The sequence below is a fragment of the Balaenoptera ricei genome, chromosome 15, assembly GCF_028023285.1.
Source record: "Balaenoptera ricei isolate mBalRic1 chromosome 15, mBalRic1.hap2, whole genome shotgun sequence".
Lineage (NCBI taxonomy): Eukaryota > Metazoa > Chordata > Mammalia > Artiodactyla > Balaenopteridae > Balaenoptera > Balaenoptera ricei.
In genome coordinates this window covers 12,399,703-12,543,881 of record NC_082653.1, presented here as the reverse complement: position 1 = coordinate 12,543,881, position 144,179 = coordinate 12,399,703, and the positions used below count along the sequence as shown (strand labels likewise).

The 144,179-nt window shown below is 43.0% G+C and overlaps 1 protein-coding gene and 1 non-coding gene across 2 annotated transcripts; both read left to right on the top strand.

The window, feature by feature from the left end:
- The first annotated feature begins 42,707 nt into the window (after window positions 1-42,707).
- Window positions 42,708-143,592, top strand: ARFGEF2 (ADP ribosylation factor guanine nucleotide exchange factor 2). The gene is made up of 39 exons (XM_059898821.1): window positions 42,708-42,991; window positions 58,072-58,102; window positions 58,779-58,902; window positions 66,278-66,424; window positions 67,369-67,548; window positions 67,909-68,143; window positions 79,524-79,592; window positions 81,238-81,389; window positions 85,087-85,217; window positions 86,435-86,669; window positions 87,296-87,395; window positions 88,116-88,255; window positions 89,534-89,642; window positions 90,338-90,521; window positions 92,300-92,411; window positions 92,958-93,163; window positions 97,118-97,202; window positions 97,306-97,477; window positions 98,451-98,602; window positions 99,677-99,805; window positions 100,847-101,005; window positions 104,542-104,689; window positions 105,829-105,928; window positions 107,808-107,848; window positions 107,951-108,120; window positions 110,697-110,848; window positions 118,704-118,876; window positions 121,111-121,271; window positions 122,968-123,098; window positions 123,252-123,381; window positions 126,450-126,585; window positions 127,438-127,576; window positions 127,685-127,739; window positions 128,920-129,034; window positions 131,952-132,082; window positions 135,444-135,612; window positions 137,234-137,372; window positions 139,253-139,370; window positions 139,926-143,592. The coding sequence occupies exons 1-39, from the start codon at window positions 42,871-42,873 to the stop codon at window positions 140,100-140,102; spliced, it is 5,358 nt and encodes a 1,785-aa protein (XP_059754804.1). The 5' UTR covers window positions 42,708-42,870; the 3' UTR covers window positions 140,103-143,592.
- On the top strand, window positions 136,467-136,539 carry TRNAR-UCU (transfer RNA arginine (anticodon UCU)). Its single transcript has one exon. It is a non-coding gene; the product is annotated as a tRNA-Arg (tRNA).
- Window positions 143,593-144,179: the final 587 nt, after the last annotated feature.

Below are 144,179 nucleotides of genomic sequence, written 5' to 3'. Positions count from 1 at the left end.
TCCCAAACCTGGATGGATTTCAGAATCACCCAGACAGTATATACAGTGCACATTCCAGGCTCACCCCACACCCACTGAATCCTACTCTCCATAGTTTGCAATGCTGGATATGGATTTTTTTTTTATTCTCCCCAAATGCTTATGCATTGCAGGTGGGACTATGTATCAAATCAAACTCTGCAGATGTCAATTTGTCTGTACCTGTCAAAATTAGAAATATACCTATCTCTTGACCCAGCAATTCCACTTCTGGGAATCTATCTTCCCCACCAGGGCTTCTTAAACTTTAATATGCATACAAATCCCCCGGGCATCTTTTTAAGATGCAGATCCTGATCCAGCAGGTCTGGGGTGAGGCCTGCGACGCTGCAGTTCTAACGAAGCTCCTAGTTGATGCCCAGCTGCTAGTCCTGGAACATTTTGAGCAGCAAGGCTCTGCATCTCCCCACACACATAACCAGGGATGCAGGTACAAGGCGGCTCATTGTACTATAGTCTGTCATTGCAACTATTGGGAATAACCTGAATGTCCATCAACAGGATACCAATCAAATTGGTGCATCCCTATAATAGAGTATTACATGGCCTTCAAAACTAGCAAGAAAGCTCCTTATGAACTGGTATGGAATGATCTCCAGGGCATATTACTAAACAAACAAACAAACAAATCAAGAAGCAGAACACTAAGTGGAATGTGCAACATTTTGTATATAAGTGTTGGGTTGGAATATTTATGTTTGTATTGACTTGTAGAAGCACAGAACAGCCTGGCAGAAGAAACTGATAACTGAATACCTCTGGAGAGGGGAACGGAGTGGATGGATGACAGGGGAGAGAGGGTGACATCTTCCTGTACCCATGTGAATTTTGAACTATGTGAATATAATACCTTTTGAAAAAAATGAATCAAAATTTAAATTATAATGACACCTAAATAAAAAGACTCAGTATGTGCTTCTAAGGCTCACACATGAATTTAGACCACCAGAAAAGCAGTTCCAGGGTGGGTCACCTCCTCCCTCCGTACATCACGTACATATGCTTGTGCGCGCACACACACACACATACACACTTGCATCCAGCTTTGAGGGCAGTCTGTGCAGGGTGTTGGCAAGCACGCTGGGCTTAAACGCGGCAAACCTCCATTGGATCTCAGTTCCACCAGCTGAGTGGCATAGAGTAAGACATGCCACCTCAATAAGCCCCATTTCATGGGGATGATCAAAATAACACTGGCTACCCTGCAGACCTCAGATGGTGGGAAAACGCTTCAAAAACTGTCAAGCGTACACATGAAAAGACTACTTATAACATGAACCCTGATGGTGAGCAGGGGGTCGGGCAGCCCCAGCCTGGTCTCCACGGGGTCTCGTGCTTACCTCCCAGGGCGCCATGCAAGGTAGAAACCCAATACCTTGACCTTTGCAGTCAGGCAGCTGCTCAGAGCAACCCCTGGCAGCGCTAATCTTCAACTCTCCTCCCACCATCTGGTCCAGCTGCCAGGCTGAGTCACATGGGGCTAGGGACAGCACATGACCTGTGTGTGGGACTGGTGTGAGAGTGGTGGCTGGGGGAGGATGGGAAAAGCCACAAGAGGCTGCCACTCCCCTCTCAGTGGGAAACTTCCTGTCAGGGAAGGAGATCTAAGCTTGACCTTAGGTCCTGAACTCAACTGGTTGCCTGGCTGTCTGGCAGAACTCCTCCTCCAGGAAGCCCACCGTGTGTGTGTGTGTGTGTGTGTGTGTGTGTGTGTGTGTGTGTGTGTGTGAGAGAGAGAGAGAGAGAGTGTGTATGGCAGAGAAAGAAGAAGTGCACAAGGAGATGATAATAAAACTAACAAATATTGAGCACTTAACCATGTGCCAATCTCTGTCCTAAGTATCTCACAGATTGGGACTTCCCTCGTGGCACAGTGGTTAAGAATCCACCTGCCAATGCAGGGGACACAGGTTCGAGCCCTGGTCCAGGAAGATCCCACATGCCGTAGAGGAACTAAGCCCGTGCACCACAAATACTGAGCCTGTGTGCCACAACTACTGAAGCCTGCGTGCCTAGAGGCCGTGCACCGCAACAAAGAGTAGCCCACGCTCGCTGCAACTAGAGAAAGCCTGCATGCAGCAACAAAGACCCAACACAGCTAAAAATAAAAATAATTAATTAATTTTTTTTAAAAAGTACTTCACAGATTAAACTCAGTGAATCTTTGTTGACACTGGCAACATCATCATCATCCCCACTTTCCAGATAAGGAGACTGAGGCCCAGGACAGCTAATTATCTTGTCCCAGGTCATATAGCCCAGAGTCAGAGGCAGGCAGTCTAACTCCAGAGCCCCGACTCTGAACCTCTCAGCCACAGGGAATTTCATTTCTGGAAGGGATTTCTCAGGTGTCCCTTATGTTGGCATCTGGCAGTGTAACCTTGGGCAAATTAACCCTGTGCTTCGTGTTACAGAGTCTCAGTTTCCTCACCTGTAAAATGAGCATCATCATAGCAATACCCACCTTTCAGGACTGTTTGGAAGCTCAGTGATGAGGTATTGAAAGTCCTGCATGCAGGACCTTTCACCTGATACCAACTCTTCTGAAAATCATCATTGTTAATGGGATTATCATACCCATTATTATCCAGTACTATTGAATGAGGTATAGAAAACACCCAGTCCTGTGCAAAAAGGAATCAAATCTCTTTTTAGCAGTTTGTCTATATTATTCGTCTACAACATGTAACCTAAATATCTTGCCTCTTTTCCTGTTTCTGTCAACCCCTGTAAGAAAGCAAGATAGGGTTAGCAAAAGAAAGTTCACAGATCTTGGTCTTGATCAAAACCACTTTTTTTTTAAGGCATCAAGAATCTTGATTTCTGCTGAGAGATTGTCACAGAAGAGAAACCTACACAGGGCAGAAAGTCCAGCCTGGTGGCAGGGGGACAGATGAAATTTATCTTTCAAGGTCACTTCGACTTCTTTGTCCCCAGGGAGACTAATTCAATTCAACAATTATTTAGTAAGTGTTTAGGCTGTTCCAGGCCCCTGCTGGGGACTGGGGAGATGGCACGAAATAAGACAGATAAAAATCCCCATCTCATGGAGCTGACTTTCTGGGGGAGGAGACAGACAATAAACAAGTAAAGAGATCATCTAATGTCAAGTGTCAAGAAATGCCATGAAGAAAAGTAAAACAGAGTAAGGGCATGGAGAGTGGTGAGAGTGAGGGGGCGGGGCTGTTATTTTAAGCAAGGTAATCAGGCAAGGCCTCTTGGAGACATTTAAGTAGAGAGCTAATGAAGTGAGGGTAGCCAGGAAAAGAATATTCCAGGTTGAGGGAGTGAGTAGCATGTGCAAAGGCCCTGAGGCAGAGCCAGGGGAGAGAATGGTAGGAAATGAGTTTGGGTAGGCAGGCAAGGCCTTGCTTCTCTCCTACTTTCTTCTCTGCCAAACTGGGATGAAGACAGCAGCCTGCTACCCCACCTCCACCCGGGAGCTGCCAGGAGATAATGGAGCGAAAGTGCTTTGAGAGGGAGACCAGGGAACTAATCAGAATGTTATTAATGGACACACTGTACAAGGCCTATGCCAGGGGCACTTTGTGACAGCATCGTTTCTCCTCCCTCCTGGCGATTCTGTTATCCTAAAGACCATACTGGGAGAGCCCAAGTTTCAAACATTTGCATTCTCTCACTCAAAGGATGGAAAAGGTAGGGCCCAGGGAGTGGGGAGACCTGCCTGAGTTCACATAGCATATTCCTGCTAGAGCCCCAGTTTTCAGCACTTGGCTCCAAAATGTAACAAATATTGACTCATCCCACTCTCAGGTGAAGATGAGAGCAGATAAAATCAATAGCCTTACCTCCTTAAGAAGTTGTTACTTCCCCCAAGGCAAGAAGGAGGTGAGACTATTTGTTGAGGGGTTGGACTGGGTGAGTAACACTTTGCAAAGGAAATTAAATGTGTTAAATGAGCAATTTCTCCTGTAGACTGGTTTCTTTGCTCTTCTCCACTTCTCATTTGTGCTTTTCAGAACATTCCCCTGATCTTCTTAGGTCTTCACAGCCCACGCTGAGCAAGGGTTAGAGAAAACTCTGGGCTCTTCGTCACGTTTCCACAGATGAGAACACTAAGCCCTGGAGTAGCAAAATAGCTCATCTGAGGCTGTACAGCAAGTTTATTTGTTTAGCCAGCTGATATGCATCATGGTGAATGGGGGGAAATGGCCGGCAGCAGACCACCTAGAAAATAACATAATGAACAAGACAATTTCAGAGAATTCCAAGAGTATGGACGAAATAAAAGAAAGGGACTTGCAGGACTAACTGAGTGTGGTCAGAGAAGGGCCCCAGGGGAGGTGACGTATGAGTGGCGCCTGTAGCTTAAGAAGCAACCAGCCATATTCAAAGCCAGGAAGTAGTTCCAGGCTGAGGGATGGCACGTGCAAAGGCCCTGTGGTTGGAACAAGCATGGTGTTGGAGAAACAGAAAGGAAAGGCCAGTGTGGCTGGAGCGGAGCAGACCAGGAGGAGGGAAGTGAGAGACGAGATCAGAGAGGTGGGGGCAGGGCCTTGCAGGCCACGGTGGATTCAGTCCTAAGGGCAGTGGCTGCCCAGTGGAGGGCTCTGTGGTTGGTGTCAGAGCTCCTTCAGAACAAAGGCTCACTCTTCCATGACTCCCTTTGGCCTTCTACACATCCCGGTACTTCCTCAGCTGACCCTGGAAGTTCCTGGCTGTGCTCCTGGCACGTGACTCTAACTACCTGCCCCCCCCATCCCCAGCTCTGATTTCCCACAAACTCAACAGCAACTGCCTTTCTCACACACAGGCAGATCCTCACCTCGGTTTCTCAAGTTCACGCCCTCTGGGAGCCTCGTAGCAGATGAATTTACATCTCCCTCCTCCCCTGGCGGGCGGCAGGAATTGGGGGTAGGGAAAAAGAGAGCGAGAGAGCAGAGAAGTCGTTCAGGAGTGAATCTGCCTGCAAACTAGGTAGAAAAGCAGAGAGAGCACGAGCCAGACCTGATGTGAGGGGCTTATCAGCTCTGCCCTGTGGACAGGCTTCCACGGGCCAGATCTGTCTCATCTGGCCTCACTCCTGGTGGTAGACGGTGGCAGACAGAATCCCAGAGCGAGGCTGGTCAAAAATAACCAAGCACAGGAACAGCTTCTAGGGGACCCTGGTGGGGGAGATGGGGGTCCTAACCCCCCACCAAATCACCATCAGACCTCCAAAACTCTTCCTTGGTGATATCTTTCTCTGATGCAGGCAGTTGAGGTCTTTTTTTTTTTAATTGAACTGTAATTGACATATAACATTATATTAGTTTCAGGTGTACAACATAATGATTCTATATTTATAAATATTGCAAAATGATCACAACAATAAATCTAGTTAACATCCATCACCACACACAGCTACAATTTTTTTTCTTGTGACGAGAACTTTTAAGATCTACCCTCTTAGCATCTTTCAAATATGCTCTACGGTATTGTAAACTATAGTCACCATGTTGTATGTTACATCTCCAGGACTTATTTATTTTATATCTGGAAATTTGTACCTTTTGACCCCCTTCACTCATTCCGCCCACCCTCAGCCCCTGCCTCTGGCAACCATAAGTCTTCCTAATAATAATAATAATAATAGCTCAGAGTTATTGAGCACTTACTGTATGCTATGCACTGTATTAAATACTTTGAAGTTTTAATTCATGAAAGCACCTATGTCCAATGGAAATAAAAAGATTCTTAGAAAACTTGGTGATTTTTATGTATTTTTCAAAAGCCAGCTAAGTCAAAACAACTACAAAAACAAGACCAGTGACTTTGCTTAATCCCCCTCCCTGTCCCCATGATATGTCACCTGGAAGAACCTCCTGCATGATTGCACTCAACTACTCTGGAACCATCCTTCAGGAAGACCTTCCAGACACCAACTGAGATGCCCGCCTCACCTCACACCCATTAGGAAGGCTGCTATTAAAAAAAAAAAAAAGTATTGGCAAGGATGTGGAGAAATTGGAACCATTATGCATTGCTGGTAGGAATGTACAATGATGCAGCCACTGGAAAACAGTATGGCAGGTCCTCAAAAAATTAAAAATAGAATTACCATATATCCAGCAATTCCTCTTCTGGGCATATACTCAAAAGAATTGAAAGCAGCAACTCAAACAGGTATTTGCACACCCATGTTCGTAGCAGCATTATTCACAATTGCCAAGAGGTGAAGGCAACCTAAGTGTCCATCGATGGATAATGGATAAGCAAAATATGACATCTACATACCACAGAATATTCTCCAGCCTTAAGGAGGAAGGGAATCTGACACAGGCTACAACATGAATGAACCTTGAGGAAACGATGCTAAGTGAAACAAGCCAGTCACAAAAGGGCAAGCATTGTATGATTCCACTTCTGTGAGGTACCTAGATAGCCAGACTCATAGAGATGGGAAGTTTGACGGTGGTTGCCAGGGGCTGGGGAGAGAGGGGATTGGGGAGGTTTTTTCTGAGGGGGGGAGGCTGAACTGCACGGCTTGTGGGATTTTAGTTCCCCAGCCAGGGATCGAACCCGGGCCCTTGGCAGTGAGAGCTTGGAGTCCTAACTGCTGGACTGCCAGGGAATGGGGAGTTATTATTTAATGTGTACAGAGTTCCAGTTTTGCCAGGTGACAAGAGTTCTGGAGATGGATGGTGGTGATGGCTGCACAACAATACAAATAGACTTAATACCACTGAGCTATACTCTTAAAAATGGTTAAGCTGACAAGTTTTATGTTAGGTGTATTTTATCACAATTTAAAAAAAAAAACTGATGCCCCAGTCTCTTTGCTGGGGCCAGAGAGGAGGTCTCATTTTCTGACGGGGAGGACAGGGTTTGGCTGCACCCCCAGAAGCCCTGTGACCCCATCCAGCTCCCTCTGTACGTTAATAATCTGAGGCTGACCTCTGCGACCCTAAGAGAAACCATCTCAGATTTGGCCCCAGAAGAGTAGGGCAGTGAAAGGAGGTGGAGAGGGATGAAGTCGGAGTTCTTATACCGACTTTGGGGCACCTTGGACAATTCACTCTACCTCCTTGGGCCTCAGTTTCCCCATCTTTACAAGTGAGGGGGATGGACTTCAGAAATTGCCCCAGGAATCATACCCGGCCCCCAGCATGTCTTGTTTGACCCTCACAAGATTTAAAATTGGGAGGTTTCCCACTAGAAGGTCCAGCCACCTGGGGCTCTGTTCCTCCATGGTCACTGCCATCTGGAGGTGGCACTCTTGGATAGGGCCAGTGTGCCCCAATTCACTGCAGTCTCCACCATGGGCCTGACCCTTCTCTCCCAGGGCCCTGTGGGTGGTTGAGTCTGCAAAGCCTGGACAAGATAACATCTGAGGGACCTCCTACTTCAGTGACAGTTTGGTTAGAGTTTCCTGGGTGAAGATTTATTCGAAAACACAGCTCTGAGGTTTCTGATCATGGGACACACTGTCTCTGGGGCCTCTTTTTTCTGCACTCTTATCCCCAGCATTCCGCAGACCAGTTCCCTAAAAGGGGGAACCCCACAACTTGGTTTCAGAATCCCCACTGTCATCCCACAACTTGACTTCCTACCTCAGTTTTCCAGGGCTGCCAGCAGAAAAGGAGAAAACCCTACAGTGAACCCCAGGCCTCCTTGTTTGTGGGGCTTTAAGACAATAACCTCCTTTCCACCTTCCATCTCAGAGCTTATAGCAAGTAAAAAAAATAAAAACAAAATACACCCTTCTTAAAAGTCTTGTGATTCTTCCCTGACCAAAAAGAGAAACAGGAACTGACATTGCCATCCTCTTCCTCCTCCTTCTCCTCCTCACCATGAATTAATACGAATAATGGCTAACTTTATTTGAGCATTTGCTATGTACCAGGCTTTCTTCTAAGCATTTTGTGTATTGTTTCATTTAATCCTCACAACAATCGGAGGAGGTAGGTGCTATTTTAACCCCTCTTCACAGAGGAGGCAACTGAGGCAGAGCCCACACAGGGGTGGTGAGTAGACATCAGCTCTCTCACCTCTCATGATATGACCTTGGACAAGTCACTTCCTCTCTCCAGACCTCAGTTTTCTCATCTGTGAAATCTCTAAGCTGTACAAGGTCATCATGACAGTCTAAACTTTTTGTTATGCCTTGAACACATTTCCTAACAATCAAAGCACACCTAAAAAGAATGAATTTGAAACCACCTACATGCCAGTGTAGGACATGTGTGTGTGTGTTTTAAAAGCCAATTAATCAGTAATCCATTGCAGTTTTTTCTTTTCAGCCTGGGCCAGCAGAATGGCTCCCACAAAGAAGGATGGTGAAAAGGACCATTCTGCCAGCAACAAGGCGGTGACCAGGGAATATACCATTGACATTCACAAGCACACCCGTGGAGCAGGCTTCAAAAAGCGTGCTCGTTGTACACTCAAGGAGATCCAGAAGTTTGCCATGAAGGAGGTGGGCACTTCAGCTCTGAGCACTGACCCAAGCCAAAGGAACAAGGAATGTCCCTACTGTACCCGTGGGTGGTGTCCAGAAAACATAATGAGGATGAAGATTCACCAGACAAGCTTGGTTCCCTGTGTCCCTGTCACCACTTTCAAAAATCTGCAGTCAGTGTGGATGAGAATTACCCACTGATTGTCAAAGAGTTATGAAACAAACAAAAAAGAGCCAATTAACCAAGCTTTTAAAAATGAGTCTATACTTTAAAAAAAAATTAGTAGACTTCTTTAGAGCCATTTTAGGTTTACAGAAGAATTGAGGGGAAGGTAGGAAAGTACAGAGTTCCCCTATATGCTCTCAACCCCACCCCAAGTTTCCCATTATTAACATTGGCGTGGTACTTTCGTTACGATTGATGAGCCAATATCGACACATCATTATTAGCTAAACCCATAGTTTACATTAGGGTTCACTCTGTGTTGTGTATGCTATGTGTTTTGATGAGTGTATATTGACATGTGTTTACCATTGCAATATCATACGGCACAGTTTCACTGCCCTCAAAATCTTCTGTATTCTGCCTGTTCATCCCTCCCTTCCATCCCCCTAAACTCCTGACAGCCACCGAATTTTTTTTACTGTCACCATAATTTTGCCTTTTCCAGAATGTCATGTATGTAGCCTTTTCAGATTGGATTATTTCATCTACTAATATGCATTTAAGGTTCTTCCTTGTCTTTTCGTGGCTTGATAGCTCATTTCTTTCTAACACTGAATAATATTCCATAGTCTGGATGTACCACAGTTTGTTTATCCATTTACCTATTGAAGAACATTTTGGTTGCTTCCAAGTTTGGGCAATTATGAACAAGGGCTTATACATTTTTTAATAATTATTTCTTCCAATGGTAAAAAGCAAAGATATAGGATCACCATGGATTAGGACAATATGGACAAGCACTGAGAATGAAATAAAAATCTCCTCTTTTCCAGATCAAGAAACCGAGGCTCGAGGAGGGGAAGTGACATGTTCATTCATTTATTCTTCCAGTGAATATTTATGGAGCACCTACTATGTGCAGGTACTGTGCTGGGTCAGGGGGCACTGCTGGGAACAGAAAGATTAGGTCTCTGCCCTCCTGAAGTAGACATTCTAGACAGACAATAACCAAGTAAATAAATAAATAATATGAATAACGAAAGAACAGCCAATATTTATTGTGTCCTTTCTTTGCACCAGGCATTGTTCCAAACTCTTTGTGTGCATTAAGGCAGTTGATCCCTATAAGCACCCTGGGAAGTAAAACTATGATTATCCCATTTGCAGATGGAAAACTGGAGTCCAGAGAGGTTAAGTCACTAACCTAAGGTCACACAGCTTGAAAGTGGAGGAAGCAGGATTTGTCCCAGGTCACGGGGCTCCCAAGTCTGTGGGCTTAGTACTGCTCTAAAATAATGGGAGGTCATTTTAGCCCGAGGGTTGGTGGCAGAGCCCAGGCTAAACCCTGATCTTCAGCTTCTCGTGTTTTTTGTGCTGGGGCCCCCCTGCCTTTCAGAGTTCTGAGAAGCCAGACTTCACTGTTCTTCTGGCTTCTTCCAGTCTCTTAGCCGTGGTCCCTGGGGGTTGGGGGGAAGGGCTCGTAGCTGGCCAGGGCTCCTGAGGGCAATCAGATCCCCTTTCTTTTTAAGCCATTAAATCCCTGATGACAAATGCTGCTCTTCGGAGGAGAGGCTGACCTGACCAAGAGAACAGAGTTGCTGGGTACGGAAAAAAGCTACACACCTCAGCGGGTGTTTTTGACGATCAGGCAAGGAGGGGCAGTCTCGCCCAACTCTGCTTCCTGACGGTGTGGTTCAAAATCAGCAGCAGAAAAAGCCAAAAGTTTCTGGAATGGTGTTGGTGAGGCTCTAGGGAAACAGGTACTCAGACACTGCTGATGAGAGAAAGTGGCTATAGCTGCTTTGAAAAACAATTCATCACAACTACTCAGCTTTAAAAGAACACAGCCTTTGATCCAGCAGTCCCAGGGCTGGAAGTTCATCCTACAGACATCCTAGTTATCCACACGCATGTGTCTAAGATGATATATGCACAAACCTAAACATTACAGCAGTTTGTAGCAAAAGAACTGGAATAACCCCATAGTTCTCCCATTCCCCTAAACAGGTCCCTGGTGAAACAAATGAGGTTCATACTCGCAAAGAAATTCTATGGTTTCGTTCAAAAGAAAAAGTCAGCTTTCCACCTACTGCGATTGAGATTTCAAGATAACTTGTTAAGGGGGAAAAAAGCAAGCCTCAGAACATTATATGCGATCTCAACTACAACAAAAAGAAGAGAGGAGGGAGGGCTTTGTCTATAGAGGTGTTGAATCGTGAAAGAGTGCTAGGACCTGGGGCCAGGCATCCTGTTTCTGGCCCTCCCTTGCTGTGTAACGAAGAGCAAAGTACAGTTAGCCCTCCGTATCCAAGGATGCTGAATCCGCGGATGCAGAGGGCCGACTGTATGCACTACATCGTTTGATATAAGCATTTCATCGAGCATCCACAAATTTTGGTATCCACGGGGGTCCTGGAACCAATCTACCCCGGAGACCAAGAGACGATTTTCTCAACCCCTCTATGCCTCAGTTTCCTCAAAGCAAAATTGGGTTCTAATAGCTGGACTTGTTGGAAGAATTAAATAAAGTAAGCTACATAAGAGGCTCTGCTCAGGGTCTAGGACATAGGACGTGGTCAGTAAAGAATAGGTATAATAATAAGTATCAGCATTATGCACAAACTTTCTCTGGAGGAAGACACAAGAAACGGGGTACAGGGGCTACTTCTGGGAACAGAAGGATGTGGGTGGGAGAGAGGGCTGCTGACTTTTCAGTGTATGCCCTTTTTGAAGAGTTTGAGCTTTTCTTTTTACCTTGTGTCTGTACCATATGTTTCAAGAATATTATTTAAATAGGGGAGCAGGGCAAATTCCAAAGGAGAAGGAGCGGCTGAGTGATTTCAGGTGGTTTTCCAGCTGGATTTTTTCTGAGCTACCAGCAACCTGGGCCCCATGGTTCACAGTCTGGCCCCTCACTCACCTGGGGGACTGTTAGAAGGGCAGGACCTCAGCTCCACCCCAGACCTGCGGAGAGAGAATCTGCATTTTGACAAGATGCCCAGGTGAGTCGCGTGCGTGTGCAAGGTTGAGAGGCACTGGTTTTCAGGCTGCAGCCCCGGAGGCCTCCAAGGGCCAGAAGACAAGTGTTTTTCAGTTTTGTGACTCAGCCGAGCAAAGGATGAATGGAATGAGTGGCCCCTCCCTTGGGGTAGGGTTTGGGGAAGGGGAGAGAACAGGAAGAATTCAGAACTCTGCTTGCTGTCTCCCCACAGCAGGTTGTAGCACGTGAGGTCTGAGGCATGTGGCTTTCAGCAGCTCCCCACTTAGGGTTTAAAATAACTTTCTGGTTAAAAAAAGAAAGAAAGGAAGGAAGAAAGAGAAGGGAACCTCCCACTGTAACCCACACAGCCCCGACATGAAAGGGAGCCTCTGCTCTCCCCAGCCCAGCCCCAAGCCCACTTTCTGTCTCTTTGGAGACAGTGACAGAAGTATTGCTCAAGGAGAAATCAAGTGGGAGATCCTTAGAGCTGAAGGGCCTCTAAGATAATTCACTTTAAGCTTCTCGGTTAACAGGTGGAGCAGTCAAGCCTCAGAGAGGGGAAGTGGTTTATCCAAGGTCACACAGCAAGTTAGGGGCAGAAACAGCTCAGGAATCATAGAGGTAGGAGAGACCTTGCAACCGTCTACTTAAGAGTTACAAACTTGAGAGGCCACACAGGTGATGCCTGAAAGAGAAGCCGATCAGCCGTTCTAGCCCACAGGCTGCAGAGCAGGGACGTGAGCCCAGATGGGCTCATGAGAACTGGTTCTGGAACTTTTGTTGGTACCAGCTATTCACAGGCATAGAGCCTGCCAACAGTTTTTTTAATTGTGGTAAAATGTACTAACATTTACCATCTTAACCATTTTTAAGTGTTCATTTCGGGAACATTAAATGCATTCACGTTGTTGTGTAATGAGCCTGTCACTCTTGGTAGAGACATGGGGATAAGAAGTATATCACTCTTTTAGTTCTAGTCTAAGAAAAACTGCAGGGAGCAAAATGATAAATGGCCACAGACACTGGGGTCAGGGAGAGAACAGGGAGTAGTGGGCACCACGGCAAACTGGAAAGCATGCAGCCCCATCTGAGAAGCAGCCTACTTAGCTCCAGCTGACTTGTGCCTGCAGGGATGCTGGATCGTCTATATTTGAAAACACCTGATTTTTTTTAAAATGTATTTTTTTGAAGAATAGTTGATTTATTATGTTGTGTTAGTTTCTGGTATACAGCAAAGTGATTCAGGTATATATATATATATATATATATATATATATATATATATATATATATATATATATATACACACACATACACATACATTCTTTTTCATATATTTTTCTTTATGGTTTACCACAGGGTATTGAATATAGTTTCCTGTGCTATACAGTAGGACCTTGTTGTTTATCCATCCTATATATAATAGTTTACATCTGCTAATCCCAAATTCCCAATCCAACCCTCCTCCAACCCCCTCCCTCTTGGCAACCACAAGTCTGTTCTCTATGTCTGTGAGTCTCTTTCTGTTTCATAGATAAGCTCATTTGTGTCATATTTTAGATGCCACATATAAGTGATATCATATAGTATTTGTCTTTCTCTTTCTGACTTACTTCACTTAGTATGATAATCTCTAGGTCCACCAATGTTGCTGCAAGTGGCATTATTTCATTCTTTTTTTAATGGCTGAGTAGTATTCCATTGTGTGTGTGTGTGTGTGTGTGTGTGTGTGTGTGTGTGTGTGTATACACATACCACATCTTATTTATCCATTCACCTGTCAATGGAATTTAGGTTGTTTTCGTGTCTTGGCTATTGAAACCACTGAATGTTTTAAACTTTTTTTCAAAATTGAAAGCATTTTGAAAAGGTAAACAGAAAAATTCTCCCTCCCACTTGGGTCCTCCTCTCCCATAGGTAACAGTTATTGATTTCTTATGAATACTTAAAGTTTCTTTATAATTATATAAGCAAATAGTAACACATACATACAGTTTGTCTTGTTTCTCCATTTTTACACAAAAGAGAGCATAATAAACACTTTGTTTTACACCTAGCTTTTTAACTTAACAATTTATCCTAGAGAATTTACCTGATCAGTACTGGGCAGTGTCCTCATTTTTTCCAGCTGCAGAGTATTCCATTCTATGGGTGATCCATATTTGATCTAACCCATCCCCTATTGATAGGCACTGGCTATTTTTTGAAACTGTTGCATTACAAACAATGCTGCCTGGATAACCTCCAACATAATCATTTTTCACATGTGCACATGTATCTGTGGGCTAGTTTCCAAATAGTGGAATTTTTATATTTGCATTTTTAATATTTAACAAACTTGCCAAATTTTCCCCTCATAGTGGTGGTACCACGATCCGCTCCTGCCAGTCATGTATGAGCGACTATTTCCTCACAAACACTTTATTGTTTTAATGTTGACAAATAAACTAAAATGAAACAAAATAAAAACCATGTGCATCCAAACAAACAAAGCTGTGGGCTGCATTGGTTCCCAATTTACCAACTCCAACCCTTCAAAGCCCAGAAATGTTGATTGACTTGCTTCAAGTTGCACAGTGAATGAACCACAGAGTCAGGATTCGAATCTCAACAGCCTGATTCCTATGACTGTACCTGATCAACTTCCTAGTCAACTGCCAACTTGGGGGACCCCTCAGCTTTGGTGGTAAGAAACTACAGCTTCTACAGTGTTACCTTGTCAGCTTAACCAGTTGAAAAAGACCCAGGCTTATTTGCAGATGTTGACTGTGGATGGAGCTGGCCCCACACCCAGCAAGTACCTCCTCTTGGATGTATCGGTCAGCTTTTGCTGTGTAACAACCAACCACAGAATCTTATTTATTTCTGTTCTTTCAACCTAAAGCCCTTCACCCAAGTGCTTGAGGAAGCCCCTTATTGCAGAAGTGAGTCTGCAACTAAAACCCGTGAAGTAGCTTTGGGTCCAGACAGACCTGAGCTCCACTTCTGGCTCAACCCTCTTGTAAACTGTATGACTTTGGATAGTTGTCTCTTTTAAGATTCCTTTTCCCTCAACTATAATAGAAGAATAAAAATAGTCCCCACTTTGAATTGCGGTAACCACAGTGGACACAAAATAAGTACCTTGAACATGAAAATCAGCTCACCAAGATGCTCAGGCTATGAAAGGCTCAAAGGAACTGGGCCTGTGTGAGAGGAGAGAAGGTTCAAGGGTCCCCTCTCACTTATACTCCTCCATGTCACACCCTCATTTAGTCAAGAACAGTGGACAGAATCACCCATACTCATCACATTATGATTTTTTTTACATCGAGCACAGATAATTAGATATGTGTAAGTTGCATACACATGTAAAACAATTCCTTTGCATTTATATTGTGTTTATGCAACTAGATTGACAGCAGGGACTGTCTTCTAGTGGGTATGACAGGCATGGGAACGGCTAAATATTTGGCAAAACAGAATGAAATAAATGGCGGCTGCAAATTGCCATGGGGAAGGGCAACCCATTCAAATTTGAGCCCGGAAGGGCTTCTGGAGTCTTCTGAATCATCCCCTGAAGGAGGGTTAGGGGATGGAAGAGGACCCAGCATTTATTAAACAGCTATTTGCTTGGCACTCTGTTTCCTGATTTAATTTTTTCTATTGAGTTTTTTTTTTCTTTAAAAAATAACACAAGTGTGATATCACTTACTTGTGGAATCTAAATAATACAACAAACTAGTGAGTATAACCAAAAAGAAGCAGACTTAGAGAACAAGATAGTGGTTGCCAGTGGGGAGAGAGAAGGGGGAGGGGCAATGTAGGGGTAAGAGATTAAGAGGTCACAAACTATTAGGTATAAAATAAGCTACAAGGATATATTGTACAACACGGGGAATATAGCAAATATTTTACAATAATAACTGGAGTATAACCTTTAAAAATTGTGAATCATTATATTGTACAGCTATAATTTATATAGTATTATACATCAACTATTCTTGAAAAAGGAGCATGAAAAATAAAAAATTTGTTTAAAAAAATAACACAAGTGTATAAGTCAGCTTTTGCTAAAGAACAAATTCTCATTTATTTCTGGCTCACACATCTGTGGATTTTGGGGGAAGCTACTTTTTTTTTTTTTTTGACTGAGCCACGCGTGGCATCTTAGTTCCCTGACCAGGGATCGAACCCGTGCCCCCTGCAGTGGAAGCTCGGAGTCTTAACCACTGGACCGCCAGGAAAGTCCCAGTGGGGAGCTACTATTGATCTCATGATTTCAGCTGGACCTCTGGGAAAGGGGGTTGATTTAGAGGTCCCCAACATGTCACTCATTTTGGGGGGACTAGTGGGCTATGCAGAACATGTTCTTCTCAATGTGAAATGCAGGAACCCAGGGGACCAGCCCAGCTCCACCAGCACATTTCAAGTCTTTGTTTATATCATGTCCACTAATACCCCATTGGCCAAAGCCAGTCACATAGCCAAGGCCAAAGACAAGAGATGGGAGTATGTTCCATCCCCTGAAGTGGAAGAGGAGAGGGTACATATGTGCTCAAAAGTCACCTAGTCGACTGCAATCAATAATACGTGAATGCAGTCACACTAAAAATTCAAACAAGAAAGTGTAAAAACATAACAAGGGAGGAAAATACTTTACCATCCTCCTCATCCCACCTCTCCCCAGACGGACATAATCACCCCATCAGTTTGGGTTGAGCCCCATCAGACTTCTTCCCACACTTTCACACACACACACACAAGGTTTGTATTTTACACAATGAGCTCATACGCTATGTATTTTCACATGACAGTTACAAGTATCTAACCATTTAACAATTATATTGACCCTATGATTAGACTTTTTTTTTTTAACATCTTTATTGGAGTGTAATTGCTTTACAGTGGTGTGTTAGTTTCTGCTTTATAACAAAGTGAATCAGTTATACATATACATATGTCCCCATATCTCTTCCCTCTTGCATCTCCCTCCCTCCCACCCTCCCCATCCCACCCCTCTAGGTGGTCACAAAGCACCGAGCTGATCTCCCTGTGCTATGCGGCTGCTTCCCACTAGCTATCTATTTTACATTTGGTAGTGTATATATGTCCATGCCACTCTCTCACTTTGTGCCAGCTTACCCTTCCCCCTCCCTGTGTCCTCAAGTCCATTCTCTAGTAGGTCTGCGTCTTTATTCCCGTCTTGCCCCTAGGTTCTTCATGACCATTTTTTTTTTTTTTTAGATTCCATATATATGTGTTAGCATACTGTATTTGTTTTTTCTCTTTCTGACTTACGTCACTCTGTATGACAGTCTCTAGGTCCATCCACCTCACTACAAATAACTCAATTTCATTCCTTTTTATGGCTGAGTAATATTCCATTGTATATATGTGCCACATCTTCTTTATCCATTCATCTGTTGATGGACACTTAGGTTGCTTCCGTGTCCTGGCTATTGTAAATAGAGCTGCAATGAACATTTTGGTACATGACTCTTTTTGAATTATGGTTTTCTCAGGGTATATGCCCAGTAGTGGGATTGCTGGGTCGTATGGTAGTTCTATTTTTAGTTTTTTAAGGAACCTCCATACTGTCCTCCATAGTGGCTGTATCAATTTACATTCCCACCAACAGTGCAAGAGTGTTCCCTTTTCTCCATACCCTCTCTAGCATTTATTGTTTCTAGATTTTTTGATGATGGCCATTCTGACTGGTGTGAGATGATATCTCATTGTAGTTTTGATTTGCATTTCTCTATTGATTAATGATGTTGAGCATTCCTTCATGTGTCTGTTGGCAATCTGTATATCTCCTTTGGAGAAATGTCTATTTAGGTCTTCTGCCCATTTTTGGATTCGGTTGTTTGTTTTTTTAATATTGAGCTGCATGAGCTGCTTGTAAATTTTGGAGATTTGATTAGACTTTTTGAGTTGCTATTTTATAAGCAAGGAATCTGGGGTTAAGATGCGTACCCAAGATCACCCACCTCTTCAATAGCCGGACCAGGATTCAAAACCAGGACTTTCCAAAAATTATTTTCATTACAATGAGGCTGTCTCTATAAAAGGGGGATTCAATTATACCCCCAACCTTGTTACCAGCCCACTATGCCTTTCATATGGGACCACGGAGAAGGCGATGTGTGTGTCTGTGTTTGTGTTTGTGCGTGTGTGCGCGTGTGTGTGTGTGTTGAGAGTGAGTGAGTTTTAGGAAAAGGGAAAAGGAGTTATCACTATGACCAGACTTGTGTTAGGAGCTTTGGGAAACATGATGTACAGAAAAGACCCTCACCCTCTGGTCACTTGTAATTAAGCCAAAGAAACAAGGAGTCTCTCTTGAGGCAGTTGAACAACTCGGCAGGATGTGCTAGCTGGCAGATTGGGCACCGACAGGACGTTTGCTCTGTCCGTCTAAGAGCTGAATGCTGGAGGACACGAGCCTTAACCACTTTCCTAGAAAATGGGAAAAATTTAGAGAAAGAATGAATCTTGGCCTGAATTGGGAACAGTGGTGATTGCTACACTCGTCGGACTCAGCAGGTGTGATGTGAGTGTGTCACCAGGGGGCTTAGTTTAGACCGGGGTCAGGGAAGGTTTCTTGAGGAACTGACCTTCAAGCAGAACCCTGAAGGCTGAGTGGGAATTAGGCAAAGAATAAGGGAAGAGAGAGAATGGCATGTGGGAAAACCTTGAGTGAAGCCGGAGAGGGCTTGGGCATCAGAGGAAGAGAAAGATTCCTGGGTGGTGAGGTAGAGGGTGGGGATGGAGGTAGGGAAGCCGTGTGTGATAAGGCCGGGCGGTTGGCAGGGGCCAGGTTTGCAGGGACTTGAGCTGATCTGCATTGGGAAGGCAGATAAGAGGGGAAACGTGTGCGTGACCACAAGCTGGTGCCAGAGGAAGATGGCACACGTATGTGACCGTGCAAGAATGGCTTCATGAGCATATAAGAGGACAAGGTCAGGGCAGCACATGGCTCTGAATCAGGGCCAGGGGAGGTACTGTGTAAATCGTGTGATGATTCTGGATATGATTTCCTCTGGTCAGGTCTGCAGCTAAAAATTCAAGGCTTCAAAAGGGTGCCTTGGATAGCAAAACTTGAGAAGCCCTTTACATGGAGTTTGAACAAAGCACAGAAGAGACAAATTCTGATGTGTTTGTGGTGTGGAATAGAGGAACAGGTCGGGGAGGGATTGGCATTTGGAAGGTGTCACAAGGTGACATCTGAGCTAGGGCTTGAGGAATGAATGGGAGCTCACTAAGCCAGGATGGGGTTGGGGGGGAAACGACACAGCAGGCAGAAGGCAGAGCAGAGGTAAAGGCAGGGTGTTCTGAAAGTGCCCAATGGGTGAAGGAAACGGGTTGGAGGGTGTGAACTTAGATTCCTGGTGGAGAGGGGCACAGGGAATGCTGGGGTTCAGCTGGGGGTAGGCTGTGCAGAGCATCCCACACCAGGCACGGGAACTGGGGAGCAGGATCGGATGATTCGTAATAATATATCGGGCTCACCTCTGTGCTCTCTCACCACAAGGGACTAGAACGAGGCATCTGGGGCCCTTCCCCCTCTTCCTCTGCACAAAGACACACCTTTCGGAGAGGTCAAGGTGGGAGATGGGGTAACAGATCCTGTAATCCTATCCCCAATCCCTGAGTCAGGAAGCCCTTTCCCCAGCGGGCTCTAGCCCAAGTCTGCTGTTAAGACAGAGGTTGGAAAACTGTTTTTCTCATCCAACTGGACTCAGGTGGGTGGGATGGAAGCCAACCCGAGTCCTCTGGAGACCGTTCTTGCTGCGGGATTGGCCCTTGGAGGAAACAGATGAAACCCAATGCAACATGAAAGATGGCAGAGGTGGCCAAGTGCTGATCTTATCACGCTAACTCCTCCTTGGAATCAAAGAAAGGGAATAGAGCTTTCCTTGTTTTCTCTCCTTTAACCTCCTGGTTAATTGCTGGCCAGGGGTCTGTGGGATAGGAGTTGTGGGCGACTCTCAGACTGTAATCTGGCCTGGGAGGTGGGCAGGTTTCCCAGCCATCCTGGATTTTTAACATTTTCTTGTTGGAAGTCACATCCTCAAGCAAACTATTGAACACCATTTAGGGGGAGGGACAGAAAACATAAAAGACTGTCTTTGCGTAAGAGAGGTCTGTAATCTAGATAAAGGCAGGAAAAGAGGCACAGGTTCTTCATCTATCTCACTCAACTGTGAGCTCATTAGGAGCAAGGACCTAGTCAAAACCATACTGGCATTTGTCTCTGGAAACAAGCACATAATGGAGCTCAATATATATGTCATCTCATCCAGAATTCTTTCAGTTGTGAGAATTAGAAACCCAGCTTAGGATGGTTTAAATGAAAAGTGGGATGTGTTGATTTATAGAACTGAGAAATCCAGGGCTAGAATGACTTCAGGCATGGCTGGATCTAGGGGTTAACCAAAGTCATTAGGGTCAGACTTTCTTCTGCCCCATCACTTAATTCCTGTGCTCTTTGTGTTGGCCTCATTTTCAAGTAGATTCTTACTAAGTGGTGACTCTTGGTGGCAAGACATATCTTTAGCAACCCCAGTGGAAAGAGTTTCTATTCTCCCAATAGTTACAGCAGAAGTGCCTGGACTGGATCTTGCTGGACTGATGCGGGTCACAAGCTGATTCCTGATACAATCACTGGCCAGGGGAATGGAATATGCTGGTTGGCCAAACCTAAGCCCCATGTCCATTTCATATTTGTTACATGAATAAATATGAAAGGCTAAAGATAGCAATATAATATTTTACATTTGAACAACAGAGCAGCTACAGGGGTTCTTTTTCAAAACCTACATCAGATCATTTCACTCCTCTGCTCTGAACCTTCCATCTCACTCAGAGCAAAAGCCCAAGTCCTTACAATAGCTCACAAGGCACTGCATGATCTGCACCCCTGCCCAGCTCCGATTCCTCAACTACTTCCTCTCCCACTAATCTCCCCTTGCTCACTACTTTCCAGCCAGGCTGTCCTCCTTACTGATCCACAAACCATTAGGCATGCAGTAGCCTCGGTTTCTTTATTAATAAGATGGGGATGCTTGTAGGAGACATCTGACATTTTGTCTGCCCAGCATTCCTCTTTTCCTGGCACCTCTGTGACATCCCCTCACCCCCATGTGTTTCAGGAAGTGTTGGCCCATCCCAGATCCAAAGATGGACTTGTAACTGACCAATCAGAACATTCCAGCAGCATTCCAAAATCATTCACGGAACTTGGTTCAGGGGTGGGCATGTGACCCAAGTCAATCTAATGAGATTCAATCCTGACACTTCCACTGGAATTATTAGAAATAAAAAGGTCTCTTTATGCTAATGTTTTTAGAAGGATAATACAAGAATTAAGCCACAAGAGCTACCACATCGAGAGAGAGTGTTCTTGACAAACACCAGGGAAAGCAGCGCAGTGAGGCTGAGAGAGGAAAACCGAGTTCTGGTGGTATCTTTGAGCTCCTGGATTCAGCCATGCCTGAATCCCACTAGACTTAAAGTTACATGCCTTAGAAGATTCCCTTCTTTGCTCAGGCCGATTTGACTTTGGTTTTAGTCACTTGTAACCAAAAGACCACATTGAAGGGCTGCTGTTGTAAGGGTTAAATGAGATTGTGAATTATACAGTGCTTAGCACAGTAAGTGCTCAAAAAAACGGGAGTCATTATTAGTAGTATTTTATGATTCCATCTTCTGCACACATATTGAAATCTGTTTTCACTTTTAAAACTTTTACTGAAGAAAAAAGTATTTAAAATTCTGTGTCATCAGGGCTGATAGTCACTTGGTACCAGTGTGGCCACGGGTTATTAGAATACTGAAATATTTTCATAATGGCTGGTAAATAGCACCACTCTGAATCTCCCAAGTACTCCCTGGATCTCTAGGACACACCCAACCCCTCTCTTGGGACTCTCCAGCCCATCCTATAATCTAGCACCTATAGAGTTAACACCAGGGCTGGCAGGAGCCTCCTGGACCTGCTCTCTGACTAAGGCTACATATTTTTGAGATCACCTCTGGGTAATCTGTCAGCTCTTCAATATGCATGCATTAGATGGAAACCCTAAATTATCAACAGCTCCACGAAATAAGGCCTTCACCCTCCATCCCTCAAATCACCAATTATTGTTAATTGTGTAAACTCGTCTGATCCTAAAGACACCAGAGACATAGTTCGGCACAGTGGTGACCAAGCAGGCATGGGCACCAGGCCAAGTCCCTTTTTTCTCCCTGCCTGTTACCTTGTAGAGCTCCTTCCTTTATTCTACATCATGGTCATATTTGTGATTCCTAGTGGCAATCTGATATTCCTTTGTTTTAACACACGATGGCTGGCCTTACCCTTCCTTCCCGGTGAGACATATGGTCCGTTTTTGTTCAGCTTTTCAAATTTTAAGAACTCACTCAGTTGGAAATTGAATTTCCATGTGGTGCCCATCTTTCTGGTAATAAGCAACGGATTTCCTTCCTGATTCAAACTTCAGTTTTGCGAATCACAAGACACAGTTTAACTTTTCGTCTGCGAATGATTTTTGTTGGTGCTCTTTGAAATAAGAACCCTTGTGCTCAATTGTGTAATGCTGCCATTTAATAAATTATTTATTTTGATTCTAAGTCCATAAAGGATTTAAAGTGGTTTTTAAAAATATGTACAAGATGAAAACAACACATGAGGGAATCAGGGAGAAGAAAAAATAAGGAGCAGTATATCTGACAGGTATTGCGCTCAGCTGCTGGTGTGTGGTGGCCCAAACACCACAGACATCTATTTTTCTCTTACATAACTGAAATCTGGAGGGAGGAGGTCCAGAACTGCTGTGGCAGCTCCACAGTAACTGAGGATACAGGCTCCTCCTAGCATCTTGCTTCATTATCCTTAGAATGTGGCTTCCGTCCTCAAGGCCACCTCGTGGTTCGAGATGGCTACAGGAACTCCAGCCATTGCAGCCGCATTTAGACAGCAGGAGGCCGGGAGGGAGAAAATCCTGCAATCCCAGCTTTCTTTAAGGAGTTTCTTGGAAGTTCCAGCCGCAAACTTCTATTTATCTATCACTGGCCAGAATTTAACCCTAGCTGCATAGGGACCTGAGAAGTGCGGTCTCTTAACCGTGCACATTGCCACCTCCAATAAAATCAGGGCTTGGTTACAAGGAAAGAAGAGAGAACGGATAACAGATAGGCCACTAGAAATCTCTGCTACAGGTAAGAAAATGGAAGAAAGTAAGGAGTTCAGCTGGTTCACAAAACTGCCTACTGTCAAGATGTCTCAGGTGTCTGGCGGCCAAGTTGTCTCCAAGCATCCTAGTGACGATGCAGAAAGGAATCTGTGGCTAAATACAAAGTGTATTATCTAAGCAAAGAAAGCAAACCCATTGCTCAGAAAAAACAGACAAACAGACAAACAAAAAACAACTGGGGGGCTTCCCTGGTGGCACAGTGGTTGAGAATCTACCTGCCAATGCAGGGGACACGGGTTCGAGCCCTGGTCTGGGAAGATCCCACATGCCGCGGTGCAGCTGGGCCTGTGAGCCACAATTACTGAGCCTGCGCGTCTGGAGCCTGTGCTCCGCAACAAGAGAGGCTGCGATAGTGAGAGGCCCGCGCACCGCGATGAAGAGTGGTCCCCACTTGCCACAGCTAGAGAAAGCCCTCGCACAGAAACGAAGACCCAACACAGCCATAAGTAAATAAATAAATAAAATTTAAAAAAAAAAACAACAACTGGGAATTCCCTGGAGGTCCAATGGTTAGGACTCCGTGCTCTAACTGCCGAGGGCCTGGGTTCAATCCCTGGTCGGAGAACTAAAATCCCACAAGCTGTGCGGCCAAAAAAACCCAAAAAACAAACAAACAATCAAAAAACAAAAAAACTTACCTTTTCCCAATACGGAGGTTAAAAAGAATGTCTCCCCACAAGTCTTCATGAGGAGACATGGGACATGGTGGGTAATATCCTTAACAATATTCCTGCAGTGAAGGAACAACACGATTCTGGGATTTGCTTCAAAAATTCAGGGCAAGGGAGTGAGTGGGAGTAGAGCTAAAACCAGATGAGCCATGAGTTGAAAATTGCTGGACGGGGTGCCGGAGACATAGGAGTGTGTTATATGTTTTCCTTTACTTTGGTATATGTTTAAAATTCTTCCATAATAAAAAAAGATTTAAACTCTGCAATAAGTCCTTTCTGACAATTGCTTTTTGAAATGTTCCTTTTAATAAACTTGCTTTAAGTTTAATTGACAGGCAGTTTCTATCATAACTATTCCCTCATTTTTTTTTTTTGGCTTTTTTATCTACTTTATTAACTCACTCTTTAACAGCTTTATTGAGATATAATTCACCTCCTGTACTATTCACGCTTTTAAAAGGTACAGTTCACTGGTTTCTCACAGAGTTGTACAACCATCACCACAATCTAATTTTAGAATATTTTCGTCACCCCCACAAAGAAACTCCACACTTACGAGCAGTCACACCCCCTTCCCCTCCCCCACCCCGCATCCACACTCAGACCTAGACAACCACTTATCTACTTCCTGACTCTATGTATTTGCCTATCCTGTATATTTCATGTAAATGGAATCATACAATATTGTTTTTCATGTGTGACTAGCTTCTTTCACCTAGCATAACGTATTCAAGTTTCATCCATGTTGTAGCACTCCTCAGTACTTCATACCTTTTTTACAGCCAAGGAATATTCCATTTTATTGATATACCACATTTTGTTTATCCAATCATCCTCAGTTGATGGACATTTTGGTTGTTTCCAGTTTGGGGCTGTTATGAATAATGCAGATATGAGCTTTCACGTACAGCTTTTTGTGCAAATGTATGTTTTCATTCCTCTTGGGTATATAACTAGGAGTAGCATGGCTGGGTTAAATGGTAACTCTATGTTTAACATTTTGAGGGATTGCTGACTGTTTTCCAAAGCGGCTGCACCGTTTTACATTTCCACCGGTAACGTATATCAGTTCCAACTTCTTCATAGCCTCACCATCACTGACTATGGTCTGTCTTTTTTATTTTAGTCATACCAGTGGGTATAAAGTAGTGTCTTGTGGCTTTGATTTGCATTTCCCTAATGATTAGTGATACTGACCATCTTTTAATGGATTTATTTGCTATTTGTATATCTTCTTTGGAGAAATGTTTATTCAAATCATTTGCCCACTCTTCAATTTGTTTATCGTTTTTTTATTGTTGGGTTTAGGTGTTTTTTTAATATATTCTGGATACAAGTCCCTTATTACATATATGATTTGGAAATATTTTCTACCATTCTGTAACGTGTATTTTCACTTTCTTGATGGTGATCTTTGAAGCAGAGATGTTTTTAATTTTGATACAATCCAATTTATCTATTTTTCTTCTTTAGTCACTTGTGCTTTTTTGGTGTTATATCTAAGAGGGTTCTGCTTAACTCAGAGTCACAAAGATTTGCTCTGATGTTTTCTTCCAAGAATTTTATAGTTTTAGTTCTTACCTTTTGGTCTGTGATCCATTTTGAATTATTCTCTGTGTATAATGTGAGGAAGGGATCCAAATTTATTCTTTGGATGTGAATATCCAGTGGTCCCAGCACCTCTTACTGAAAAGATTATCCCCATTGAATTATCTTGGTATCCTTGTCAAAAATCATCTGACTGTTAAGAGTGAGGATTTATTTCTACTCTTTTGATCTGTTTCACTGATCTTTGTCTGGCCTTAGGCTGAAACCACATTGTCTTGATTACTGTAGCTTTGTAGTAAGTTTTGAATTCAGAAATTGTGAGTCCTCCACCTTTGTTCTTTTCCAAGGTTATTTCAAATTTTCTGTTTCTTCTTGAGTCAGTTTTGTAGTTTATGTCTCTTCAGAAATTTGTCCAGTTCATCTAAATCACATAATTTTTTGCCACAGTTGTTCATAGTATTCCTTTAAAACTTTTTTATTTCTTTAAAGTTGGTAATAATGCCCCCTCTTTCATTCTTGATTTTAGTAACTTGAGTCTTCTCCCTTTGTTTCTTGGTCAATCTGGCTAAAGATCTGTTGATTTTGTTGATCTTTTCAAAAAACCAAATTTTGATATCATTTATTTTCTCTATTTTTTTCCTATTCTTTATATCATTAATGTCTTCTCCAATATTTATTTCTTCTGCTTGCCTTAGCTTTATCCATAATATTTAAAATGTAGTGTTTTCTAAATTATTTTCCACAGGACCAAGAATATCATTTGGTGAAGAAAAAGGATTTTTGTTATCAAATAGTTCTGGGAAACACTGAATTTAATCATATTAAATCATTTCTATTTTTGTTTTTAATTATGGAGCTTCCCAGAAACTCTGCTATTTTTACTAATATTGTGGATTTCCAAGAGGGAGTTCAGTATTCAGAGTCTTCAATATATATATAGTTATTCAATGAGGAAACTTTTTTTGTAAGGTAGCTTTGGATTCTGGGATTTTGTGAAACTCTAAAGTTTCCTGAAGTTTTACCATGCACAAAGACTTTACATGGCTAAGATGTAGACTGACCATATAATTTATCACCCAAACCAGCACACTTTTGAGACCAATGGGTGTGGCTACTAATAATTATGATAGAGCAACAGGTGTAAAGCCTAAACAATCCTGGGTTTTGAACCTGGACAGATGGCCTCACAACAGAGCCAGACCACTTGTGTTTGACCTCAGGTCCATCATATGCAGTTGTGTGACCTCAGGCAAGTTGCTCAACCTCTGTCTGCTTTTGTTGTCTCATCTATAAAATGGGGGAAATTATAGTAGTACTTCCTTTGAGTTAATATATATAAAGAACAGCTTAGTGAGGAGTCTAAAATTAGCCACTATCATCATCATCACCATCACCATATATCATTTGGATCTAATAGATACCGCCGAGATAGGGACACCGTCTTGTTTCATTGTTATATCTCCAGCACCTGGAACAGTGTGTGTGTGTGTGTGTGTGTGTGTGTGTGTGTGTGTGGTATTGTACATTGCAGGTGCTTAGTAAATATTTCTTGAATGAATTCATGCCGGTGAATAAATGAATGAATGAATGAAATATGAGCGCAGTAGGGCTTTAGTTTAAACATGGATGGCAATACCAAATGCTGGCAAGGATGTGGAGCAACAGGAACTCTCGTTCATTGCTGGTGGGAATTTAAAATGCCACTTTGAAAGACAGTTTGGCAGTTTCTTACAAACTAAACCTACTCTTACCATACAATCCAGCAATCATACTCTTTGCTATTTTCTCAAATGAATTGAAAACTTATGTCTACAGAAAAATCTGAACATGGATGTTTATAGCAGCTTTATTCATAATTGCCAAAAACTTGGAAGCAACCAAGATGTCCTTCAGCAGGTGAATGGATAAATAAACTCTGGTACATCCAGACAATGGCTCTATGGCTCTATAAAGAGCACCAACGACATATCTGGCATGCTTCTGAGCTTTTAAAAACATAAACTCATTTAACTCTCACAACAACCCCTTGAGGTCGGTACTATTATTATCCCCATTTACAGATGAGGAAACTGAGGCACAGAGAGGCAAAGTCAGTCGCCCAAAACTCAATCAGCTAACAGAGATCAGAGCTAGGTTGTGAACCCAAGCAGGCTGGCTCCAAGGCCCAGGCTCTTGATTGCTATGTATTCTGCGTCCTGTGTGCACAGTACTTTACAGTTTGCAAAATGCTGTCAGGCATGCACTATCTCAATTAAGCCTCACAACAACCATTAGAGGTAGGTAGGGCAGCTATTATTATCCCTATTAGGAGTGGCAGTGAGGGGATAGCAAATGAGGAAACTGAAGCCCTGGAAAGGCTGGTGATTTGCCCAAAGTCACATGATACACAGAATAGGACCTAGAGGCAGATGGGCTGGGTTCAAACCCCAGCACTGTTACTGACTGGCCACATGACCATGATCAAGTTAAAGCATACCCCTGTGCCTCAGTTTCCCCATCTTTCTTAGCGTTCTTATGAGGATTGAGGGAATTAATACATGGAAAGCACTTAGAAGGGTGCCTGGAACCTGGGCTGGGACTAGAGTGAGGCAAGTGAGGAACTTGCTTTGGAGCAAAATTTAAGGGGGCACCAAAAAACTCGGTGATTAGGATAAATGATCTTTGTAATACCATATTTTTTAAAAATCAAAATGAATGTAAAAAAATCCATGATGGATAAAAATATCCAACATGTTAAATAGACAGGAGCAGTACTATAGACTTTGCCTCTTGTCTCAGGCTCCAATAGGGCCCCACATGGCACTGTTACTGATCCTGTCCTTATAGAAGATGTTGGTATTTTGTTCATTATGGATTTTTCATATTCATTTTGATGTTTGTAAATACTGCATTATAAATATCATTTCTCCCAGTCATGGAGGTTTTTTGGCACCCCCTTACATTTCGCCTGGCTTGCTTCCACCCACCTAGCCCCAGGCTTGTTTTGCATAGAGGAGGCATCCATTGCACGTTTGCCATTGTTATTGCTACTGATTGCTAACTCTGCACCAGGAGTTGTTGTGAAGAGTTTTATAAATATCTATCAGCTCAACAAGAGGAATAAAAACCAGAAACAAAGTTGAAAACCAAGGGACAGGATGGGAGAAAATATCTGTAGCTTATACAAGCAAAAGATTAGTGCCGAAACTGTATCAGGAACTCCTACAAATTCAAGATAGGGGAAGAGGATTAAGAGGTACAAACTACTAGGTATAAAATAAATAAGATGCAAGGATGTAGTGTACAGCACAGGGAATATAGTCAATATTTTATAATAGCTTTCCATGGAATATCATCTATAAAAATATTGAATCACTATGTTGTACACCTGAAGCTAATATACTATTGTAAATCAACTGTGCTTCGATATAAATAAATAAACAAATAAATAAATACCTTAAGAAAAAGAATTCCTACAAATTAATTTTTTTTTTTTTTTTTTGGCTGCATCGGGTCTTTGTTGGTGCGCACGGGCTTTCTCTAGTTGCCACGAGCGGGGGCTTCTCTTCGTTGCAGTGCGCGGGCTTCAGTAGTTGTGGCACGCAGGCTTAGTTGCTCCGCGGCAAGTGGGCATGTAGGATCTTCCCAGACCAGGGCACGAACCTGTGTCCCCTGCATTGGCAGGTGGATTCTTAACCACTGCGCCACCAGGGAAGTCCCACAGATTAATTTTTTTAAAGGACAAATGACCCAATACAACAGCAGGCAAAGGAGAGAAACAGGCAATTCACTCAGAAGGGAAAACAGATCATCATCAAATATATGAAAAACTTCAATCTCACTAGTTATGAAATACACATTTTGAAATTGATGTTATCAGGCATTGGCAAGGCTATAAGGACACGGGATTATAAACTGATAGCAGCCTCTTTGGAGGGAAATCTGGCATATCTAGTAAATTAAAATTACACACACCCTCTTGCTGAGCTATTCCACTTCTTTTTACCCCAGGGGAAAACATACCCACGTGTGCAAGGATGTTTATTGAGACTTTGCTCGTAACGGCGATAAATTGGAAACACCCTAAATGTTCTTCAGGAAGAGAGCTGATTAAAAAAAAAAAAAAAAACCGTGATATGGCCAGCAACACCACTCTTACTGGGGGGCCCAGGTCTATGGCAGCATCTCCTATCACCAGCCCTGATCTACAGAAGCCAGCCCCCCTGAGCTTTCCACCACCAGATCTCTCTTGTGCAGATAAGTGCAGAATGCCCTGGGCCCGTCTGCAGAACAGACTGGCAGGGCGGGGTTCCAGTGTCCTCACTCTCACAAACCTGCCTTTTCTGGGTCTTGGCTCCCTTCCTGCATGGTCTGCTGGGGCAGTCCTGGCGTTTCTACCGCACACATTTTTTCAAGCTGCCCTCCTGGGAGCATATGAGCATCACCCATCTCCTGGGGATGTGCCAAGGTGTTAAATCACAGGAAAATACTCACAAATGGTAAACTCACTCATATGCAGTATCATGTTATCTCCCTACACTCCGCCCCTTGATCCAGCACCCTCTAGACCCAGTCCATCCACACTCTCCTGACTCTGGTTGGTACACGTGAAACTGATTGTGCAGCCCCTTCAGTGTCTAATCCCCCTCCTCCCTTAGCAGCCCAGAACATCCCCAAGTCGGGCTGTGCTGCAGTGTGGCTCTTGGAGATGGCGGTGCATGCTGTTGGTTGGACCTCCTTGTCTAGAAGTGTTCAAGAGAGTTTGGAAGTGTCCTCGGCAAGATGGTGTCAACTCCAGCCTCTGCAATCACACAGCCCTGGGTTCAAGGTCAGGAGCTCAGCACTTCCTAGTTGTGTGGAAATTCACTCATCCTCTGTGAGCCTCTGTCTCCCCATCTGTGAAGGGCAGGGAGTAGCACCGGCCTCAATGGGTCGTTGTAAAGATTAAGTGAGATAACACCCGAATAGCTCCCCACGGAGTGCCCGCCTGGCTGGGCTGAGACACTTAGATGGGCCCTTCCAAACTTGAGATTCTATAAATAGGCAGAAATGCTTCCCAGAAACCAGTGGGGAATTGAAAGCAGTGTCAGGCATTGGGGGAGGGGAAGAAAGGGACTTGAGGGGGAAAAGGAAACGCACACTGGGTTCCGCTGCAGCTGTGGTGTGTGCCTGGGGTTCTCTCCAGATACTTCTCTGTTGTGGGTACCGTCCTGTGCATTGAGGGATTAGTAACATCCCTGGCCTCTACCCACTAGATGCCAGTAGCACTCCCACCCCACTTTGTGACAACCTTGTATCCCTTGGGGAGCAAAGTAATCCCTGGTTGAGAACCACTGCTGCAAAATGAATTAAGCCTCCCAGTAAAACCGGGATAATAACATGCTGATACCTGCCTTGTATGGCAGCGGTACAGATTGTTGTTATTATGATGTGTTTATTGAGCACGTACTACATGCCAATGTCTGTGCTGATGCTTGGCATTACTTAGGTCATCTAATCCTCAAGCCTATGCTACTTGCCACTGCTATCCTTATCCTCACTGTACAGATGAAGCAACTACAAACTTCTCTCTTTTCTTCAAATCCAAATTCAACCAGCGCCTCCCAAAGGCCTGTTATGTGCCGGGACCCGGGGAGGTATTGTACGCGTAATAACCTCAGTGGTTTCTGGGTGGATTCTGCCAAATGGGAGGCAGTGGCTGGAGGTTGGAGGGTGAAAGGAAGGGAAGATCCAGAGCATTTTTCTCCTCTCTCCGCCTCCAACAGCATCTTCAGCAGCTGCTGTGTCTCCAGCTCCTGCCTTACAGCCCCTCCTTCATGGGTCCTGGCTCCCGCTGCCTGTCAAAGCTTCCAGCAGGTGGCCCAGGCTCCCACGCCACCATTAACGCCAACTCCTGTCTTTTCTCTCCCTCTACAAGGGTGGCAGCCTCTTCCTGCTATGGTTAATCACCGGGCTGCCTAATATGCCCTGTTTGGCTTCTCAGCTCTTCCATCACCCACATAACCAATTCCCTGTATTATATTCCCTAAGTTTGAATACCTAGAGGTGTTTCTGCTTCTCTGATTGGACTCTGCTACATATAGGATCTGGTTTCCTTCCATGCTCTTAGATCAGAATGATGAGCTCTTGGCCACACATGGAGTATATCTCCTGAATACAAGAATAAATGTGTTTGATAAATGTATTAGTCAGGACTCTTGATTGCAAGTGACAGAAAACCTAACCCCAAATGGTTTAAGCAGCAAAAGGGAATTTATCAGCTTATGTAACTGAAAAGTCCTGAGGATGTACTGATTGCAAGCACAGTTTGATCCAGGGACCCCAATGCTATTGTCAGCATGAACGTGGATGTTTACAGCAGTGAGAAAGGCCCATATAAACTGTAAACTGCTGTGGGAAAGGCTATGAGTAGTATCCCAGTGGCTTTTTCTCCCCTTCTTCCTGAGTTAGGCACGGGGCTGTCTGGAATCAGACTGACTACATTTCCACAAAACAAGTGATTTGATGATCTACATAAGATGGTCTCCTTTTTATATTGCTAAGTAAAGACTTTAAGATAAAAGAAAATTAAAGAATTCTTTTCATCATTACTTCATAAAGAAAGAACATTTTAACCACCGCTACCCGCCAAAAAGGGAAAGAGATTAAAATATTAGAATAAACAGCAGTTGTTTAAGTTTATAAAATTTTCACTATATTGTTGTTCTCCCCAAAGTACCATGAACTGTTTAAAAGAAAAAAGAACAAAAACAAACCCAAAAAACCCTCCTCATCGTCTAGCCAGTTTGTGTGTGTGTGTGTGTGTGTGTGTGTGTGCACGTGCATGTAGCAGGGGGATGTTGGGTACCCCAGCTCTAGAAAATTCTGAGATTCGTTAAAAGTGGTTCTTGCCCTAAGGAGCTTCAGGTTCCAAGAAGAAGAAGAAGAAAAAAAAACCAGGATAATTGCTTTAATTGAGGCACAAGCAACAAGAGAATTTCTCTCTTTTTCAGAGAGAGAAATTAATCCTGACTGTGGGAAAACCAGGTGGGGAGCAGAGATCTGAGTGGGCTGAGATGAATTCTATGAGCCCATAAGTCTGGGAGATAATTTTTACCAGACCAAAGAGAATCTGCAATTCCTAGAGTCTTGGTACCTTTAGGAGCAGAGATTCTATCGCCAAATAATCTCTTCCAGTTGCGGCATTAATGAAAACAGTGGGCGGGTTTGGTCCCCTCTCCTCCTGGGCCCCAGAGGCTCTGAGAACCATCACCTCTGATAGGATCCAGCTTGGAATTTAGCCGGCCAGTGCAGGTTTGAGAGGGAAGCTGCAGCCCCCAGGAGGGTTAGGAGATATATGGGGTCCTCGCACCATCATGAAGGACAATAAGGTACCTGGGACAGCAGACGTCAGAGGACTGGGCTCCGTGAGACTCTGAGACCCTGTGGCCCCCCAACTCGTTAGAACCCCTGGGAGAATTCGGGGGCACACCGGGCAGCTGTAGCTGAACTCATTATGAGGAGGAATTATCCTCTTAGCTTTCCAGTCCCGCAGCTCACTGATGGAAGCACAGAAATGAGAAAAGGCAACAAAAGAGAAGGTCATAGATGGCAGGGGCGGGGGGCAGGGGGGGCTCATAGGGAGTATCAGGCAGAAGAGTCAGCGAATCAGAATCAAACCTGACTGATTTTCACGCAAGACTGGCAATGAAAATAAATAAGGAAAAGTCCCCAGACTTTGTAAGATGGGCTCATGGAAAATTGTGGTGAGAGAGATTTTTTCTGATCAGCTCTGAGGAATAAAATAAGTCGGTACCACACTCACACATGACATAGCTATTAGATGTTCTTCTGGTGCCAAGGTAGCTCATGAGAATGATTCTAAGGCAAGAGGAGGAAACCAAAACCTTTTTCCCTCCTTTTTTTCAGGGGGGTGTAAAATGGGACCAGGTGGTGAGTCTAATCAGAACTGCCAGAACATTGGCGCCCTCTGATGGACATATATATAAATTGCATGAAGGTTGAGGACGGAGGAGGGGTGGAGGGTCTTCTTTCCCTTTTATGAAAAGAGAAATGTTAGATATACTAAGACGTTTCAGAGAGGTTGGCATTGCTTAAGAGGAATGTCCATTGGAAGGGGTACTCTTGGAGTTGGAGTCTATAACACCCTTCTCCTTCTGAAGCCGCCTTTTCCTGCGTTCCCTGGCTTGGTAAACGGCCTCACCACCAGTCTGGTTCCCCAAATAAGAAACCTGGGGGTCATCCTAGACACCCTACTCTCCCTCATCCTCACATTCAGGTAGTTCCTGAGGCCTGATCATGTAACCTTCTAAACTGGTCTTGAATCTGCCTGCTTTTCACCACCTCTCCTGCTGCGGCTCTGGTCCAGGCCACCAACCCGTCAGCTAGAAAACAGCAGAAGTTTTCCTGTTTTGAGTATTCTCTCTTAGACCCATTCTAGCAGGGTGATCTTTCCCTTTGTCATCAAATTATTTTTGATTAAATAGCTGTTCTGGTTACCAAGCTACAGATCAAATCACCTCAAAACTTAGTGGCTTAAAACAATAATCAGTACCTCTCACTGTTTCTATGGGTCAGGAATTCGGCAAGGGTGTGGTTTGGCAGTTCTGGCTGGAAGTTTCTTCTGTGATTGCAGTGTGACAAGGACTGCAATGGCTGGAGCTGGGACAGTGGGAGCCAGAGCAGTTGGGGGTTGGAGGGGCTCAGCATCTTCCTATCTCCACCTGGGCTCTCCATGTGGGCTGCTTGGGCTTCCTCACAGCATGGTGGACTCGGGCCAGTGTGCCTGATTAAATGGCAACTCAGGGCTCAGGCACAAGCGTTACCGCGAGCAAAGCAGAAACTGAACCACTGTTTATGATCTAGCCTCAAAAATACATAACGTCACTTCTGCCCTACTCTATTAGTTGATTTAGTCTCAAAAGCCCACCCGGTTTCAAGGGTTGGGGACATAGATCTCACCTCTCAATGGGCAGAGTGTCAAAGAATTTGTGGACATATTTTAAACCTGCCACAAGAACTAATACTTGGTAAAAATTTTAAATATGATACAGATAAGGCTTCAACCAACCCCCCCCCCACATTAGTTTATGTGTTTATTATCTGTTTCTCCACATTAGAAATGAAGCTCGATGAGGGTAAGGACTTGGGCATTTTGTTCACTGCGGTGTTCCCAGTGCCTAGAACAGGGTTCGAGAACCACAGGGTGATAGGACAGAAGGAAATATCTGTTGCTCTCCTCTCTGCCTAGATTAGGCCAAAGCATCCTCCGCCATCCAGGTCCCTCCCTCCTCTGTGGCTCTCCCAAACTCCTGCCCCAAGTCACTTAGTTGTATACTAAGTTGCCACATCTTAAAACACAGCGCCCTATAGAGATGAGCTCAGCTGTGGGAGCCTGGTAGCCTGGATTCAAATCCCAGCGCTCAGGTGAACCTGTGTGTGACCTTGGACAAGAAACCTCATAAAGCCTCAGTTTTCTCTTCTGTAAAAAAGCTGTACTATTACTATTTATCTCCTGGGGTAGTGTTGAGTTAATTTAAGAAAAGCACTTAGGGGGCTTCCCTCGTGGCACAGTGGTTAAGAATCCACCTGCCAATGCAGGGGACATGGGTTCGAGCCCTGGTCCGGGAAGATCCCACATGCCCAGAGCAACTAAGCCCGTGCACCACAACTACTGAGCCTGTGCTCTAGAGCCCGCGAGCCACAAGTACTGAAGCCCGCGTGCCACAACTACTGAGCCCGAGTGCCTAGAACCCATGCTCTGCAACAAGAGAAGTCACCGCAACAAGAAGCCCACGCACTGCAACGAAGAGTAGCCCCCTCTCGCCACAACTAGAGAAAGCCCATGAGCAGCAACGAAGACCCAAGGCAGCCAAAAATAATAAAATTTAAAAAAAAGAAAAGCACTCAGGGACTTCCCTGGCGGTCCAGTGGTTAAGACTCTGTGCTTCCACTGCAGGGGGCGCAGGTTCAATCCCTGGGGAAGATCCCACATGCCACTAGGTGAGGCCAAAAAAAAAAAGCAATTAGAACAGTGTGGCCTGGGGGAAGTACCATGTGTGTTATCCACTATTAGCTGTCATATTTCTGCATTGTTAGTTATTTTTCCAGCATATTTTCTTTATTTTTAAGACAGCTTTGTTGAGCTTTAATTCACAGATCATACAATTTACCCATCTAAGGTATACAATGGTTTTTAGTGTATTCAAAGACTTGTGAAACCATTGCCACAATCTAATTTCAGAACCTTTTCATCACCCTCCAAAGAAACTCTGTACCCATTAGCAGTCATTTCTCATCCCCCTCTCTCCCCAGGGCCTGAAAACCCCTAATCTAAGCTCTGTGTCCATGAATCCGCCTATATCCATGATATTTTTTTTCTTGTATTGTTTCACCCTTGACTGTGTCTTATTTTCCATCCCCAATTATAATAAAGCATAAGATCCAGAGACCCTGTCTTCTTCTCTTTTTTGTCCCATCCTGAACTTCAAACTGTTCTTCACCCAGTGGGTATCTACTGATAAAGTAATAAACTGGTCCTTTGAGTGAGAACAAATACAGAGCACATACTATGTGCCAGGTAATGTGCTAGGTGCTTTATATATACATTGACTTATATTATCCTCACACAAACCCACGAAGCAGGCACTGTTATTATCCCCATTTTACTGATAAAGAAACTGAGACACAAGAGGGTGAGTCACTTGCCCAGAGTGACACAGCCAGCAAATAGGCAAAGTCAGAATTCCACCCCAGGGACTTCCCTGGTGGCGCAGTGGTTAAGAATCCGCTTGCCAATGCAGGGGAAACGGGTTTGAGCCCTGGTCCGGGAAGATCCCACATGCCGCAGAGCAACTAAGCCCATGCACCACAACTGCTGAGCCCGGGTGCTGCATCTACTGAAGCCTGCACACCTTGAGCCTGTGGTCTGCAATAAGAGAAGCCACTGCAATGAGAAGCCTGCTTGCTGCAACTAGAGAAAGCTGGTGTGCAGCAACAAAGACCCAACGCAGCCAAAAATAAAATTTTTTTTTTAAAAATTAAAAAAAAATAAAAAAAGAATTCCAACCCAGACCATTTGTATCTGGAGTCTGCACTCTTTACCACTGCACCATACTTTCTCTTTTGAGGCCCTTTCACCTGGAAGGGCCATCCTTGTCCTTCTGATTTATCTAAAGATTACCTGTGGGTACACATGTGCCATGCTTTTGGCCACTCTGTCTATATTTGGGGGACTTCCCACCTCAAGAGTGGAAGGCAGAGCCAGACATGATCTCCAGCCTCCCTTGCAGCAAAGGGGCTGGCACGTGGCCTTGGCTCTGCTAATCAGCCACACCCACACCAGCCTTCAATTTGGAGGTGAGTGACTTGAAGAAGGCCCACCTAAAATCCATCAGGTAAGAGTAGCGGAGAGGCCTGCAGCTTGCAGAAGTGGGGGTCCTGGAAGTGGCATCCCATGCCCAGCCTTGGCCGTGGAGCCTGTACCCAGGATGGTGGCAGTGGATCTTTCTGGTATAGCCCAGCAGTGAAATATAGACATTGCATCCGGCTGCAAAGCCTCCAAACCTGATTTTCTGCCCCTCCCAGAGTTTCTATCAGCTTCTTGGTATATTTTAATAAAACACTTTTCTGCTTAAATTATCTGGAGTGAATGCTGTTGTTCACAATTCAGAACCTTGTCTGATACACTCACTGTCTAGGTATTAGTTTCTTCCGGCTGCTATAACAAATTGCCACAAACTTAGTGGCAATACCAGAAATTGATTACCTCACAGTTCTGGAGTCCAGAAATCTGAAATGGGTCTCACTGGGCCAAATTCAAGGTGTCAGCAGGGCTGTGTTCCTTTCTGGAGGCTCTAGGGGAGAATCTGTTTTCTTGGCCTGTTTCAGCTTCTAGAGGCGGCCCACATCCCTTGGCTTGTGGTCCTCTTCCATCCTCAAAGCCAGCAAGGGCATCACTCCGACCTCTGCTTCTGTCATCACATCTCCCTTCTCTGGCTCTGACTCTTCTGCCTCCCTCTTTCACTTATAAGGACACTTGGGATTATATTCAGCCCACACAGACAATCCAGAACAGTCTTCCCATCTCAAGATCCTCAATTTATACAACTGAAACTAACACAACATTGTTTATCAACTATACTCCAGTATTAAATAAAAACTAAAAAAAAAAAAAATCCTCAGTTTAATCCCATCTGTAAAGTCCCTTTGGCCACGTAAGGTTATATTCACAGGTTCTGGAGATTAGCATGTGGGTGGGTATCTTTGGAGAGTTACTGATCTGTCTACCACCGTTGGGTTCCCCAGAAACTCATTCATTCTGAGATAAGGATTTGGATGCACATGGTTTATTTGGGAAGCATCAGTAGGAGAGAGGGGAAGTGAGACAGGGGAGGGGAGGAAGCCACAACAGGGTGTGCGGCCAGAGTTGTCTCTTCATCACTGGGTAGCTCTCCCCAGGGTGTCAACCCACTGGCATTTCTGGTGTGCCCTAGGCTCAGCCAAGCACACATCTGGGTCCAGGGAGAGCGCTCAGGCGAAGGGTCTGGCACATTTAAAAACAAAAAATACCAAAACAGCATGTAGCAGACCCTGTCAGAGCTCCAGACGTTTGCCCTGGGTACTCACCTCTCCTGGCTGCAGGAGGCTGCTTTGCATAAACCATGGGGCTTGGCCAGCCTGTGAGCAGGACACAGCGTCAGAGCTGATGCCCCCAGAAGCAGCCCTTAGTCAATGATGGGTGGGAAGTTGGTGAATGGATACACTTGCTTCCCCCATCCCTTGGCTGGGATAACTCTGAGACATGCCTACACTGGCTCCCAGAATTCTCCGATGGGATGGAACCCCAGATGCCCTCAGTGATGACGGGCTTGATAGCACACCTGTGTTGGCTGCAGCCCCACTCCTCTGCTGCTGTGTCCTGGCATCACCTCCCCAAACACACTTGAATCCTCGTCTTGGGGTCTTCTTCTCAGGGAGCCCAAACCAAGATCCAGGGACAGACAAACAACAAAACCCCACAACTGTGGTGTCTTAAATATTTACATTGGGCAAGTGAACACTTTTTTAGTGCAGCTGGACACACAGACGCAAACAAGCAGCATACAATTGCCGTATACATAACCTCCTTTGGAGACAATCTTGAAAATCTATATTTGAGGCTTTTCCTAAATATGAGGCCCCAACCACATGGTGCTTCTGTCTCGAGCCCCCTCCCCAGCCGTGCTGACAGGCATCGAGGAGGCTGCACTTGAGTTTGGCCTTAAAGTAAACACGGAAAATAAATTTGTTTCCAGGGGAGCAGTGACACACAGAGGCACTGTGGGAGCGGCGGGGGGGTGGTCATCCAGGACGGCTGGGCTTATAAAGAGGCTGTGTATCGTGGGGAGAAGCCAGACTGGCAGCCGGAAAGGCAGACTGCAGGCACAGCCACAAGGGCCTTAAATGACTGGTGCTTGTTACCAAGTCAAGACATTACTCAGAGGAAAGCAGGAGTCAAAGCAGACAGTGTGGGCTGCCAACTTTATCCGTGAGGAGTAGGTTCAGCTGCAAGAGATAGGGAACTGAAAATAAAAGGTGCTTTATTCTATCTCATGTAAAAGTCAATGGGTCAGCACCCCAGAATTGGCATGGCACCCCCAGAGTTGGCATGACTCTCCAGAATGTCAGGGACTCAGGCGCCTTCTCTCTTGTTGTTCTGCTGAGAAAAACTTCTATCCCAAAGATCGCCTCCTGGGTGCAAAGTGGCTGCTGGACAAAATGGGCTGGGAGGAGGATGGCTAAAGAGAATGCAACGTATCTCATTAAATTTACGTTTCATGTAGACAGCGAATTCTTCTAAAAATATAACTATGTCCAAATTATTGCATGGGACCTACTTACACTAAAAAAAAAAAAAAGGATTTCTTGTTTAGCTGAAATTCAAAGTAACAGCTGTAACAAATGACCCCAAACTCAGTGGCTTAAAGCAACACAAATTTAGGCTCTCACAGTTTTGGAGGTCAGAAATGTAAAACGGATCAGCAGGGTGGTGTTCCTTGTGAGACACTCAGGGCACTTGTTTCTCTGCCTTTTCCAGCTTCTAGAGGCTTGAGTGCCTCGGCTTGCGGCTCCACAATCACTCCAACCTCTGCTTCCGTCAACACATCTCCTCCTGACTCTGACCCTTCTGTGTCCCCCTTATAAGGACTCTTATTATACTGAGCCAACAAGATAATCCAGGATAATTTCCCCATCTCAAAACCCTTAACTTAATCACATCTGCAAAGCCCCTTTGGCCCTCTAACATAACATATTCACTGGGGATGAATTAGGATGCGGATAACTTTGGGGACCATTATTACGTCATAGAAAAACAGAAGTTGTGCCCCCAAATAACCTGCTGATTAAATGACTAAGTTCTGTGGCCCCCAATCCAGCTCCCTCCCTCCCTGCATTCATTCGTCCCATAAGTAGTTATTGAGCACCTCCTATGTGCTCTGGGCATAGAGCCTGTGAACAGAACAGACAATGTCTCCACCTTCACAGATGCACACTCTACCTCCGTTAACTATCCTGAAATGAAATTCATAGATAATGAAACCTTCCTATGCACATAATTTTTTGGAAAATATAATGACCTAATAAAGATGAAACAAAAGGAAAGCAATGTGTAATTTGCAGATTTGATTTCAGTATATAAATGTTTAGGTGCTATTACGCTAAGAGATATAATGAAGCAGTCAGCTGCTAGAACCTAAAAGTCGAATCCCCTGGATTACGACAGCTGCAAATGCAAGGGTGCCATTGGGGCAACTCAAATACCATGGCTGGCCTAAATGGTGGCAATGTGGTTTTGAAACAGTGAACAGCATTTGGTAACGCTCCAGACAAAATACAGTTTTCCCTTGAATTATAATCACAGTTGCATTCCCGGAAAATTCAATATATATTTAAACCACACCAAAAATGCTTTGTGTTTATATGTAGGTTCTAGGTCCAGATCATCATCAATAGGTTTTTCACCTCCAGGAATGTCTAATCCAACCAAGTGGGACATGTGTAATTCTTTGCTGTCTGGGAATGTCCAGCTCTCTGCAGGATGTAGACAAGCATTCCTGCTCCCCCTGTCATGACAATAAAAATATTTCCTCCACAAAATTTAAAAAATGTCCCTGGGGGTGGTACTGCCCTCAAGGAGAAGCAATGATTGAGCAGAACGGAGGTGCATAAGTCAAGCCCTTGATGGGAACAAAAAGGAATCCAGAATGGCCTGAGAGTCCTGACAAGGAGGAAAGGGGGAGAGAGATGAAGCCAGAGAAGTCGGCCACAGTGAGATACTTAGACACAATTCCAAGGACAATGGAGAGTGATGGCTTGACCTTGTCATGGGGGGATGGCTCAAAACACCCGTTAGTCAGTGGACTGCACTGCTTTCTTCTGCGTTTCACACATTCATTCATTCACTCACTAATTCATTCAACACGTGAGGACTGAGGAGTGTCTCAGTGATGTATGTATTGCTGTGTAACAAGCTACCCCCAAATGTAGTGGCTTAAAATAACAATCATTTGTTGTTTTCCACGAATCTGTGGGTTAGCTGGGCAGTTCCTTTACTGGTCTCACCAGGGTTTCTCAAGCTGTTGAATTCAGCTGGTGGGTCAGCTGGGGGCTGGGCTCAGCCAGGAGTGCTGGGATAACAGGCCTGTCTCTCCATGGGCTCTTTCTTCCAGATGCTCCTGCACATCTGAAGACCTCATGAGGCCTGGATTCTGGAAGAGCACAGCCTCACTTCCACCACATTTATTGGTCAAGGCAAGTCACAAGAGGGTAGAGAAACAGACTTCACTTCTTTCTTTCTTTTTTTTTTTGAGATAACATTTATTCATTTACACCTGACCCTATTCCCAAAAGGCTTTAAAAAAAAAATTATTGAAGTATAGTTGATTTACAATGTTGTGTTAATTTCTACTGTACAGCAAAATGATTCAGTTATATATATATATATATATTCTTTTTCATATTCTTTCCATTTTGGTTTATCACAGGTTATTGAATATAGTTCCCTGTACTATACGGTAGGACCTTGCTGTTTATCCATCCTATACAGACTTCACTTCTTAGCAGGAGGCGCTGCAAAGTCTCCAGACAGCAATGGAATTTATGGCCATGAAACCTTCTACCTAGCCCCAGAACAGGCCCTGGGGATGCACCCTGCTCCTCTGTGGCCTAAACCCTAGTCAGACGACAAACAAGTCAACAAGTGAAAAAGGTCAGAAAGTGCTGTAGGGAGAGAGGGGCTACTTTAAACACAGTGACCAGGGAGGGCCTCCCTGAGATGTTTGAGCTGAGACCTGAGCATCTGAGCATGTCTGTGTCAGAAGTTTCCTGAGACTCCAAAAGGACACTGCCCTTGCACGTCCAGCAGCACCATGGCCCCCTGGGGGAGGTGGGCAGCGTGAAAGGAAGGGCTCCAGTGGACAGCACAGAGTGGGCCAGAATCTCTCTCCTTACCCTCATTGGCAGGCTGTGTGACACTGGCCATCTGTGTTTCTTCCCCTGTCTGATGCCCTCAAGTGTCCCCACCTCACACACTGCACTGGGAGGAACCACAGGTTTATGAAAATAGATGGATACACTCCAGAGGGAAGTGCACTCGGGATGGTCCTTTCTGGCAGCACCATGCACAGATGTGGCACTGGACACACAGAAGTTCACTGGGCTGGATGCCAGCAGTCGGGTCTACTCCAGGGACGGGGTGTTCTGTGGAAGGTGTGTGTCTTGCCACAGGGGTGGTGAAATCCCATTTTTGGAGAGTGTGCATGAATACACCTCCTTTCAATCTCTCTCTCTCCCTCCCTTTGCTTTCCTTTCACCTGCCCTTTCCCTCCACCCCTCCACACGCCCCTTTCTTTGCTCTCTCCCTCTCCCGGCCTGTTTTCTTGCCTTTCTCGCCTCTTCCCCCTTCACCTCCCTCCCGCACCATTTCTTTTTCCATTCTGCCTCCCTCTCCTCCTAATTCCCCCCTTCCCTTTCTTTCCCTCCCTCTCCTCCTCTTTGTTCCCCCTCTCCTCTGCTCTGCTCCCGCACTCTCCTCTTCCTCCCTGCTCTCTCCCTATCTCCCCCTCCCTTTCCCCTCACTTCTCCTCTTACCTTCCCGCCTCCCCTCCTCTCACCACCTGCCTGCTCTTCCAATCCTCTAGCTTCCTCTCTTTTCTCCTCACCTCCCCTGACTCCCTAATCACCTCTCTCTCACCAACTTTCTTTCCATCTTCTCTCTCTCTCACCTCCTCTCTTTCCTCCTCTTAGCCCTTTAGCATCTCTCACTCTCTCTTTTTTTCCAGTCATCTTGTTCCCTTTCCTTTCTTCCTCTCCTATCTCCTCCGCCTCTATCTTTCCTTCTTCATCTCTTCTCTGACCCTGTCATCCCCACTCTCACGCTCCTCATGGCCTTTCTCCTCACCTACTCTCCTCACACCCCCATCACCACCCCTCCTGCCTGTCACCACCTTTCTTCCGTCCTTCACATGCCCTCCTGCCTCCACCCACTTCTACTCACCTCCCAACTTTTCCCCTTCCTTCCTCCACCCTCGCCCCTCCCCTCCTCGTCCACCTGGCCCCGCCCCGCCCCCAGCCTAGGCCACGCCCCCCAGGGTCACGGGGTCGACGGACGCCGTAGCGCCCCCTCCAGTCACGTGGTCACGTGACGCGCTCCAACATGGCGGCGCCGTGGGGCCGCGGCGTCGCTTCCTGACTGGGCGGCGCGGACGGATGCGGCTGGTGCCGGCGTGGACGCCGGGCCCACAGCTTCGCTCGCCCGCCTGCTAGCGCCATCCGCCCGCGGGGCTGCTAGCCCCCGCTGGGCCGGGGCCATGCAGGAGAGCCAGACCAAGAGCATGTTCGTGTCCCGGGCCCTGGAGAAGATCCTAGCCGACAAGGAGGTGAAGCGGCCCCAGCACTCCCAGCTGCGCAGGGCCTGCCAGGTGGCGCTCGGTGGGTGAGCCGCCCCGGCCCGGCCCCGCGCCGGCCTCCCCACGCCGGCCGTTACCCCATGGGGCCTCAGCCCGGCCTCCTGGGCGCCACTTCCCCACGACCCCGAGTCCCACCCTCCGGCCCTCCTTATTATACCCCGGGAGAAACTGATGCCCTGGCAGCTCGGGACTGGCCCAAGGTCACCTAGCAAGTTGGTGACAGCCAGGGCTGGCTCTCCAGCCTCCCAGCCCAGGGCTCTTGTCACGGCTCCTTGCCGTCCTATTTCCTGGTTCCTTCTCTCGTCACCTTCAGAAGCAGCAGCCCTTGCTCTAAGTTTTTTCTTTACCTGGCTTCTGCTGGTTGGAGTTCCCCCATGTGAGCAGAGCCTGTGAGAAGAGCTGCCCAGCTGGTTTAGGGAAACTCCTGAGGCCTGCTTTGGAAGTGCCCAACCGGTGTATGTTTTCCTTCCATTTGGGGATCGCCCATAACTCCCTCCAGGAGGGATGTAGAGGGTTAGCCTGCACCTTCAGGTATTGTAGTGCTAAAGAGATCTGCTCGTTCCTTGCGGTTCACTCAAATAGAGGGTCTGTGAGGGCAGAGACACTTGTTTGTTTTATTCACCGCTGGATCCCCTGCACTTGCAACAGGGCCTAACACGCAGTAGACGCTGACTGAATGGACCCACAGATGATTGAAAGAGGGGAGAAGTCTGATTCATCTCTAGTTAAAACCTTGGTAGTTGATTCCATCATCAACATCCTATCTTTTAGTTTGTCACTCAACAGATACTTATTAAATGCCCACTGTGTACCAGGCACGGTGGCAGGCACTGAGGATACAATGGGGAACGAGACAGACAAGGTATTTGCCCTTACAGAGCTTCTACTCTAATAGGGGAGGCAGAATAAGTAAATTTAAAAATGAATGAGACGTTTTTGAATGCTAATAAATACTTTCGTAAAAGCAGTTTTTAAAAATTTATTTATTTTGTTTATTTATTTTTGGCTGTGTTGGGTTTTCCTTTCTGCGCACGGGCTTTCTCTAATTGCGGCGAGCGGGGGCTACTCTTCGTTGCGGTGCGCAGTCTTCTCATTGTGGTGGCTTCTCGTTGTGGAGCACGGTTTCTAGGCTTGCAGGCTTCAGTAGTTGTGGCACTTGGGCTCAGTAGTTGTGGCTGGCGGGCTCTAGAGCGCAGGCTCAGTAGTTGTGACACACGGGCTTAGTTGTTCCGCGGCATGTGGGATCTTCCCAGACCAGGGCTCGAACCCGTGTCCCCTGCATTGGCAGGTGGATTCTTAACCACTGTGCCACCAGGGGAGCCCTAAAAGTAATTTTTTCATAATTGCTTTACTTTTGTAAAATTTTTTGTAAAAGTAGATGTGATAAAGAGGGCCTGAGGACTGCTTTCCATAGGGTGGTCAAGAAAGTAATCCTTTCTGAGGAGGTGACATTTGAGCCGAGTACTGAAAGGCAGGAAGTATTCACCACGTGGAATTTCAGGAGAAGAGAGTTCTAGGCCGTGAGGATCAATACATTTGACGAGAGTTGGCGTCAAGTTAATTCATCACCCCAATGCCTTTGGTTTGGAATCTGTAAAAAGACCTGTTTTCCCTAACAAGTGACCACGTAAATGGAAAGTTTGATTTTCTGTCACAGAGTTTGAGATTACCATCACCTTTCTCCTTTCATTTGGTGCAGGGTACTCTGGGAGTCTTCTCTTGGGGCCTAGGAATGGGTTTGTGAACTTTGCATGTATTTCTCTGGGAAGAAGGCCATGGCTTTCATCAGCTTCTCAGAAGGGTCTGAGACTCCCTCAAGGATCAAGAACTATTGATACAAAGGTTGTTGTTGCTGAGGAAATCTGGAAACATACTAGTCCTGTGAAATTCAGGATCAATTAGAGGAATTTACTGAGATTTAGATTTGTAAAGCTTTTTCAGTCAGGAAACCAAGGCTAACTGTTGGATGTTGTTTTATCAGGAATGCAGGATAAGCACTACAAAGCAGTTAGTTAGGCAAAAGCCTGGTACTTACAACTCTGCTTGGAAATCTGCCTGCATTCTATCCTCTCAATGTTACTTTAAGTGAATTGTTGCAGAAGTTTCAAAATAGTTATTTGGCAGAGAAGTTTTCGTTCCCCCTTCAGAACACTTAACATCAAATTTTCAGCAAATTGTATATCACTTTGTTGGAACCTACGTATAAAATCGTTACATGGGTCATAGAGGGCCTTAACATTGAGAGCTTTTTAGATATTTTTGGATCATGCCTTGTTGAGAAGTTCAGATTTTTCCAACCCAAATTGTGGAATGCACATTCAGTGTTTCGGTAGTGAATTGTAAGAAATAGCCTATACTGAAAATATAAATTCTCCATTAAAAATATTTTTCTTGTCAAACAATATAGATGAGTTAAATAAAATATCCCATATGATGTTAGTTAAGAAAAAAAAAGAAATAGCCTATAAAGGAAGTAATTTGACCACAGGTTAATTGAATAGCAAATTGTCATGGTGGCTCATCATCATCAACTTGAGGAATTATTACAAGGGAACCTATGTAAAGTGTTGAGTTAGACTGGCCATCTTTTTCTTTTTTTTTTTTAAGACAGTACTTGTGCGTCATTGCTATTAAATAAAAATGACTGCAGAAGAAAGCATATAGCAAAGTATCTGGTGATATTTCACTCTGCATCTCAAGGCCCAGTTTTGTGTCCAGTAAAAGTAGCTGAAACAAGCCTGTGTACGAAGCATTGCAATATGGCGAGTATTTTAGAGATTGCCATGTATAGATTATTACTCATTTTGGTAAGAGGAACTGTAAGTGACTGCTCAAAGTTGAAATGCTTGAACGATAGGAGCACTTCCAGGAAACAGCTTCTGTGACCTTCCACCAGGTGTAGCATATTAGGGGGAGGGGATCACGGATGCAGGGGCTGTGTAGCGTAGGGATTTGGAGTGTGCTCTGTGGTCTCAAGACTGCCTGGGTTCAGATCCCTTGCCTTCTACTTGCTGTCTTTGTGACCTTGGACAGATCTTATAGCTTCCTGATGGGGTTATTATAAAGATAAAGTTAGGGGGCCTCCCTGGTGACGCAGTGGCTAAGAATCCGCCTGCCAATGCAGGGGACACGGGTTCGAGCCCTGGTCCGGGAAGATCCCACGTGCTGTGGAGCAACTAAGCCCGCGAGCCACAACTACTGAAACCCGTGCGCCTAGAGCCTGTGCTCCGCAACAAGAGAAGCCACCGCAGTGAGAAGCCCGTGCACCGCAACGAAGAGTAGCCCCCGCTCGCTGCAACTACAGAAAGCTCACGCGCAGCAATGAATAAATAAATAAAATAAATAAATTTATTTTTAAAAAAAGATAGTTGACGTGTGCAAAAAACTTGCCATGTAGTAGGTGCTCTGTAAAGGCTTGCTCTGTTATTTGTTTTTATTATTTTAAGCTGTGAGAAACCACAAGACACTCTAAGCACCCTGGCTTGATGTTAACTTAGGTTGGGTGCTCGTTCAAGAATGACTTATTGCTCTATTTGGTTTGTAGATGCAATAAGTAAGAAAGTAATTACACGACTGAAAGGCTGTGTTTATATTAGAGTATTAACTTGCTAAGCTCAATGAAGACAAGGGTTGTTCCTTGTAAAAGCAGTGATGATCAGGATGGAATAGGTTTGGAGTAATCTCAGGGATTCATCTTCACTAAATGCCAAATGCATAGATAGGGTCTGCCCAATTAGAGGATCATGGCCTTCCAGGCTATTGAGAAATCAAAAGAGCCTGTGAAAGTATTCATCACCCCAAGGACGTTGTTGCTCTTTACTTTCTTAATGAAATTTTGATATATATTAATAATCTTGAACCTTTCAGCCCTCCAGTTGGGGTACATAATTACATTTTTAAACCTCCCTTTCACAACGGTCTTATTTAAGAGCCATTCTCTCCCATGGTCTCTTTAAATTATATTTCTGGTCTTAAACTCTATCAAGTTTAGAGACTTGAGAAGGTAATCTGAGTGGTTTCAAATGGTGTGGAAAAATCTGGAAATCTTGAAAACTTTAACTGAATTGTTTTCACAGTATTCCTCATATATTGTAAGAGATTCGGTATCTTATTTAATAATTTAATACTCACAAAGTGCCAAGTAGGGGCTGAGTGCTCTGTAATTGCCAGTTGTCATTAAACATACCTATGTTTTTCATATGAAATTGAGTGACTTTAATTTTTAGAGCAGTTTTAGGTTCACAGCAAAATTGCATGGGAGGTACAGAGACTTCCCATATTCCCCTCCCTGCCCCAACTCGTGCATGGTCTCCGCATTACCAACATCCCTCACCAGAGTGGGGCGATTATATAGTGACGAACCTAACTCTGACGCATCGTTATCACCCAATTTAGTGAGTGACTTTTTTTTTTTATAAATTTATTTATTTTATTTATTTATCTTTGGCTGCGTTGGGTCTTCGTTGCTGCGCACGGGCTTTCTCTAGTTGCGGCGAGCGGGGGCTACTCTTCCTTGTGGTGCGTGGGCTTCGCATTGCAGTGGCTTCTCTTGTTGCGGAGCATGGGCTCCAGGCGCACAGGTTTCAGTAGTTGTGGCTCGCAGGCTCTAGAGCGTAGGCTCAGTAGTTGTGGCCCACGGGCGTAGTTGCTCCGCGGCATGTGGGATCTTCCCAGACCAGGACTCGAACCCGTGTCCCCTGCATTGGCAGGTGGATTCTTAACCACTGCGCCACCAGGGAAGCCCGAGTGAGTGACTTTTTAAAATCACATGTTATATAATAGCTATATGATATCAACCATGTACTAAGCACTTCTGTGTTCCGGGCACAGTGCCATATGCTTTACATGCAGTTTAGTTCTTACTATTATTATCTTCATCGAGGCCTGAAGAACTTGGCTGACGTGACTTAACCAAGAAGCAGTGGAGCCAGGCTGTGAACACTGGCAGTCTGGCTCCAGAGCCCAAGATCTGAACTATTACTACCATTGCTTCTCCATAGGAAAGTTCTTGTGTTGTATAAAATACTCACTGGAGTCTTAAACAATCATTATATTGGCAGTGAAGTTTCTATGCAGTGAAGTTCTGGTGATGTTTCAGTAAGTAGAGCATTCAATAAGTAAAGAGACCGTATTTTTAGTAGTTGAATTTTGAGATGTAGTATATGAAAGCCTCTAATCAAAAAGATCACAGGGGCTTCCCTGGTGGCGCAGTGGTTGGGAGCCTGCCTGCCGGTGCAGGGGACACGGGTTCGAGCCCTGGTCTGGGAGGATCCCACATGCCGCGGAGCAGCTGGGCCCGTGAGCCACAACTGCTCAGCCTGCACGTCTGGAGCCTGTGCTCCGCAACGAGAGGCCGCGATGGTGAGCGGCCCGCGCACCGCGATGAAGAGTGGCCCCCGCTCGCCGCAACTGGGGAGACCCCTCGCACAGAAACGAAGACCTAACACAGCCAAAAATAAATAATTTAAAAAAAAAAAAAAAGTTAAAAAAAAAAAAGATCACAGCTTTTTCTCTGCAGCTTTTTACTGCGTATGTCTTTGGTTTAATTTAGGGACTAACAGGAAGAAAGAAATGAAGTTAAAGAGCTGGTTTCCAGTGAGTTTCATTTGCGGTATTAAATCTTGCTGATTTATGACCTCTCTCTACATCAGCAGTAAACTCCCTCTGTTCATTCTGGAGTTGTGACGTGTGATTGATGTCCGTCTTTGGGTACAGCAGGCAAAGGGAAACCAAAGCTCAGAGGGCAACTTGCCCACATCTGCACAGCCAGGTGGGCAACAATTACAACGTGTAGCTGACATATAAATCATAAAATCCACTTTTAGATTTGCTACTCTGTTTAATATACGGGATTTAGAGACATGTGGGTCATTGGTGATCTTAGCTTGAGCTGTTTTGGTGGCACGCTGAAGGTGAAAACCAGACTGGAGTGGGTTGAGGTGTGAGTGGGAGGTGAGGAAATAGACCGTGAGCGCACGCAACTCTTTCCCAAAGTTTGGCTGTGCTGTGAAGGGGAGGAGGATGTGGATCATGGGGGTTCTTTGGTTTTTTCTTTTTCTTTTTTTAAAGGTAGAAAAGACTCAAACTTGTTTAAATGTCATTAGGATGAAGCCAATTAAGGGAGTATATTCATAAATTTTAGTTGCATATTAATATACAAAAAACATTCAGCATTCACATGTCCATATAATATACGGTAAATGGCTTTTTCCTGCATACGATGTTGTTGTTCTAACTTTGATGTGTTTGAAGTAACTATTCTCATCATTAGGAGGAACTTAAGTGCAAAATTTGAAAAATATCAAAAATATCCCTAAATTGTCATAAAGTAAGGCTTTCAATTGAAACACAAAATAAAACCATTAATGTTAGCAAAGTCGGGTGTTTTGATTAGACATCTTGTTTATGTGTGCTGTAGATTATAAAAATTTTGAGAAATAATAGGACTTGGGACCCTGACATTACTTTTTGTTGAAAAGCTTTATAGTAATTCTGCAGGAGGAGGTTCTCTGTCTAGAAGCAGCACTAAAAACTGGATTTTGATTATTGAAAAGCATTTATTTGTTGGATTGGCAGAAAATTCATTGGGAGCTGCGTTTGAAACTTTGCTTATTGATTGGTCTTGTGATCCTGGACTAATCATTTAGCTTCTCGGAGCCTTGGTTTCCTGGGATGAGAAAGGTGATAATACCTGTGTCGCAGGATTATTGTAAAGGTTATATGAACTAACGCAATAAATAACTGACACCGTACCTGACACCTAACAAATGAACTACTAAAATTCAGAGGCATTGGTGTTACCATATTTAAAGGAGAAGGAACTGAATACTTGTTCTTCCTGCCTCCATTATTGGTTGGTTTATGGACACCTTTGCTGGTCTCTGACATTTCGACACCGGTGAGGCAAGTGGTTGGAAAAATTTAGAGCTCTGTCCTGTACTTGTAAATCTCAGGGGAGACTGTAAGCAGTGCTGGGGAAAACAGTAAGACCATTCTTTATGGAAAAGAGCAAACTTGTGAAAACATGTGCTTAATCAGCAAGTACATGGAGTCTCCTATATAAATAGCTCAGAACTGTATTGAGTTCTTTTTCACCAGGCTGAGGGGGCCTGCCTGGAAAATACTTGACTTTCTTTCCAGCAAGGTTATCTTAGAAAATACTTAACTGTTTGCAAATTCATTCCTGGAGTCTTCCTATAAGAAGCTTCTTTGGGTTTACTGTCTTGGTTGTAAATGAGTCTTTTAGCTTTTTTATTAGGTATTTCATTAGGTTTTATAGACTTGTGGGGAGAGCAGCCTTCTTGTGCTAGGACCTAGAATTCTTAAATTTTCCCTCTGTCCTAAGGAGTAGTCAGTGCATACTTGTTCTCTATATAGTCCTTCTGACTAAACCAGGGTGACATTCATTCAGAAGATATTTATTTGGGTGTCATACCAGGTGTCATGATGCAAGGAAAACAAAACAAACAAAGACCCTGTTCTCATGGAGTTTGCAGTTAATGGGAAAGAAGGGGACTGTTCAGATGATCACATCCTCTGAGTCATACTAACAACCTGACAACTCCTATGAAGGAGAGAAACCTGGTCCCACAAGGGGAGTGGACAAAGGGATGAAGGAAAGCTTCCCTGAGGAAGTCTTCAGAGCTGAATGATAAATAAAAATTAAATAGGTTACGGTGAGAGGCATTATGGCAGCAGGAGGGGGGGAACAGCATATGCAAAGGCCCTGTGGCAGAGAGGAATATGACGGTTAAGGAAACTAAAAGATACAACAGCCTGTGAATCTATAGTTACCTCAAAAATTTTAAAAAGCTTTAATAATAATTTTAAAAAAAGAAACTAAAAGAAGCCACTGTGTGGTTGGAGCATGGCAAATGAAGGGGGAGAGGTTTGGGGGATAAGGTGGGAGAGGTAGTCCAGGGTCCTACCATGCAAGACCTTGGAGGTTATGTTGAGGAGTTTGATTTTTAGACCAAAAGCAGTGAGATAACACTGCAGAGTTCTAAACAGGGAAGAAGGTGATGGGATAAACAGGTTTGTATTTTGGAAAGATCACTTGAGCCATTGTGTTCAGAACATCTTCCAGGAAAACCAGAGGGATTGCCCAGGGACCAGTGAGGAGGCAGTTACCATCATCCAGGGGAGAGATGCTGGTGGCCTGGACTTAGAGTAGTGACAGTAGTAACAGAGCAAAGTGAATGTATTCCCCACTTGTTTAGAAGGTAAAACTAAGAAAACCTGGTGATGGATTGGGTAAGAACACGAGAAAGTGGATCAGTAAAGCTGACTCTTAAGTTTCTGACTCACCCAACTGGATGGATAGTGGTGCAGTTCTTTTAGATGGGAGTGGGAAGACCATCTAGGGAGAGGTGGGTGGAGGAGCTTGATCTGAGTTGGGACTTGGATGTGTTGAGTTTCACCTGCCTTTGAGCATCCAGTTGGACAGGTGGAATAGGAAGTGGATGGATGTACGAGCCTCGTGTTCATAAGGCAGGCCGGCGCCGGAAATCAAGATTTGAGGGTCATCCGAGCCCAGGTGGGAATTGAAGGTGCAGTTGAGGCTGTGAAGGCCTGTAGGGGAGAGTGTACAGAAAAGGAGAGGCAGGAGAGCCTGGGCCCGAGGAACCCCGGCTTGCCTGGCTGGGCAGAGAAGGCTGAGTCTACCAAGGAAATGGAGAAGAGATGGGACAAGAAGCAGAGGGCAGATGAGAACGGGTGCTTATGAAGCCGGAAGTCGAGAAAATTTCAAGGAGGGGGAGGTCAGTAGGGTCAAATGCTGCAAGGAGGTCAGGTCAGATGGCAACTGGAAAATTACCCATCAGATTTAGAGACATGCGGGTCATGGGTGACCTTAGCTTGAGCTGTTTTGCTGATGCAGTGAAGGTGAAAACCAGACTGGAATGGGTTGGGGCATGCATGGGAGGTGAGGAAACAGACACAAGTCTTTCCAGGGCTTTGCCTGGGGGTGTGAAGGAGAGGATGGAGATATGGATCGTAGGAGTTTTTGGTTTTATATTTTTCTTTGTTTAAAGGTAGAAGAGGCTTGAACTTGTTTAAATGTCATTGGGAAGGGAGCCAGTTAAGGGAGAGGTTAAATAATGCAAGAAAGAGAAAGGACAGTTTATTCATTCAGCAAATATTGAGTGCCTGCTCTGTGTCTAGGAATTCCTAGATAATGGGGATTCAGCAATGAACAAAACAGACGGAAGTCTCTGTTATCACAGAGTTTATATTCTACTGGGGAAGATGGAGAATAAGTGAACTGATACAAAGTATGTCAAGGGTGGTAAATGCTGTGATGAAAGACTAGGAAAAATCGGTGTAAAGTGAAAAAATAAAGCAGGTAAGGTGGTCCAGAATCACAAGGAGGGCAGTTTTAAGTGGCGAGGGAAGGCCTCTCTGAAGAGGTGACATTTGAACAGTCATCTGAAGGAAGGGAAGAGTGAGCCTTGTGGATATCTGGGGGAGGGAGGGCATTCCAGGTGGCAGGAAGAGCAAGTGCAAAGGCCCTGAACAGGACAGGCAACAAGTAAGCTGGGGGCAGGGTGGTAGGAGGTGAGATCAGAGGGATAGCAGGGGGCCGGATGTTTTAGAGGCTTGGAGGCCAAGGTCAAGATTGTGAGTTTTTACTCTGTGAGATGAGAAGCCAGTGGAGTTTTGCGCAAAGGAGCAGATGTTAATCAGATTTACATTATGATGGTTATGGATAATCTATTCTGAGCAGATGTAATCTGATTTACTTTTTAAGGGAATCCCTCTGGCTGCTGTGTAGACAAAGATGTGGGCCGGGAGGAAGGGTGAGAGCTGAAGCTGTGAGACCAGTTAAGAAAGAGGCTCTTGGGCTTCCCTGGTGGCGCAGTGGTTGAGAGTCTGCCTGCCAACGCAGGGGACACGGGTTCGAGCCCTGGTCTGGGAGGATCCCACATGCCGCGGAGCAACTAGGCCCGTGAGCCACAATTGCTGAGCCTGCGCGTCTGGAGCCTGTGCTCCGCAACAAGAGAGGCCGCGATAGTGAGAGGCCCGCGCACCGCGATGAAGAGTGGCCCCCACTCACCACAACTAGAGAAAGCCCTCACACAGAAACGAAGACCCAACACAGCCAAAAATAAATAAATAAATAAATAATAAATTAAAAATTAAAAAAAAAAAAAAGAAAGAGGTTCTTAGTCTAGGTGGGAGATGATGGTGGCTTGGTCTGGGGTGATGGGGGTGGTCCAGCATGTGAGAAGTGATCAGATTCTAGGTAGTTCCTCAGAAGGCAGTAGGGATGGGAGACGGCAGAGTTGGAGGGGCTTGACATTGTTTTCTAGCAGGAGAGAGTGCAGGCTGGGTACAGAAGTAGGTGAGTTTGTAGATTGGCTAACAGGAAGTTGAGGGAGTCTCCTCGTGTTGCCTTCTAATTTCTGCATGAAATAGGCTGCTCCATCGGTTGTGAGTAAAGATGAATGGTGATGACTAGGAGGGAGAGATGGGGTATTTGAAGAGAGTAGAGAAATGTGCAGTAGTCCTTGTGGAGAGTTGGAGGTGGTGAGCTTAACTGGCAGTATTTAGGGTTCCATTGTGGTTGGTGATTAGGGCCTTTATAGACCTACCAACTTGCCCTGTAGTCAGAGGTCTGGTCGTTAGGTGGAGAAAGGTCAGAGGAGAGGGTCGTATAATCTAAGTTTGGGATTTTGCCAGAAGTTAAGACTAAAGGTCAGAGAGAGTCAAGCCTATTGTTTGGCTGTCATTCAGATAACAATCCTGTAATGGGATCCATCCTGGAAAATGAAAAAAGGGGAAAGCTGACAAGTTCTTGGCCTTGTCAGGTCTGACAGGCCAAAGAAGGGTCCTACTGGGAGCAGTTAGTAGGTCGCCTGGAAGGAAAGGAGGTTGTGGGCGGAGAACAGGCAGCAGCTAGAAGTAGCACAGTTCCAAACAGGGACAAGATTCAGAGTGTGGCCAGCCACACCAGGCTGACTGGGGTAGAGGAGGAACTGAGGGTAGTGCTGGTTTGCATAGTAGAGAGGGGTGTGCAGGTCAGATGTGTGAGGGGAGGTGAAGGTTCCAAGGGATGTCGTGGGGCTTTGGGGGGTTGACCAGAGATGGCGTTGTTGAGCTTGGTTGTGGTCATTGCTGGACTTAGCTTGGGAGTGGAGCAGAGAATGTGAGCTGGTGCCAAAGTCATTGATGAATGGGGAGGTGTGACCTGAGGTTCCTAACTGACAGCGATGCCCAGGAAGGATTTCCCAGGAAGCCAGCGTGGCTTTTCAGCTGCAGCTGCCCCACCCCACTCAGGTCTCGCTCCTTTCCAGCCTGCTCATTTATTGCTGCTAATTGTCCAGTTGGCTGTTGGGAGAGCAGTGCCTGTTAAAAGGCAGGGCAATAAACTGGAGCAGGTGTGCCCCACCATCTGCTCCTCCTCCTTCACCCATCCTCCTCCTCTTTGGCTCTGGAGCAGACAGCCTGGGTGTGAATCCTGCAGTGGCACTTCCTGACTGTGACTGTGGGCAGGTGACTTCACCTCTCTGTGTCCAGATTCCTCACCTGTATATGGTTAGGAGATGAGTCTCTTGTCTTCCTGAGTTGTAAGGAGGACCAAATGGGCACCTGCCCCTAGCGAATGTCAGCAGTTATTATGATGATTTGTGTTCCACTGATTTTCTTCTTTCCCTTGGCTTTCCGTCGTTCCACCGATGGCACTAGAGATTTTGCACTATTACTGACTGCTGTTTTAAGATAAGAGCAAGAGAACAGACATTTATTGACCACCTGTGTATGCCTGACACTGCCTTAGCCATCAATACTTCCGGTTTGTCCAAAGAATTACCTACACCCAACTGCCTAGTTACAGTCTCTGGAGCATATGGGGCTGCTTTTTATCATCCTCATTTTTTTTAGAGTAGGACGTCAAGATTCAGGGAGGTTTAATAACCCACCTGGCGTCATTCAGCGAATAGATGTCCATCTTCGTTCGGAACTTCCAACCCATTTCTTGTCTTTCACCACACCAGGCTGTGTCAAGTGTTCTGTGGGACCCCATGCCACACACCTTTTCCCTGTTTTTTTTTTTTTTTCCTTGCCTCTTTTTTTTTTTTTTTTTTTTTCTTTTTGGCCACGCTGCATGCAGCATGTGGGATATGGGATCATAGTTCCCTAACCAGGGATCGAGCCTGTGCCCCCCACAGTGGGAGCACGGAGTCTCAACCACTGGACCGCCAGGGAAGTCCCCTGCCTCTTTTCAATGGAAAAAAATATTGTATTATCCAAATATATCTAGAAGCCAACTGTTGGGTCAGGCTCTATGGAACTACTACCCTCAGGCCATCTCCAGCTTTCCTGTGGCTCATGCTCATCCTTCTCTGCCCCCGCCCTGGCCCCAGCCCCCACTGCTGCTTGCCTGGGTTATTAGCAAGCAGCCTCTTGATTGGCTTCGCTGCTTCTGTGCTGTCCACCCTCCTCTTTATACTCAAAACGGCAGCCAGAGGGATCTGTCCAAACATAGGTCTGCTCAGGCCCCTCCCCCACTGCCCTCCAGGGGCTTCTCATCATCTGGACCCCTACTGGGCCTTGTGGAGAGGATTTTTCAAATTGTTTTTCTCTAACAAAGAATGTTCTAGAGAGTGCAACAATTCCTCATACTTGTGGGAATACTTAAGTATAGATTAAGAAGACTAAAGGAAATCTGTGATCACGTGTTTTGTGAAGATCGCAGTTTCTTGGTCTTCTGCAGTAGGTACTGCTCACTGTGGAGGGCTGTGCCCTGCCCTGCTCAAGTCACACTGGCCCTTGTTCATTCCCATCGGGAAACCAGGGTGCACCTTCCTGTGGTCCTGTCCCATCAGGCCAGGAAAAGAGGTGGGGGGATTCCAGAGCCTGGGTTGTAAATGGGCTCCCCGAGGCCGGATGAGGCTCACGGAGCAGTATGAACACCAAGCCTTCCAGCTATGGTCGCAGCATTCACGCTTTGAATTAATGATGCAAAACCAGTGTTTATATTGTTTCGCATTTGTAGGTTATGGAGTAATTCGACATGCTTATTTGAGAGCCAAGTTACCCAAGAGGTTACGAACACAGGCTTGGGAGCCTAATTTTCTGGGTTCAAGTCGCAGCTCCGCCTCTCACTAGCTTGTAACCTCTCTGGATCTTGTCTCTTCATCTGTAAGATAGCGCAGAGTTTGGCCTCGAGCCCTGGTGCTCTGGCTCCGTAGTTGCTCTTTGTTCTTTGGCCGGGCGATGTTTTGCTTGCACAGAACGAGGATGTTTTGTTTTCCCCGTGCTGGTCGTAGTTCTGTATCCCCTGCAGTTAGCTTTCTGTGGCCAGTGAATTACTTTCTCTTCCATTCTTCCCTGTCCCTTAAGGCAAAGGTTGCAAACTGGTAGTCTAAGGTCAGGGCAGCCTGCAAACCAGTTGCATTTGAGCATAATTTTTTTTTTTTTTTTTGGCCATGCCTCGAGGCTTGCAGGATCTTAGTTCCCTGACCAGGAATGGAACCAGCACCCCCTGCAGTGGAAGCGTGGAGTCTTAACCACTGGATTGCCAGGGAAGTCCCTGAGCATAATTTTTTTAAACAGTTGAAATTACTTCGAATTACAGTTGGAGTTGTCATTTCAAATCCAGATTTTGACTTCTGGAAAAATCAGAACAACGGGCACCTCTGGGCTCAGTCAGCTGGGACTGAGACTCTGCTGCACTCCATGCCCTGTTGGGTGGGGAGGGGGTCCTCCCTGCCCCTCATGTCTTATACCCCCCCGTGTCTCCAGGAGGTTTCCTGCCTGGCCTCCATAGGTCTTTGGTTTGATTACCCTTAGTGCCTCAGTGAGTAAGTAGCAGTCCTGGTGATTTGTCGACTGGTTGGTTGTCACCAGTGGCATTCTAGAACAGACTATTTTAGAGCTCAGAGGTCAGCCCAGACTCTAACAAAGGCCTAATTGCTTCAGATACACTTAACATCTAAACTTAACTCTAACAAGGTAACCATGACTGGAAAGAACCCTTGCATTTGAGTTCCGGCATCAGTGCCCCTCTGACACGTCACACAGCGACAGATGATATTACCACCAAGCAGAGTGTTGACATTATGCATGTTGATTTCTGCAAGCTGAAAGCTTGGCCACCAGCCTCCTGGGCAGGATTTCCCGGGCCACTCCCACAGCCTGGGGCCTCAGCTAGAGGAGGCCAGAGCTACTTCCTGAGTGGATTCTTGTCCCAGAGGAGCGGGAACCTTGCCACAGAGCTCTCTTTAGCAGACCCTGTGTGTCACAGGCCTTATGGTCCATGAGCGAAATGTTTGATATTAGCCATCTGGTGTTCCTCTTCTGTTTTCTTATGTGTGTAGTAAGAGGACCTTGAAAGAGCGGCTTGAAGGTTAAAATTGCCACCTCTAGTGAGTCCAGTTACTCGGTTTTCACTTCCTAAAGGTCAGTCTAGAATAGAGTTGTCCAGGAAAAGGAAACTTGTCACTTCCAGAACTGTGTTCTGGGGTTGCTAGGATAACTAATGCCATATCCAGACCACTGGCTTTCAAGAGATTGTGTGAAGAAGGCTGGCCTTTTGGAGGTTATCTGAATACATGGCATTCAGGTAGACCTGTTTCACTGGCCTGCTTTGATAATACCGTGAGCCTGCCAAGCCTGACACGTAGGAATGCATTCGACTAAGTGGCTGTGGGGGAATCTGGCGTGTTTAGATAGGATGTTCTTGTCTCAATGGCACAAAATCTTGTTTTCCTGGAAATAAGATGATCTCTTTGAGACTGTGACTTCTGAGTATTGGCACTATATCCATAACCGTAACCATGTAGTTGTTGTACCCTCCATGGTAAAGGTTTATAAATTAACTTTAATTCATGAAAATTATATATGCCTTAGCACAGTATAAATGTACTTAATGCCACCGAACTGTACACTTAAGAATAGTTAATGTGGTAAATTTTGTGTTCCGCATACTTACCACAATTTTTTTAAGTGCTAAAGAAAAAGTATATATACTTACAGAAAATGTGGAAAAGAGAAAAAGATCATCATCCCCCTACTTAGATAGCTTTCAATATTTTGTTATATTTGTTTTTTTTAATATACATATTGCATGCTCCTAACATGCCTTTCTTTCTTCCCCACCAGATGAAATTAAAGCAGAAATAGAAAAGCAAAGGTAAGCCTGGGCACGTTCTCCTTGCTGAAGTGCAGTATGAAGGGAGTAGTAGGTGGTGGCCATGGGAACCCCTTTCTCTGCATGTTTTCCCATATTTCTGATCCTCAAGGGTGGCACACACTCTCCTAGCACAGCGCTGGGCACATGGCAAGACTCTGTATGTGTCTGAACTGATACCGAGTTAACAGGTTACTGCCTCAACAACTGCATATTTGGAGGAAAGGATAAGGAAGGTCAAGTTAATGCTGTTGTACCTTCTCTTGACAGAAGAGGCAAAGCCCTTGTCTCTTGTATGTCATGCTTCCTCAGGCAGGAGGGCAGCTTGTTCTGTTAAGGGGCTGCTCCTCATCTTCATAGTAAAGAAGCCAGTGAGTCCCATTTCAGAAATACAGCTCTGACGTGGCAGGTGCCAGGATTCAGTCCAGGCCGCTGACGATACAGCTTGCTCATCAGAGACCTTGTTCTCTGCCTGTGGCCCCTTGGTGTTTTTTCCTAATGCATGTGTTTAAACTTTTCATTGTCTAGCCCCACAGATGCAGTTTGCAGGCACTTTTAATTAAATGGTTGCAAGTGGGATGGGAAGTTAGAGTGGGGGGTAGGAAAAGCAAGCTCTTTTTTTTTTTTTTTTTTTTTTTTTTCATTTCCCCTCTCCGGCCCTCTCCTGCTTTTATCCTAGGCTTGGTGCTACCGCACCACCAAAGGCAAACTTCATTGAAGCTGACAAGTATTTCCTTCCATTCGAGCTGGCTTGCCAGTCCAAGTCCCCACGAGTGGTCAGCACATCCCTCGACTGCTTGCAGGTACCATGTTTCAACTTGGTGGTATAAAGGATGTTATCTCAAGCCACAGGTAGTCCTTTACACACGAGCTGTGCCCGTGACCCCCTGGTACTCAGAATGCTTCCGGAGGTGATGGAGAAAGGAGCATTTCAGCTCATTCTTTATGGAGGTCTTGTGAGGGAGGGAAGAACGAGAGGTCTGACCTCTTTACCTAAAAAAGAATTTGTTTCTCTCGAAGTATTTTGTTGATCTCTCTTATGTATGTTTTCCTAAATGAAACCTTTAGCACTGATTGGAATATTTGGTACATATGCGGGTACATAAGATATTTAATGCTACTTCTTTATGGATGGCATTAATATTCATAATGCCAAGTAGAGAAATAGATATTATCAACTCTCATTATTTGTGGTGATGGTCTGTAAAGTTGCTGTGAACACGGAATTAGCAAATCCTGAAGCATTGTTCCTGGAGGGAATACAGGGCTAGGTTCCTGTGAGCCTCTCTGGTCACGTGTTCATCAGCTGATCAATACATAACTTTATTCTTTGTGTGTTTCTGTTTAAAGACACCTTATTTAATATATATTGTTGATTTGTTAGCATTGAACTTATGGTCAACAGCACTATGACACATGCCTGAACAAAGCTGATCACACGTCATTTCTCTGTAGGGCACATCCTACAGAGACAGCACTAGACAGCGCTTAGCACTGTGCGTGGGGGCCATTTTAAATGGCGAAATCACCAACGAAAAGGACAAAAATGTGAAAACCATGGCAATAAATAGATCACAAGAAAGACACTGTTTACGATATGAGAGGTGAAACAAGAAGGTAGAACGTCTCCTTGTTTGACCTTAGCCAGGAACTTGTGCATCAAGTGATTCAAATTTTTCACTGCGCTGCAGGTGTCTGTAAGTGACCACAAAAGCGTCCCAAATATTGATTGGGGACTTTCAAATTTTAGTGAGCGGGCACATTCACAAGTACAAACCTGTGAATAATGAGGATCGACTGTACTTAGGGCCATAAGTAACCTTATTATAAGTTACTTTTTACTGGTGAAAAAGCAGCAGTGGAGAGGTTAGGGTGACTTGTCCAACGACGTGCAGATAGTGAGGGACAGAAACAGGACTACAACTTGGGCTTCCTTTTTTTTTAAAATTTATTTATTTTATTTATTTATTTTTGGCTGTGTTGGGTCTTCGTTGCTGTGTGCAGGCTTTCTCTAGTTGCGGCGAGCGGGGGCTACTCTTCATTGCGGTGCGCGGGCTTCTCATTGCGGTGGCTTCTCTTGTTGCGGAGCACTGGCTCTAGGCGCATGGGCTTCAGTAGTTGTGGCACTTGAGCTCAGTAGTTGTGTCTCGCGGGCTCTAGAGCGCAGGCTCAGTAGCTGTGGCGCACGGGCTTAGTTGCTCCGCGGCATGTGGGATCCTCCCGGACCGGGGCTCGAACCCGTGTCCCCTGCATTGGCAGGCGGATTCTTAACCACAGCGCCACCAGGGAAGCCCTACAACTTGGGCTTCTTAATTCCCAGTCCAGCATTCTTGTATTTTTCCTAAGATCTACTCATGAAGCTTCCGGTTACCTCAGAAACATTTGTTTTTAACCCCAGTGGGCAACCTACAGCAATGAAAAGAGCTTGATAAATTTTAAAAAATACAGTGGAGAGAGCCACAATTTACCAGTACTTTCTAGAACAGAAATAGTGAATAGGTTCTATACTATATTGCTTGGAAGCTGTGTTGAAAAAATACCTGGAACCTCGTCTGGGTTTCTTGAGAAAGTGCCATGATTGATTGGTTATGTCTGCTGAGGAACAGGACTGCCGAGTGGCGGTGGGCATGCCACATTTTTGGCATCTCTGGTCTAATATTTACTCTATTAATTTCTCTTGTTTGATATATCTATGCTTGAAAATTGATGAGAGTTTCTTCACAGAAGCAGCTCTTCCAAATGAAAAGCCATTTTCTCATTCAGTATAATTCTGTACAAATTGTCCTATGTAGAACATGTAATGAGCCAAGAATTTTAAAGTGGCAGGCTCAAATCCTACTTCTATCCTAAAATATTTGTTGCTGTGAACATTTTCAGAGGAAATTTGGCATAATTAGCTGTTTTGTCCTCATGTTAAGGTTTAGTTTGGAAGCTGGTGCTGATAGTTAACATTATTGATGTCCTAAACAATGCCAGTGTATTGAGCACTCAGCCTGTGCTGGGCCCTGTGCTAAGTGCTTTATCCCCATCATCATGTTTAATCTTCCCAACAACCACCTGAGGTTCCTACTCTCATCCTCATTTTAGAATCAATGAAACTGAGGCTTGGAGAATAAAATGACCAGCCCTGCCAAGTTCCCCTGGCCAGGCAGTGATGGGATTGGGTGGGTGTCTAGGACTTGTTTACCCCAAGCCTATGTTCTTAATCAGGGGTCCTTAAATTACGCCATGAGCCAAATCTGGCCTGCAGCCTGCTTTGGTAAATAAAGTTTTATTGGAACATAGCTGCCTTAATCTGTTCAGACTGATATAGCAGAATACCACAGACTGGGTGGCTTAAACAAGAGACATTTATTTCCTACAGTTCTGGAGGCTGGGGAGTCCAAGATAAAGTACCAGCTGATTAAGTTCCTGGTGAGCCGTCTTCCTGATTTGTAAATGGCCAAGTTCTCACTGTGTCCTCACATGGCAGACAGAGCAAGCTAGGTGTCTGGTCTCTTCTTATAGCGCATGAATCCCATCATGAGGACCCCACCCTCATGGCCTCATGTAAACTTAATCACCTCCCAAAGGCCCCACCTCCTAATACCATCATATTGAGGGTTAGGACTTCAACATAGGAATTGCAGAAACGCAAACATTCAGTCCACAACACCAGCCATGGCCTTTCGTTGATGTATTATCTATATGGCTGCTTTCCAGCTACTACAGCTGAGTTGAAGAGTTGGAATGGAGACCATATGACCTGCACAGCCTAAATATTTAGCATGTGGTCCTCTACAGAAAAAGGCTGCTGACCTCTGCTCTTAACTATTACCCTGTAGTTCTGGCCTCTTTAATTAAAAATATGCTGTGTTTTCCTGGAAATAATCTGTTTCTGGAACTCTGTGTACATGTGAGTATGGTTTCTGATGGAAACATTGACGTCCTGCTGTACTTCAGCGACTTGAGTGCAGTACCTGTCTTGAGGCTTTTGGCATGTGGTTAACTCTCTTTTTCAGAACGGAAGTTCTCTGTAATGTGATAGGTACACTAAGATTTCTTTGGTTAGTATACAAAATGCAAAATGTATCGTCCTTTTTATGACATTAGAAAGTGGCTGGGTGCTCCCTGGAATACTGAATGAAAAAATGCATTTCCTCTTGGGGTTTGTCCTTGCAAACCTGTCTGACTGGCTTTTCCCAGTGTGGGTGATGTGACTTCTGCCTTGGAAATGGAGGGCCAGTGTCTAGGAGTAAAGGTTGGTTTTGGCAGGGTTGAAGCCAGCTGCAGATGCATCCACATTGTGCCCTGGGCATTTTAAGGAGTCCCTTTTTGAGCATGGAGAGATGATGGGGTAGCAAAGGTGCTTCTGGGTTTGGTTTGCTGTGAGTACAGAGCTCAGCATTCCCCCCTCCACAGGGAGAAGCCCAGAGCCTTCCCTTCTCACTTCTCCCAAGTGATAAAGATTCTCCTTATTCCTTTCCTTCAGCACCTGGTCGCCACACACTCCCCCAAGGCCAGGACTGGAGGAAGGAGGGTTAGTTCAGTCTTGCCTAAACTAGTGAGTGATCTTCAAGTTTTTCTGGCACATACCAACCACATAAATTATTTTTGAGAATATTCTCTCAGAATATTCGTATTTCTTCAATTATAAGATTATATACAGATACTACTGTTATTAAATTATGTACATTATAAACAATACAAAAACAGACCTTTTAAAAGGGTAGGACAAAAAAGTAGATAGAAACAGACTTCTAATATTTTCTTTCTACGTAAGGCTGTAGGAAACCACTGGTCTGAGCCATCTGGTTTGTACCACAAGCATTATCTTTTTTTAAAAAAAATTAATTTATTTATTTAATTTATTTATTTTTGGCTGTGTTGGGTCTTCATTGCTGTGCACAGGCTTTCTCTAGTTGCGGCGAGCGGGGCTGCTCTTTGTTGCGGTGCGCGGGCTTCTCATTGCGGTGGCTTCTCTTGTTGCAGAGCACGGGCTCTAGGCGCGCGGGCTTCAGTAGTTGTGGCACGTGGACTCAGTAGTTGTGGCTCGTGGGCTCTAGAGCGCAGGCTCAGTAGTTGTAGCGCACAGGCTTAGTTGCTCCATGGCATGTGGGATCTTCCCGGTCCAGGGCTCGAGCCTGTGTCCCCTGCATTGGCAGGCGGATTCCTAACCACTGCGCCACCAGGGAAGCCCGGCAGGCGGATTCTTAACCACTGCACCACCAGGGAAGCCCACAAGCATTATCTTTTAGCTCTTATTTCTAAAAGACTTTGAATTTTTTAATGCACATTTTAAAATCTATTGTAATAATATAAATTGTACCTGACTACATTCTCTGTTAGAAATTTCTTTTAGAACTTTACAGATTAAGGCTGAAGGCCCTTGGACTGCTAGCCCCAAACCCAGTTGCCTATTTAGGTGTATAATTTTCTCTCTTTTTTTTTTTTCTTTCTTTCTTTTTTTTTTTAACATAAATGATATCATTTATGATATCATTTTTCTGTGGAGGACCACATGCTAAATATTTAGGCTTTGTAGGTCGTATGGTCTCCATTCCAACTCTTCAACTCAGCTGTAGTAGCTGGAAATGATATCATATATCATTTATACTTGTACAGATTTTTCTGTGGCTTGCTTTTTACAACAGTGTTTTTAATGCCAGAACACTGCATGCAAATTGAGGGCATTCCTGTGGACTGATAAATGATATGTTATGCAACCACTTTACTTATCCCTCCCCATCTAGAGGGACATTGACAAGTCGCATCCCTGTGCAAGCAGACTCCTTGGACACAAGTATCAGTGAGCCAGCTGCCCAGAGGCCTGCCTCCTCCGCCCTTCTTCCCATCCCTGCTTCGCATCAGCAAGGAATAAGACAGGAACTTCTACTCTCCATCTCTGTCAGTCCCTCATGGTCCAAGCCACCAGCGTCTCCCCCTAGACAGCTGAGGTGGCCTCGTCATGGGTGCCCGGCTTCCACTGCTGTTGCCCTCCAACCTGTTCTGTACTCAGGAGCCGGGCAGAGCCTTTAGAAATGTATCCCATCGTGTCCATCCTTTGCTTACACCTGCTAGTACTTCCTACCTCACTCACTGTGCAGAGCACCTTCCTCAAGTGAGCCTGCCAAGCACGCTTCTGCCCCTGTGAGGAAAAGGACTGTCTTATCACTGTTGTACCCCCAGTGCCAAAACAACATCCGGAACAAGGAAGGGTGAGAAGGCAGAACTAGAAAGACCCACAGGTTGCAGGAACTCTGCTTTCTTCCGGCCCTGCCTCACAAGGGAGTAAAATTATACTTAAAACCCTTTTCCATTGGAACGGTAACGTGCCCTTTAAGGAGTGCATAGAGGGGCGAATACTTCCAATCTTTTTTTATATTTGAATTAAACATCTGTAATTCACCTCCATCTTTGCTATGCACCATCAGTGTTGGGTTCTGTGGGGCCTGCTTTTCAGCATTCACATTTTAGGAGCTCATAGACCATCCCACTCATAACCCAGTACTCAAAATGGACTTGAGTCCATTAGGAGTAAGGAGTCAGCAGTGTCCAAAACCAGAGCTCATTTACCACGTGGCCAGCACCAGAGCTTATTTACCAGGCGGCCGGCGTTGCCCTCACAGGAAGCCTGCATGGGGAGCAGCAATGAGAGCAGATGAGGTAAAAGGCATCTGGACTTGTTCTTCAAAAACACACTTGAGCACCTCCCTGCCTCCGTCTGGAGCTCTCTGGGGTTGGTCTTGAGCAGCAGAGTGTGTGCAGGCCTCTCTCTTGCTCACTCGGTCACTTGATCCAGCAATGTCATATTTGTGCTCTCAGTCACTCTCTTTCCATCTGTTTTTCTTCCTGCTTATTGAATGGCAGCGCTTTCGAGGCTAATGATGGGGAAGAGCCATTGAGAAACGGCATCTGGCCTCCGCAGGGCAGCGCATCTTCCTGTTGCAGTGGTGGTGGCACTGTGGATCGCCTCAGGAGCTGTGTCACTCTGGGCAGATAGATCAAGAATGTGACACGCCAGAAACCAAAAAGATAAAGAACAGAACAGCATTTGTCAGAGTCTTTACTAAGTCACTGGAAGCAGAGGGTGCCTTAGAATTCACGGATCCCAGAGGGCTTGTAGCAGATGAGTGGTTATTTTTATCCGGTCAGCCATCAGGATAACCCGGAAGGCTTGGAGAAAAACCGATTCCTGGGCTCCACCCGACGAGTTCTGTTAGAGGAAGTTTGTGTTGAGGTCCAGGAATCTGTATTTGTAACGAGTTCCCTCAGGTGACCCTGAATCTCAGCCGGGCTTTGAAACCATCCTGACCTTTGAGTTCCCTTCCAGCTCTCAGATTGTCCCTGATGAAATCCAGGTCAGGAGTGAGGTGGCCCAGGCAGGCAGGTGGCCCCTGTCCAAACTGATCTGTCACCTGACCGAGAGGGCACAGCTCAAGCAGCCTCTCATCTGAAGAGGCTGCCGCACGGGGGACATGCAGTTTGATAACGTAAGTGCAGAAGTCAGTTTTTTTACTTTAATTTTTGGAATAGAAAATACACCAACATGATTCAACATTCTAAAAGAATGAAAGCCTGCTCTACAAAATGTTAGTCCCACCCCTGCCTACAGCTGCCTTAGTTCTTCCTGCACTCAAGCAAACCATGTTATCATTAGTTTTTTATGTATCTTACTGTTAGAAAAAAAAAGTTTTTTAGCAGCTTGAGATATAATTCACATGCATACAATTCACCCATTTGAGGTGTACAATTCAGTGACTTTCATATATTGACAGAGTTGTGGAGCCCTCACCACAATCTAATTAGAGACCATCTTTATCCTTAGAAAGAAGCCCCGTTTTTGCTCATCAGCAGTCACTCCCTGTTTCCCTGGGATCCTCCCAGGTCTAGGCAGCCGCTGACTACTTTCTGTCTCTATTATGTATAGTTTTTAATCGCTCCATGTTTTCCTCAAGTGATTGTGCGCTGGGGGCTGTTCTACACGTGCCTTTTCCACCGTCGTGGGCTCTTCTGCCATCGGGAGTCAGGCTGGATGCTGCGCTCTCAGGGTGGCTGGGCCCCCTGCACCCAGGAGAGCAGAGGGATCTGTGGGAACCGGAAGTTAAAGGCCGAGCCCACTGCCTGCCTCTTGTTGCTGTGGGCGGCCTCAGCCCTGGCCTGGCAGAAACTTCTCATGTCTGTGATTTCTGTGTTTAGAAACTCATCGCATATGGGCACATCACCGGCAATGCCCCCGACAGTGGAGCCCCGGGGAAGCGGCTGATTGACAGGATCGTTGAAACCATTTGCAATTGTTTTCAAGGCCCTCAGACCGATGAAGGAGTTCAGTTACAAATAATTAAGGTATTTCTGTCTGTCTGCCTGGTCTGGATTTTAAATGAGAAAGCTCATCGCCCTTGGGAATTTGGTTTTCTAATTTACCATGTGTTAGTTGTCTCAGGAGGTGCTGAGCTGGAACAGAAAAATGTAAGCATCACTTAGATCTTTTGTTAAGTGTCAGAACTGATTAGCATGGACTGAGACAAGAAGAGTGGAACCAGGTGTGTTTTCAAAGTAAACAGTTCTGCTAATAACTACGTAAATTGCTTGTGAATTAAACCAACTTCAAATCCTCTGCTCTTTCCCCTGGAAATTCTGGATTCCCAGACTGCCATTTCTCAGCAGGTCCTCCTGTTGATACTTTTATCACCAATTTGCCCCTGTCCTCTTACCCTCCCTTTCCTTCGCCCTGTTCCATTTCTGCTGCCAGGAATGGTTTGGCATGGGGTGGTCCCATCTGCTTGTCAGAGAACCGATCAGGATGGGTGCGGTCAGTGTTTCACATCTTAAATCCTGGATGTATTAGCTTTGTGAGGGAGCTCCCTGTTAGCCACACCTTTCCTGAAGCTCCCTTGAAAACCCACCAGGGAACTCGGAAACTGACCCTCTCCCCCGCGTCAAAACATGTATATTTTGTGATTGGCGTAGGTGAGATCAAGTTGGAGCACTTTCCCTCCTGAGAGAAGTGTCTGTATTTTTGGCTTTTTAAAAAGTAAGCTGGTAGAAAGCCCACTTCAACACAACTTACGTACTTTAAATAACTTGTATTCTATGGAGTTAATAATTGTGTTTAAACTCAGAGCAGTAGAGGGTTGGCTTTTGGTACTAATCATCCAGTTTAGTTTGCAGAGCCATCTTCTTAAACCAAACCAAATTGAAAACAAAGCCAAACCCTGTAGAAAAGTTTGGCTGTGAGAGGATGGGAGGTGGGTGCTCGTGAAGGTGAAGATTGCGGATTTCTGTTTTAGGCTCTGCTGACTGCGGTGACGTCCCCGCACATTGAAATTCACGAGGGTACTATCCTGCAGACAGTCAGGACATGTTACAATATCTATTTGGCCAGCAAAAATCTCATCAATCAAACCACTGCCAAGGCTACTCTTACTCAGATGCTGAACGTCATTTTCACCCGCATGGAAAACCAAGTGGTGAGCGGTAGCAGTTATCAGCTGCTGGGGGGGGCGGGACACCATCCCATGCTGTGAACTATTTCATGTGTGGCCTCGGTGCTTGGTGAAGATTCGTAGTATTTTAAAATCAGTCCCTTCCTCCTCTGAGTGCTCTGCACTCTGTTTTTATCCTTGCTTTAAAAAGCAGAGAGAGAATCTAGCATGGGTTTTGAAATTTGCATTCAGAATTTGCTTTGAGTTTGCTGAAGGAATTTATTTCCTTTTTTAAATTCTGTCCTTCTGTTTGGAAATTTTTTATGCAACAGGCTGGCGTATTTTCTGTTCCTTATCAAAACGCTGGATCCATTTAGATTGAATCCCTTTTTCGTTGCCTTTCAGTTGCAGGAGGCCAGAGAATTGGAAAAACCAATCCATTCGAAACCCCAGTCCCCTGTGATCCAAGCTGCAGCAGTGTCCCCAAAGTTCAGTCGTTTGAAGCAGAGCCAGGCACACAGCAAACCAACAACTCCTGAGAAGACAGATTTAACCAATGGTGAACATGGCAGGAGTGGTTCTGGAGAAGTGAGCGCAGAGAATGGAGATGTGCCCAGAGAGAGAAACCCGTCGCTATCAGGTATGGCCCGTGCGCTTCCCTGTCCATCCTGTATCCGAGGGGCAGGTGAAAGAGTTGTCTGGTGTCATCGCAGGAAACCTCTGATAGCAGCTCTTCTATTTCTGGGCCTCCCCCTTGACTTCCCTTTCACTTTTCTCTTACGAACCACAGCCAGTGAGGCATGGTGTCGCAGATCACGTTGTCAGTTGTGCAGTTTTCTTTGGATAGTTCCTGGAATGTATTGATATCTAGCCACTGCTATTTGATGTCAGCTTCAATGCCATGGGTTCACTTTGGAGCATTTGTCTCCCAGGAGTTAACCGTTTGGGTGGTTGATTGTTCAGTGTCTGTTTTATCTCCCAGAGGAGGACAAGGACCTCCTCTGTCACGTATCCACAGGATCTCCGTGCTTTGCCCACTGCCGGACAGTTAGTTGCTATTTATGGACATCTGTGAAAGGAGCCAGAAGGTGGGTGGGTGGGTGGATTCATAGAGAAACAGATAAACAGATAGCTTTGTTTTCTTCTTCTGAGACCAAGTACACTATTTGGTTGTGTTTGCTTTTTTAATTGAAAGAGATATTCCACACCTGATGATAGTCTTAAAGTAAGTAAAACATTAGGCATGAAATTTTGGACTGGGTTGTCATGTATTTCTGAATGTTTGCATCTCTCTCTGGGCAATTTGTACAAACCAGATCCTAAGTTCATATATTTTTCAAGAATGTACCTTCTTCCCAAGTGATTCTGCCAAATAATTCTTCGCTCTAGCTGACGGCTCTACAGTGAAGTATCTGACCCGCCATTTTTTTTTTTTTTTAATTTTTTTTATTGTGGTAAAAGTCACATAATATAAAACATACTGTTTCAACCATATTTAACTGTACGATTCAGTGACACTAAGTACATTTCACATCGTTGTGCCACTCTCACCATCATCCATCTCCCGAAATTTTCACCTTCCTGAACTGAAACTCTGTCCCCATTAAACACTGACTCCCCATTCCCCCTCCCCACCCCCTGGCCCCTGGCATCCAGCAGTGTACTTTCTGACTCTTATGAATTAGACTATTCTAGGTATTTCGTATAAGTGGAATCAAACAGTATTTTTCTGCACCTACTGTATATTGAAACGCATTTTTAAGGTTAACTTAATATACGTCTACAAACAGATTGTGTTTTTTTCTCCCCTGTGCTATACAGTAGGTTCTCATTAGTTATCTGTTTTATACATAGTAGCATATATATGTCTGACCTGCCTTTATAATTGGTCTCATATCATCTTCTGCCCCATTAATGGTAATGACGTCTGTTGGTGGTATGTTGCTACCAGAGAGACCATACTTGAGCAGTTTTTGTTCATCTGTAATTTACCAGTGCTTGGCACAGGTAGGAACAGACCAAGTGTTGTTGCTGGAATGTTGTTCTGTATCAGTTTACCCAAGGCAGGGATCAAAGAAAAAGTTGCCACAAAGAACTGCATGTGTGTCTCGTGTGAACACTGTTGCAGGCTACTCAGTCCCACTGTCACGTGTCTTGGAAGGTGCTCAGGAAGTTCCGGCCCACCCTCTGTATGTGTCATCATCTTTGCCTTACTAACTCTCAGGGCAAGGACCAGGCAGGTTTTTACCGTAGCCTTTATCAGACTGTGTTCAATCAATAAATATTAATATTTAAACAGACCGTAGTAAGCATAGCTGTGCAGATGTAAAAGCAAGTCTCTCTGAGCTGTAAGAACGTCCTTCCACTACAGCCCATTTTCCACAAGGCAGCCAAAGTGATCTCTTAAAAGCATGAATTAGATCACCACCACCCTCCCCCGCTTAAACCCCTGTGATAATTTCCCATCCTGTCCCATTCAGAGTGAAGTCTATGCCTGCCCCATCCCCACAGCTTCCAAGGCCCTGTGTGGCCAGGCCCTGCCCACCTCCCTATACCTTTCTTTTGCTTCCTTTCCCCTTGTTTGCGATAGTGTTTCTGGTTCTTGAAAGTGTGGTGCTTGCTCTTGGTGCCTTCGCACTTACTATCCCTTCCTTGTCCCCCCGCTTTGTCTTCAGGTCTCTCAGTTCTAACTGATCCCTCTCTCTGAAGCTCCCCATCACTCTGTCCCATCATCCTCTTTTATTTTCCTCATAGCACTTTTTTTTTTTCATCCTTTGTAAGGTTACTTTATTTTGCTTTTAGTCCAGCGGCAGATTTTTTAAATATATATAATTTTATTTATTTTTTGGTTGCATTGGGTCTTTTTTTTTTTAACATCTTTATTGGAGTATAATTGGTTTGCAATGGTGTGTTAGTTTCTGCTTTATAACAAAGTGAATCCGTTATACGTATACATATGTCCCCATGTCTCTTCCCTCTTGTGTCTCCCTCCCTCCCACCCTCCCTATCCCACCCCTCTAGGCGGTCACTAAGCACCGAGCTTATCTCCCTGTGCTATGCTGCTGCTTCCCACTAGCTATCTATTTTACATTTGGTAGTGTATATATGTCCATGCCACTCTCTGACTTTGTCACATCTTATCCTTCCCCCTCCCCGTATCCTCAAGTCCATTCTCTAGTAGGTCTGCGTCTTTATTCCCGTCTTGCCCCTAGGTTCTTCATGACCATTTTTTTTTTTTAGATTCCATATATATGTGTTAACATACGGTATTTGTTTTTCTCTTTCTGACTTACTTCACTCTGTATGACAGACTCTAGGTCCATCCATCTCACTACAAATAACTCAATTTCGTTTCTTTTTATGGCTGAGTAATATTCCATTGTATGTATGTGCCACATCTTTATCCATTCATCTCTTGATGGACACTTAGGTTGCTTCCATGTCCTGGCTATTGTAAACAGAGCTGCAATGAACATTGTGGTACATGACACTTTTTGAATTATGGTTTTCTCAGGGTATATGCCCAGTAGTGGGATTGCTGGGTCGTATGGTAGTTCTGTTTTTAGTTTTTTAAGGAACCTCCATACTGTTCTCCATAGTGGCTGTATCAATTTACATTCCCACCAACAGTGCAGGAGGGTTCCCTTTTCTCCACACCCTCTCCAGCATTTATTGTTTCTAGATTTTTTGATGATGGCCGTTCTGACTGGTGTAGGATGATATCTCATTGTAGTTTTGATTTGCATTTCTCTAATGATTAATGATGTTGAGCATTCTTTCATGTGTGTGTTGGCAATCTGTATATCTCCTTTGGAGAAATGTCTATTTAGGTCTTCTGCCCATTTTTGGATTGGGTTGTTTGTTTTTTTGATATTGAGCTGCATGTGCTGCTTGTAAATTTTGGAGATTAATCCTTTGTCAGTTGCTTCATTTGCAAATATTTTCTCCCATTCTGAGGGTTGTCTTTTCATCTTGTTTATGGTTTCCTTTGCTGTGCTGCATTGGGTCTTCGTTGCTGTATGCGGGCTTTCTCTAGTTGCGGCGAGGGAGGGCTACTCTTTATTGTGGTGCATGGGCTTCTCATTGTCGTGGCTTCTCTTGTTGCGGAGCACAGCCTCTAGGTGCGCAGGCTTCAGTAGTTGTGGCTCACGGGCTCTAGAGCGCAGGCTCGGTAGTTGTGGCGCACGGGCTTAGTTGCTCTGCAGCATGTGGAATCTTCCTGGACCAGGGCTCGAACCTGTGTCCTCTGTATTGGCAGGCGGATTCTCAACCACTGCCCCACCAAGGAAGTCCCCTTCATAGCACTTATTACTACCCCACATCACTGAAGAGTTTGTGTTCACTTGCTCCCGGTCTAAGACCTTGGCCACCCTGTTCACCACTATATTCCCAACACCTGGTCTGGTGCCCAGCACACATATTCAGTAAGTACACTTTTTTAACTTAAAATTCTGTTCTAACAAAGTATGCTTTACACTTAGTATATTGCTGTGGATTTTGTTGCCAGTATGATGTACCCTGTGAGGCTTCTCCCAAGAACGTGGGCATCAGATTGCCTGTAGAAATCACACCACAAACCTGCAAATGGTAGGTCAGAATGGAGGTGCACCGTCACCCTTACACAGAGTGGCGGGCTTCCAGTTCTCCAGATGTGACTCTAAAGAAAGAACGAGTCCTTCAGGAGAACCGCTTGAGGAGCCTGGGAGGCCTGGGAGGAAGGGCAGCCTGCGAGGCAGATGGGGGAGGTGCCGGCCTGGGGGACACTGCACCCCAGGGTAGAGTCCAGGCTGCCGAGGCCCCCAGGCTCCAGTGCCTCTGTGGCAGAGGACACATCCAGCTCTCCTGCGGGTTCCATCCTGTGGAATGGCCGTCACGTAGCCACCCCTGGCTAGGCAGTCACTGTGCCAGGCGTGGGGCTCGCTACCTGGGTGCTCCACATACGTTGTCCTGCTTTACTGGGAACCCTTCCTGGGCCTTCTTGGGATAATGTGCCTCCCAGTGAAATTTGTGTGGATGACAGTTCACCGACAGACCAGAGCATCTTTTTCCCCTCAGCAGTTTTTCATCCCAAGTTGATAAATCGACAATTTGTCAGTCTTATCGGCCTGACCAAGAAGTGGATCAGATAGCTCTTTGTAAATTCGCAAAATGAGATTTTTGAGCCTGTGACGTACTAGCTTATGTGAATTTTAGGGCATGGCCAACAGCCTTCCCTTGGGACCTCACCCCATTTGTCCACTCACACCCCTCCGATGGCCCAACTATTCTTGTCAATTTTTTAAAAAACAGCTTGATTGAAATACAATTCACATTCCATAAATTCACCCGTTTAAAATGTACAGTTCAGTTCTTTTTAGTATGGTCACAGAGTTTTGCAACAATCACCACACAGTTTTAGAGCATTTTTATCACACCCAGCCCTGTACCCACGAGCAGTCACCTCCCCTTTTCTTTTAAGTTTATTTTTAAGATTCTGACTCTTTAACTCCCAGCATTAGACTTTAGCATTTTTACATGTATACAGCTAATATATAGCTGTTGTAGGTACAGAGTTACCAGTGTGTTCACAGATTTCTTAGCTCGCTTTTTTCACCTTGCAACCCATTCTTTAAGGGAAAAACAACCCAACTCTTAGGTACTACAAAATAGAGAAATGTATCCTCCCTCAGCCAGTGTGGAGGTTCTGATCACACAGCCTGGGTTCAGATCATGACTGACCACTTAGTAGCTCTGTGACCTTGAGCAAAATCTTTAACCTCTCTGAGCCTCAGTTTCCTCATCTTTAAAATGAGAATACAACTGGTACTTACAGTTTTGTGAGAATTAATGAGAACAGTGTCTGGCACTTAGGGCTCTATAAGTGTTTGCTGTTATTATCTTTCATATAAGTTTCAGCTTAAAAAATGAGTTAGTTTAGAGAAAAAAATTACAAATATTTCAGATGGTAATCAGACGTGAAGATAATGGGAACAGTGCAGTAGGATAACGTGAGTCTGTTTTCCACGTTAACGATACCAGATCCTCTGCTTTAGGAATTTTATTATTTTTGTCGACCAGAAAAAAAAAAAGGGTCTGGGGAATTCCCTGGCAGTCCAGTGGTTATGACTCCACGCTTCCACTACAGGGGGCGTGGGTTCAGTCCCTGGTCGGGGAACTCAGATCCCGCATGCTGCACGGCGCCGCCTGGCCAAAAAAAAAAAAAAAACTAAAATAGCTTTAAACAAACAAAGTTCTCAGGCTAACACTTTATCAAAACAACAAAATGTACCCACAGGTCCCCCTTCTTTCTGACTTGTTTTTGACACAGCCTGCTTTACAGGGAGGCTTTGCAGCTCATTGGTTTATAGCATTTTTATTAGCTGTGTAATGGACATTTATTTTGGGACAATAAGTTGTCCAATGTATTTCATACATTTGAGGAACCGTATTGGTACGTGGCCAGAATGTGACAGCAAACAGCTTTGTGCCTTGGTTTTTCCCTTTAGTTTTCTTACGCGTTACCAAATGCTTAGATGCTGGACAATCACCAAAGCCTCGTTTCTAGGAAACAGGTGTATGTCATATTTCATTGTCACCACATGCACACACTTGCCCCTTCTAACTCCAGGTCTCCCTTCTCCCACTCTACTTTTTCCCTAGCATGTAGCAGTATAATTTACTTATTTATTATCCTAGCTAGGATGTAAGCACCATGAGGGTAAGGATCTTTGACTGACTGATTAATTTTTATTTTTTTAATTGAAGTATAACTGACTTACCACCTGATATTAGTTTCAGGTGTACAACATAGTGATTTGATATTTTTAGAGGTGACAAACTGTACACAGTTATCACAATATTATTGACTCTGTATCCTGTGCTGTGCATTACATCCCTGTGACTTATTTATCTTGTAAGTGGTAGTTTGTACCTCTTAATCTCCTTCACCTATTTTGCCCCATACCCCACCCCCCTCCACTCTAGCAACCACTAGTCTGTTCTCTGTATCTGTGAGTCTACTTCTGTTTTGTTATATTTGTCCATTTGTTTTATTTTTTATATTCCACATATAAGTGAAAACATAAAGGATTTGTCTTTTTCTGACTTATTTCACTTAGCATAATACCCTCTAGGTCCATCCATGTTGTCACGAATGGCAAGATTTCTTTCTTTTTTATGGACTAAAGGACTCCTAGCCGAGTCACGTCCCTTCTAAGGAGCCTTCCTGGAATCCTGTGCCATCCCCGTTACTTAGGCTTGCCCCTCATTGGCTAGAACTGGGTCACATGGCCACCCTTTCTACTAGGAAGGCCAGGAAACGTAGGCACAGCCCCTTCCGAAAGGAAGAAGGATCTGAGTTAGGTAACTGGCAGTGCCTGCCTCGGGGGTTGTTGTCTAGCTGGCTAGGGAGGGGGTGGCAGCAAGGGTTTCTCCAATCTGAACCTAGTCAAGGTGTCCATCTTATTTTACTTCGGGACAGAGTCTGTGAAACAGGTAGGGTCTGGTACCTAAATCAGTAACGGCCAGGTGGTGGCCGCTGGACTTCCCCACAAACCAGCAAAACCAGTGCTTTTTAAGTGTACTCTGAACTTTGCAAGGATTTGATTTGATTTGGTTGTCTCACATTTTCACAGCAGGCTTGAAACTTAAACACAGCAGCCTTCTTAGTGGTCATTACACCATCCAGGAAAGCCTCTTCTGAGTCCTGCAGGCTGTCATGTGAGCAGGGAAGCGGCCCAGGGTTCCTGTGTGGAGTCCTGCTGCTTCTGGGCCGCTAGTGGGATTCCTCAGCAGCAGCTCCCTCTGCAGGAACCTTCCGCGGGAGTCTGGACCTCCTGACTCTCCCACCCCTTCCTAGCCTGAGACTGTTTTAATTTTGAATGGGTGCTGGTATGGATCCAGCCTGTCAAGGAAAATAGGTTAAACACTCTTATCCCTCAAAAAAATGGTGATCCTGATGCTGTTTAAATGGAAAAACGGCAGTGAAGGAAAGGGGAGATCCATGTTGAAATGGAAATTTTACTTTTTTCTGTAGGAGTGGAAAGATAGTGAAGGCTTTAGCTAACTGAAAGTGCTTTCAACATGGCTAGTTGGGAAATTCCAATATGGACTTAGTCTCCAGGGCCAGGCAGATGGCAGAAACGAGAAAGCTTCTATCACCAGGGCATCGTGAACGTCTTAACGCAATTAGCGCTCTACATACAAAACACACAGGCCTAAGAAAAATTAACGTTTGAGTGCTCTTCTTTTCAGGCATCATTTTAAACGCTTTACCTGTTTTATCTTATCCAGTTCTCACAAACCCTGTGAGGTAGGTGCTGTTGTAATCATCCTTGTTTACTGCTGAGGAAACCAAGGCTCGGGGCAGTTACTTAAGTTCCCACATTGGGAAGTGGTAGAGCGGGATCTGAACCAGGCATACTGGCTCCAGAGCCCTCACTCTTAATCACCGCGTTGAGAAACATTTTCTCTCTGAGGTTCTTAAAACACCCTACCCTGTCAGTCTCCCATTTTTACCACTCTTGTCAGAGACATGCTACTAGGCATGTGTTCCTTTCCTACTCTCTGTGCTTGACCTCAGTGGAGGAGAGACAGTTGGGAGTGGCAAGGAATGAGGCAGCAGGACGTCTGCAAGTTCATGCCCTGGCTAAAGGGGACAGCTGCTCCTGGCTCTAGCTGGTTGGGGCCAGTGTTACCAGATATTCTTTCTTTTTTTTTTTTTAAATAGAAGCGAGATCTGGATTTTTATGACATGTCTCCCAGTTTTTAAATGTTCACAGCTAATTCAAAAGTTTTAGAAAGCAGTGCATAGGCACAGCAAAGGAAACAATCAACAGAGTGAAAATGCAACCTATGGATTGGGAGAAAATATTTGCAAACCATATATCTGATAAGGGGTTAACATCCAAAATATCTAAGAAACTCATACAAGAGTAAAAAACCACAAATAACCCCATTGAAAAATGGGTAAAGGACCTGAATAGACATTTCTCAGAAGAAGACATACAAATGGTCAGCAGACATTTAAAAAGGTGCTCAACTTCACTAATAACCAGGAAAATAGAAATCAAAAGCACGATGAGATACCACCTCATGTCTGTTAGAATGACTTTCATCAGAAACAGTTGGAGAGGATGTAGAGAAAAGGGAACCCTTGTACCCTGTTGGTAGGAATGTAAATTGGTACAGCTGTTACAAAAAAACAGTATGGAGGGGAAAAAAAACAGTATGGAGGTTCCTCAAAAAATTAAAAATAGTAATACTTTATGATCCAGCAATTCTGTTTCTGAGTATGTAACCAAAGGAAAGGAAATCAGGATCTTGAAGAGATAATCTACACTCCCATGTTCATTGCAGCATTATTCACGATAACCAAGATATGGAAACAACGTAAGTGCCCATCAACAGATGAATGGAAAAAGAAAATGTGGTTATATACATACAGTGAAATATTATTCAGCCTTAAAAAAGGATATCCCGCCAGTTGTAACAACATGGATGGACCTGGAGGGCATTATGCTAAGTGAAAGAAGCCAGTCACAAAAAAGACAAATGCTGCATGATTCCATTTATATGAGGTGTACCTAGAGTAGTCAGATTCATAGAGATAGTGTAGAAAGGTGGCTGGGGAAATGGGGAGATGTTTGTCGGGGGTACGAAGTTTCAGTTATGCAAGATGGATAAGCTCTGGAGATCTAATGTGCAACCGTGTGACCAGAGTTAACAGTACTGTGCTATACACTTGAAATTTGCTGAGTGTAGATCTTAAGTGTTTTCATCAGAAAAAAAAAAAAAAAAGGGAAAAAAATAAGGTAACTGTGTGAGGTGATGAATATGTTAATTGGCTTGTTTGTAGTGTCTATTTCACAATGTATGCATATATCAAATCATCAAGTCATACACCTTAGATATATATAATTCTTGTCACTTATAGCTCACTAAAGTTTGGGGGCGGGGGGAAGCAGGGTGTAGGCTAAACAGTGCATATCTGCAGACCAGATGTCCCCGGCAGCCACCACTTCCCAGCCTCTGATTTAACTCATCAAGCCTGCAGCTCCTCTGATGAAATGTATGCATCAGGCTGATATTTCTTGGGCGTTGAATGTGTACAAGGGACTAACAGATTAGAAACTGTCATCATAATTCTATTAAATCATAGCATAAGAGAATGTTGGAACTAGAAAGGAACTTGGAAATATCTAGCCACTTGTTTACCAAATCATGGTGTAGATGAGGTCTTAGACGGCTCATAGGTGAATGGTTTTTATTTTAATAGTTGTACATTTATTTTAACACGCATTCAGAAAGTATGATTAGCGTATGAGGCCTGTGATTTTGTGAATATTAGTTACTGTTTAAGGTGAGTTAAAGAGCACTGTTAAATATGTATGTAAATATGTATGTAATAAATATAATAAAAATAAATATAATAATATAAGTGGTGCACGAAAATGGCAAAAATTGTGAAGGTTGTGTGAGAATGACTGAAGGTATGAGTAACACTGATCTAGACTAAATCATCTTATTTAGATGAAAAAAACAGGTTTAGAAGATTTTGCCTGTGGCTGCGGACTTTTCTAACTTCCATTCAAGTTCTTTTTTGCCCTCTAAGAAGAGCATATGACATCAGTATTTTCCACATAAATTTACTTACCCATTTAAATAATTATGATGGTTTGATTTGTAAATTAGCCCTCAGTAAAGCTAGGGGGTGGAGAATAAATAAATAGTTATGGTGAGTATCAACTGAAAAAAAAAATGCACAGTTGAGAATAAAAGTTGAGAATTACATTTTATTGGCGGACAAACCTGAGGACTTAAGCCAGGACACAGCCCCTCTGAGGGCCTGAGGTCAGGGAGGAGCCAGGGTATAGAGGAGTTTTTGCAACAAAGACCGGGTAGTCGGAACTTCAAGATATTAGTTAATTAAAGAAAACCAGATATCTCAAGTTAATGAATTGAGTACTTTTCTGTGTATGGGAAGATGCAAGAGTCTGGGCTCATTGAAGTCATTCCTTTGATGTGCAGCTTAACTATCTGGGGCCAGTATCCTGTGCTTTCCCATCCTGAGTCCCCTCAGGGTGCACCCTTTGGAGGTGGCTGCAGTGGCTGAGGACGTGGTGTCATTTGTCTCCATCCTCAGTTCCCCCAGGGCTCACCGTAGGGGGCGACCCTCGTGGCTTGTTGGCTGCAACATCCTTTATTTACTGATATGATATGTGGGGCAACATTTTTCTTTCACATGAGTTAAGTGCTCAATGGAAATGAAAATACTTGGTGCTGCTTCTCCAGGATCCAGTGGACCAAGCCCAGAACTCATAAAAATAGTGGCCTGATGGAAAATCCTCGTTAAGGAAGAATTTAAAGGGTTATTTTGGTTTTGTTTATTTAACATGATGGTCTTTTTGTCAGTGATGTTTTATAAATCAGTAATATTTACTTCCAAAAGTCTAGTCAAGTGCTGTTTACTAGTTCTCCCAGAACTAGTTTTCTACAAAAACAACTGGTACCAAACCTCTTCCACTTAAACAGTTAACATTTTATAGAATAATTCAATTTAAAATTTAGTGAATTCTCAACTGTCACATTAGAAATCTCATGCTAAGTTCTGGGTTTGCAGTGTGGGAAAACGAAGCAGCAGAAGGCATGTCATTTAGCAGGGCTCTGTGGTACACGAGGGGAAGGGACAAGATGAAGCTCCTTCTTCTATTCTGCCAGGAACCATAGCTGGATACAGTCCAGCTCCTGCCTCCAAGCCGGGGTGGTAGAGAGGGCCCTGGGCCAGCAGCTGTGACTCAGGAAGGAAGAATGTATAAGACAGTGAGGCCTTAGTGTTCCACAGAGGGAAAACCGAGTCATAGAAGATGCTGCCTGTGAGTTTCCAGATTTCCTGGGACACAGTCAGATTTGGCTTTGGAGAGGGCTTATTTGTACCCTTGCCTTCCGACTGTGACTCTTAATCTCCTTCTCCACCTTCCTTAGTTTTCCCTGGAAATGCCCACACGTATGTGTTTGCGTTTGTGTATTTGGTGTATGTGTAGGGACCGAAGATGGAGCTCAGGAAGTGGTGAAGGAGATCTTAGAAGATGTGGTCACGTCTGCAGTTAAAGGTAAGAACCAAGACCCCAGCCTTTCCTCCTACTCGTTCCTTCACAGAAGTCCCCAGCCAGGTATTTTAGTGCCCACCCCCAGTAAACTCATGGAAACTGAGTCTGCCCTTGTCTGCCCAACTTTCATGTGGAATTCAGAAATTACGTGTCATTAGTGATTCGTGTTCTTCTCACTCGGGTTGGGTTCAAGAAGCACAGTCTGACAATGTTAAGAGTTGGGTGCTCCACATGGAGATGCAGAGGGCCACTCCTGTATACAGCCAGGTTTTTCCAGAAGTGGGCGGGGAGCCCTGAGGTGGTGAATTTTCCTGGCCAGCCATTGATGTATCCAGGGGACTGTCCCCACGTCAGCAGGTATCAGATGCACAGGGAAGCTTTGTTCATTTTGTTAGACTTCATTCTTAACTCCCTCAATTTTTTGGTGTAGTTTCAGTGGAATTAACCTTGTATAGCTCAGAATGACTATCAGATGATTTTTCCTTTGTTTTTACCCAGAATCTCAGGTCAGTGGTTATGTGCTGAACACTCAGCTCCAGTGCCAATAAACCATTAATGGATTGAGAAGTCAATAAATTAGTGGGTTGCAATCAGCGTTTTCTAAATGGAAGAGAATAAATGAAAATAGATGCAAGCTGAATGTGACTCATATAGTAATGTTAAGCATTGTTTCATGAAACATGTTTCAGTGATTTATTTATGTGCACACGTGTATACTGGGTCATGACTGTTAAAATGTATTTCTTAGTGAGGGTCATGGTCAAAGAAGTTTGACCCACTGCTCTAAGCCTTATCCTTTTATTAATTTAGGGTACCACCAAACTATATTCATAGATTTCATTATTTAACTTTTTATAGAAATGTCTTTTAAATAAAATAATTTTATTTCCTACCTTTAGATTTTTTTTTTTCTGGGACCAATGCACGAAGTCCTCACATAATGAACACTTATCTGTCTTGTTCACTGCTATATCCCCCAGCCCCTAGCACAGAGCTTGGCACATAATAGGCGCCTGATAAATATTTGTTGAATGAATATATGCTTCAAAAACCATTATGGACGATTATGCTTATTAAGTTGTTTGGTGTCCCTTAAATATATAATGATCCACATGGTAAATTCCTCATAGAGTTCAGCTGTTCTGCTAATCATCAGATGTGCTTTCTTTCATTAAATGATGGAATCTATTTAATTCTTTGTCTTTTCCTTTTCCACATGGCTGCCAGGAAGCTCAGGTCTACATTTCTTTTTTCCTGTGACTGAGGTTTTCTATCATAACTATCAAACTCTTTTCATTTATGTAACTCTTGTTCTCTAACCCCTGTATTAGTAGCCCTTTTTTAAAAGAAAAATCTGTGCTTTTTATGTTTAGCTGGTTCTAATCTTCTTCGGAAGTAGGTAGGGGTGGGCAGGACTGCTGTATTGCACAATTCTGGAGGCACCATTGACCTGGACCACAATATGAAGGAAGCCACCTGGGAGTGGGGCTGTGGGTAATAGACACATATAGCCAGAGCAGGGCAGTGGCTCAGGGAAAGGGAAAAAGCAGTAGCTGGAAGGTTATGTAAATAACTTCTTCTTGGTGTGAGGCCATCTCTTAGGGTAAGTACTAATAACTTGGTGATGACTTTTGCATTGTATTTTAAGAAGCAGCACAAAACCACGGTCTGACGGAGCCTGAGAGGGTCCTGGGTGAACTGGAGTGCCAGGAACATGCCGCGCCCCCAGCGGCTGACGAAAACTCACAGACCAATGGGATAGCGGACGACAGGCAGTCCTTGTCGTCGGCAGATAATCTGGTACGTTGGTGATCTTCCTATCTGGCTCATTTTGGTTTTTACTTTTTTAGAAGATGCAGAATTAAATCTCTATCAGAAGAAGCGAGTGAAAACCAACAAGCCCTGTTCAATTCTTTAGTCACACCATCCTGGCCTGATAGTCTTTGTGCTAATAGGTTCCATTCTTGGAACATGCTAATGTTGGTGGTATATAATAGGGTTGTTAAACCGTATTTATTCAGACTTTTAAAAACTTATATTTCCTGCCCTTTTTCTTTTCTCTCAAAATGGTGTACATTCATTAGAGAAAAATAAAATATAGAGAAGGAAAATAAGGAAATAGAAGTCATCCATAATCTTCTAACCCAGAGATAACATTTGTTAACATTTTACTTATACTCTAGATTTTTCTCTCCCTCCCATGTTTTTTACCACTTAAATGTAGTAACACAACGTACATGCTGTTTTGTAACCTGCTTTTCAAATTTTAGGTATATTATGAACATCCTTTCAGGGCCCCCCATAAGTGTGTCTGCTACATTATTATTATTTTTTTAGGTAGCTTTGTTGTTTTCTTGAAAACACTATATATAAACATTCAAAACAGGAAGAAATGATATTAACATCCCACCTGAACCCACTCTCTCACTGTACCTTTTCACCAATGTTTCTCAATCTTTTAAATGATCTCTCTCTCTCTCACACACATACACACACACACACACACACACACACACACACACACGGGAGCCTTTTTATGTATTTCTTTTTCCCATTCATCACCCTGTTTCATGAAATTTTAAAGCTATTGGTAAACTAGATACCTGTTTATGTACTGTATGTGTATCTGTGCTTTATACATAAAAAGAATGATTTTTTTCCACACCCATTGCCCCCGCCCCCAACCAGTTTTTGCCCCTGTCTTAAGTCTGTATAGGCTGCTATAACAGAATACTATTTACTGGGTGACTTGTAAACAACAGAAATGTGTTTCTCACAGTTCTGGAAGCTGGGAAGTCCAAGATCAAGGTACCAGCTGTTTCAGTGTCTGGTGAGAGTCTGTTTCCTGGCTCACAGATAACTGTCTTCTTACTCTGTCCTTCTGGCAGAAGGGGTGAGGGAGCTCTCTGGGGCCTCTTTAATAAGGACACTAATCCCATCCATGAGAGCTCCACCCTCATGACCTAATCACCTCTCAAAGACCCCACCTCCAAATACCATCACATTAGGATTAGGTTTCAACATGTGAATTTTGGGGTGGAGTGGGGGGCACAGACCTCCAGTCTATAGCAGTCCCCTTGGGGTTACATCATCCCCATTAAGAATGCACTTACATAGGGATGTACTTAAATCCACACTAGGTGTTTCTGTGTTATGTACTAGGCTGCAACTTTGTTCACTCAACACTGTTTTATGGACATCTTTTTACATCAGTAGTACATATATGTCTAACTAATGTTTTTAATGGCCATGTGAAATTCTATCATGGATTACCATAATGTAACAGTTCCCTATTAGGTTTTTGGGTTATTTTCAGTTTAATCACAGGAGACAGTTCTACAATGAACATCCTTGTAGATAGATCTTATGTCCATCCTTAATTCTTTATGATAAATTCATACAAGTGGTATTGTTGGGTAGGATTTGGAAGCTTTAAGGCTTTTGTTCCTTAACATCAAATTAGGTGGCCAGGAGGGCAATGGTCGAATTTCTACCCGCTTGGAGGCTCTCAGCACTCATTTTCCCATTCCCTCATTAAAACTGGGCAGTAGCATTCATTCAAATCTTTGCTGGTCTGATGGAAGAAAGATCCTGCCTTAATAATTAGTAGTAAGGTTATTTTGGTTTATCTGTTATTTGCATTTCTTGGTGAATTGCTTACTCATGCTTTCTGCCTGTTTTTCATTTGGGAGTAGGGTTTCCATATTTCCTGAATGAATTATGAGAACTTTTTATATGTTGAGGATTTAATCCTTGTCATATGTTGCAAATATTTATTTAAAAAAAATTTTAATGTAGCTTACTTTTTTAGTTAAAGAAGTTTATTTTAAAACAAAACACCTGTCATTTTTTTCCCCCATTTATCCTGCAATAATATTCTTAGAAATACCTTTTTTACCCAAGCTAATATAAATAATTACCTATATTTGTTTTGGGTTTTTTTATGGTTTAACCTTTGCTCGTTTATCATTTTAAACCACCCACACCCACTTTTTGAAGGACAAGGAACAATTTTTAGAATTGCTGTAATGACTCCCCCATAAGCTCCTGTTTTGACATATTGTTTCCTCCTCCACATCCCTCACTTCCCCATCCCTCACTTCCCCACTGAATAAATATTGGGTGGGCCAAAAGGTTCGTTCAGCTTTTTCCATAAGATGGCTCTAGTAGCACTTAGTTGTCTTTAACTTCATTTGAAACAGGTTTGTTAAATTGTATGTGACAGCTGTCATATCAGCAGACATTTAAAAAAAAGACATCAAAATTGGTGAATTTTTGTGTAGCCATTTTAATATTGAAGATGGAAGAAAAAAAGCAACATTTTCATGCTTTATTATTTCAAGAAAAGTAAAAACGCAGCTGAAACGCATAAAAAGATTTGTGCAGTGTATGGAGAAGGTGCTGTGACTGATCAAATGTGTCAAAAGTGGTTTGCAAAGTTTTGTGCTGGAGATTTCTCGCTGGACGATGCTCCAAGGTTGGGTAGACCAGTTGAAGTTGATAGCGGTCAAATCAAAACAATAATTGACAACAATCAATGTTATACCACGCGAGAGATAGCTGACATACTCAAAATATCCAAATCAAGCGTTGAAAATCATTTGCACCAGCTTGGTTATGTTCATCACTTTGATGTTTGGGTTCCACATAAGTTAAGGGGAAAAAAACGTTTTGACCATACTTCCACGTGCGATTCTCTACTGAAACGTAATGAAAACGTTCCTATTTTAAAACAAATTGTGACGGGCAATGAAAAGTGGATACTGTACAACAGTGTGGAACGGAAGACATTGTGGGGCAAACGAAACGAACCACCACCAACCACACCAGAGGCCGGTCTTCATCCAAAGAAGGTGATGTTGTGTATATGGTGGGATTGGAAGGGAGTCCTCTATTATGAGCTCCTTCCGGAAAACCAGATGATTAATTCCAACAAGTACTGCTCCCAATTAGATGAACTGAAAGTGGCTGTCAAGAAAAAGCATCCAGAATTAGTCAACAGAAAACGCATAATCTTCCATCAGGATAACAACCCAAGACCACATGTTTCTTTGATGACCAGGCAAAAACTGTTACAGCTTGGCTGGGAAGTTCTGATTCATCCACCATATTCACTAGACATTGCTCCTTTGGATTTCCATTTATTTCGGTCTTTACAAAATTCTCTTAATGGAAAAAATTTCAGTTCCCTGGAAGACTGTAAAAGGCACCTGGAACAGTTCTTTGCTCAAAAAGATAAAAAGTTTTGGGAAAATAGAATTATGAAGTTGCCTGAAAAATGGCAGAAGGTAATGGAACAGAAGGGTGAATACGTTGTTCAATAAAGTTCTTGGTGAAAATGAAAAATGTGTCTTTTATTTTTACTTAAAAAAACCGAAGGCACTTTTTGGCCCACCCAATAATTTAAATTTTCATGAGATAATTATATTTCTTATTTTTGAAGAGTTATCCTTTGGTTTGGACCCTTTGATTTTTCTCATCCTTGTTCTAATCTTAGGAATCAGATGCACAAGGACATCCAGTGGCCTCCAGGTTCTCGCACATTCTGCAGAAGGACGCCTTCCTGGTGTTTCGCTCCCTGTGCAAGCTGTCCATGAAACCCCTGGGCGAAGGTCCCCCAGATCCAAAGTGAGCACACAGCAGTTCTTGGCCGTCTATAACCCAAATGACCCAGGAGGATCTTGGGGGCTCCAAGAAACCCCAGGGCCTTGTCCCCTGGTTGGTGTAAATTCAGGAATTTACAGGATGGTTTTACAACTTTTTCAGGCTCAGGCAGGTCCCCTAGTCCTTTTCATCATGAATTGTCTCTGTGTTCCCACCAACCATGATTATTGTGCCCAATTTTCCTTTCCTTGGTTTACGTGCTAAAAATAATCAGTCTATTGAACATTCATCTTCTTTTTACTGACTAATGAATTAATTTAATCTCCTGATCTGGGGGTCCACCATCAGGATGCATAGAAACCTCAATTTCTTACCCTGATTGGAAACTTCTGCTTTGTGGATACAGATTTAAGCCCCAGATTCAACTCAGGGAAGCCAAACCTTTATAGAGTCAAGGATGTACCACAAGGATGGTAGTGCTGTGGAGTGTCAAAGCAGAAGTTCTGGAGCCACAGGGAGCTGTGTTCAGCCCTGGCTTACTTGAGGCCAACTTCCTGGCCGTATGAGCTACTAAACCTCATCTGAAAAATGGGAATACGGAAAATCACCTCACAGGATCAATGATATGAAATGATAGACTGACATCCCAAGCATAGGGCCTAGTACTTTATGAGAGTTTTATAGTTACTATTATTATTATTATTATTATTATCATTATTATTATTATTAGTCACTAATAATAATCCTCACTCTTCTGTTAAGAATATGATGACCGTTAGGGAAAAGACTCATGAAAGTTTCCCATTCTTTGCATCCCTTGTGCGCAGGGGTGGGGAGCGTGAGGCAGATGGGTGAAGAGCACTGTTCTCCTCGTCTCTGAAGGTAGAGCGGGACAGACGCTTGAGGCTCACATGATTGATGTGAAGTGATTGGTTCTATTAGATTAGTTGCAGAACCAGCTTTGCAGAGTCAGTGTGCACTTATTTTGCTCCTGCTCGGTTCTGTGCTTTATGACGGGGAGTTGGCAGCTCTCGTTCTCCCAGGGCCTGCAGGTTCTGTGAGAACCCACCTCATGCCATCTGCCCTCATTCTCTTGACATTTAGGTGCTGTTGCCAGTTCTCAACTCCCTGGCTTCTCAGAAAATCCTGCTCACTGGTAGAGGAGTGAGACCTTCTCAAGAAACATCCTTTCTAAAATTTCACCTTTCAGCTCTGTCCTTGTTTTCCATTTCCTTTGCCAGATCCCACGAGCTGCGCTCCAAGGTAGTTTCCCTGCAGCTCCTCCTCTCCGTGTTGCAGAACGCTGGCCCGGTCTTCAGGACTCACGAGATGTTCATCAATGCAATCAAGCAATATCTCTGCGTGGCGTTGTCCAAAAACGGCGTCTCCTCAGTGCCTGATGTCTTTGAGCTCTCTCTTGCCATTTTTCTTACTCTTCTTTCAAACTTTAAAATGCACTTGAAGATGCAGATAGAGGTATGGACTCCAAATTGACTTTTTTTTTTTAAGTTTGATGACTCTTTTGCCTAACGTGTTAACTGCTGGCAGCATAGTCCTCAGGAACTAGAGTTACACAGTCTACTTGCTGGTACCCCAAAGAAGAATTTTTTGAGCAAGAGAACACCTTTTCATAAAAAGTTACTGCCCCCAAATCTTGTATACCTTTCATTTTAACCAGAGGTTTAAATCATATGGTCTGTGTGTTGGGCTCAGTCCCCAAACATGTGCCTATAAGTTGTTTGGGATAACTTGAATTAGTTTCCAAATTGAGAAATCAGATTCTCCATGAAAATCCAGATTTGTGATTTCTCTCAAAAAACCACAACCCCGGTCCTGCCTTTCCACGTAGCAGCTCTTGGTGGTTTCTCAGGAGCAGCTGCTCCCTCTGATGGGGCCGTGTTCTCGGTTCACTGTGGTCCTACCCTATTAGCTCTTCCCACCCAGGGTTCCGGTGCTGGTCAGCAGTGTGTGGGCCTCAACTCTTCTCCTGCCCGGGCTGCTTCACTCATAGGCTCCGCCTGTTCTTCAAAGGCTTTGGGGGTTTTGAGCCCTAATTTAAACTATTAATTGGTGTCCTCCTTTATCTTCTTCTTGTCGTATAGGTCTTTTTCAAAGAGATTTTCCTGAACATTTTAGAAACATCAACAAGTTCTTTTGAGCACAGGTGGATGGTCATTCAGACCCTGACAAGGATCTGTGCAGGTATTTTCACCCTGAGGGTGCTCATCTATTTGACTTGCCCAGAAACACCTTTGATGCTTTCATTCTCCAAAGTCCAGATTAAGACCTTTAACTCCTCCTTTTAGAGTTTTAATGAAGTGCTGAGGAAATCATTACCTTAAAGGCTACTGCTAACCTAGTGACCAACTCAGACTGGTTTGCCCAGGACTTTCTGATTCTAGCATGGAAAGTCCCACGTCCTGGGAAACCCCATAATCCTGGAAAACCAGGACACTTGTCACCCTACCTACAAGCTGAACATGGTTTGTAAGTCACAGGGTCCTGGGTCTTGGTGCTGCCAACCCTTGATTGGATGCTAAGGTAAATGTGGATTTCCCTTACACCGTACAATTGTGTAGCTATAAACCGAGCATCTATTTGTTATCAGAGTAACTGCATAAAAGTTACACAACTTTAAGAATTGGATCGGGCAGTTGTTCTCCCTTTCTTTGATGAGGAAAGCGAGCTGTAGAGAGGTGGAAGCAGCTGCCTAAGATTTCAGTTAGTACCAGGGCAGGCCTAGAAAGAGGGCCTTCCACACTCCTGGTCCTTCCAACATGCATTTCCAGAGTGAGGTGTGTCCAACCTGAGTTAGTAATTCACTGGGAAAAGTTTTTGACCAAGAAATCTCATTTAATAAGATAACGTAACTGCTGTCTGTGTTCAGTCAGAATTTCTAATATCCATGTGTTATTTTCCAAGATGCCCAGTGTGTTGTAGATATTTATGTCAACTACGACTGTGATTTAAATGCTGCTAACATTTTTGAGCGCCTCGTAAACGATTTATCCAAAATCGCTCAGGGAAGAAGTGGACACGAGCTGGGAATGACACCTCTGCAGGTACAAACACTGAGAACACTCATTTATATTTAAAGTTCATGCATTTCAGTAAACATCTGTCGAGAGTCACCCCGTGCCAGGCACTGTCCTTGGTGCTGGGGATACAGCAGTGAAAAAAACACAGACACGCACCTCCATGTGCACAATTGCTGTGGTCCCAACACTTAAAAGCAAACAGTGAAGAAGTAAGCCACAGAGAAAAATAAAGCAGGGACGATAGAGACGGGATGTTGGAGGTGAGGGTGGTGCCATTTTTAATGGGGCATCAGGGTAGTCTCCCTGAGAAGGTGACACTTGAGCTGAGACCTGTAGGAAGCGAGTTCACTCTGTCACCTTTCCATAGATCGTGTGAAAACAGGATCCCAGGCTCCAGTAAAGGCAAAGGAGATTGCTTCTTATTAGATTCCCTCATTATTAGAGTGCCTACAAAGAGAATAGGATTCTTAACCTGAGGTCTCTGAAGAAACTGGTCAGAAGGTCTGTGAGCCACCTGGAATTATATATAGAATTTTGGTGTATGGGCATTTTTCCTAGATGAAGGTCCATAGTTGTCATTAGATTCACAGAGAGAGATCCACACTATTTTAGATGCTGTTTTGAGTCTAAAATGTTTGCTTTTTTTTTTTTTGGCTGCGTGTCTTGTGGGATGGTCCCCCGACCAGGGATTAAACCTGGGCCCTGGCAGTGAAAGCCCGGAGTCCTAACCACTAGGCCACCAGGGAACTGCAACATTTTTTAAGACATTTACAACTTGCATTCAACTTTTAAGAAATGCTACTTAAAAGGGAAAAAACCCAGTATTTTTATTTACTTGCAGAATAAGCCTTAAAATGGAATACTTTTGTGGGTGTTTAGGGGATAATGGTATGTCCACAATCATTCATCTGCTGCATAAAATTCTTTTCTCTTTTTTCAGGGTCACTAGTTAAGACCCTCTTACTTATTTATTTTTTTAAATGGTATTTTTAAGTGTTTTGTTTAATTTAAACAAGCAATGAATGAGAACTTTCTTTTAAAAAATCCAGATAATACTCTGTTTTAGGAATGCACACATCCCATATTTTTGCTGCTGGGGAGTTTGTAATGAACACCTTTAAAGATGTTCATGGTTTTTGCAGTGAGCCATCAATATTTATGTCACCCGTTAGCTTTTCCTTGGGTTAATAGCACTGAATGTCAGTGCTTATCTCGTGTCGTCACAGGATTCCCGGAGCCCTCTAGATGTCGGCACTTAATTTATCTGCTGAGTCTCTGTGTCGTGTCACTTTTGTCCTTTAGGAGCTCAGTCTGAGGAAGAAAGGCCTGGAGTGCCTCGTGTCCATCCTCAAGTGCATGGTGGAGTGGAGCAAAGACCTGTATGTGAATCCCAACCACCAGGCCAGCCTCGGTGAGAGACCCCTGCTGCAAACATCCAGCCCTCACCCCCACCACATACGATAGGCTACTCACGTCGTCGGGAGAAGCTATCCTGATATAGGTGTCTCAGAGTTAGCAAAACACTTTCATTTGCAGACTATGTGAAGTATTTTAAATGTTCTGTTTTTTCATCCATCTGGAATTTGGGGGGGAATAGTGTGAGTTGTGCTCAAACTCCATTTTTCCAAAAGGGGAGCCAGTTATTCCAACATTTTTTTAGTAGTCTCTCCTTCCCTCACTGATTTGAAGCACCACTGATTTGGTTTATGATATACCAAATTCTCCTGTGTGCGTAAGTCTGTTTCTGAATATTCTGTTCTATTGATTTGTCTGTTCTTGCACCAATACCACGCCTTTCAAATGCCTAGAGTTCTTAGCAGTGAGTTTTGATACCTGCTAGGACAGGTCCTCCTGTTCATTGTTCCTTAAGTGTCTTGACTGGTTTTGTACTTTTATTCTTTCATGTGAATTTTAACATTAGCTTATCAGGTTCCACAAACAAGTAAGTTGTTAAGTAACTGAGTGATATCAAGGTGCGCATGACCCTTACACTACAAACTTTTTTGTTACAGGTCTGGGAAAGGGAACTGCAGAGCCAGACCTCACCTCAGCCGTGTCTCTGTCCCATCTGTTTATTTGGTTTCCTTTGCTTTTGTGTCATCGCAGGTCAGGAGAGGCCCATGGATCAGGAAATGGGGGACGGGAAAGGCCTTGACATGGCGAGACGGAGCAGCGTGACATCCATGGAGTCCACGGTGTCCTCGGGGACTCAGACAGCCGTCCAGGATGATCCGGAACAGTTTGAGGTCATCAAGCAACAAAAGGAGATAATTGAACACGGCATTGACCTGTGAGTGTGGCCGTCGCTCTAGTTGAATCTCTTGGGAACCTGGCACTGACTCCTCAAGATGAAATGCCTGTTTCCAGAGGCCAGTGCTGGCACTTGTGGCCAGGCCCAATCAGGCTGGGCTTGGGCTGAGAGTGAGTGTGTGTGTGAGAGAGAAATTTAATAGCTTTGTGTGGTTGATGCCTGGTCTTTTTTTCCCCCCTAATTAAAAATATCAAACCAGTTTAGAAAATGCAGAAAAACATAAAGCAAGAATGTTAAAATCACTCATACAATTACTACCTAGAGGAAATCACCATTGGTAACATTTTTTTCTGACTGTGTATTGTGAAAAATTTCAACATGCAGAAAAATTAACTTTTGCCATATTAGTGTTATCTGTGTATTTTTTTCCGGAACCATTTGAAAGTAATTTGTAGCCATCATAATATTTCAGCTGTACATAGTTGAAAAATAAGGACATTCTCCCTTATAACCACATCATCATCATTACAATCACTGGTAAATCATCATGTTTCTTTTCAGTTTTTTATACACAAAAGTACATACACACACAATCTCACATCCTGTCCAACTTTTGAATGATTAGTTAATTTTGTAAACTCAATTTATTTTAAAAGTTGATGTTATAATACTCATTTATTAATTAAAATGTTGATCTCCTCATTTCCACTCTCACCATCCCTGCATCCCCCCCCCCAGTCTGTTCTCCCACAGCAGCTAAAGGAATCTTTTAAAAACTTAAATCAGGTCTTGTCACTCCCTGCCTACAGTCATTGCAGGTTTCCCATTTCCTCCCCACAGCCCGATCCAGCCTCCAGCCTCCCTCACTGACCTCATCCCCTTCCAGTGCTCCTGGGTCACAAAGGGCGTTTCAGTCCCTTGAACACCTCAAGCTTTTTGCCCTATTGCACCTTCTGCTTAGAATATTCTTGGATCTTTTTCATTCTTCGGGCTTGGCAAAGCATCTCTTCCTGAAAGAGGCCCCCGTAACCACGCTCTCTGAACAGTTCCGAGGTGTTCTCTGTCCCTGCACCACAGTCACAGCCTGTCCTCACAGTCCTTGCCACAGTTTGTGCTTATACATGAAGATCATTCCCCAGTGCATGGCCTGGTAAATAACAAGTTGAATTTATATGTCAATTAAGTTTGCCTGCCTTTAACAGAAAATCCAGAAATAACAGTGCTTAAGCACCATTAAAGGAAATCCCAAAGGGGACAGGCTAGGACAGTTGCAGTGGCTCTTATGGACGTCAGAGACCCAGGCTCCTTTTATCTTTCTGCTTCACCATCTTGAATACAGTTTTCATCTTCAGTGTTGCCTCATGGTTTAAGAGGACTGCTGGAGCTCCAGTCATCACACACATATATTCTGGGGAAGAAGGGGAAAGAGCAAAAAATGTATACCTCCCTGCCAAGTCAGCTTTGTTTAAGGATCCTTCCTAGAAGTACCCACACCACTTCTGCTCATCTCTTACTGGCCGGAACTTTATCACACGGCCGTACTTTGTCTAAGGGAGGCAGGGAAATGTAGTTCTTATCCCAGATAGTTGTGTGCCCAGCTAAACGTCTAGGTTTTATTAGTGTTGGAGAAGAGGAGAATGGATATTGGGTGACAACCAGCAGATTCTGTTAAAGCTAGGTCAAAAATTAAAAGTGGAATTGAGAAAAACTACCAGGACACACAGTTCATGGTGTTACTGTAATTTGCCTCAAATGCTAGCTTTTTTCTATCCTCCAGAGTTTGAAATAAGCAACCTGTGTCCCATCTCTTGGAAAAGGTTCAACAAGAAACCCAAGAGAGGGATCCAGTATCTCCAGGAGCAGGGCATGCTGGGAACGTCAGTTGAAGACATTGCCCAATTTCTGCACCAGGAGGAGCGCCTCGATTCTGTAAGACTGGGGGCTGGGTACGAGCATGTGGGTTCTTTCGTGTGATTCTGAGACCTTACTGGCTTTAACCTAGAGACTGGCCGACCCTGAGTGCAGTGCTGTTGTCCACACCCCTGCTTACAGCAGTCCTGTTTATCCCTTTGGCCAGTGTTGCAAAAAGTGCTTTAAAGGGAATAAACCAGCCTCCTGACAGGTGGTAGTGTATTTGGTGGGACAGTGTCAGAGCTAAAAGTGTCCCTTGGCTGCTAGAAATTGTTCTGGGTGCTCGTTGGCAGCTCACCTCCCTCCTGAGTGTGCCCCATCATTCCTCCACTTTTCAGTCTCCTGTGCCTCCCCCGCTTCCTTCGTGGCGGGACACTCTGAACCTGGAATGGTTGGGTGGGTGGGCAGGCTCAGGGAGTTGCCTAACTTTTCTAGCAGTTCAGCCCATTCTGGGTGTTTAGAGCCGGGGCATTCGGGGCCCCCGCCCCGCCTTTGACTGAAGTGTCTTTCACTGGGTGTTAATATTTGACAATTTGTAGGTATGAGTGAGTGTGTATGTTTCAGACCCAAGTAGGTGATTTTCTGGGAGAAAGCATGAAGTTCAACAAGGAGGTGATGTATGCCTATGTGGACCAACTTGACTTCTGTGAAAAGGAGTTTGTCTCAGCCCTGCGGACGTTTCTAGAAGGTTTCCGCCTACCTGGGGAAGCTCAGAAGATTGATCGGTTAATGGAGAAGTTTGCTGCAAGATACATAGAGTGCAACCAGGGGTGAGCACCGTGTTTAAGTCCCTTCTGCGCTCTCTTTTTGCCTTCCTCAGAGCACCAGTCTTAGCGTGGTTGGGGTTTAATCCGCGCCAGGCTATTAAAGTTTCTGTTCACTGTGTCTCACGTAAGACCTCACCTCGACCATTCATGTCCCCTCTACAGGAGGTTGAGGACCAGAGAGGCTAAGTAACTTGCCCAAGACTACACAGCTAGAGCCCACGCTCTTAATTATGACAAAAGAGCAGTTCTGTGGGTTGAGAAGAGGCACTCAGGCATCTCTTCCCTAATCAAGAACAGCTCCCTGACTTAATATATGGGGTAGATCTGAAGAATTTTCGTTTTTCTTTGATTACATACTGATGAACAGATTACTGAAATGGCTCTGTAACTAATAAAACCCTACCTACGTACATGATTTCATCTTGGGGCCTTTTTTTAAACTATTATTATTTTTTTAATTAAAAAATTTTTTTTTAATTCTTTTATTTTTAAAATAGTTTATTTTCCCTACAGTTCAGTTTTTTTAATTATTATTTTATTTTATTTATTTTTGGCTGCGTTGGGTCTTCGTTGCTGTGCGCGGGCTTTCTCTAGTTGCGGCGAGTGGGGGCTACTCTTCGTTGCGGTGCTCGGGCTTCTCATTGTGGAGGCTTCTCTTGTTGCGAAACACGGGCTCTAGGCGCGTGGGCTTCATTAGTTGTGGCACGTGGGCTCACTAGTTGTGGGTCACAGGCTCTAGAGCACAGGCTCCATAGTTGTGGCGCACGGGCTCATTTGCTCTGCGGCATGTGGGATCTTTCCCAGACCAGGGCTCGAACCCATGTCCCCTGCATTGGCAGGTGGATTTTTAACCACTGCACCACCAGGGAAGTCCCTTGGGACCTTTTTTGATAGGTAGTTCATTTTTGTGTAGGAAATGGAAATTGAAAGGAGAGCTAACCTTTATTAAACACCTCCTGTGTGCCAGCCATGCCGTGAGTTTTACATGCATTTCATCTAATTAACGGTAAGCCTGGGAGGTAGTATCCCTGTTTTATAGGTGAGGAAACAGGCTCTGAGATAGTGAGCAACCTATCCAGAAATTAATCAGCTAGAAAGTAGCAGAGATTGAATATGAATTTGTCTGACTCAGAAAAGCTCATGCTCTTTCCTCTGAACATGAAGTTAAGAATGTCTGAATATACTGTGAACGTGAAGTGGAAAATTTTCAGTGGGAACATTTTGAGAACAGTTTTGCCTCTTAAGTCAGCTTGGTTTTCATATTAATTGGTCCCAATCCTCCAAGTGCACAGCAAGCTGTCCCCATGAGATGACCTGGTCAGCAAAGGCAGCCTCTGGTCATTTTAACCAAATAGGTATTAGAATTTTCTGTGAAGACACAATTAGATGTTATTTACTTTAAACATATCTCTTATGTGGACCTAGAGACCTTGGTCTGTGTCCCCTAGTCGGTAAATACGTGACCCAATTAAGTGTCACGTTAGAATGTAGACCTTTTACTGTGTTCTTCAGAACTTCTCCTTCTCCTGTTGGGGGCAGTTTGGATAGACAAGTTTTTCTTTAGCCTCATGTATTACAAGGCTGTGCATCCCCAAGCATTTGTCTTTCTTCTCTTGCCTGAGGCAAAGAAAGTCAGCCTTCACCAGCATATTGTTTATTAAAGCAACATAAATATTTTTCTTTGTATTTCTGCTGTTAAATATTATAGTGTATAATGTAAACTTTAAATGGCTAATAACTGGACAGGAGTTTTAGTCATCTTTCCACCTGGTGCCTAGCACACCGTAGATATTCTCAGGAACAGGACCAAGGTGAGGCAAGCGAAGCACTAAAGGTGCAGACTGTAAAGGGCCTCGCTCAGAGTCATGTGCTGTAGGGTCGGCACCTGGGAGTAGGGGGGCCTCGCTTGCCTCACCCTCGTCCCTGGCCCTGGAGGCTCCTTAAGGATTGGATTGGAAGAATCAACATTGTGAAAATGACTCTACTACCCAAAGCAATCTACAGATTCAGTGCAATCCCTGTCAAACTACCACTGGCATTTTTCACAGAACTAGAACAAAAAATTTCACAATTTGTATGGAAACACAAAAGACCCTGAATAGCCAAAGTGATCTTGAGAACGAAAAATGGAGCTGGAGGAATCAGGCTCCCTGACTTCAGACTATATTACAAAGCTACAGTAATCAAGACAGTTTGGTACTGGCACAAAAACAGAAACATAGATCAATGGAACAGGATAGAAAGCCCAGAGATAAACCCACGCACCTATGGTCACCTTATCTTTGATAAAGGAGGCAAGCATATACAGTGGAGAAAAGACAGCCTCTTCAATAAGTGGTGCTGGGAAAACTGGACAGGTACATGTAAAAGTATGAAATTAGAACACTCCCTGACACCATACACAAAAATAAACTCAAAATGGATTAAAGACCTAAATGTAAGGCCAGACACTATCAAACTCTTAGAGGAAAACATAGGCAGAACACTCTATGACATAAATCACAGCAAGATCCTTTTTGACCCAGCTCCTAGAGAAATGGAAATAAAAACACAAATAAACAAATGGGACCTAATGAAACTTAAAAGCTTTTGCACAGCAAAGGAAACCATAAACAAGACCAAAAGACAGCCCTCAGAATGGGAGAAAATATTTGCAAATGAAGCAACTGACAAAGGATTAATCTCCAAGATTTACAAGCAGCTCATGCACCTCAATAACAGAAAAACAAACAACCCAATCCGAAAATGGGCAGAAGACCTAAATAGACATTTCTCCAAGGAAGATATACAGATTGCCAACAGACACATGAAAGAATGCTCAACATCATTAATCATTAGAGAAATGCAAATCAAAACTACAATGAGATATCATCTCACACCGGTCAGAATGGCCATCATCAAAAAATCTAGAAACAATAAATGCTGGAGAGGGTGTGGAGAAAAGGGAACACTCCTGCACTGTTGGTGGGAATGTAAATTGATACAGCCACTATGGAGAACAGTATGGAGGTTCCTTAAAAAACTAAAAATAGAACTACCATACCACCCAGCAATCCCGCTACTGGGCATATACCCCGAGAAAACCATAATTCAAAAAGAGTCATGTACCAAAATGTTCATTGCAGCTCTATTTACAATAGCCAGGACATGGAAGCAACCTAAGTGTCCATCATCAGATGAATGGATGAAGAAGATGTGGCACATATATACAATGGAATATTACTCAGCCATAACAAGAAATGAAATGGAGGTATTTGTAGTGAGGTGGATGGAGTTAGAGTCTGTCATACAGAGTGAAGTAAGTCAGAAAGAGAAAAACAAATACAGTATGCTAACACATATATATGGAATCTAAGGGAAAAAAAAAAGGTCATGAAGAACCTAGTGGCAAGACGGGAATAAAGACGCAGACCTACTAGAGAATGGACTTGAGGATATGGTGAGGGGGAGGGGTAAGATGGGACAGGGTGAGAGAGTGACATTGACATATATACACTACCAAATGTAAAACAGATAGCTAGTGGGAAGCAGCGGCATAGCACAGGGAGATCAGCTCGGTGCTTTGTGACCACCTAGAGGGGTGGGATAGGGAGGGTGGGAGGGAGGGAGATGCAAGAGGGAAGAGATATGGGAACATATGTATATGTATAACTGATTCACTTTGTTATAAAGCAGAAACTAACACACCATTGTAAAGCAATTATACTCCAATAAAGATGTTAAACAAAAAAAAATCGACTTGAAACTGCTTTATTCAAAGAAGTCTAAATCTGACACGTATTCTTAACTAGCTTTTTTTACACTCTGGATCATTAGTTATCATTCAGTGATGATGAAAGCATCCCAAAGAGCAGCTGGCCTGCTCTGAGAGAAGCACATCTCCTTGAGCACTGTACCCTTCCAGCCTCGGCTCCGTGTATGTTCTCACATCTGGAATCTTTTTTTTTTTTTTTTCAGGCAGACTCTGTTTGCTAGTGCTGACACTGCATATGTCCTAGCATATTCAATTATTATGCTAACTACAGACTTGCACAGCCCTCAGGTAAAATATTTTAATGATACATATACTATAGTGGCTAAATAAGGAGCTTTATTTGGGCCATTGACTGTCTTCTAAATGGGTTCTTAATTTTTTTAAATTTCAGGTAAAAAATAAAATGACAAAAGAGCAGTATATTAAAATGAATCGGGGTATCAATGATAGTAAAGATCTGCCTGAAGAATATCTCTCAAGCATCTATGAAGAGATAGAAGGCAAGAAAATTGCGATGAAAGAAACAAAAGAACACACGATTGCAACCAAATCTACTAAGCAGAGTAAGGTCTAATGGCAAATTATTTCTATTAATTCCAATTTTCGAGTGTATCAGAATGCATGATTAAGTTCCCTGGTGATAGATTTAAGTTGCATATCTAGCTATCTGAATAAGAAATGTGATTAAATTAGTTATGATGATTATGTTGGCACTTTCGTAATATCACTTATCTTCTTGCTAGATTTGTAATTAGTTACAAGAGGGAATTTAAAATAATCTGAGAGCTAAATTATTCCCCAGAGATGTTCCTTAAAACTCTGCTGTAATACCAGTGGTGACTGTGCCAATCTTGATTAGAATTCTCTGCGTTAACACCCCTGTGAAACTATCAGTTTCTTTATTTGAGAGGCAGCAGTGTGTATGTTTAGAGCAGGGCTCCCCAACCCCCGGGCCACTGACTGGTACCGGTCCGCAGCCTGTTAGGAACCGGGCCGCACAGCAGGAGGTGAGCAGCGGGCGAGCGAGTGAAGCTTCATCTGTATTTACAGCTGCTCCTCATTGCTCGCATTACCGCCTGAGCTCCGCCTCCTGTCAGCATTATGGTGAGTTGTATAATTATTTCATTATGTATTACAATGTAATAATAATAAAGTGCACAATAAATGTAATGCGCTTGAGTCATCCGAAATCATCCCCTCCCCTCAGGTCCGTGGAAAAATTGTCTTCCACGAAACCCGTCCCTGGTGCCAAAAAGGTTGGGGGCCGCTGGTTTAGAGCACGGGCTCTAGAGCCATGCTGCCTGGATTCAAGTCCCAGCTCTACTGCTTATTAGTTGTGTGACCCTGGGCAAGTCACTTAATGTCTTTGTGCCTCATTTCCCATCAGTAAAATGGCAATAATACTTGTAACAGACTCGTGTAGTGGTCCTCATGAGCGTTTGTGAGTTAATTGTTGTAAATCTTTTGAAACAGAGCCTGGCACATAGCAAGCACTCAGTGAATGTTAGCTGCTATTATTCTCTTATTTCTTTGTAGGTGTCGCTAGTGAAAAGCAGCGACGGCTACTATACAATTTGGAGATGGAGCAAATGGCTAAAACAGCCAAAGCCCTGATGGAGGCTGTGAGCCACGCCAAAGCCCCGTTTACGAGTGCCACTCACCTGGACCATGTCCGGCCAATGTTCAAAGTGAGTATCCTGAGAAGTTAGGACACAGCTAAGAGCCTGATTCTAGAGCTGACCAGCCAGAAGCTCACCAGCGAGTTTATAATGGTGAAGAGATTGAGGAGAGGAAAAGGCCAAGCCTGGGTGTGTCTTTCTGGACAGCAAGTAAAGCAAGTCCTTCCTAGAAGCCCTGTGATGGTGCTAGGGCTACGTCAGCATGGGCTCTACCGTCAGAACGTCTGGCTTAAACCCTGCTTTTGCCACTTTGTCGCTCTGTGACCATGGTGAGGTTATTCAGCCTCTCTCTGTTCATCGTCTGTGAAATGGAGACAAATACAGAGTGCTACAGGACTGCTGAGGGGATTGAATGAATTAATAATTATTCAGGCATAAGAGACAGTTTTATTGTGACATCTCATCTCAGTAGCCTCAGGGTTAGTTTATCAGATGAAATTAGGTAGAAGTAAAAGACAATATCCTAAGGTCTCTGTTTTTTAAATGTCTAGAAAAGGTACACTTTCTAAATACATAGCACTCATGTTTTTCTCTAAGATGTTTTTATAGTAACTGTTAATATCCTGTTAACTGATCAATTCTAGATTTTTGTGAGCTTTTATTTTCAGGGAATTCACAAGAAACTTGGAGGAAAAGTAAAGTCTAAATAATTTGAATTAGGAACCTTTCAATAAACAAAGTTCATAGAACACAAGTTGCTTATAGATTTCACCTTGCATGCCGGCCTCTGATTAGTGATGGATGCCTGCTGCACTGTGTAAAGGATTCTCGAGCCCTGATTAGACTCAGCAGGGAGTGGGATCTCTGACTGATCAGTGATGTCTGCCACGAGCACAGATAGGTATGGCGGTGGCACACTAGCCGCATGTTTGCCATCCTTCCTTTAGAACTGTACGTTTAGTAAATGGCATATCTATAGTGACAGCTTTGACCACAGTTTAGGAGGAATTATTTTACTTTGTGAATGAATCAAAGTAGCAGTGAACTTGGCATCCTGGCTGTGCTCATAACTAACAGTGTGGCCTCTAAGTGCTCTTGCACACTGAGATTCTAGACGTTATTGAAACCTTCCTTCCTTGGTAGCTGGTGTGGACGCCACTGTTGGCAGCCTACAGCATCGGACTGCAGAACTGTGACGACACGGAAGTGGCCTCCCTGTGTCTGGAAGGTATCCGATGTGCAATCCGGATTGCCTGCATCTTTGGAATGCAGGTGGGTATAAGCACAGCTCCAGAGATACTGGTGGGCCGTGTTCTTTCAGATTTGGCAAAATTTAGAAACTATCAGACATTTCCAGTTAACCAAAAACATCTCAGCAAACTCTGTACTCATGCCCACCGAGAGGACGCCCACAGATTTGTGCTGGCAACAGCCTCATTAGGGGAAAAAATTGGAGATTTGGATTAAAACATTCTTTGAAGGTAGGTGGGGTCCAAGCTACTTAATTGGATTTGACAAAACAGCGTTCCTGTCCATCTGGCTAACTGCCTGCCCTGGTGCTTAAAATATTGTTTTTCCTTTTAAAATCAGCTTATTATTTTAATTTCCCTTATTTCCAGGTCTTCTCTGGGGGAAATAAATAGTTCAGTGCACAATGAATATGTCTGTAAATCTTTTGAATCTTGAAAAATTCAAATAAGCAAATAAGCAAAATACAATTCTCAAAATGTTAGGAAATCAGGAAGTTGTCAGTCCCATGTATCATTTTCTAAATCACTAAGAATTGGTACCCATTTATGTTGAAAAACTCAGTCTTCTGTTCCCATTTATCTTACAGTTAGACATTTTTTTTTGTACCAAGACCCCGGGCTTTGACATCAGACAATCTGGGTTTCAGACCTCAGCTCCGCTGCTTCTCTAGCATTGGTCTAGCTAGCTTCCCCCTAAGACACCCTTTATTTCCTCAGTTGTAAACTTGAGAAAACAGACCTACCTTGCAGGATTGTTGTAGAAATTAGCATTTATGTGACAACCTTAGCATTCGGCAGATTCCTCCCCTACTCCCTCCGAAGGGAATGGAACGTGAACATTGGTCTGAGGTCAGCTGCAAGGGAGAGACTAGTTCTCAAACATGAGATGGGCTGTTCAGGTAGCGGGAGGATAGCAGCGTGGAGTAACTGGTGTGTTCATGTACGTGAAGCCTGTCGACGTGCGTACAGGAGGCGGCAGAGGATCCAGTGCTCAGTCCCTTCAGTGTGAAAACGGTCTTGCTCAGGGCGGGATCTCAGCGTTCCCTCTCGGCTTCCCTTACAGCTGGAACGAGATGCCTACGTTCAGGCCCTTGCGCGCTTCTCCCTGCTGACGGCCAGCTCCAGCATCACAGAGATGAAGCAGAAGAACATCGACACCATAAAGACGCTCATCACGGTGGCTCACACGGACGGCAACTACCTCGGGAATTCCTGGCACGAGGTGTGTGTTTCTTTGAAAGCCTGGTGTTTGCCTTTTCTTAGTGAGGATGAGTCCCAGCTTTCCTTTGATTCAGAGCCAGTCTCTCTTTGGTCGATTCCATTTTTCTTGAAGTCAAGCCTAACTTTAACTGGGTTTTGTCTCATTCCTCAAATACATCATGTATCAGAAAAGTCAGACTCCCTGGGGCATGGTGGGTGAAATGCCTCAGATGTGCCACCTCACAAGGTGCTCCTGTCCCCGGTGGCCAGTGTCCACATGGAGAGCACTTCTGTTGTGGCAGCTTTCTTCCCACTTTTCCCAAGTCCTTATGTACCTCCTGAGAGCTCTTACCACCAGGGAGTAGGTTTAAGACAAAGCCAAGGAGCCCGATTTCTCCTAAGTGTATCAGAAAAGAGATGGTCAGCATCTACAATGAGCCATTAGGGAAATTGCCAGTGGTTTCACGTTTTTATTTAACTAAACCATATTCTAAGAGTTTCACGTAAGGATATAATTATCCATGTGCACAAACCGGTGTTTGAAGGGTCGTTTATCGAAATTTTAGTTGTTGAAGGGAAAAATTAAGTTAGAAACAGCCTAGATGTCCCAACAATGAGAGATTGCTCTTTTTTTAAAAAAGTGTGCTGCACCACTCCTTAGAATTCTGTGTGGCCATTTAAAATGATGTTGCTGAGGGACTTCCCCGGCGGCCCAGTGGTTGAGACTGTGCCTTCCAATGCAGGGGGTGCAGCTTCGATCCCTGGTCAGGGAGCTAAGATCCCACATGCCTTGTGGCCAAAAATCCAGAACATAAAACAGAAGCAATATTGTAACAAATTCAATAAAGACTTTAAAAATGATCCACATCAAAAAAAAAAATCTTAAAAAAATAAAGAAATAAAACCAAACCAAACAAAATAAAATAACGTTGCTGAAGGGAGAGACAGCCGGACATGACATGCTCCCTGATGGAAGCACATAATACCTCCTAAGAAATGTTTTTGCCCAAAACTCCAACCTGAGTCAATTCAAGCCTCCACTGTCAGTTTAAAGGAAATGTAGGGGACAGAGGAGCACGGTAAATGGTATCATGAGAATGCAGCGTGCAAACTCTAGGATGGGACAGAGGAGCACGGTAAATGGTATCATGAGAATGCAGCGTGCAAACTCTAGGATGTGACAGAGCCTCAGAGCCAGTGACCAGGTTCTTCAACAAATACATTGCATGGAAAATAGTAGATGGTTGGGGACGAGGCGGGGGCGGGCCTGTGGATTAAAAGAGACTTCAGAGAAAAAGGTAAAGATGTTATTAAACACTGTAACACTGTGGGAAGGTGATCACAGTATATTAAATGAAAAAATCGTTATAAACATTGTGAGGCTTTGTCCCTCGTGCCAAACGTACACAGAAAATGGATTTGAAAAGATAAACAGGAATGTTAACATCCTATCTGTGTGATAGCATTATAGAGGCGATTTATTTTCTTTTTTTCCTGAAGTTTTCTAATTTCTCTACTGTCTGTACGTATTACTTTTTGTTGTAGAGAGAAAACTGAAAGAGTAGAGGTGAGGGCATGGAGAGTGGTGGGGACCGTGGTGACCTAGAAAGAAAATTGCTATCAGCCTCCTCCTGCCATGGGGGTCATGTGGTTCAGGGGGAAGGCCTAGAGCCAGACGGCTGGCATCCAGTCTGGGTATCACCCTTTTCCTGCCTGTATGACATGGCAAGTTGCTTAGTCTTTGAGCCTCATCTTCCTCCTCTCTACAATCTTCATAGGGTTGTTCTGAGAGAAAAAGGGGGTTAACATGTGGAAAAGGGCTTACAACTGCATTTGGCAAGTAGTAAGAACTCAGTAGATATTAGCGGTCACGGTCGTCATGGTCATCATCATCATGGCACATGCCTCAGTCCCTTTTCACCGAATGTTCCCTTTCTCTGTCACCACTCTGGAGTATTCCATATTAGAAAAGATGGGGGGGGGCAGTGGTGTTGTTTTGAGTTGTGTGCTTTTTTAAGAAATAATTTCCTGTTTTCTGAGGAGTCATGATACCTAGTGAATCAATAAATAGCTGCTTTCTCTCCTACAACTTTCTTTTTTCTTTAACCTGAGAGATATGGTGAAGGTGGGGTTCCTGCCAGTTGCCAAGTATATAGCAGCATCTGGAAATGTTAAAAATGAATCAACCACCTATTCGATATGCAGAAACCTTGAGAAATCAGGTTGGAATCAGTAAGTCCTCGGCCACAAGTGTTATTGACATACTTGAGATTCCAGCTTCTGGAAAAGGGAGGACACTAGCAGTTTACTAGTAGTAATTTAACAGTATCATGCCATGTGGAACAGTCAGGCGTTGGCTCTCTCTGGCTGAATTAAGTACCTTTCTCAGTCAAGGGGAAAGCAGTTTATAAGTGAAAATACTCAGCAGTGCTCAGTGGTATAGTGGAGTCCCATACTCTGGGATTGGATTGTAAGGTCACCATGAAAAGCAAAACTCAGCTTTAGTCAGAAGTCCCCATGGAAATTCCTTAGGAAGGGTTTACCTGGAGATCTACATGCCGCCATCCCTCAGTAAGTTTTAAGCAGCCAGTTTCTGCTCCAGTAGAAGTTGAAACCAATCTCTGTTTCTCAGGGTAAGCTCCAGGTGGGAGACAGCCCGTGCGAAGGGACGCGTTGTCAAGCACCTGAACCACCCCGTAGGGCTGGGAGATAGTCTTTTCTCCTACTGCACACCATTCCAGGGCACATTCTCATCTATTTGATTAACCAAATAATAATCACCAACTATTTTAAGCACTGGGGATTCAGCAGTGACTAAGACAGAGTTAATGCCCTGTTGGCTCTTAAGACAGAGAACAAACAAATACCTGGCATAATGCCAAAAAGTAGTACGTGCTAAGGAAAAAAAAATATGCGTGGCCAGGGGAGCGTGTGTGATCTCGGGGCGGTCGAGGGAGGTCTGTCTGAGGAACACATGTCTGAGCTGGGAATCTAAGGGGTGAGCCATGGGGAGGAGCATAAGGAACACGTTGAAGCATAAGGAACAGCGAGTGCAAAGGCTCTGGGGTAGGACTAGACGTGTCGAGGTAAAGGAGCAGCAGGGAGGCTGGGGAGGCTAGTGTGTTGTATATCTGAGGGGTCGAGTGGAAGGGAGATAGGGGGTGGCTGAGTCAGACTAGATGGTGCACTTACTGAGTGGCATGGTGGATGGAATCCCCTGCTCCAATCAAGTGCTTTTTCTTTCTTTATTGAGCACTTATTAAATTTGCATAACTAAACATCTGTGTAGCATAACTCTACTGTACCAGTTTTTCTTTTGCTCGTTTTCTCTTTCCCTTTTTAATAGTTAAAAAAAAAAATAGTGAAATCTGTCTTCCAGACCCACACTCAGAGGGTTGCCTAGCTGGAACTAGGGAAGCCAGTCTGAGACCCTCAGATTTTATTCTCACCTGAAAAGCTGCTTGTTTCAGAGAACTCTCTAATGGCTAATTTAAGATGATAGTGCCCTTTTCAGCCAATGAAATGGGAACTCATCTCTTCGCACCTTCTTTTCATCAGATCTTGAAATGCATCAGCCAGCTGGAGCTCGCTCAGCTGATAGGAACCGGTGTGAAGACGCGCTACCTGTCTGGGTCCGGGCGTGAAAGAGAAGGGAGCCTGAAGGGCCACACGTTGTCGGGAGAAGAGTTCATGGGCCTTGGCCTCGGTAAGATACCAGGCCCCCCAGCCAGCCGTCACGGACTCACCAGTTAACCGGCATGAAACCCTTCTCGTCTCATCAGGACTGTCCCGTAGATCGTCTCTTCCTTACGTGTCAGCTGACAGTATGTTTGTTGATGGAAGCGGAAGTGCTGCCTCAGCTCTCTAAATTGTGATTAAACTGTCGAGTAAATGCCTATTTTATCAACATCAGCAGGGTGCATTACTTTTCTTTCTATACATATAAGTATGTTGGAGGGAAAGCCATCTGGTATTCGAGGAGTGGGTGTGTGTATCTCTAGATTTTCAAAGGTAGATTCAACCTCTCTTCCACGTTCATCTTTTGTTAACTGATGTTCTCATCAAAGTAGAATTATTTCTGGCGATACAGTGAACTGAGAGACTCTCTTGTCCGTGATATAACAATAATAATAGTAAAAAGGGTAAACAAACGTGCCAGGCCACATTCTAAGCACTCAGTTTATATATTTTAATTCATTTAAACCTTGTAACAACTCAGTGAAATTGGGGCTGTTATCATCCCCATTTTGTAAATGAGGAAAGTGAGGTAAAGAGGGTGAAGTGACTTGAACAAGGTGAACATTATGAGGAAGTGGCAGAGGTAAGTTTCAAACCCAGGCCATTTGATGCAGAGAGCAGGCTTCCTAGGTTCCACATACAGTAGTACAGTATAAAAGCACAGACTCTGAAAATGGGGGAGGGGTAATAGCACCTACTTCTTGGGGTGTATATGAGGGTGACTGGAGTGAAATCCTAGAGAGCTCTCCAGACCTTCTGCTTGTGGAAACCATTATGTGTTCTAGGAGCTCTGAGTCAGTATTGATCAATTTGAATTTGTTTTCCTAAAAAGAGACATTTAATACTATAAAAATGTAAAAGACGCTTAAGAAAGGGAGATGAATGGTACAAGCCAGGGAGCCTCTAATAAGAATGTAATCTGAATGCCAAATGCCAAAACCTGAGTTTAATTTTATTCTGTCATCATTGGGGGGTTGTTTGTTTGTTTTGCCTGCAAACCATTCTCACTAATGTTTCTTGTCTGTGCATATTGGATATCACAGGATACTTTGTTCTAAATACTTCACTGTTTTGGAAACACCATTGATTTTGTGCATTGTGTTTCAGGTAATTTGGTGAGTGGTGGAGTGGACAAAAGACAGATGGCCAGCTTCCAGGAATCGGTGGGTGAGACCAGCTCACAGAGTGTGGTCGTAGCTGTAGACAGGTAATGATTTTCTTCTCCAGTGAAGCTGGACTACCCAGTGGCTTGGCATCTTCTGTATATTTACTGGGTATGAATGATCACTAATTTGTTTGACTGTTGTAAGTGTTGTCAGTTCTAGATTACTCAAACTAGGAAAGATTAAAAGTGGCACACATGATCCGCAGCTACTAATTACCTTCACATTCGTTTGGATTTTGATCTTGAATTGTATCATAACCTTTTTTAAAATTATAACTGTGACCAAATTATGTCAAAAACAAGAGTTTTTCCTGGTGCTAGTGTTTTAAATCACCTTGTTTCCTTAGTGTAGAAATTACTTTTTAAAAAATTTCAAGAAGAGTTTCGGATTTAAAGCCTACCCGTGAGTGAGAGTTGGCCAAGTTGACATTTCCATTTCTTTTTCCTCAAAACCTTCCCACTGTTTCTGTTCACTTAAAACTTGACCTAAACATCCAGGAGAAATACAGGTATTCCCATTTGAAGATATTCATTATATATGAGGGCTTAAAATAGGAATTTTCTTAAAATCAACAAACCTCTGAAAATTACCATTGATTAATCATGTACATTAAATATAGATAATTCTGAAATGATAGCAGTATAGAATTTATGACATAATTTGTATTGCTCTCAGAACAATTTTCCTAGTATTTTAAACTCTTAATCAGCATATTTTGATCACCTCGCTCTTGTTGCTTTTCTGCTTCTCTCCAACTATTGTCTGTAATGTACTTTTGATGAGTTTTCCCTACTTTTCCCCTTAGGTTTAGGCTAATACAATAAAATGTTTGTTGTACCATTAACCGCACATTTCTTTCCTGTTTTTCTGCCTTAGCCAGATAGTGCGCAATAGTAACTTGCCCAGCACCTTTTTGTGTGCTGTTTCGTTGTTTTAAGTTGAGATATAATTCATACACCATAAGATTTACTCTTTTTAAAGTGTACAGTTCAGTGGTTTTTAGTATATTCAGAGTTGTGCAACCATCACCACTATCTAATTTCAGAGCATTTTCATCACCCCCATAACGAAGCCCTGCATTTATTGCAGTCGCTCCCCATTTCCTCTCCCGCCGTTCCTGTAACCACTGATATACTTTCTGCTTGTGTAGGTTTGCCGATTCTGGACATTGTTGAATTGTCTATTTCTCCTGTTTAATTCTGTGTTTTTTGCCTCATGATTTTGGGGCTCTGTTGTTAGATGCATATATGTTTATAATTGTTAGGTTTTCTTGACAGATTAAACTTTTTATCATTATAAAATGTTCTTTGTCTTTAGTAATGATTTTAGTGTTAAGTCTACATTGTCTGATATCAGTGCAGCTACTCTTGTTCTCTTTTGGTTACTGTTTGCATGCTGTGTCTTCTTTCATACTTTTACTTTCAACCTATTTGTGTCTTTGAATCTAAAGTGAGATTGGCAGGATGGATTAAAATAAACATGATCCAACTCTATGCTGTCTAAAGATTCAGCCATTATTCTTGAAGGAACATTTTTACAAGCCTTTGGTAGTTTCCAGAGTTCAGGTCTGAAAAAGTTGGTTTTGTTGAATTTTTGCCAGTTTTCTTGGTTGCTCTTATGGAGGAGCAGCTTTTTAAAGGTCCTCAGTCTGCCATTCCCACTGTCGTGACATTCCATGCTATCATATCTTGACTCTCCCCCATCCTTTTGATGTGTCACTTTCTCTTCCTATCAGTATAAGCATTTCAGCTCTCAACTCAGCTCACTGACCAGTTCTATTCCTCTAATGCCTCATTGTTTATGTTAGTGGAAGTGCCAGACCTGAAATGTTTCCTTTCTGTCTTTTCTGAGTGTTTGAAATTGAAGCTGCAGCTTCCAAGTCTAATTTTTATTTTATTATATCTGGAATTTTCTTCCTAGAATTTTTACTGGCTCTACCCGACTGGATGGAAATGCAATAGGTATGTATTTGACTCACCTGTGACAACTACAGAAGCCTCCTATCATAACTGTCTGACCATTACTAACGAGGCCTCGCGTGTGTTGTTGGGTCTGGCCTGTAGTTGACTTTGTCCGCTGGCTGTGTGCCGTGTCCATGGATGAGCTGGCTTCCCCCCACCACCCCCGCATGTTCAGCTTGCAGAAGATTGTGGAGATATCTTACTACAACATGAATCGGATCCGACTACAGTGGTCCCGAATATGGCATGTGATTGGAGATCACTTCAATAAGGTAACTCTTCAAATTCAAAAGCCCCACTCCATCAATGTCCAAAAAAAAGGCAGGCAACTAACTTCAAAACAGAAGTGATTGAGTGTGTAGGTGCGTATAATTCACTTTCCCTGTGGAGTGGAGAACAGCTCGTAGCATACCTACATATTGATAGAGCTCATGGAGAATGAATTAAAAATCCATTTGTATCTAAAATACTTTAATATCCCATATATAGGAGACAGGCTCACACCACAAAAATCATTATAGTCACTGGACAGACCTTGGTGTTTGAAAGCATTGCAAAATCCTGAAGCACCTTCTGAATGACCAAAGATTAAGTTATGTTCTATATATCAGTAGTTTCACTCTAAATGTCACTACTTCTTGTATTCTGGCTTCCTTTGCCACCACTCTTCTAAAACCTTTGTTGAGGAAACTAACATTTATTTAAATCAGCAACAAGCCAGAGACTACTGTGTTCTAAAACTGAAAACTATGGAGAGAAAACCAGATTTTTCTCCACTCGAGGTTTCGTTATATACACATAGGCACGTGCACATGTAAATTGAACAAATGAAATTAGAATATATTTTATGTATATGAATGTCTGTATCTGTAATGTCATTTGCTTTTTAGGGGAAAACTAATAGCTTAACAACACTGTTTGCTACCAAAACACATTTCATGATTTCAAAAAAATTTTCTCAGGCCTGGAGATAAAGAGTTGTAATAGAGATGCTTAAAAATAGTGTTAATAAAAGACAGTTTATCCAAAAGAGAATTGCCCTCTCTATATTGAATAGGAGAAAATCATAAGAAGAAGTAATCTGTCATTGGGATATAGAACAAGCAGTAGAGTGCTGGTGAATGATTTGTAGCATCTGCTGATTTCTGTGGTTAAAACATCACCCCATGATCGATGGAAGGTTAGCAGTGTGATGTCACTAAATGTGAACTGGGAAGAGTTGGGTACTGTTGGCTTTTCTGGGCAGCTGGGGAACCCCACTGAAATGAGGCATTGTCACATGTAGTCTTGCTTCTAACTTGGTCCATCAGCTAATCAGAGCTCTTTGTTTACTTTGCTTCCTTATCAGCTCTAAGTAAGGTACCTCTCAGCACACCATCTGTTTAACAAACTGTCCGAGTGCCTTGTACCAGGTAGTAGACAGATGAGGTCCCTGCCCTCCTGAAGCTCACTTGGATTTTATGATGAAATAACTGATGGTAAAGGGTCAGGCAGTGCAGTGTGTCAGGCCTCTCTGGAGGTGACCTTTCTGAACCCTCAGTGAGGGAGGTGGCCATGAGAGCCTGCAGGTGCCCCAGAGTAACTGTTTGTTGAGTGAGTGGTAACACTGTCATCTAAAGTAATCAGTCAGCTCAGCAACCATCTTTCCCACTATTCTGGGTAAATAAATTCTTAGTGGACATCACTGATATAAACTTGTTTGAGAGAAAAAATGTGAACCATTACCATGACTGCACTTGGTATTCTTGTCCAAGCCTATGACAAGCTTCGGATCTAGGCTGGCGGGTAGTCATTAGACATGTCGTGGTTGTCAACCTCATTACAAATGTCCATTCCATCTCATCAGTGCTGTTAAGCACAAAGTTGTGGAAAACTCAGTTGCTCACTCTAGGGTTCATCATTCTTTCCACCACCTCAGAAGGATGTTCCGCTTCCCCCTGGGAGCCGGAGCACATGAAAATCCTGTGGGTTTGAAGAAGTAAGTGGCCGAGTAGAGCTCTCAGGATTCTAGGACAGTCACTGGGACAGTCACATGTTTCTCTTCTTCTAAACTAGGGCACAAATATGTCCTGGGGTGTGCAAAGCTGCATAGTAAGCGTGGTGTGCATTCCTGAAGCAGCCAGGGATTTTTAGCCGGGGAATAATATTCTTATTAGTCTCTAATTACATCAACATTACACGAACACTTAAAAAAAATTACAACTAAGAACACCTTTGACCATCAGCACCCCTCAACCAGACCCTCCCCAAAGCTAATTATTTTTTATCCATTCGGTATACAGGCCGACCTCAGAGATATGGCGAGTTCAGTTCCAGACCAAAGAAATAAAGCAAATATCGCAGTAAAGCAAGTCACGTGAAATTTTTGGTTTCCCAGCGCATAAAAAAGTTATGTTTATACCATACTGTAGTCTATTAAGTGTGCAACAACCAAAAAAAGTACATACCTTAATTTTAAAATAGTTTATTGCTAAAAAACATGAACCATCAGCTGAGCCTTCAGTAGGTTGTAATCTTTTTGAAAATAGTAACATCAAAGAACACTGATCACAGATCACCAAAGCAGATATAATAATAATGAAAAAGTTTGAAATATCGCAAGAATTATCAAAATGTGACACAGAGACACAAAGTGAGCATATTTTGAAAGCATGTTTAATTAAATGTGTTTCATCATTAAACTTAAAACTGTCCAGCTCATGCCAAGAAATACCTTTTTCTTCCTCTTGAGGTGTGTTTTCCCAGAGCATTTGTTTTGAAGGCAGGCTGTCCATGTTTGAGGTCCAGAACCCCATATCCACAGTTGTTCCACTGTGCCTATTTCACCTCACCTCCTGTTCCTGCTCAGGTTGGCTGTAACCCCAATGAGGATGTGGCTATCTTTGCTGTTGACTCATTAAGGCAGCTCTCCATGAAGTTTCTTGAGAAGGGAGAATTAGCCAACTTCCGTTTCCAGAAAGATTTTCTGAGGCCCTTTGAGCATATCATGAAGAAAAACAGGTATGTGCATTATTCTGGAAGACCCTTAGTCAAATCCCTGCTGGGGGTCTAAAAAGGTCTCCTAACACTAACCACACGATTCGTTTTTTCTTCTCCTGTTTGGCGGAAGCAAATAAAATGAGCATACTTTGATTCACACCTATTGTCTCTAAGTAAATCACACTAAGATCTGTGTGTAACCTTTTCCAGAAGGGTAGATCATACAACTGCACCTAGTAGAAGTACATCATGCATCCTTACCGGGGAGCTGGGTGCTGAGAGAGTTCAGAGAAAGAGCCACTGCCAAAGCAGCCTCGCACAGGGTCAAGAACTGTGTGACCCAGATTGGTTCAAGGTGGCGGAGTAGAAGGACATGCTCTCACTCTCTCTTGCGAGAGCACCGGAATCACAACTAACTGCTGAAAAATCATCGACAGGAAGACACTGGAACTCACCAAAAAAGATACCCCACATCCAAAGACAAAGGAGAAGCCACAATGAGATGGTAGGAGGGGCGCAATCACAATAAAATCAAATCCCATAACTGCTGGGTGGGTGACTCACAAACTGGAGAACACTTATGCCACAGAAGTCCACCCACTGGAGTGAAGGTTCTGAGCCCCATGTCAGGCTTCCCAACCTGGGGGTCTGGCAACGGGAGGAGGAATTCCTAGAGAATCAGACTTTGAAGGCTAGCGGGATTTGATTGCAGGACTTCAACAGGACTGGGGGAAACAGAGACCCCACTCTTGGAGGGCACACACAAAGTACTGTGCACATCACGACCCAGGGGATTGAGCAGTGACCCCATAGGAGACTGAACCACACCTACCTGCTGGTGTTGGAGGGTCTCCTGCAGAGGCGGGGGGGTGGCTGTGTCTCACCGTGAGGACAAGGACACTGGCAGCAGAAGCTCTGGGAAGTACTCCTTGGTGTGAGCCCTCCCAGAGTCCGCCATTAGCCCCACCAAAGAGCCCCGGTAGGCTACAGTGTTGGGTTGCCTCAGGCCAAAGAACCAACAAGGAGGGAACCCAGCCCCACCCATCAGCAGACAAGTGGATTAAAGTTTTACTGAGCTCTGCCCACCAGAGCAACAGCCAGCTCTACCTACCACCAGTCCCTCCCATCAGGAAACTTGCACAAGCCTCTTAGATAGCCTCATCCACCAGAGGTCAGACAGCAGAAACAAGAAGAACTACAAACCTGCAGCCTGTGGAAGAAAAACCACATTCACAGAAATATAGACAAGATGAAAAGGCAGAGGGTTCTGTACCAGATGAAGGAACAAGAAGAAACCCCAGAAAAACAACTGAATGAAGTGAAGATAGGCAACCTTCCAGAAAAAGAATTCAGAATAATGATAGTGAAGATGATCCAGGACCTCGGAAAAAGAATGGAGGCAAATATCGAGAAGATGGCAAGAAATGTTTAACAAAGACCTAGAAGAATTAAAGAACAAACAGACAGAGATGAACAACGCAATAACTGAAATGAAAAATACACTAGAAGGAATCAATAGCAGAATAACTAAGGCAGAAGAACGGATAGGTGACCTGGAAGACAGAATGGTGGAATTCACTGCTGTGGAACAGAATAAAGAAAAAAGAATGAAAAGAAATGAAGACAGCCTGAGAGACCTCTGGGACAACATTAAAGGCAAGAACATTCACATTATAGGGGTCCCAGAAGGAGAAGAGAGAGAGAAAGGACCCGAGAAAATATTTGAAGACATTATAGTCGAAAACTTCCCTAACACAGAAAAGGAAATAGCCACCCAAGTCCAGGAAGCGCAGAGAGTCCCATACAGGATAAACCCAAGGAGAAACACACCGAGACACGTAGTAATCAAAATGGCAAAAATTAAAGACAAAGAAAAATTATTGAAAGCAGCAAGGGTAAAACAACAAATAACATACAAGGGAACTCCTATAAGGTTAACAGCTGATTTCTCAGCAGAAACTCTACAAGCCAGAAGGGAGTGGCAAGACATATTTAAAGTGATGAAAGGGAAGAACCTACAACCAAGATTACTCTACCCGGCAAGCATCTTATTCAGATTCGACGGAGAAATCAAAAGCTTTACAGACAAAAGCTAAGAGAATTCAGCACCACCAAACCAACTCTACAACAAATGCTAAAGGAACTTCTCTAAGTGGGAAACACAAGAGAAGAAAAGGACCTACAAAAACAAACCCAAAACAAGAAAATGGTCATAGGAACATACATATTGATAATTACCTTAAACGTGAATGGATTAAGTGCTCCAACCAAAAGACACAGGCTTGCTGAATGGATACAAAAACAAGACTCATCTACATGCTGTCTACAAGAGACCCACTTCAGACCTAGGGACACATACAGACTGAAAGTGAGAGGATGGAAAAAGATATTCCATGCAAATGGAAATCAGAAGAAAGCTGGAGTAGCAATACTCATATCAGGCAAAATAGACTTTAAAATAAAGAATGTTACAAGAGACAAGGAAGGACAGTACATAATGATCAATGGATCAATCCAAGAAGAAGATATAACAATTATATATGCACTCAACATAGGATCACCTCAATACATAAGGCAACTGCTAACAGCTATAAAAGAGGAAATAGACAGTAACACAATAATAGTGGGGGATTTTAACACCTCACTTACACCAATGGACAGATCATTCAAACAGAAAATTAATAAGGAAACAGAAGCTTTAAATGACACAATAGACCAGGTAGATTTAATTGATATTTGTAGGACATTCCATCCAAAAACAGCAGGTTACACATTCTTCTCAAGTGCTCACGGAACATTCTCCAGGATAGATCATACCTTGGATCACAAATCAAGGCTCAGTAAATTTAAGAAAATTGAAATCACATCAAGCATCTTTTCTGACCACAATGCTATGAGATTAGAAATGAATTACAGGGAAAAATACGTAAAAAACACAAACACATGAAGGCTAAACAATACATTACTAAATAACCAAGAGATCACTGAAGAAATCAAAGAGGAAATCAAAAAATACCTAGAGACAAATGACAGTGAAAACACGACGATCCAAAACGTATGGGATGCAGCAAAAGCAGTTCTAAGAGGGAAGTTTATAGCTATACAAGCCTACCTCAAGAAACAAGAAAAATCTCAAGTAAACAATCTAACCTTACATCTAAAAGAACTAGAGAAAGAAGAACAAACAAAACCCAAAGTTAGTAGAAGGAAAGGAATCATAAAGATCAGAGCAGAAATAAATGAAATAGAAACAAAGAAAACAGTAGCAAAGATCAATAAAACTAAAAGCTGGTTCTTTGAGAAGATAAACAAAATTGATAAACCATTAGCCAGACTCATCAAGAAAAAGAGGGAGAGGACTCAAGTCAATAAAATTGGAAATGAAAAAGGAGACGTTACAACAGACACCGCAGAAATACAAAGCATCCTAAGAGACTACTACAAGCACCTCTGCCAGTAGAATGGACAACCTGGAAGAAATGGACAAATACTTAGAAAAGTATAACCTTCCAAGACTGAACCAGGAAGAAATAGAAGGTACGAACAGACCAGTCACAAGTAATGAAATTGAAACTGTGATTAAAAATTTTCCAACAAACAAAAGTCCAGGACCAGATGGCTTCACAGGTGAATTCTATCAAACATTTGGAGAAGAGCTAACACCCATCCTTCTCAAACTCTTCCAAAAAATTGCAGAGGAAGGAACACTCCCAAACTCATTCTGTGAGGTCACCATCACCCTGATACCAAAACCAGACAAAGATAACTACAAAAAAGGAGAATTACAGACCACTATCACTAATGAATATAGTTGCAAAAATCCTCAAAATACTAGCAAACAGAATCCAACAATACATTAAAAGGATCATACACCATGATGAAGTGGGATTTATCCCAGGGATGCAGGGATTCTTCAGTGTATGCAAATCAATCAATGTGATACACCATGTTAACAAATTGAAGAAGAAAAACCATATGATCATCTCAATAGATGGAGAAAAAGCTTTTGACAAAATTCAACACCCATTTATGATAAAAATTCTCCAGAAAGTGGGCACAGAGGGAACCTACCTCAACATAATAAAGGCCATATGCAACAAACCCACAGCAAACATCTTTCTCAATGGTGAAAAACTGAAAGTATTTCCTCTAAGATCAGGAGCAAGACAAAGATGTCCACTCTCACCACTATTATTCAACATAGTTTTGGAAGTCCTAGCCACAGCAATCAGAGAAGAAAAAGAAATAAAAGGAATACAGATTGGAAAAGAAGAAGTAAAACTGTCACTGTTTGCAGATGATATGATACTATACATAGAGAATCTTAAAGATGTTACCAGAAAACTACTAGAGCTAATCAATGAATTTGATAAAGTTGCAGGATACAAAATTAATGCACAGAAATCTCTTGCATTCCTATACACTAATGATGAAAAATCTGAAAGAGAAATTAGGGAAACGCTCCCATTTACCATTGCAACAAAAAATAAAACACCTAGGAATAAACCTACCTAGGGAGACAAAAGACCTGTATGAAGAAAACTGTAAGACACTGATGAAAGAAATTAAAAATGATACTAACAGATGGAGAAATATACCATGCTCTTGGATTGGAAGAATCAATACTGTGACAATGACTATACTAACCAAAGCAATCTACAGATTCAATGCAATCCCTATCAAGTTACCAGTGGCATTTTTTACAGAACTATAACAAAAATCTTAAAATTTGTATGGCGACACAAAATATCCCAAGTAGCCAAAGCAGTCTTGAGGGAGAAAAATGGAGCTGGAGGAATCAGACTCCCTGACTTCAGACTATACTACAAAGCTACAGTAATCAAGACAATATGGTACTGGCACAAAAACAGAAAGATAGATCAATGGAACAGGATAGAAAGCCCAGAGATAAACCCACACAGCTATGGTCAACTAATCTATGACACAGGAAGCAAGGATATACAATGCAGAAAAGACAGTCTCGTCAATAAATGGTGCTGGGAAAACTGGACAGCTACATGTAAAAGAATGAAATTAGAACACTCCCTAACACCATACACAAAAATAAACTCAAAGTGGGTTAGAGACCTAAATGTAAGACTGGACACTATAAAACTCTTAGAGGAAAACATAGGAAGAACACTCTTTGACATAAATCACGGCAAGGTCTTTTTTGATCCACCTCCTAGAGTAATGGAAATAAAAACAAAAATAAACAAATGGGACCTAATGAGACTTAAAAGGTTTTGCAAAGCAAAGGAAACTACAAGCAAGACGAAAAGACAGCCCTCAGAATGGGAGAAAATATTTGCAAACGAATCAACGGACAAAGAATTAATCTGCAAAATATATAAACAGCTCATGCAGCTCAATATTAAAAAACAAACAACCCGATCCAAAAATGGGCAGAAGACCTAAATAGACATTTCTCCAAAGAAGACATACAGATGGCCAGGAAACACATGAAAAGCTGCTCAACATCACTAATTATTAGAGAAATGCACATCAAAACTACAATGAGGTATCACCTCACACCAGTTAGAATGGGCATCATCAGAAAATCTACAAACAACAAATGCTGAAGAGGGTGTGGAGAAAAGGAAACCCTCTTGCACTGTTGGTGGGAATATAAATTGATACACTATGGAGAACAGTATGGAGGTTCCTTAAAAAACTAAAAATAGAATTACCATATGACCCAGCAATCCCACTGTTGGGCAATATACCCAGAGAAAACCATAATTCAAAAATACACATGCACCCCAATGTTCATTGCAGCTCTATTTACAATAGCCAGGTCATGGAAGCAACCTCAATGCCCATCGACAAACGAATGGATAAAGATGTGGTATATATATATACAATGGAATATTACTCAGTCATAAAAAGGAATGAAATTGGGTCATTTGTAGAGATGTGGATGGATCTAGAGACTGTCATACAGAGTGAAGTAAGTCAGAAAGAGAAAAATATCATATATTAACTCATATATGTGGAACCTAGAAAAGTGGTACAGATGAACTGGTTTGCAAGGCAGAAATAGAGACACAGATGTAGAGAACAAATGTATGGACTCCAAGGGGGGAAAGTGGTGGTGGTGGTGGGATGAATTGGGAGATTGGGATTGACATATATACACTAATATGTATAAAATGGATAACTAATAAGAACCTGCTGTATAAAACAATAAATAAAATTCTAAAATTCTATTAAAAAAAGAAATTTTATAACATGAGAAATGCTTAGTCACTTAGTGAAAAGAGCAGGTTATAGAATTGGGCAGTCAGTGTAATAATAAAGATTGTGATATAGTGTATCTCTCCATAAGAAATGCCATAGCATCATATAAAAGAATCTTTTTCTTTATGTTTTTCCCTACATTTTCTAAAACATTTATTGTCATCATTTATTACTTTTAACAGTCAGGCAAAAAACATTTTAATAAATATGTATATTTCTTGCCAACAAGTTGCTTTTTTTTCCCGGGAGAGAAAACTATGAATTCATTGGTATTATGTGTTAAAGTCACCTAGGTATGTAGTCAGTCCTCCATTATCTGCAGGTGGCAAATTTTCTTTGTGGACTTTCAGCTAATTTTTAACTTTCTCCTTGCCTTCTCTAAACAACCTTTCCTATTATCAGTTAGTATAGGTCCAGCAGACAAGCATGAATGTTATCCTAAGCCGGATGAAATTTGCAAGCCAAGTTTCTCCTCCTAAAACCACTCTAATGACTTTCAAAGCTAGTGCGATAGAAGCATTAGGTTTGTGTTGCCTTGCTTCTTGCTATTTGTGAGATAGTAGTGTTCACCCCATAATCATATATGTCTAAAAGACATATGTGCTAATCTGTTGTAAATATCCAGGTCACACCATGTTGAACCTTGCAGCTGCTTCAGAAAATGGACCATTTTTTCTATCTTCATGTTTTGTTTTGTAATAACTAAATTTAAAATATTCATCGTGAGTTATATATGTAAGCTCCCATCCAAGTGTATGTGTTTGCCATCCACAAATATCTCTGCCCAAAAACCTAAGAGGGTATGCATTAAGAATTTAGGAATCGTTATCTCTGGGTGGCAAAAGTATGAGTATATTAGTCTAAATGTTTTGGGCCAGAAAAATTGACCAACAGTGGCTTAAACCACAAGTCTATGTATTGTTTACTTAACAAGTCAGAAGCAGGCAGTCCCAACTTTGGTTCCATAGCCCAAATTGTAACCAAGGGCCCAGGTTCTTTCTGTCCCTTTGTTTGGCCATAAACAGGTTGCTTTTCTTCCTTGAGCTTACTGTTTCATGATTGCTGGACAGAGACTTTAGCTCCAGGCATCATGCTGTGTTCACAGTGGGAGTGATTAAAAGAGGCAGAGCCCACCATCAGAATGGGAACAAGAGGAAAAGGGGCAGAGCCTACCAAGTGTATTCCTTTTAAGACAAAAGCAGAACCTTCCTAGAAATCCCTCCCCTCCCACACCCATAGATTTTCTCTTACATCTGATTAGTTAGAACAGGTCATGTAGCTCCCCTAGCTGCAAGGGAAGCTGGGAGATTGAGGTCCTGGCACATGAGACAAGATTGTCATGTTGTCTTATATTATTTATGATCGGTTCCCTGAGGTCGGGCATGTTGCTGCCCAGATGAAATCACACTTATTAAGGAAGTGGGAAGATGACTGCTGGGTAGGCAACTAACTGACATGTTGACTGTCTTACTATTTTTTCTTTTTGTTGTCTCTAATTTTTTTTTAATGAATGTGGATTACGACATGCTTTAAAAAATGTTTTTTTAAAGTGCTGCTTCTAAGCAATGAGCTGTATTCATTTATCTTCCCACTGTCCAAAGTACAGATGACATGGGCTGCCCCATTCTTTCCTCAGGTCTCCAACCATCCGGGACATGGTGATCCGCTGCATCACCCAGATGGTGAACTCCCAGGCGGCCAACATCCGCTCAGGCTGGAAGAACATCTTCGCCGTGTTTCACCAGGCCGCCTCGGATCACGACGGGAACATCGTGGAGCTGGCCTTCCAGACCACAGGCCACATCGTCAGTAAGTGTCTCTGTTCCCTCCTGACTAATGTCCCACATGCAAGTCTAGAAGGGTGATCATTTCTTTCCCATCTATTTTACTCCCAAAAGGGGCTTCCTTGTTTAGCTACACTGTGACGTGCTAACATGCCAGGCGGTGTGCTGGGCTCTTGACATGTGCTCAACAACCCTAGGAAGGAAACACAGTCAACCCTCATTATTTGCAGGTTCCATGTTTGTGAGTTCACCTACTTGCTAAAATTTATATGTAACCCCAAAACCAGCATTCCTGGCCCTTTTGTGGTCATTTGCTGACACGTGCATGCACAGAGCAGCAAAATGCTTGTCACCCAAGGCACACATTCCCAGCTGAGGTTGAACAAGGCCTTTGTGTTTCAGCTCTCTTACTGTAAATAAACAGGTAGCCTTTCTGTGGTAAAAACTTACTGCCACGTTTTTGGCATCTTTGTCTTAGTTGGTGACTTTGCCATTTAAACCAGTCCATAGCCCAGTGCTGAAGTGCTGGCCGGTGTTCCTAAGGGAGACTGTGGTGTACTTTATGGAGAAAAATAACATGTTTTAGATTAGCTCCGTTCAGACATGAGTTACAGAGCTGTTGGCCATGAGTGTAATGTTAATGAATCAACAAAATATATTAAATAAGTTAAACAGAAACACACGTAAAACAAGGTTGTGTGTTAATAGGTTGATGAAAGTATTGTAACCAGAGCCTCGCAGGAACCTAACCCCTTTTTTCCCTAGGAGATGGTTCAGTATTTGCTAATTCATTGTTCACAGCGAATTTGTAGAACACAAGTACCATGAGTAACAAGAACTGACTACAGTCATCCCTTCATATCTGTGAGAGACTGGTTCCAGGACACACCTTGGGTACCAAAGTCCACAGGTGCTCAAGTCCCTAAGATGAAATGGATATAATCTACACACATCCTCCTGTATACTTTAAATCACGTCTAGGTTACTCATAAACACAACGTAAGGCTATGTAAATAGTAGCCGATGCACAGCAAATTCAAGCTTTGCTTTTTGGAACTTGCTGCAGTTTTTTTTTCCTGAATATTTTCGATCTGGGGTTGGTTGAACCCACTGATGTGGATACCATTATTTCCCCCTATTTTACTGAAGAGGAAAACAGGCACAGAAAAGTAAAGTAAGACGACTTGTCTGAGGTCATGCAGCTGGGAGGTGGTGGAAGATTGACAGCTGGCAGTCCAGCCCGGAGCTGGTGCGGTATCCCTCCACTCTGCACTGACCACAGGTGCCCGGTCCTGCCTGTCATCACGTCACAAGATGTTTACTTGTCTTGGTTTTTGTGGAAATTGTAAAGCAGTGGGTCAGCTTTGATTTTTTGAGGTCGTTTAACTTTTTGTAAACTTCTCGCCCCTCGTATTCTTCTCTTAGGTGGTATTTGTAGGGTTTTGAAAACCTTCAGTTTCTAAATTGCCTGTCACCTTTAGCTCACTGACTTTCTTTATCTCACTTTGTCTTCATAAGGCTCCAGTGAGGTAGCATGAGGTGTGGTCTTAGGGTGGAAACGGCTGGGGAATTAAGGGACGTGCTCAGAATCACAGAACTGGGGCCAGAGCTTTGCACAGTGCTCAGCTTCTGTCAGGCAGACTCTCTGGGCCAACCCCACACACACATCCATGTTTATATCTTACATGGTTACGCAAGCTCCATCCTAAAACGGACACCTTGGCATCCTGGAGAAACTTGGTTTTCTCTTGGCTGTCCTGTCTCACTTCCTTAAGGCCACTTCTCAGAAAGGACCTCTTCACAGAGTCCCCCTTCCCTCACCACCAGCCTTTTCTGTCTTCTGTCCCCTTACTCAGCACTTACCCCAGCTGAGATGATCTTACATATCTACAGATTTAGGTGATTATTGTCCGTCTTGCCCATTGGAGCAAAGGCAGGAGATGTGGTTACCTCTGTGTACCCAGGGCCCACAACCACGCTTCGCATGTAGTCAGCACTCAACAAATGTTTGTTGAATCAATGACTGTTTAGGCCTTTACATCGTTGCGTGAGCTCAGGAACCAGTGTAGTTTAGCCCAAGCTGTACTCAATGCATTCATTCCTGAATAATTTAATAAGAAATCCTGTCTTCCAGAGACACTGACATGCTTTCCTTAGATTTTCATAAAAGTAATCATCCCTGGTATACGTATGTGTGTGTGTGTTTAATCCCCATTTCTAAATCCCGGGCTTATAAAAAATGTGCCTTTATTTCCCCAGCAACCATTTTCCAGCATCATTTCCCTGCAGCCATCGATTCCTTTCAGGATGCTGTGAAGTGCTTATCAGAGTTTGCCTGCAATGCTGCTTTCCCTGACACTAGCATGGAAGCCATCCGGCTCATCCGCTTCTGTGGGAAATACGTCTCCGAGAGGCCTCGGGTACAGTTTTCCTCTCTTCACTCATTTGGGCTGTGAGGGGGGAAAGGAGTTGTAGGCAAAAACTCCTTGCTCCTGGCAAAGACCGTTCCAGCTACTCTTCTAGAAACGCATGTTTCCCCTAAACTAGGTGTTTATTTCAGAATGCTGCCATTACAGGGGTTATACCTTTTATGTTATTTTGTATGTATGAAGTTATTTTATTCACACTGAACTTTTATATGGTATTCTACAGATTGTTTTTGTAGATGATAATAGTTTAGCTATGAATTTTGGCAAAGCTGAAGAAGCAAGACATTTCTATTTGAAAGAAAACAAACCTCTCTTTTAGGAAATGACAGTATGCCACTGTGATGTGGTTGAGAAATCACATTTAAAGATGACCTTTTGTTTACTTCCGAAAATGTTTAGGGTTTTTCTGTTACATCTCACCTTTCTAAAGAGGCCTGCTTGGGACTTCCCTGGCAGTCCAGTGGTTGACACTTCACCTTCTAGTACAGGGGGTGCAGGTTCAGTCTCTGGTTGGGGAGCTAAGATCCCACATGCCTCGCGGCCAAAAATCCAAAACATAAAACGGAAGCAATATTGTAACAAATTCAATAAAGACTTTAAAAATGGTCCACATCAAAAAAAAAAAAAAAAAAAAAAACCTTTAAAAAATAAAAAAATAAAGAGTCCTGTTTGGTTCAGCTGACTGTCTCAAAACACTGAAATTGGGTGGAAATGAACACAACTAAACTGATGGGCTGTATAGATCTCTTCTTAAGCATTCTTTACAGAAGTGTAAACCCCTAAGATGATATGTCTGGTCCCTACAATGGTTCATTAAGATGTGATGATAATGAGAGCCGCTGTTGATGAGTACTCGCTACATGTCAGGCAACATTCTAGGCATTTTGTGTGTGTAGATTTGTTTAATCCCACATCAGACCTACGAGATGGGTAATTATATCCCCATTGTACAGGGGAGTTAACCAAAGCAGAGAGAGAAATTGCCTAATGTTAAATAACCGGGGTTGGTTAAAGAAATTCCATTACCACAGACAATACTACTTCAAGAGTGGTTAAGGAGCAGAGGGCTCAAGATCCCAGAGATAGGGCAGAAAGTAGGGCTTCCTACTTAGACTGTGGAAAGATTGCCAGCTCCCAGCTGCATGACCTTGGGCAGCTTACTTAATCTCTTAGTGCCTCAGTTGACTCATCTGTATAATGGGACCATTATTTCTACCTGCTTCATGGAATTGTTGTGAGAATTGTTAATCCATGTAATGCACCGTCACAGTTCCTGAGCCATAGCAAGCATTTAGTAAATAGTAGCTGCTGCCGCTATTAAGTAATACGTGTTACACTAACATTCCAGAAAGACCTAAGATATTGAATCATCCTGGATATTTTGCTATCACCATTTGAACTTTATTGCTTTTCTTAATGTACCACCTCCTGCCCCCAGGACTCTTGTGGTCAGCCCCACTCAACTTATTCTAAAGCCTACTAAGTTCCGAAGGTTCACAGGGGAAAACTGCTCATGTGCCCTTGGAACAGGCTTGTCTCTGTCTCCTCAGGATTTCCCATCAGACCCTTGCTGAATGGGTATTTTCAGGAGAGGAAAATGTGCGGGGCTTTAATCTTCGTGTAGTTCTGTTTCAGTTCCTTCCTTTCACTTGCATAGTCTGTCTCTGAGAGGTGATTCTCACTGCAGGTGCTGCAAGAATACACAAGCGACGACATGAATGTGGCTACTGGCGACAGAGTCTGGGTCCGAGGCTGGTTCCCCATCCTCTTTGAGCTCTCCTGCATCATTAACAGATGCAAGCTAGATGTACGGACAAGGTAACTGTGACCCAGGGTGGTGCCCCTTCCTTCCGTCACTGAATGAGCCTCCGGCCCCTGCTCCCCGCCCCGACCCCAGGCTCTCCCACTGTCTTCTCTGCTGTCCTCTTCCCCCACCCGTTCCCTCTTCCATGCTGGCTTTCTTTCCTCCAGAGGGCTCACGGTCATGTTCGAGATCATGAAGAGCTATGGCCATACCTTCGAAAAGCACTGGTGGCAGGACCTGTTCAGAATCGTGTTCAGGATTTTTGACAATATGAAACTCCCCGAGCAGCAGTCGGAGGTGGGTGATGACTAAAGTGCTGCCCTGGGGAGATGGGAGAAGAGCCCCTCCAGCCTTTGTCTGCGTCTGGTGTTGCATCGTCATCCACAGCACAGGGAAGTCTTAAATACTGAGCCATTTCGGGTCTGTTTTGAAAATGGAAACACCCTTCCTGGCCTTCTTCTACCAGTATCGAGTAGTGCTAAGAAACTCCCCATCTGGGGAAGAGTGAGGGGAAATAAATCACCACCGTCTGCCTACTTGGCCCTCGGGCATTGGACTCGCAGGCACCCCACTGGTCCTCTTACTTATTTGCTTCATATGGACTTCTGAACAGTTGGTAAAATGTGGAACATCTCTCCTCCCTTTAAAAATCCATTAAAAGGATTTTTAATGAGGTTACAGCTGGAGATAATGTTGGCAAATATTAGGCCTTTTTTTTAAAGAATGTTTGATACATCTAGGAGTCTTTGTTATTTCTCCCCTAGGGACAAGGGGGTCAGGAAAGGATGTTCTATTCCAAGATTTTTAGTTAGGAGTGCAACATTTTAACCTTCTTTTAGGAACAATGTTTCCTCCCTCCCCCTGGTATAAAAGTACCATATGTAATAAAGAATATTAGGAATATACAGAAAATTCATAATTTTACCATTCCAAAATTAGACTTAATGCTGTGGCAAACTTCCCTCAGTCTTCTACATGGTTCAGATGTGGTTGAGGTTATAGTATACGTACAGTTTTCTAATCTTACTTTAAAGTTTTCTTCATTATAAAACAAGAAACAGGAAAACAAAGAAAAAAATTTAAACACCCACAGTTTCAGTCTTCCACTGGTAACCACTGTTACCCCTTCAGATAGTTCTTGTGTGTTTGTATATCTCATACCTTTTTTCTTTTGACAAAAATGGAATCCCACCTCACATACTTTTTAACTTAATACATGAGTATTTTTTCCACAGCTGTAACTTTTCTTCTACAATGTTTTTAAGGACTGCAAAACATTCCTAGTTGTGGATGTTCCATAGTCCATGGAAAATTCTTTGCCGTTTTTCTTTCTTTAAACAGCACTAAAATGAACATTTTTTCCAGCTACACTTGTACTTATTTCTTTATTTGTTTAGGGCAAGTGGCCTGACTGTCAGGTTTGGGGCATACATGTTACTGAGGCTTTTGATATATACTTTTGAGTTGACCAAATACATATGTAGTCATTTACACTGCTGTCAGCAATGCAGGAGAGTTCCTGTTTCTCCACACCCACTCCAGCTCTTCATATTTTAGTTTATTTAATCATCAATTTGATAGACCAAGAGTAAAACATTTAAAAGTTTTTTAACTGCTGGCGAGGTTCTGTTATTTTCCTTCACGCCACTGATCATTACATTTCTTCTTTTACAAATTGCCTTTTCATATCCTTAGCCCATCTATTGACTTATTCATCTTTTTCCTATTGATTTATGAGTTTTTTAGTATAAAAATAATACAGCATATCCTTATATAAATTGCAGATGATTTTGCCCACTTGGTTTCTTTTTTGTTTTGGAAAATTTTAGCTTTTAAGTAACCCAATCTATTAGTTTTTTACTTTATAGTTTCCACTTTGGAAATCATGCTTGGCAACCTTTCCCTTTTCCTTAATTTATGAATCTCTCTGTATATTTCCTTTGGTAATTTCATGACATTTTTATTTTTTTTATTTTCAGCTTTCTGAGATACAATTGGCATAAAGCACTGTATAAGTTTGAGGGGTTCAGCAGAATGACTCAATTTACATGTATTGTGAAACGATTACCACAGTCAGTTGAGTTAACATCCATTATCTCATGTAGATAGAAAGGAAAAGAGGAAAAAACTTTTCTTTTTCCTTGTGATAAGAACATTTAGGATCTACTCTCAGGTATACCATCCGGCAGTGTTAACTGTAGTCATCATGTTATGCATTACATCCCCAGCACTTATTTATCTTATTACTGGAAGTTGGACCTTTTAACCCCCTTTATCCAGTTCCCCCATCCCCATCCCGAACCACAAATCTGATCTTTTTTTCCTGAGTTTGGTTTTGGGTGTTTTTTGTTTTTTGTTCTTTGGGTTTTATTTTTAGATTTCACATACAAGTGAGATCATACAGTATTTGTCTTTGACTTATTTCACTTAGTGTAATGCCCTCAAGTTTCATCCATGTTATTGCAAATGGCAGGACTTTCTTTTTTATGGCTGAATAGTATTCCATTATGTGTATATATATCACATTTTCTATATCCGTTCATCTGTTGATGGACACTTAGGTTGTTGCCATGTCTCAGCTATTGTAAATAATGATGCTGCGAACAGGGGGTTGCATATATTTCTTCAACATAGTGTTTTTGTTTCCTTTAGGCATATACCCAGAAGTAGAATTTGCTGGATCATATGGTAGTTCTATTTTTAATTTTTTGAGGAACCTCCATATTGTTTTCCACAGTGGCTGCACCAATTTACATTCCCACCAACAGTGCACAAGGGTTCCCTTTTCTCCACATTCTCCCCAGCATTTGTTATCTTTGTCTTTTTGATGATGACCATTCTAATAGGCATGAGGTGATATCTCATTGTGGTTTTGATTTGCATTTCTCTGATAATTAGTGATTTTGAGCACCTTGTCTGTTGGCCATTTGTATATCTTCTTTGGAAAAATGTCTATCTAACATCATTTTTAGTATTTAAATCTTTGGTGTAAGGTGTGAATATTTAGCATAATAAAAATTTTTTGGAAGTATCACTTTGAATGACTGTTAATATTCTGTCATATGGATGTACTCAATTTAATTGCCACATTACTGAGCATTAGTTTATGTCTGTGTTTACAGTATATGAATACCAGTGTTGGTAAACATCTTTATTCATAAACCTTCAGCCACAGATCTTTGATTATTTCTTCAGGGTCCATTACTGGAAGTAGTGTTATCGCATCAGTGGATGTGAACATTTTAAGACAGTTGCTACCTGTTGCTGAATTGCTTTTCAGAACATTTTGCCAATGATATGTGAGAATGCCCATCTCACCGCAGGGAGAGTGGCTTTTAAACATTATCTTTTAATTGTTTTTCCAGAAATCTGAGTGGATGACAACAACTTGCAATCATGCACTTTATGCTATTTGTGACGTATTTACCCAGTTCTATGAAGCTTTGAATGAAGTTCTTCTTTCTGATGTATTTGCACAGTTGCAGTGGTGTGTAAAACAAGGTACTCTTTATGTGGTTAGGCATCATTTTTCTTGACATAGTCCTTAACGGGAGATTAATTCTTTCAGTATATAAAAGCATGGATGTAATGCCAAGGAGTACAATGTATAATTTAATTGGTGAAAATGTGTATTTTTTAAATTTAATTAGAACATAAAAACAGTCTCTCCACCAAGTCAGTTTATAAGCATTTCTTCTAAGGTGGGATATGGTAAATTTTATATCTCAAAAGATGTACCTTTGTATATTACTATTCTTTCTACTTTTGTGTATGTTTGAAATTTTCTAAAATAAAATGTTTTTTAACTGTACTGTGAGAATCAAGATCAACAGCTTCATCAATGGACATTTTTTATTTTGAGTACTTCCGTGTTTATTTTAGTATGTATTACGAAAAATACCCACCTAGCACATTAGACCTGGATCCCATAGATAACTTTGGCTTAGGACAAGGCTTAATTTAGTTAAGTTTTTCAAAGAGTACTCAGTTTTCAAGTAACTGATAAAACAGTTGATACACAGCAAAAATTGGGAATGTAATGTTTGACAAAGTTTTCAGAAACACTGGTCTAATATTTTCTGTCTTTACCATTTCTCGAACAAGGAGCCAGTTAATTAAGTAGCAAAATGTTGACCTTCTTCCATCCCTAGCAATATAGCATGATAAATAATTCTGCCTCTTTATAGCCTACTTAAACTCTGAAAATTTTACCATCCGTAGCAATGCTTCATTAATTAGAAGCCAACAAGCCCAAACAGTTGCACTGTCTCTACCTCACGATAGGAAGCATCAGCAATCAGGTTGGAATCAAAACAGCGTTTGAAGTTTAATGATAGGTGTTTTATTTTGCAGATAATGAGCAATTGGCTCGATCAGGTACAAATTGCTTAGAAAACTTAGTAATATCCAATGGAGAGAAATTCAGTTCTGACGTCTGGGACAAAACATGCAATTGTATGTTGGATATTTTCAAAACAACCATCCCACATGTGTAAGTGTTAATGTGATTACTGCTGTTTATTTCTACTTTCAGTGGTTATTTTAAAGCTCCAGGTTGCCCTTCACGTTGATTGATTTCCTTCTTTTGCATTCCCTTTAGTTTGCTGACATGGAGACCTGTAGGAATGGAGGAAGATCCATCAGAAAAACATTTGGTAGGATTTTTTTTCAGTTGTCTTTTCTCTGATCACATATTATAGTAAAAAATTAAGCAGCCCAAAGGGTTTGTGCTTTTCTGATGGGAAGTGAGTAGAAAAGGTTATAAGAGCTAAACACTGTGTATGTTCATTAAAATATTTTTTAGAGAGTACAGAAAAGTATTAAAGAAATAAGTCACTTCACTCAATAAAAACCACAAAACACTTCTAGTTTCTTATTTATGTGACTGAGCACACACAACCCACATGTTTGCAATTTGGGCTCACTTTGTACATAATGTATTACTTAACACCACTGTGGGCATTTTTCCATATTCCTTTTTTTTGGGGGGGCCCTCTGCGTGGCATGTGGGAGCTTAGTTCCCTGACGAGGATTTGAACCCACGCCCCCTGCACTGGAAGCGTGGCATCTTTACCACTGGACCCCCAGAGAAGTCCCTCCATATTCTTAAATATTCTCTGAGAACAGCCTCTTCGGTGGCTGCACATTATTGTAATTTATTTAACGAGTTTTCCCTTGTTGGACACTCTCGTCAGTTCTCGTGTTTCACTGTTATAAATATCGCTTTGGTGTCATTATCCTTATTTATTGCCCTCCTACCTAAGGAGCACCTTCCTCTCCACCAATGAAATAGTAGTTTTTATGTTTTGTGTAAGGCCCCATAAAAAAGTTCTAATTCAAGTGTCACTTTAAAATACTTTGGTTTACAAGGGGGTTTGTCTAATTAGCTTCTATTTCCAAGTACCTATAAAGCCATTAGATTTTCAAAGGCATTTGGGATATAGCAACTTAAAAATGAAGCACATTATATAAACATTCTTTGTTTTTTAACTTTCTGCTGTCAACTTAAAAGAAAAAAAAGCCTAGCTACCGTGCTCGTTTATTTTTGAACTTGAGCTCATTAAAAATTTGTCACACCTCATCATGAACTCATAGTATGCGGAGAAATGCCGTCTAAGTTGGAATCAGAAAATGTGAAATTTTAATGGGAGGGAGAAGTAATTGAAATTTGTAATCTCTCCCCTGCAGCCTCTGAGAAGTGCTGCATTTATACTTCAGGCTGAGCAGACACAGATTGAAGTTGGGCCAGCAGTGTTAAAATGGGCTCATCTCTGCCCAGGTACTGACTTGTGGGCCGAGAAATGAACGTTGTGCTTCTCTCTGGTTTACTTCTAGGATGTGGATCTGGACCGCCAGTCTTTAAGCAGCATAGATAGAAATGCCTCTGAGAGAGGCCAGAGCCAACTCTCTAACCCGACCGATGACAGCTGGAAAGCTAGACCGTATGCAAGTAAGACCACTTTCTGTATTGTTTTTGTATTTATTTATTTTAAATAGGTAACATGTTTACATGATTCAGATATTCAGAAGGTACAGAAAGGTAAACAGGATATAAGCCTTTCTTTCACCCCTGGGCCTCAGTCTGCCTGTCCCTTCCCTCGTGGCAGCCAGTGTCACCAGTTTCTTATATACCTTTCTAGAGACATTTTGCTCATATGCAAGCAAATGCATATCCACATACACAAGCATACAATATGTATCTATATTTATATATGAATTCTCCACTCCTTTTTATACAAATTATAGAATACTATGCATTATTCTTTTTTTACTTAATATAGCTTATAGATCATTCAAAATCAGTACCTAAAGTGCTTTCACACTCTTCTGTACTATTGTGTACATTGCCCCAGGTTGTAGATGTGCTATTATTTGCTTAATTCGGTTCCTACCTGGACGTTTATGTTATTCCTAGTCTTTTTCTGTTATAAACAATACTGCATTGAATCACCTAATACATGTGTTATTTGTGAGTTTATCTGTTCGGTAAATTCCCAGAAAAAAAGATTGCTAGGTTAAAAGAGAAAGTGCATTTGCTATTTTGATAGATAATTCCACATTGCTGCCTATTAAGGTTGTACCTATTTACGTGATCTCTGGGAATACGTAGGTGATATTTGGTATCTTTTGAGTAGTTTTAATTTGCAGTTTTCTAATTATGAGTGAAATTGAGCAGTTTTTCATGTGTTTAAGAACAATTTCTATGAGCTATCTATTCATAATCTTTGTTCATTTTGTATTGATTGTTGTCTTTTTATTGGTTTGGGTGGGGGGCTTTTTATGTGTTAGATATCCCTTTTCTGGATATGAGTTTCAAATTACTTTTACTAATTTATCTCTTAATGTTGCTTATGGTGTGTTTCCCTGTCTGTCATTTAAACAAATAGGTTTCACAGTTGCTATCAGCCAGGCACAGTACTGTGTGTCCCATGTGTGTGCTCTCATGTGATCCTTATGGTTGCCCTTTGAAGCGGTACTGTTTTACATTTGAGTGAACTGGGCCTTAGATGACATGACTTGCCAGTATGTAGTAGAGTTGGGATTCAGACCCTTTTGGCTGACTGAGAAATTGGAACTTTTCTGGTATTAGTCTGGTCTTCTTAAAGTTGTGGTGCCCATTATTTTTCTTCATAGCAGTTTCAGCCTCTTCTCGACATGCCAGTTTGTAGGTGTTCCCACTGACATTAAACTTCTGAAGCAGCACATCAGACAAAGCCCGGTGTGGTCACTGTTACCTTTTGAAGGCACAAAAAATACGGAATCCATTCAGGAGGCGCCACGTTGGAGACTGACGGGCTGCTCCTCTGTGTCTGCAGCGAAGCCGGTGTCTCTCCGGTGTCCAGGGAGAGAAGCTGTTTCCTCATCAGCCCCTGATAAAGGGGTTGGCTTGTGTGGGAGGGGCAAGTGGGCATTTCTTTAAATGGAACCACTGAGTGCAGCAAGAGGTTTATGCTCTAAGAGATGCCTGGGGCTTGAGACCCCTGCCATTCCTCCAAGGAACCGTGCTTTGTTTCTCCCAGGCTCCCATCTCAGCCTCCCTTCTGGGCATGAGCTCAGTGAATAGAGCAGCAGGCAGAATCTCTTACACCACTTGTATTGTTTTTTTTCTTTTTCTTTTTGGTCCAAGATGGTGTCATTGAATTGGCATAAGTTAAATGTAAATCTGTTGCAATTCCACTGTATACTTTTTCAATTAAAACTAATTCTGGGGACTTCCTGGTGGTCCAGTGGTTAAGACTCTGCCTTTCCACTGCAGGGACCATGGGTTCAGCCCCTGGTCGGGGAACTAAGATCCCACATTCCCTGCGGTGCGGCCAAAAAAAAAAAACTAATTCTGCATGGAGAATTTTTATATGTATATATATAATTTCACAGTCACTTTCAAAAGCTTGAAGATGACCCAACTCCTTGTTCTTATTTAATGTTTATTTAATATTTTCAACATTCTGATTCTTTAACAAGTTGAAAAGGAAGCTCTACTTTTACTGTAGTCAAACCAGCCAACACTTACAAAGTGCCAGACATGGACTGTCCCTGAGCCCAGGGATTGAGAAGATGAGACGTTAGTCAGAGTCTAATCAGTAGGCAGAAACCACACCAATAATTTGAACAGGGACAATTCTACATAAAGAATTGTTAAAGAAAAATAAAAATTAAAATTAAAAAAAATAAAATAAAATAAATTTTTAAAAATTAAAAAAAAAAAAAGAATTGTTAACTAGTCAAAGAGGGCTAACCACTGAAAGAAGTAGGAGAAGACTCTGAGGGATATGGAAGCAGAAAATGTGGGAAGCAGCTACTACCTCCAGGGCAGACAGAAAGTGATCCAGGAACTAAGAGCTTAAATAAGCCGCACCCTCCTCCCCCCCACACACCCCCCACCGCCACCCCTCAAGACTGAGGTTCAGCCCTTTGGAGAGTCGGCTACCGCAGGAACCTGTAGCCTCTGTGGATAGAGCACAGTCCAGAGCTGGTCTGCAGGAGTGACCCTTCAGGCAGCAGAAAAACGTGCCAGAGGACATGGGACCTACATCACTGACTCCCTCCCCATCTTCAGGTCTTTGCTCAGGGAGCTCATTTGCAGAGAGAACCTTTCCTGACCAGCTTGTTTAAACTTGCATCCCCACCTTGACACCATCCCTACCATATCCCCATCCCTGCCTGATGTCCTCATCGTTTAACGTACTACATCTTAACTTAAGTAGCTTGTTTACTGTCTGTCTCTGCCACGGGACCAGGGATTTTTGTCCAGCTTATTCACTGTTAATGCCACAGCATCAAGAACCATGCCTGGCACATAGTCAGAGCTCAGTGAATTCAGTACTGGCTGAATCATTATTAGGGTTAATCTTTATCATCTAATATAGATCAGAAACTGTTTGCCAGCCTCCTCATCAAGTGCGTGGTCCAGTTGGAATTGATACAGACCATTGACAACATCGTGTTCTACCCTGCAACGAGCAAAAAGGAAGATGCAGAGCACATGGTTGCTGCCCAGGTGAGAGTGGCCTGAAGAAGGGCACCTGCGGGGAGGTTGTTCAGATGCAGTAGTGTGCTGGAGCCAGTGAGACTGGCTTGCAAGAGCCCAGCATGCTCATTCCTCCCAGGCCCACGTTCAGTGACAAGGTACTAGTAACTTAAAATTGGCCACCATGGGAGTATTTACACCGCTGAAATCACCGAACGCTAGAAATCAGGCATTTTCTCCCCCCGCCCTCACCGAGAGCTGGTTTACCACCATAGTACTGCTCGGACTCCACCCCCACCTTGGTGCTTCGAAAAAATGTGTCATTAATCGCAGGGACTGTTCCTTATAATTGATATACAGTTTAACCGTGAATCACTGAGAGGGAAAATATGTGGATAAAGGTACCAATTTTTCCTTCAGGAAGTGCACTTTTTTGTTTTCTGTGTGCAACCTTTTGTAGACACGGTTTGCTTGGAAACAGAATTTGGTGTCCAAAAGTTGGACAGTAACCTTACACCATGGGCTGCAAACTTAAGTGCTTCAGGGGCTGGGAGATGCTGTGAGTGCGGGCGGCAGGCTGGGCGGGACAGTGGGAACCACCGAGCTTGAGGCCCGCCGGAGCCCAGCCACCTCCAGCTCCGGGGGCAAGTTGCTGTCAGGTGGGTCAAGCTGGGATGGTCTTCCAGTTTTTCAAGAGGAGTCAGAAATCAAGATTTTTCTCATATAGGACATCTCTTGTTTATTAAATACTATAATTATTGATCAGCAAAATACATCTGTTGGCCAGATCCAGCACAAAGGCTGTCCTTTTTTGGTTTTTGGTTTTATTTTTTAAGTATACAATTCAGTGGCTTTGGTATATTCACAGAGTTGTGCAAATATCCCCACTGTCTAATTCCAGAATATTTTTTTAACATCTTTATTGGAGTATAATTGCTTTACATTGTTGTGTTAGTTGCTGCTGTATAACAAAGTGAATCAGCTGTACATATACGTATATCCCCATATCCCCTCCCTCTTGCGTCTCCCTCCCACCCTCCCTATCCCACCCCTCTAGGTGGTCACAAAGCACCCAGCTGATCTCCCTGTGCTATGCAGCTGCTTCCCACTAGCTATCTATTTTACATTTGGTAATGTATATATGTCAATGCCACTCTCTCACTTCGTCTCAGCTTACCCTTCCCCCTCCCCGTGGCCTCAAGTCCATTCTCTACATCTGCGCCAGAATATTTTTTATCACTGCAAAAGGGAACTCCCTAACCATCAGCGTCACTCCCCACTCCCTCCTTGCCCCAGCCCTCAGCAACCATTAATCTATTTTCTGTCTCTATGGATTTGTCTGATTCCGGATATTTCATATTACTGGAATCATATAATATGTGAGCTTTTGTGCCTGGCCTCTTTCACTTAGCATAATGTTTTCCAGGTTCATCCATATTGTGGCATGTATCAGTGCTTCATTTTTATATATGGCTGAATAATATTCCATTGTATGGCGGTACCACATTTTGTTTATCCATTCATCAGTTGATGGACATTTAGGTTGTGTCCATTGTCTGGCTATTATGAATAACGCTGCAGTGAACACTTTTATACAAATTTTAATGTGCACATGTTTTTAATTCTCTTGAGTATATACCTAGGAGTGGAATTGCTGGGTCATATGGTAACTCAGTGTTTACCTTTTTGAGTAATTGCCAGACCGTTTTCCAAAGCAGCTAGACTATTTTACGTTCCCACCAGCGATGTATGAAGGTTCCAGTTTCTTCACATCCTCACCAATGGTTGTTACTGTCTTTTTTTTTTTTTAATTATTATAACCATCCCAGTGTGTGTGAAGTAGTATCTCTTTGTGGTTTTGATTTCCATTTCCCTAATAACTAATGATGTAGAGCATCTTTTGTGCTTGTTGGCCATTTGTGTATCTTTGGAGAAATGTCTATTCAAATCCTTTGCCCAGTTTTAAGTTGGGTTATTTATCTTTTTATCATTGAATTGTAAGAGTTTTTATATATTCTAGTTATTAGTCTCTTATCAGATAGATGTATGATTTGCACCTGTTTTCTCCCATTTTGTACATTGTCTTTTCAATTTCTTGATGGTGTCCTTTGAAGCACAAAAGTTTTTAATTTTGATGAAGTCCAAGTTACTATTTTTTCTTTAGTTACTTGTACTTTTAAAGTTATTTCTAAGAAAGCATTGCCTAATTCAAGGTCACAAAGATTTAGGCCTACATTTTCTTTTAAGAGTTTCATAATTTTAGCTCTTACATTTAGGTCTTTGATCCATTTTTGAGTTAATTATTGTATATGATGGGAGATAGGGGGTCTGCCTTCATTCTTTTGCATGTAGATGTTTAATTATCCCAGCACCATTTGATGTAAAGACTATTTTTTCCCCATTGAATTGTTCTGATAGCCATGTTGGAAATCTCTTGACCATAAATATGAGGATTTATTTCTGGATTCTCAGTTCTGTTCCATTGATCTATATGTCTATCTTTATGCCAGTACCACACTGTCTTGATTACTGTAGTTTTTTAGTAAGTTTTGAAATAGGGAAGTATGAGTCTTCCAACTTTGTGCTTCTTTTTTCGAGACTATTTTGGCTATTCCATGTCATTTACATCTCCATATGAATTTTAGGATCAGCTTGTCAATTCCTGCAAAGATGTCAGTTGGAATTTTGATAAGGATTACATTGAATTTATAGATCAATTTGGGGAGTATTGCAAACTCTGCCCTTTTGTAACCTCTGGCTTCTAGGGAGGGTTGTGGTCCATTCCTAGAGGGCTCAACAAATATAAAATCCTTAATTATGTCTAATAATCCCTAATTATTTTAGGCAACATGTTCAATAAAAATTTCTAGCATTCCATACCTATTTCTATGGTTTTTCCCTTCACATTTGAAAACACAGTTGTCAATCTTATTAAAGTTCATTAATCACCTGATGAGGCTAAAGATGCCCTTGGGCTTTGCTTAACAATTTCTTTCTTTTCAGTGAGTATGTTTTGAGACTCACACCTTCTATCACACGCACTACAGTTTGATTTTCTCATTTTCCAATTTCTTTATAAAATAAAAAGAGGACAGTGCAATCCTGTAGTGAAATAATTGGAGAAGTACACACTCCTGTTCATGCAATGAAGGCAGTACTGACAAAACTGAAACTCTGGCCAGCAAAGCCTGCCATCATGCAAGAGCTCAGCATATTCTTTCACCAGCCAATGAGCAGAGTCTAAATGGAAAACATTTCAGGGTACTGAGGAATGAAGTGTACCTTATAGAGAGGAGGACTTCTGGAGAGTTGTGATGATCTCTGTCTGATACCACAGTGTCCAAATCCGTTCCATCTTCTTTACTTAGCTCTCTTATCCTCCCCTCTCTAGCAAGACACGCTGGATGCAGATATCCATATAGAGACAGAGGACCAGGGCATGTATAAGTGCATGTCTTCCCAGCACCTTTTCAAGCTCTTAGACTGCTTGCAGGAGTCCCACTCATTCTCAAAGGCCTTCAACTCCAATTACGAGCAACGGACTGTCCTGTGGCGAGCAGGTAAGGGAGGAAGCACAGCAGATGCGACAGGTGGTCACACTGGTCACCATCCTAAAACATTAAAGCCTTTGGAAAATTCCTGGCATGGTACACGCAGCTGGAATAACTTACCAGATATTTCATGCTTGAGGGAGAGAGAAGGGAAATTTCATCCTAGTACCAGGAATATTGTCTGGCACATGGGAGACTCTCAGTAAGTATTTGATGGAAAAATGAATTGGTTGAGTTTAATTGATCTAGCAAGGGCAAGAAATTTTACATTAGGTTAAGATTGTACAGTTAGGGACTTCCCTGGTGGTCCAGTGGCTAAGACTCCACACTCCCAATGCAGGGGGCCCCGGTTCGATCCCTGGTTGGGGAACTAGATCCCGCATGCATGCTGCAACTAAGAGTCTGCATGCCACAACTAAGAAGCCGGGATGCCACAACTAAAAGATTCCACATGCCTCAACTAAGACGTAGCGCAGCCTAAATAAATAAATAAATGTAAAGTTAAGCATGATGATATAAAAAGTGTGGTCGTCTAGGAGCAACAAAAGCATTCGTACATTTTTTTGAGGCTTTTAGGGGTTTTCTCTCCCACGTGTACAAATAAATATATAAGTCCCAGAAGTGAGTGATATGTGTGTGCGTGTAGACACACATGTATGTGCAGGGGTGATGGTAGGAGTCTCATTTTGTGAACTGTGTACAAAAGTGATACTTTATATAATTCTTGTACTGTTACCATTACTTGAATTTTCCACCAAAATGCCTATTTTAATCCATAATTCTAAAATGTCATTTTTCTCTATAGCTTTAAACTATCTAGGTGTTTTATGTCTTTGCCTGTAATAAGATTTTGCTTAGGGACTTCTCTGGTGGTCCAGTGGTTAGGACTCTGCACTTCTACTGCAGGGGGCACAGGTTTGATCCCTGGTCGGGGAACTAAGATCCCACATGCTACGTGGCACGGCCAAAAAAAAAAAAAAAGATTTTGCTTATAAGAGTGGTTTACACATCTCTGTGGCTGATTGGTATTGCTTTGTTTAAGAAAACGTGTTCTTCAGGGATGAGATACAAAGAAAAGGATACTTATGGAAGATTGTTCTGGCAGGTGTGTGTGGGATGGATTGGCAGAGGGAGAAGGGATGACAGAGACGCACTGAGGAGCTATTTCAGGAACTGCTGTGAAGTTTTCATCTAGGGCAGTGGTCCTTATTTTCAAATGATAAAATGCTCTAATGGAGGGTCTAATTTGGAAGGCTAGAAAAATAAAATAATTATCATGTTGGTTCTCAAAAAAAAACGTGTTCTTGTATGTGGTTTGTGAAAAACATCTAGCAAGTCAGAGACATGCTAGAATTCTTAAGCACTGTTACGCTTGAGAAGATGAAATGAATGGCTTCACCAGCCAGTGAGCAGAGTCTGAATGGAGAACAGCTCAGGGTGTTGAGGAGCAAAGTGTACCTTGTAGGGAGGATGAGATGTCAGGGCTGCCTTGTCTGGTATCACAATTGAGCCGTATTAAAAATGTGAGATCTTTCAGTATTTCCTAAAGTAACTCAGTTAGTTTCCCACGTGATTTCTCAGCATTACCCTGGAAGTGTGCACTATTTATATGACTATTTCTGATCTCTAGGTTTTAAGGGCAAGTCTAAACCCAACCTTCTAAAACAAGAAACCAGCAGCCTGGCCTGTTGTTTGAGGATCCTGTTTCGAATGTATGTCGATGAGAACCGCAGGGATTCCTGGGAAGAAATACAGCAGCGACTTTTAACGTAAGAAGAATGATTTCTGATTAAATTTCTTACCTGTAATACACAGATGCTTCATAACAATACTATGATTTGAAAAGAGTAGGAGAAAAATACCTATATGCTGACACCCTCACCAACTGTTTTCCTTTTTGTTTTTTCATCCTATCTGGTTCTTCTATTTCACTTTTCTTAATGCCCTGAGGAGGGCAGGGCTTCATTTCTTCCATTCAACATTGCTTAAAGCACAGAAACATAGGCAGGGAAAAGTGCTCTGAGCTCAGAGTCATCCAGCCTGGATTGAAGTCCTGACTGCGTCCTCTTTAGAGCACTGTCAGCTCATCCCACCATTCCTTCTTCCCAAGAGGAACATATTAGAATCGTGCGGGTACCAGGATGTACTTACTTTGTGTGGAAATGCAGCAGTGGGCTGGCAGCGGATGGCATTGAGAGAGCCCCCTGCAAAGAACTAGATCTTTGCCACCCAGTTTCTTGGGCAACTGTGAGCAAGATGCTGTGTCTAAGCCTCCTTTCGCTCCTTTAAGATTTGAAAACATTAACATGCAGTGCTGGCAAACACGGGATAAAGACACTCACTCTCCGATTTCTGGAAATCAGGGGGCATTATATATATATCAAGAGCCTTAAAGTATTCAATCTCTTTCTTTGACTCAGTAATCCACTGTTAGGGAATCAGGATTCCCACACAGAACATTCATTGCAGACTTACTTATAAAGAGAAAAAACTTAAAGCAGCTTGACTGTGGAATGGATAACTACATTGTGGTATATCCTATGATAGAATATTATGCAGCCTTTAAAAATGAAGTTTTGGGGAGTTCCCTGGTGGCCTAGTGGTTAGGATTCCGGGCTTTCACTGCCGTGGCCCGGGATTCAATCCCTGGTCAGGGAATTGAGATCCCACAAGCCGCACGGTGTGGCCCAAAAAAAATAAAATTTTTTTTAAAATGAAGTTTTTTAAAAATAATTTTCCTTGATGTGGGAACATGCTCATAATACAAGTTTCACCACAAAAAAGCAGGATGTAAAACCATATATACTTGTGATTTTTCAGTAATGTTTTTTAAAAATCACAGACCAAAAATCTGGAATATTTCCTATTCCAGAATATTGTTATGTGTCTCTTAGGATGACGGAATTATGGGAATTTTTTTCTCTTCTATAATTTTTTGCACTTTTCAGTCGTCTTGCAAGGACAATATATGATGTCATAAGCTGAGAAATGCATTAATTAAAGAGGACATCAGCAGCTCATTTCAATTTACATCAGGCCCAAAAGAGAACTACCTACATAGTCTCATAAAGTTTCTCTAAAGGAGATACGTAAATGTTTTTAGCACAACATGTTTTAAAAATAGCCGTTGTGTGCGATGTGGGAAAAGAAAGGCAGTTCATGGTTAACTGTGGGTAACAGGCTCTCGTGCTGATTGTGCTGCAAACCCTGATTGAGCCCCAGCCACGTGCCAGGCCTGCGCTGGCTAACGTTTAATGTACTTGCTTCATTTCATCTTCACAGCAGCCCCTTGAGTTTGGTACAGTTATTTATTCCCATTTTACAGCTGAGCAAACTGAGGCTCAGGGATTCGTTCAAGATGGCACAGCCAGAGCAGGTGTTCACTAAATACTCATCGCAAGAATAAAGAGTTCTTGGGACTTCCCTGACGGTCCAGTGGTTAAGACTCCACGCTTCCAGCGCAGGGGCCATGGGTTCAGTCCCTGGTTGGGGAACTAAGATCCCACACACTGCACAGCGCAGCCAAAAGATTTTTTAAAAATAAATGAATAATAAAAGAATAAAGAGTTCTTCACTCCATTGGAATGTGAGATGTTCCTCTTTTATTTGACATGTGCCCCCCCCTCCACCCCACCTCTGATTCTTCTAGTGTGTGCAGCGAGGCGCTGGCCTATTTCATCACAGTGAACTCTGAAAGCCATCGGGAGGCCTGGACAAGTCTCCTGTTGTTACTTCTAACAAAAACCCTCAAAATAAACGATGAAAAGGTATAAACAAGTAATGTCTCCACTGGGATTTGGGTTGGCTTTTCATTGAGACTTTGAAGTAACTACTTTCCTCATTCCTCCAAGGATGGTTACATAACTAGCACCATTCTAGATGCATCGGAGAGAAGTTAATTAATTATGAACAGTGGGTGCCCGGGGTTATTGGGGCTTTTTCTCTCAAAGAGCCCCAGCGGAGAAAGGCTGAAGTTGAAGCCAGGCAGGTTGCTGTTAAACAGCTACCGTGATTTTCAGTGTGGCTTTGTTGGAAGAGAGGGTTGAGATTGTGAAACACTGGTTTAGAATTGGAAACTTGATTTACTAAAATGAAAGTTGACTTTGGTAGCAAGGCTGTCCCCAAATAGTTTGTGTTAGGAGTTAAATATAATTAAAAGAAGTTTTAATTTGCAAATTTTTTGCACCTACTTTATAATAGCCAGAAAAAACACCAATATTATTTGCAAGAAGTTCCAGGGTGAGATGAATACTTTTGAAAAACTAGTGCCAAAAAATAGTTGCATGTCTAATTTTCTCTCTCTCTGTTTCTCCCACCTCAAGTTTAAAGCACATGCTGCAATGTACTACCCCTACTTGTGTGAAATTATGCAGTTTGACCTGATTCCTGAGCTCCGAGCAGTTCTGCGGAAGTTCTTCCTAAGGATAGGTGTTGTGTATAAGATATGGATTCCAGAAGAGCCACCCCAGGCGCCAGGGACCCCGTCACCAATGTGGTAGCCCGGGCCCCTCCGGGCCACTGCTGCAGCTCTGCAGCCCTGTCACCACGCCGCCTCTGCCTGGCACGTCTCGGGAAGGGTCAGACCGTAGAAAGTCGGCATCCTGGAGCTCAGAATGGCCTGGATAAAGACGGTTCCATCAGAGTCCCCGACTGAGGCGTTGTGCTATTTCCCTAAACTGTTGCACACCCAGTTAACACAGGAGGTGGGGAGTCAGTCTCATCTCTGTCATTCCACTTTACCGATTGAACTGCCTGTCACATCTGTCATTGCACTTGCCGTCATTCTCAAGCAAAGTCCCACGATTGGCTGTAGATGTTCTGTCAGAGGAAGTCGCTCTCCTTGATGGTACTGAACATAGCTGTATAGGTTCGTGATTATTAGAGAGTATGTTAATAAAATTTCTTGTAACGGCTAAGTGCCACCTAAAATATGCTGGGATCTTTTGTTGTTTGAGTGTGCTAGAGAAGTTTGAGTGTTTTTGTCAGTTGTGAGTCAGCTGTAGTTACATTAGTTTGGGGAAAGGTAGGGGGAAAAGGGTTGGGGTTTCTTTTGGGTTTTTTTTTCTGTTTCGTTTGTTAACGTCTGGGTGATTTTTAAAGCATTTGACAAAAAAGATATTACTGAGGATTTGATTGAAGGCAGAGTTTAGTAATTAAGTTAGAATTAAGAGCTTGCAAGGTTTGAAAAACAAATGTAGTGCCTCCTGGCTCTCCCTGTTTTAGTAACTGGGGGAGAAAAAGGCTATAGGAAAAAGTCAACAACTGAATGAAGATGATTAGTCTTCATTGAAGTAAGTATTTGTGGAGGAGTATTAAAATTTCCAGAATACATTGTCCATCTAATCTATGAAGCAGTAACAAAAGTGAAGTAGTAATTTAAGAGAATTAATTTATATCTGAGTAGCCCTTTTCTTTGTACCTCGGGATAGTGAGTGTACCAGCGGTTAGTGTCCCTGCTTGGGCACCGTCCCCACGCAAGGTCCCTCCAGAGAGAGGGGCTGGGGGCTCTGCGTGAGAAGGGTGGCTCCTGTGAGCCTCCCCCAGCCACGTGTCATGGGTTGAACCCGAGCAGACCTGTGCTGTTGTGGGCCAGCACAGCTGACCGTGACCTTGGCAGGAGGTGGCCTGCGTTCAGTGCTTCCGTTAATTTGAACCAAGGAGCTGAGTTCTTTGGAAGGGTTACATTCTGGGGTCCCTATCACGTGAATGACGGTGCAATACTCTCAGCTGCAGTAGAACTGAATTCTGGTGCAGCTTGTGTGGAAGCCGGCGGTCTAGGAATACAGCCCGAGGCCTGCAAGCAGTAGATGTGGGAGCTGAATTTTACTCTGAGTCAGTGAGAAAGAACACAGGCTTCATCTCTGCCCTCTCGTCCCCTGCTCACCGAGAGCAGCACTCAGCGTTAGAAGTGTTGCAGGGTTATTAAGACATGGAGACTGCTCCCTGCGCCCTGTAGTCCTGTAAATTGGGTTGTGTTGATGTCGACTCTGGTGCCTTAGAAGTTAGTAAGTTGGGAACCTATCTAAACAATTGGATAGTTTTTCTTTATAGAGAAGGATTTCTGGTGCTTTTGTTTACTAAGAGACTGATTTCTTACATTTTTTGTGTTCTAACAGCCTTGAGCAATGTGTGGTTTTGGCCAGCAGTACTCTGTCTACTTTCTTCTTTCCTCAAAAGTGTTTTAATTTCTCTACCAAAGAAAAAAAAGAGCAGGTTTAGGTTTTTACGTTATTTACATACATGAGAGAAGAGGGGCTACGGAATTTAGCAGGAAAGGACCTGCTAAATATTTTACCGTGAATGGAAAATGTCAGCACGTCTGACGTCCTGGTCCTGGAATCCGTTACATCTTTACGCTGCAGCATGGACCCCACATGCTGAGACGTCCTCGCTGGTACTGTGGTGGTCACAGCCTCCGCTAGTCAGCCGTCTCCATTAACATTTGCACTAAAGGTATAAATGGGGAGCATGCGGGTTTGTTCATACTTACATTTTCTGTCCAGCTGCGTCCCTAGGTGGAGATTCTTCCTTTCCTTCTGAGGTTCTTATGTGACGTTTTCTTCACTGAATGTGACTGCAAGACTTCGCCCACGTGTTCCTGCCTTCTCTTTCATTTTTGCCCCCTCTCGCAGAGTAGGAAATGTGTAAGCGCGTTTTGTCACTTGCCGAAACATTCAGGTTTGAATTTCTTTTCAGCTTTTTTTTTTAAAAGATTCGATATTCTGAATAAGGCATTTGAATTGTACCAGCGTGGACTTTTTAGAAACTGGATGTAAAACCATTTAGGGTGACTTTTCTTGTCTGTGGACTGTGACATCCAGAGGAGATCCCTCACTCCCAATGGTAAAGCCACTCAGCCCGAGTTCTCTTTTGTGACGGATCTGTTCTAGCGCACGGTGAACGTGGCTTGTGCCACTCACACACCAGTGAAAGGGGTGTGTGTGCCCCTGCAGCACCGGGCCAGGGGCCATTCATTCACAGGGTTATGGAGAAGAGCGACACATTTCCAAGGCCTTATTTCTTTCTCAGCATGCTTTAAGTGTTGATTTTTTGTGCTGAGTCTCTGGAGAAGTTTTTGTTTGTTACAGGACTGCTGCCTTGAGCAGTTTTGTTTTTCTTCATTGTCCTTTAGGGAGATCACCAGCTTTGGCATCTTAACAACAAACGGTGGATGGGAAATTTTATTTCTAGTATGCATCTTTAGAGTCAAATACACCTTTTCCCTGTTACTCCTCATGTACAAGCAAAGAACATACATAATGGGAATTGTATAATAATATCTGGAAACAACATTTTCCTCTGAGAGGTGACTTTTGTACAAAATGCAAAAAAAAAAAAAAAAAAAAAAACCTAAACTTTCTCGTCATTCTTTTGTGATTATGGCTATACATTTAGTAGTCTTTATAGTTATTAAAGGAACCTGCTGACAAATGCAAGTATGGCCATCTCATTCAGACGTTTGTTGTTATGATGCAAATGGGTATTGGTTTAAATAGAAGCTGGATCCTTAATACTGCATTTTCTGAATTCTGTTTTAGTATTTGTGTTAAAGTAGACATAGCTTGAACTCACGTGAAATCTTGGAGTTTTGCTATCGGCAGCTTTGTAGTTTGGGAAACAAAGAAACCAAAGCCGAATATTTAAAAGAATGACTATATATGGAAATCCTTGCTCTCAAAAAAAGACACTCATCAAAAGTGTAGTTTTTCTCAGTGTTCTAATTTTTAAAAAATTTTATCTGCATATTTGCATCAAATATTTCTTTATGTGCAAATGTATGTTTTACCTCCTTAAAAATGCCTAAAAGTTAGTTAATAGCTACTTTCGTTTAATCTATACACAATGATTAAGTGCATTTAATATTGGTAATTTAATGAAAAGCATTCCTTGCCCAATGGATGTATACATTTTTGAAAGAATAAGCAGAATTATATAATATGAAATGCTATGTAAAGTTTTCTATGTAAAAATATTATGTATAATACTGTTAAAATAAATATCCCATGCTTTAATCAGGTGGTAAATCAATAAAGTTTTAAAAAGTAAAGCTGCTTTTAATGTAGTAATTAATGTATATCAAGCCATTATGTATATCAAACTTGATAATGTATATCAAGTTTTGGGTTAGTTTGTTCTTGTGGCAGGTATTGGTGGTAAAATTTGGCCTTTATGTTTAACTATTATAATTATTAATGGGAGAATATTAATTGTGGGTTTAAATTTTTTTAAGTAAAATTCCCTTCATTCACTTTCCTCCCCCCTGTGAAAGGGAAGAATATCCAGTTATGAGGTCATGAGAAGATTCTTATTTATCTCATTAATTAGTTTGACCAGTGGGTTAGTTCCCAAGAAAGACAGACATCTCCTCCTGCTGGCACTGAGGGCAAGATCGCAGAGGAAGACTCACAGGTAAGCCAAGTGGGCATTGAGCGGGAGACGATTCTGAGGTTCACACAGGGAGCTGGCCTAGGAAGACAGTGAGCTCTAACCTTGCCTTTCCTGCCTCCAAGCGCAGAATCCATTCCTTCTGAAATATGTAAAGTTGTAAATCATGATTATATTTAAAATATTCCACT

Coding starts and splice junctions, on each gene's coding strand:
- ARFGEF2 (XM_059898821.1), top strand. CDS start 42,871: ATGCAGGAGAGCCAGACCAAGAGCATGTTCGTGTCCCGGGCCCTGGAG. Junction 92,412..92,957: donor AGGAGGAGCGCCTCGATTCT/GTAAGACTGGGG, acceptor TGTATGTTTCAG/ACCCAAGTAGGTGATTTTCT. Junction 108,121..110,696: donor TTGGAGATCACTTCAATAAG/GTAACTCTTCAA, acceptor GTTCCTGCTCAG/GTTGGCTGTAACCCCAATGA.